Raw genomic sequence first — 144,179 nt, forward strand, 5'->3', positions numbered from 1 at the left:
CCTAGGCTACCTGCCACTTTCAAAGACCTATTGGCACTTTATAGGTAGTGAAACTATAATGTTTTTGTTGCGCACTGAAATACAACAAATACGTTTTTATGTAAATGATCTGAGAAAATGCAAGTATTTATCTATTTACAGAACATTAATAGTAATTGATAAAGCATTCCACCTTTAAAAAAAGCATCAGGTCAGACAATGAACCGTAATATTCTTGGACCATGCCATCGCTGGCAGAGGATCAAACGTAAATTTACTGTGACACTGTTTGGGATACAAACACCTATTTGATAGGATAGAGCTAAACCAACAGGAGAGAGGAAAAGAGGGAGAGAGGGAGTAAGGGAGGAGGGAAGGTAGTGGGTGAGAGAGGGATGCGAGTGATGACAGAGAGGGGGGGTGTGAGAGAGAGGGAGAAAGAAGGGGAGTGGAAGTGAGTGAGAGAGAGAGAGAGAGGGATGGGATGGGGTGAGAGAGTGGGGGGGGGGGGGGTGGTCAGCAAGAGAGAGGGAGGAGTGGAAGTCAAATAAAATAAAATTGTATTAGTCACACAATACAACAACGAATACAACTGGTATGGAGATTTCACCTTACAGTGAAATGCTTACTTACAAGCCCCTAACCAACAATGCAGTTTAAAAAATATGAATAAGAAATAAAAGTAACAACAAGTTAAAGAGCAGCAGTAAAATAGCAATAGCGAGACAATATACATGGAGTACCGGTACAGAGTCAATGTGTGGGGTCACCGGTTAGTCGAGGTAATTGAGGTAATATGTACATGTAGGTAGAGTTATTAAAGTGACTATGCATAGATAAGAACAGAGTAGCAGCGGCGTAAAAGAGGGGCGGAGGCAATGCAAATAGTCTGGGTAGCCATTTGAATAGATGTTTAGTATTCTTATGGCATGGGGGTAGAAGCTGTTTAGAAGCCTCTTGGACATAGACTTGGTGCTCCGGTACCGCTTGCCGTGCGGTAGCAGAAAGAACAGTCTATAACTAGGGTGGCTGGAGTCTTTGACAATTTTTGGGGCCTTCCTCTGACACCGACTGGTGTAGAGGTCCTGGGTGTCAGGAAGCTTGGCCCCAGTGATGTACTGGGCCGTACAGACTACCCTCTGTAGTGCCTTGCGGTCGGAGGCTGAGCAGTTGCCAAACCAGGTAGTGATGCAAGTGAGTGAGCGAGGGAGAGAAAGAGAGGGAGAAAGAGAGGGAGTGAGGGAAAGAGAGAGGAGGTGAGTTAGAGAGAGAGAGTGAGTGAGACGGCGAGAAAAGAGATGGGGGATTCTAACAGTGTTTTCCAGTGACCAGGTCATGCTCATGGTTCAAGGCCACAGACCTCAAAACCTACAAGCTCAGGCCCTGGTCCTGTCCCTTAGACCAGGCTACTGAGGACTGTCTCATACCGTGGCTTAGACCTGTACGCTGGGTTGAGGGAGAACATGTCAAAGTGGCCAAAGAGGTGAACATAGGGGTGAGAAAAGGTTTGAGCCACTCACAACCTACCTGTAATTGGAAACAACTTTGCAAAATGAGTGTCGGGACAACTGATTAGCCCCAATGTCAAAGATCAGGTCAGATCAGTGATGTCAAAAATCAGGTCAGGGGCAATGGTTAACCTTCAGCAGATGGTATGGAGATTAGAAAAAGGCTAACTTTATTGTTATGTTTTATTAAATGGATAGTAGTTTATGTAGTTTAATGCTCTGACAACAGATATAGTATGCACTAAATGAAAGCAGAAGTGTACAGAGTACAGACATAACCATTTACGCAAAGGAACCTCTATTTGTCTGTCATCACACACATCAAACAAACAAAAGGATCTTTGAATTCCTGGTATTTTGTTACACCCACCTATTTATTCAGTACCTCACTGTGAATATAAGGGACAAAACAAGTCAAAGTTAATAGTGACTGGCTGGAACAAAACACTTAAATCAATAGGATGACAGTTCATCTGCTCGTCATTTAACCATTACCTGGAAGACCTACACCTCCTGCTGTGGCTGAGGTTTGATACAGATTTGCCAGCATGTCTCCCTGTCTACTCTGACGGAACAAGGCGAAGACTCAAACACACACACACACACACACACACACACACACACACACACACACACATATCGGTCTGTGTGCCTCCAGCTCTCATTACCCTGTGTGTGTTAATGTCTGCTTTTATTCCCCCTGTAGAGCTACTTTGCTCTCTGTTTGTCACCTTTGCAGCAAAGGAAAGGAAGACTTAAAAGATAAACAAAGCAAAGGAAGGTGTAGGTGTGTGTGTGTGTGTGTGTGCGTGCGTGCGTGTGTGTTTGTATTTATTTGTGTGTGTTTTACCAAATACCATCTTGCCTGTTTAGAATAGAGCATTATACATAGCCAGTACATTGTTAAAAACATAATTAAGTGGTGAGGATTTAAGAGTTTAAACACTTTAACACAAATTCTGGTGTTTCAGGAATAAATGCATTACAAATTGTGATATTTTTATTCATGCATGTCTTTATTATTGTGTATGTTTGTGTAGATCCATACAGTATGGTTGTTTGAGTGTGAACGGAATGACTGGGCATATATTCCCAATCTGGGGAAATCTGTCATCTGTAATCCCACCTCCACCTGTCTCTATATTCCTAATTCAGCAGAGTTTAATTTCCAGAGCAGAGAGATTAATCAAACTGATTTTCCTGGGATTAGTAAACTACACTGAACAAAAATATAAGCACAGCATGTAAAGTATTGGTCCCATGTTTCATGAGCTGAAAAAAAATATCCCAGAAATGTTCCATACAAAAAAGCTTATTTCTCTCAAATTTGGTGCACAAATTTGTTTACATCCCTGTTAGTGGGCATTTCTCCTTTGCCAAGATAATCCATGCACCTGACAGGTGTGGCATATCAATAAACTGATTAAACAGCATGATCATTACACAGGTGCAGCTTGTGCTGGGGACAATAACAGACCACTGTAAAATGTGCAGTTTTGTCACACAACACAATGCCACAGATGTCTCAGGTTTTGAGGGAGCGTGCAATTGGCCTGCTGACAACAGGAATGTCCACCAGAGCTGTTGCTAGAGAAGTTAACCTGTCTGGGCTAGGGGGCAGTATTTTCACGGCCGGATGAAAAAACGTACCCATTTAAACAGGTTACTACTCTGGCCCATAAACTAGAATATGCATATTATTAGTAGATCTGGATAGGAAACACTGAAGTTTCTAAAACTGTTTGAATGGTGTCTGTGAGTATAACAGAACTCATATGGCAGGCAAAGACCTGACAAAAATCCAAGCAGGGAGTGAAAAGTCTGAGAATTGCAGTTCTTCTTTTGATTCTCTATCGAAGCTCCAGTGTCTGTGGGGTGACATTGCACTTCCTAAGGCTTCCATTGGCTGTCTAAAGCCTTCAGAAAGTGGTTTGAGCATTTTCCTGTCACTGGGCAGAGTATAGGAGCTTATTTACTGAGTGGTCTGCCTGGCAACAAAGGGATTGGATATGCTCAGTCCCGCGAGCGCACCCCTCCTTCTTTTTCTTCTTGAATGAATACGCTATTGTCCGGTTGGAATATTATCACAATTTCATGTAAAAAATACGATAAAGATTTATTTTAAACAGCGTTTGACATGCTTCTAAGTATGGTAATGGAACATTTTGACTTTTCGTCTCTCGTTCCGCGCTCGCGCGTTATGCCTTTGGATAAGTGATCTGTACGCACAAACAAAACGGAGGTATTTGGACATAAATATGGATTATTTGGAACAAAAACAACATTTCTTGTGGAAGTAGCAGTCCTGGGAGTGCATTCTGACGAAGATCAGCAATGGTAATACAATATTTCTAATACTAATTCTGAGTTTAGGTTGCCCCAAATTTGGCAGGTGTCTGATTAGCTCGCCGTGATGGCTGAGCTATGTACTCAGAATATTGAAAAATGTGCATTCTCCGTAAAGCTATTTTAAAATCTGACACAGCGGTTGCATAAAGGAGTAGTCTATCTATAATTCTTAAAATAATTGTTGTGTATTTTGTCAACGTATTTTTGTAAAATGATGTGCACATTCACCGGACGTTTTGGTGGGAATACATTTTCTGAATATCACGCGCCAATGTAAAATGCTGTTTTTGGATATATAAATAACATAATCTAATGTTTTGCTTTCGCTGTAAAGCCTTTTTGAAATCGGACAATGTGGTTAGATTAATTTACATCTAGATGTTCCGCTAGCGGAACGCCTCGCCAATATCCAATGATAGGGCGTGGCGCGAATTACAAACTCCTCAAAAATCCCAAAACTTCAATTTTTCAAACATATTACTATTTTACACCATTTTAAAGACAAGACTCTCCTTTATCTAACCACATTGTCCGATTTCAAAAAGGCTTTACAACGAAAGCAAAACATTAGATTATGTCTGGAGAGTACCCAGCCAGAAATAATCAGACACCCATTTTTCAAGCTAGCATATAATGTCACAAAAACCAAAACCACAGCTAAATGCAGCACTAACCTTTGATGATCTTCATCAGATGACACTCCTAGGACATTATGTTATACAATACATGCATGTTTTGTTCAATCAAGTTCATATTTATATCAAAAACCAGCTTTTTTATATTAGCATATGACGTTCAGAACTAGCATACCCACCGAAAACTTCCGGTGAATTTACTAAATTACTCACGATAAAAGTTCACAAAAAACATAACAATTATAGATACAGAACTCCTTTATGCAATCGCGGTGTCCGATTTTAAAATAGCTTTTCGGTGAAAGCACATTTTGCAATATTCTGAGTAGATAGCCCGGCCATCACAGGCTAGCTATTTAGACACCCACCAAGTTTGGCACTCACCAAACTCAGATTTACTATAAGAAAAATTGGATTACCTTTGCTGTTCTTCGTCAGAATGCACTCCCAGGACTTCTACTTTACACCCAATGTTGTTTTGGTTCCAAATAATCCATAGTTATATCCAAATAGCGGCATTTTGTTCTTGCGTTCAAGACACTATCCGAAGGGTGATGCACCGGCGCGTATCGTGACAAAAAAATTCTAAATATTCCATTACCGTACTTTGAAGCATGTCAAACGCTGTTTAAAATCAATTTTTATGCGATTTTTCTCGTAAAATAGCAATAATATTCCGACCGAGAGACGTTGTTTTCGTTCAAAGACTGAAATAAGAAAATGGTGTCTTCACGTGCACACGCGCACCCGTGTCATTGTTCTCAGATCGACCACTTTCCAAATGCGCTACTGTTTTTCGCCCAGGGACTGCAGAGTCATCATTCCCCGTTCTGGCGCCTTCTGAGAGCCTATGGGAGCCTTAGAAAATGTCACGTTACAGCAGAGATCCTCTGTTTTCGATAAAGAGGCTATAGAAGGCCAAGAAATGGTCAGAGAAGGCACTTCCTATATAGAATCTTCTCAGGTTTTGGCCTGCCATATGAGTTCTGTTATACTCACAGACACCATTCAAACAGTTTTAGAAACTTTAGGCTGTTTTCTATCCAAATGAAACAATTATATGCATATTCTAGTTTCTGGGCAGGAGTAATAACCAGATTAAATCGGGTACGTTTTTTATCCGGACGTGAAAATACTGCCCCCTATCCTAAACAGGTTAACGAGAAGTGTATCTTTAAAATGGTGTAAAATAGTCGTATGTTTGAGAAAGTTGAATTATGACATTTTGTTGTTTTTGAATTTTCCGCCCTGATATTTCACTGGCTGTGTCCCGCAGGTGGGACGCTAGCATCGCACCTAGCCCATAGAAGTTAATGGTAGTTTCTGTCACGCCCTGATCTGTTTCACCTGTTCCTGTGATTGTGTCCACCTCCTGCAGGTGTCGCTTATTTTCCCCAATGTATTTATCCCTGTGTTTCCTGTCTCTCTTTGCCAATTCGTCTTGTATGTTTAGTCAAGTCAACCAGCATGTTTTTCCTGCAGTTATTTTTGCTATTCTCCTTTTTCTAGTCCTCCCGGTGTTGACCATTGCCGGTCGGAATATTATCGCTTTTTTACGAGAAAAATGGCATAAAAATTTATTTTAAACAGCGGTTGACATGCTTCGAAGTACGGTAATGGAATATTTAGAATTTTTTTGTCACGAAACGCGCCGTGCTCGTCACCCTTATTTACCCTTTCGGATAGTGTCTTGAACGCACGAACAAAACGCCGCTATTTGGATATAACAATGGATTATTTGGGACCAAACCAACATTTGTTATTGAAGTAGAAGTCCTGGGAGTGCATTCTGACGAAGAACAGCAAAGGTAATAACATTTTTCTTATAGTAAATCTGACTTTGGTGAGTGCTAAACTTGCTGGGTGTCTAAATAGCTAGCCCTGTGATGCCGGGCTATCTACTTAGAATATTGCAAAATGTGCTTTCACCGAAAAGCTATTTTAAAATTGGGCATATCGAGTGCATAGAGGAGTTCTGTATCTATAATTCTTAAAATAATTGTTATGTTTTTTGTGAACGTTTATCGTGAGTAATTTAGTAAATTCAACGGAAGTGTTCGGTGGGAATGCTAGTCACATGCTAGTCACCTGCTAATGTAAAAAGCTGTTTTTTGATATAAATATGAACTTGATTGAACAGACATGCATGTATTGTATAACATAATGTCCTAAGATTGTCATCTGATGAAGATCATCAAAGGTTAGTGCTGCATTTAGCTGTGGTTTGGGTTTATGTGACATTATATGCTAGCTTGAAAAATGGGTGTCTGATTATTTCTGGCTGGGTACTCTGCTGACATAATCTAATGTTTTGTTTTCGTTGTAAAGCCTTTTTGAAATCGGACAGTGTGGTTAGATTAACGAGAGTCTTGTCTTTAAAATGCTGTAAAATAGTCATTTGTTTGAGAAATTGAAGTAATAGCATTTCTAAGGTATTTGAATAACGCGCCACGGGATTCAACTGGCTGTTGAGTAGGTGGGACGCAAGCATCCCACCTAGCCCAGAGAGGTTAAGGTGGCTGGTCTCAACCAACCCCACTACCTGGAGCCGTCAACTGGTCTGGGTGGAGTATGCCCGGAACACCCTTCCCAGTTCTGCCACGGGACTCTCCCCTTTCGGGTGCTCCATGGGGTATCAGCCTCCTCTCTTCCCTGAACAAGATCAGGAAGTCAGTGGACCCTCGGCCCAGGTGTTTGTCCGCCACTGTTGGCGTACCTGGAGAAGAGCCAGGGCGGCTATTCTCAAGACCAACTCCAGGTATCGTCGACAAGCGGACCGTCGCCGGACCCCAGCTCCCCACTACCGCATTGGGCAGAGGGTATGGCTTTCCCCCCAGGATCTGCCCCTTCGGGTAGAGTCCCGCAAGCTGTCTGCCAGGTTTATTGGTCCTTTTCCCATCTCCAGAGTCCTGAGTTCTACTGCTGTCCGTCTTGTGTTACCCCGTACCCTCTGTATTCACCCTACCTTCCATGTGTCTAGGATTAAGCCCGTGTCTCACTGTCCTCTATCTTCTGTCTCCAGGCCCACCCCCCCCGGGTTATCGGTGGCCAGCCAGCATATACGGTGAGACGCCTCCTGAAGGTTCAACCACAGGGCAGGGGTTTCCACTACCTGGTTGATTGGGAGGGTTATGGCCCGGAGGAGAGGTGCTGGGTCCCGGCTAAAGACATCTTGGACCCGGTCCTCATTGTCGATTTCCACCGCTGACACCCCGGTCAGCCAGATATGCGCCCAGGTAGGACGCCAAGTGTTGTCGCTGGGGGAAGGGGAGGGGGGTACTGTCACGCCCTGATCTGTTTCACCTGTTCCTGTGATTGTCTCCACCCACTCCATGTGCCGCTTATTTTCCCCAGTGTATTTATCCCTTTGTTTCCTGTCTCTCTTTGCCAGTTCGTTTTGTATGTTTAGTCAAGTCAACCAGCATGTTTTTCCCATACTCCTTTTTGCTATTCTCCTTTTTCTAGTCCTCCCGGTTTTGACCCTTGCCTGTTTCTGAAATCTGTACCCACCTGCCTGACCATTCTGCCTGCCTTGACCACGAGCCTGTCTGCCACTCTGTACCTCCTGGACTCTGATCTGCTTTTGACCTTTTGCCTGTCCACGACCATTCTCTTGCCTACCCATTTGGATTATTAAACATTGTAAAACTCCTACCATCTGCCTCCTGTGTCTGCATCTGTGTCTCACCTTGATAAATTTCACTGCCTTAAGCCGCCTCCAACCGGCCTCACAACTGCAGACAATGTGTATGGCGTCGTGTGGGCGCGCATTAGCCCATTTTTTTGTTGTTGTGTCTGTGACCAACAGATGCATATCTGTATTCCCATTGATTAGGGCTTAATGCATTTATTTCAATTGACTGATTTCTTCATATAAACTGTAACTCAGTAAAACCAATGGAATTGTTCAATGTTGCGCTTAGATTTTATATTTATATATTTTTTCAATATAGATTCTGTTACTCATTTTACTCATTTACACTTATATGGGCATTAGACAGATTTAGATTAGGGATATATTTATATGTTGACAGGAAAGAAGAATATCTGGATTAGTTCATATACAGTCAAAAAAGAGGGGAGTTAGATTATCGTGGGAGAGATTATTCAAACGGGGAGACCTGACTGGACAAAAACACCTCAAAGCCCTTCCACCTTCTCTCCCTGGTCCCCGTATTGTCCCACTGAGTTTACAACCCCAGTCAGACAGAGGTAGCGGACTTGACATGGCAGTCAGGAGAAATGAAGTAAAGGGAGCGACCAGGCGCAGGGGTGGGCACAATATGAATGATCCTAGGCAACAGATGATGGGTATTATCCTATCAACCTGCTGTTAGCTTTACACCACCACCCTCCCTTCTTCCTCCCTCCCTCCCTCTATCCCTACACCCCTCCTCTCTTCTTTTTCAGTGACCAGGAGGTTGCCTTGAGTCCACTGTCTTCCCCTAGCTATAAAACAGCCCAATAATGGGACAGGCAGTGTTGGGGGTTGAAGGTGTTTAGAATAGAAACCTCAGAAGAGAGAAGAGACCATTAGGATGCTACTATAGGAGTTACCTCAGCAGAAGGTTTCCCTTTACTCACTGCCTGCAAATCAGCATTTTCACTGGACAATAGGCTCAGCAGTGGCCCCATGATTGCTTCTTTTCAAATGGTAATATGCATCCTAGCTCCTCTGCCAGGTTTTTCCTTAGCAAGAGGACAAATTACAGTTTACAAGGCGGGCATGGAAGAAAAATAAAATGAAAAAAACAAATTCTGAGCTGAATATCTTTTTTCGTCCCTCTTCTTTTTTTTATTCAACAAACTGACATGTAAATTACCCTTTAAGTGCTCCACTCCAGGGCTCTGATCATCTCCTAATTGTCGCAGTCAATTGTGGCCAACAGTCTCTTCAATCCCAGGCGCTTTGACAACAAGCACCAGGATCAAAGAGGAATCAACTCCCTTCAATTTCTCTCTATTTATGGAAGTGCCAAAAAGACTACAGTGAGAGGTGAGAGTGAGAGGGCACCAGACCAGCGCTTTACAGAAAGAGAGAGAGAGAGAGAGAGAGAGAGAGAGAGAGAGAGAGAGAGAGAGAGAGAAGAAATTATCACGTCACAATAGTAATTTGTTCATTATAGTTCTATAACCCTGATATTTGACAGCGCTCCTGTATTCATGTGCTCCATACACAGGACAGTTACAGCTGATAACAAGCTTGACTCACATATTGATATATTATGTATTGTGTGACAGAGTATTTTAATAGCAATTGTAATTTTTTCTTGACGAAAGTGAAACAAGACTATATCTACACCTATATTTGCCTAAACCGTTTAAAATTGCCAGTGTAGGAGAAACCATTGTTAATTGTGGTGCTCCCGAGTGTCGCAGCGGTCGAAGGCACTGCATAGCAGTGCTAAAGGTGTCATTAGAGACCCTGGTTTGATCCCCACCTGCCGTGATCGTAAGTCCCATAATGTGGTGCACAATTGGCCCAGTGTTGTTAAGGGAGGGTTTGGCTGGGGTAGGCCGTCATTGTAAATAAGAATTTGTTCTTAGCTGACTTGCCTAGTTAAATCAAATAAAAACCTGTGAACACTCTTTAGCTACCCTGTGGTGACCAGCAGCTTCACTGTGATTATTGTTTTTCTAAGGATGAAAATAAATCACAAACAATAGACAGTGTTTCAACTCACAATGACTAATGTATTCTCTATTATTTTACATCCTGGTCATTTGAGAGTCAAAGTAACCCCCCTTAGGAGGACTGAACCTTGATGAACACTGATGCTTGGTAGATATCCAACCTGATAATTGTCCTACTATAATTCCATTAAATAAACAGTGGCTGGTAGTTGGGAGGGTGGGCAGAGTTACAAGTAATTTTCTGCATTGTTATTCAGCCACATCAATTTGAGTTTATTGGGTTTTTCTCCAAGACATATTACCCTTGCTATGCACCAGGTTAGTGTAAATGAAATCACCGTATTGAAATTGTTGAGCGAGAGAGAGATAGAGAGACAGGGCAGAATTAGGCCAATATCCACTAATAATAAAAACTCAACAAAGAGCAATTCAGTTTTGGAAACATCTAAAATGCGGTGACCCCCTCTCATACAATTACCAAGCCCTGCAATGCCAAGAGCTGAGCAAAGAAAAGAGTCCCCTCATCTAGCTGGTCCTGGGGCTGAGTTCACAAACATGATCTCTAACACACTGAAGCCTCAGGACCAGAACATCCAATCAATCAGAATAAAACAAATTACAACACAGTCAAAAACAAAACTACATTGCTTTTTGGGAAACACAAGCAGAAGCACAAAGCAAAATGCAGTGCTATCTGGCCCTAAATCGACAGTACACCATGGCTAACTATTTGACCATGGTTACTGGTCAAAACCTTTGAAAAACCTTGACAAAGTACAGGCTCAGTGAGCACAGCCTTGCCAATGAGAAGGGTAGACACAGGAAAACCTGGCTCCCTGTAGAGGAAAGGCTGTGCAACCACTGCACAACAGCAGAACCTGAGACAGAGCTGCATTTCCTGACGAAATGTCAAAATAAATGTAAAAAAAAAAAAAGTCAAACAATTAGAGAGTGTCATTTCCCCAAAATTGAAACCCTTATTCAATGTTTCAAAGACCTCTGATGAGAATAAGCTACCCGTCCTGTTGGGGGAAGACGCAGAGAGCTGTGGGTTGGCAGCACACTACATTGCTGCCTGCCATAGGGACAGTGTCTGACAGACCAACCAACCTGCACATGTCCTCTATGCTTATTGTTATTGTTCAATGTATGGTTATTTTGACCATTGGTTATTGTTGTCACTGTTGTCCCGTTGACAATTTTGAGTATTATTACTTTAATATTGTAAATATCCAAAGTAAGCGTTTGGCAATATGTACATTGTTACGTCATGCCAATAAAGCAAATATAATTAGAGAGAGAGAGAGAGAGAGAGAGAGAGAGAGAGAGAGAGAGAGAGAGAGAGAGAGAGAAGACATGGTTTGGTTTGAGGAAATAAGTTAGTTATATTAATTATATTTCTATGTCCTAAGAGGAAGTAGCTAGCATCATATATGGAGGCAGACATTAAAAGGCTGATATGCAAATGCAGGGAAGAGATTAGAGATACAACAATTATTCAAATGTTTGATTAATAATGCATCATAGCCACCCTCATGTATTCATTCCAGGGAGCGATAAGTCATCTTTCGAGTCAAGAGTGAAATACGTTTTCCTGTTTCCTGAGCAGATTACCTTTTTTTTTAAAACCCACTTTGGGTGAAAGAGGACTAACTTGTGTTCATGTCAAATATGAACTTATTGTGTTTTATGTCTTTATCTCTTCTGGGTATAAATACTTCACAAAGAGGGAATATCAAAATATTAAACCAGAAATGCTGGTTTTCTGAGTCCCTCATAGCCTCCCTCCACCAATCTGTTACTTTTCTGGCCACTGGGGACTTGACCTCTTTCCACAGGAAAGATTCAAAGTAAAGCAGAACATCTGATCTGTCTCTTATTTGAGCAGCTCAAATGAACAAGTTGTAATTTGCAGTCTCAGATAGAGTCACCATGCACTTACTCGGTTGATTTTAACAAGAGCAACCAACAGAAGAAAAATCTATATGTTTCTGATGTAAGCTTTTTGCTTCTAAGCAATCTGTTCTGTTACTTTGCAATCTCTCTCTCTCCTCTCTCTCTCTGTCTCACTTTCTTTTATATACACTGAGAAACATCTGAAGTGTTTTTGAGAAAAGCACAAGCAAAGGAGAAGTGCTCATTTGCCTGTAAGGCCTGTAGCGAATGTAAACTAAATTCATTTTCCGCGTTTGAGGCTTCTCCTCGAAGATCACACACACACACGGTCGCCTATGTTCTCTAATTGTCCGTCAATCTCTCACGTTCTTCACTCTGTTACACTGCGAGCAACGGTGGAGTATTAAATGGCATCATATCTACGGCTATCTACGGCAGTGGGATCAAAATATCACAGAACGGGTCCCATAGAGAGACCTAGTCGATGTTGTTGTGGTGATTGTAGTGAAGGGAGAGAGAGGGAGAGTTGAAAACAAACTAGAGGGATAGATGTGATCTGGTGAAGCAGATGCTTTGTGTCACACCATTATCATGTAGGCCCTTATACATTGTATTGTATACCAAACATCTTTAGAAGGCTTTCAACTGTATGTTTAGGGCCTCAGACATACTGTATACTCACCATCGTTGTTAGAAGCTGTCAGCGGTATATAGGATATATGTAGTCATAAAAGTAGTCATACTTTATGTAAGACATTGAATTGTCTTCAGCATAAATCTTACTTACCGTAATGTATCATATACCATACTTGTGGTTTGTGAAATTATTTAGGGGCGACATTAAAACAGTGAAATGTAGAGCAGCTTTGGGGTATGTTCTCATGTACAGGAAATGACACAGTCCTGTTCTCCTCCTCCTCCTCCTCTCATCCTCCCTCTCTTATTTAGTTTGGGGATTCCATTCCGTTAGATTCTTTCCCCACCACCACCTGTGAATTCTCCTCCTCCTCCTCCTCCTCCTCCTTGTCCTAAGTTTTAGCACAGATGTAACATTTCTGGGAGCAATTCCATCATGATAGCTGCTCCTTTCCCAGCACAGAACAGCAGTCCTGCGGGGAGTTGGAATCCAAAGATAGCTGTGTTTCCATGGGACTGTATGGGGAGTAAAACATCAATTATATATCTTTGGAAAATATAATCATTTGTGGCTGGTTTGTAATTATACAATAGACTAGGATTTGTGTAACTGCTGTACTTTCACCTGACAAGTCATCGTGGCAATGGTCAGATAAAACGTCTTATCAGTATACAACGAAACGAGGTGTTATGCTTATGATACTGTTACAGCAGGTGAGAGGTAACATCTGGTACCTGATATAATCACGAAACGTAGTGTGCTTCCGCAGTGTAGTCTATAAACTGAACGGAGTCACCATCTGTTCTCTGCATTCAAAGTGTGGCAGAAAAAAAAATATTGGATTCACTCGTCATTCTCCACCTTCCCCCTTTTCTTTCAAAATATGTTCCACCTGATGAGGGTGATTTCGGGACCCTAAACGATCAGTAATGACTTTGACATATTTTGTAATCCTCACTTGTTAAAAAATATATAAGTGCACCGTATTTTAACGCTAGAATCCTTATACCTGACAGGTGTGTAAACCAGTTGACTGGTTGAATAACCACCAGGCTAAATACCAGGATCATTACTGATTCCACTGTGTATTCTGTACTGCAACACTATGTTATAAACCATAGGCCTATACTGCTTCGGTGGTACATAGGATATAAGCTATACAGTTTTATTGTTGCGCCACACGATCATTTAAATGTCAACCTAGCTGAAATTGACATAGCCTATATGTATTTACTGCTTCATAAAACGGTCATATTTAATTCCTTGCTAAATGCATAAGTAATGATAAATCTGACAAAGGGCATATATTTGCTGTATTGATATAACTCATACCAGCAAACATGGCACGTAAAAAATAAAGACACTTGCTTTCTAGAGCCACAAGAGTGTGTTGTGTTTCCTCTCAATTAAATTAACAGATTCATTAACTCTAAGGTCCCCCTATAGGTCAACTATCGTCAGTAATCCCCTTTCACGCTGTATATGTTTGTATAAAATATTCAAGCTGAAAGCAAGGAGTGGTGTCACTCAGAGCGCGCGGGAATGAATGAGCAGGGACACCGCTCCAGTTGTGGAGCGGCAGCACAGAGGGATTTGGCAAATCAGACAGAGACTATGCACTTGCTTGACATACATTCAGTGCTCACTTAAAATGAATGACTTTGCGTCTTTATCTGGCATGGAATTGCAGGCTATTATTTGCTGTCAAAATCGGAAGCGAATCACACGCCTACATCAGTCTTAATCTCACACACATGCTGTACATAACATTAACACACAAAGCAGATTACTCCGTGGAGCTGCAAAACTTGAGTTAGGAGTAGCCTACTTACCAGCTGCAGTAAAGCGGGATCCCCTTCTTCAAGTCTGTAACGCACTATCACCAGGCTGCGACCAATAACAGCTGCATAAATGAAAACAAAGTTATTTTGTACATACCTAGCTAATGAAAATATAACAGTGCAACACAAATAGAGTAGTAGGCTATAAATAAATACAATACTGTACGTGTAATAATAAACATAATAATCATAATATTACAAATAAAAAAGTATATGAATATTCTTAATAATAATCATAATCGTAATTAATACAATTATATATAATTCATTAAAATTAATTGCAGATAAAAATATTGAAAAATACTCTAATAGCAATCTATTTTCAGCTGTGCTGTCTATATCGACCGCCTTTTGGAATATTTAATGCCAGATGTTGAGCACCTTTTCCTCTCGAGCTGTGCTTCCGAGTTCTCTGGAATCTGATTGGCTTTGGACAAAGGCATCAAACAGTCGAGCCTCTTGATTGATGATTTAATTATCCATACAGTTGATAACTGCATAGGACAGGACAGAAAATGTAATACTTTATTTACATAACCAATCACAGCGTTGCAAAGGTGGAGCCTCCCTCTCCATCTATAGTGAGAGACAGACAGAAATAGAAACAACAGCATCACAAGGAAATACATTAATAAATCAAATAGAGAAACCTTAATTGGAGTAATAACCATGTCATATAGTTGCAATAGAGTGAAATATTTTGGTCGATATAACCTTGAATAACACCTGTGAAAAAAAAGGAATAAAGTACACACGTGACGTCTTTCAATTCCGGTCAGAGTGATGAGTTCACATACACTTTGTTTAAAACACACCGGGAAAACTTCAAATAAAGTACCTGTACGCACCTGACTCCACCTGGCACGTGCGAGAAGCACCTCAATATACACATCTCTTTCGCTCTTGTAGGTGCATGGGGCATGCGCCGTTATACATGCTCCCCTCATAGTGGTTATTACGATAGTAAAAATAAACGCACGGCCATGGAGGAGGCAAATAAATAAACGTTTACAAATATAAAACATTAACAACCCAAACCGCTGATGCTCACTTCCTTAACACTCTGCAACCCTTTACTTTCATCCCTGTGTGAGAGTCAATCAAACTTGCAACGCTATCATTTGGGTCATTTTTCCCCCTTTCAGTTGTGGTCGTGTGGGTTGAATATGAGAGTGTTCCAACTTTTCTTCTTCCGGATAATATTCTTGCTTCTTCGGCTGCTTATACGTGGTAGTCATAGTCCGACAGTCACAGTTCATTTCACTCGGATCAAACAGCCTGGGAGAGAAAAAAAAAACGTATCACGTTTACCAAAAGATGCTCACGTTTGGTCCTGCTCAATTATCCCCTCCCGTGAAGACAGGTGGCGCGTGTCCCAGGGTTGGTTCTCTCCTCTCCTCCGTATTACAGAAAAGAAAAAGAAAAAAATGTCATTAGAAGAGGCGTAACACGTCAGTCCGTCCCCAGGTTTGTTTCCTGGAGTGTCTGAAAGAGATCAGTCCTAACCTGCCCTAGCAGGAATAACGGTCCTTCCGAACCACTATTTCTAAGGCTTTATTATCGTTGCAAGGATCCCTGCACATTTCTCTCCGCAATTGCTTACCGCTGCAGTCTTGTGTTATCACTACAACCGAAGTCAACCGAAAAGATACTACTATACGAAATCAGGTATGTGTCCATTTCTTTACCTCGACTAATAACCTTTATAAAATAGGTCATTTATCATTTTTGAGATTGCGACTTAGAGCTTTTATAAGGGCTTTGGTGCTATAGTATTGCGTTCACTTTAAACTTTCTCTACCTGCACAGGTGGATTGAGGTAGCGGTGCGCTTTAATAAGTATCAAGGCTTGCAAGTGCGTTCCAACAGAGAAGATGCAGTTTTATAGAATTTGATGAAAAGCCTACTCTTCGAGCCAAAAAACCATGAGAAAAAAAATTAACAAGCCCGGTCATATTCAGCTTTGGATTCACTTTCACCGAGCCAAGCACGCACCCTTTTGTATCCAACTCGTTCTTGTTAGTGTCTTTCTGTATCTTTTGGTTTCGTAGAGCAGAAGTTGTCTGTCTCACAATATGGTAAATATTCGCTTATCATATAAACGTCATTTACATTATTTTGTTCAGATAGCTATAATATGTTTCATATCCTGTCTGGATAATTGTATTTTTTTGTTGACACATCATTTTGTGGTATTTGTTAGTTTTTGTGTGTTTATTTGTTTTTCCTGTCGTGGGTCGTTCCCCATAGTAATACAATCCATTGGCAGAATTTAACCAACTCATTTTGTACGATTAGTCCATTGAAAGCATGAACGTTTTCATGTTTTGTCTGTTTTTACTTGTTTATGTATGTACGTTTTTCAGCATGATAGGCCTAAAACGTACAATATGCATGTATATAAAATGAATCTTAAATGAACAAATGTTGTAATTTTCGTAAATTAATAGTGGAGTATATTTACATTTATGCATTTAGCCATACGTATATCACAACATAGCTTTTTGAAACATCTTTCATTTTTATTGTTTTGTGTTGTAAGTGATATAGGCCTAGCGGAGTGAAATTGCTCTTCTTTCAACCCTGTGATATTTACATTTGACACAAAGCCTATTGTTGATCTCATAACTTTAACATTGCCTCTGTCATCATCAATATAGGTTACTCTCAATTTAAAAAAAAATGTAGGTTAAAAAACATAAACCCAGAGAAATCAATGTGGGCCTACTGTTTGCGATATACGAGGTTTTTTTTTTATATATCGAAGCAGAACATAAAATGAAAACAGCACAAAAGAAAGAAAAGGAGCAATGGTAAAACTTTTCTTATTTGAATTAACACAATGTAAAACGCATGCTTAACCCAGCACGACCACGTCTTAGTGAATTATGCCTCATACTGAAGGTGTAACTCCCTGTCTCCCACTTTCTCTGCCTCTCCTTCCCCGTCGTCATGTTCACTTCCACTTATCATCATCCCGATCACTGGCATTATACAGATCAACAATACATTGATCGACCCCTTATCGTACTTTAGCATAGGTATAACATAAAATGTGTATATTGGGTTTTCTATTATTTTCTGTTTTATTTGGCGCCTGATATTTAAATGGTTTCTCCCAGTCAGTCCAGTGTACCCACATTGTTGCTGCCTGTGTTTGGTTGTTAGATATTGAGCCTGCGTGCTGCTGCTGCTGCTGATTCAAGGAGTCGAGTCCATGCGAGCTGCCATCTGATCCATTCTTATCAATGAAGCACGAGATCATGGCGGATGGCCCCAGGTGTAAGAGGCGAAAACAAGCCAATCCAAGAAGGAAAAACGGTAAGAAAAGACATAAAAATAACAAACTGTCATTTGCAAAATATGTTTGTTGTCGATCTAGAGCTCTAATGTTGTCACTGTGACTGTAGTTCAGAGGGGCTGGCTACGAATTACCAAATGCGTGTTTTTGTTCTGCTCTCGTCTCATAGGAAATAAAGGGACACTTCTAACTGGGAAATAATGCATAATGTGTCCGTATTGCACTGTGTACACAGGCGGGACTGTCTGTCCTTCATTGTGAAATTAGGAGCACAACGTCTTTGCTCATTTCGTAATTTTTACAGAGACGATTTGACGGAAGTTGTAATAAGTTGAGAGTTTATCGTTGCGCGAAAAGACTGAGTAGCAGTGAGAGGAATTTCAGAAAGTTTCCCTGCCCATATAACGGTTCAGTCGCGAATTCCCTTATTGTCCACCAAGACAAACCCGTTAGATGAGGACTGATTTTATTTGCTGTTCTGTAGTTGACGTACCTGTAGATTTAGTTGTTTGAGCATTTTTTTCAGCAAGTGTTTGTTCCTTATGCTACACATTGCTTAGATTCTCACACTTCTGAGTATATTATGCCATTAATGTAATTCGTTTTTATATGTCTAAACGTTATTGGTATGTTTAGTTCTCGCGTTGTACCCAAATTATTTGTTACAGTGTTACATCTACTTTCTCTCGAAACATTGTCCCCTTTTAGTAAGGAATGATTAGTGTCCCACGCCGTTGGCAACTGACAAGAATGTGAAACAGAACATGGGTGGACAATTCGCTGTGAACATGCTGTAATAGCTTGGTTTACAAATTTATTATAAACAAATAAGATGGCATGTGCGCTAAGATGGTGATATTGACCTGTGGTGTGTCTCGTGTCATTTATTTTATTATTAGCAATATGAAGCGCTTGTATGGAGCAAATAGCGGTGAAGGATACGTTTGTCACTCCATTGTCAACTGTTTGTCCACCCACCGAACTGTGTTACACGTTGGGAGTTATTGAACCATGTCGTGGATGGCTTTTCCTAGGGAATATACGTGTGTCCCTTTCCCTTTTGGAGACTGCAGACTACAATACACCCCGTGCACAAGAAAATCCAGCATCACCCCATGTCTGGGTCCCGAGATCTTTTCTTACGCGGGAATGATTTGCATTTTATTTTTGTACCTGGTATTTTCAGTCTCTGTTGTTGTGCAAAGTGGCCTTATCAAATGCGTATGAATTTTGCTTGTACTTGTGAAACGTCTCCCTTTATGTGGCTCTTTTCCTTATTAAATGTTGTGTATTGATTTCGTACAATCAATAAAAGGAGAGTCATTGACAATTACAAGCGTAGCTTCAAGCTTGTTGTTGTTCTGAATAACAAAAGATAGGAGTGAAAGTAAGTTCCCCTTTTCACTGTAGTTTTTAGGAGATAAGAATGTTCTTGCCTCCTTTCTTGCCTCTGAGCACCAGTTCCCACCTGTTCCAGGAAACAAAAGTTTGGATTACTTTAAAACACTCCAAGTAAGTGTTTTCTGACAAACACACACCTGATGATTGACATTTGCATTTGTCAGAAAAAAAAATCCTTTCAAGTTCCCTCTATGCAACAGCAGCAAGCAGCAAGCAACCTCACACACTCTCAATGCAAAAATAATTAGCATGGTATTTTAGTCGCTTCCCCCTCAGTGCTGATGTGGTGTGCAGTGTGCACATATTATAGGCTGACTGAGCAAGTAGAAATTCGCCATTCTTGATTCTATCATATTTTTTAATGTGCCATTGTGATCACGGAGTTGCCCCCCCTATTTACATTTTCTCGTCACGAGATGCCTTCAATAGCTCTCTCCCTTTGGGAATGCTGTGGTTGAGCTATTCAGACAGAGTGGATTTTATTTTCTCCCCTGGATGCATGGAGAGATGTCATAGGAGCTGAGCTTGTGTGTCTGGCCTATAGATAACACCACTATATAGCTATATATGAGGATCCTTATCAGGCTGACATACTGAGATTACTTGAATGCAGTAAACAAGACAGAAAACCTTAGACCATCAATTGAAATATTTTGAGTATTGATAGATTTATGATGTAAATTATTTATTTACGATATGGGTAGAAAAATACATTATTTTATGCGTGACAGTTTGTCATGTTTTCCAGAAGACATTTCTCTGTGGTTATAGAATATTTTTTAGTAGGATTTCAACGTTTTCATTCACATTTATAGCTACATTTTATAGCCAGTATTCTGACCTTAGAGTGAGATTCTGGAATTCCAGGTACATTTATTCAGATCAGGTTATTTGGTCACATTATAGTAGGCAATAATGCTTTTCTAGCCATGCATGGTGTATTTGGCTTCGCTGTTTGTTGATAACACAACTTTGGTGTGTGATTCTATAGGCCCACATATGATACTATACATACTTATCGCATCCAGAGCTAAAGAGTGTAAAGTCAATCTCACAGTTCGGTGCAACGTGATATTGGCAACCCTGGAGTTTTTTGGAGTTTTCTCTCTGCCTGCCTTCCCAGGTGTTGCAAGTCAGACCCAGCTGTGAGGCTCTACCTCGCTGTGTGTTTATAAGTACAGCTGGCAAAGTACTCCACAAACCTTTTCCCTTCTAACTTGATTAGTCAATCTATACTGTTAAAAATGAGTACTTTTGAATGGCATACTTTCAGTTTCCACACTTTTATTGCTCTCTCAGTATGGGTAAAGAGACATTTGCAATGGGATGACAGACAGTGGTACTGATCAGTATCTCCCGCTCATCTATTTTGTTTACGTTCAACTCTGGAGTAATGTTGGGAGTTGTGTGTGTTATGTGGTTTTGCTTGTATTGGGTGTGCCATTTTATGAGGTGGTACATATAATGGTACCACTTTTTTCAGGGGAAGTTTAAAATGTAAACGTTGAAATTCAGTTTTCCCAAAGGTCTGTTTATCTGATATTTCCTGTAATACAATACAAAGACCTATACATTTTCAATCAACAGAAAGCCTCTCCATAGATGTTCCCATGCTCCAGAATATATTGATTACATAATTGAAGGTATAAAAAAAGAAGAAGCTTTCTAGCTTCTCTCTCTGTCTCTCTCTCTCTCTCTCTCTCTGGCTCCAATAGTTTAATACAATGCTGTGAATGTGATTATAAAAGCCTGTGTGCATTCACGCTAAAGATATAAAGGAGTCCTTCTAATTCTTTAGCCTCAGCCCTGCTTTCAGCCCAAACAATGGCAGATTCCTTCGAGTCTAAACATTTTGTCCATCTCTATTATTCATTTGCTTTTAAGGTGCATTTACTCCCCAGTCGAAGAGAAAAAGCCCCCCCACCCCCCTTTCCCTTTTCACAATTTTTTTGTCTTCCCAAGGTAGGCACTATTTTGTTGCTGTCACAGGGAAAAGGAGGGCAGGTTCGCTGGCGCTCACGGACAATTGATTGTCAGTCGTAATGTGTTTCATTTACATGTTTATAACGTCAATAGTGCTGGGGTGTCCCACTGTACCATTCACGCTGCCATTCCCACAAGGGTGCAATTGTCTAAGCAGCCAAAGCTAGTTACCTTTTCTGATGGCTTTTTCACTCGGGCAAAAATGGAAAGGGCGGTGTTGCCATGGCGCATCAGTGTTTAGAGAAGGATTATTTTGTTTAAGCAAGTGAAATAATTACTGCAGATATTACGAGCCAGCAAGAAATGATCTCCTGTCGGGCAGGGGCCTGCACTGTTCGCATGGCAGCAGTGACAGTGGTGAGGCATGAGGTGTCCAGACAGACTCAGGGTTTTTAGAAAAGCTATTTCATATGAGGTATTATTAGATTGTTTACTTAAGACTCATAGACTGATGGTGTCTGGTAATGGTAGATACAGAATGTTGAGGATGTGTGTTTTTTGTGCACTTTTCCCAAAACAACATCCTGATCCTGATTCCTGGCATGTCGTTATGCCAGAGACCTTTGTTGCCTTTTTCCCGCTTTTCAAGCAGATACAGTTTGGTTGATGCATCACTGTAGTTTGATGTTTACAATTCTTTATCAAACGGGGTTCATCATAAGCTAAATATATCCTTCTGCTCAAACTACGATAGTCGGACGTACACCACTGAACACTTTTGTGTTACCGGATCTCTACCTGTTAGATTTCAGAACTTCCGGAATAATAAAAAAAAATAAAAAATATGCATTCCATTGCCTAGTGTGGTGACTTTCGACTTAGCAAAGGTTTTAGTTCATTCAAAACTACATAGATCTCCTTAACATCACATTCAGCCACAAACACATGTTGTGTTTGCTGTGATGAACCGGATTCACGCCAGTATCAGATTAATCTGAATCGGACAGAACACGACCGTCTCTACAGTCGGATGCCGATACGCAACTTTATCCCAAAACATTTTGTCTGTTTAAAAAAAAAATATCTTTCCCATTTTATTTTTTTGTTTTTGGGTTCTCTATTTTTTTTTCTCCCTATCTGGCTTGTGAAGATATTTTCGCCTAACGGGGAGAACACACACAGCAGAGGCACCGTTAGCTGAACCCCTGACACCGCGGTCTTTGGAATGCCTTAGGTACGATTTCACTTTCGCTCACATCAATGCTGACCTGAATGTCTTTCATATCTGATCCGCCGTGTCTCTCCCAGTAAACATCCCCCGAGGGGAGAACAAAGAAAGGAGCTCTTCTTCTTCTTAATCACAATTCAGCCCTTTCACCGCCAGCAGGCTACATTTGCATTCAGCATCAGAAAGGCCGAGATGAAAAGGGGAAAAAAGGAAAGCAAGAAAGGAGAGCAATAGCCAAAAAAAAAAAAAATGGCAGAAGGGTGGGTGGTGAGCAAAATAACTTAGGTGTTTGTGGCTGTTTGTTGGGCGTCCCCTGGTTACTAGCCTAATATAGCTCCTACTCTACTGGGGTAGGCCTGGCCCTCCTGACGGTCAGATAGTGTTACGAGATGGCATGCCTGTACTATTCATGGACACTCACTCTCACACTTAAAAAAATAATAAATGAAAACGTGTCTGAGATGGATCAGATTCTTACTTAAGAAGTCTGTACTAGCTAGGAGCAGGTGTGTTTAGACACAATTACTTTTTGGGGGTGTTTTTGTTGTTGTTGTTGTCCATTTTGAAATAAGAATTGGGGAGCAAAGCAGTGCTTATGTCTACTGCTATTTGTCAAATTGCATTCTCACATGATATTGTAGGGATTCCTTGTGGATGTGTGTTTGTATGTCACTAGAAGAGCAGGTGTGAAAGAGGTCAATAGGAGAGACTATTTCTGGAGTTGTTGCATTGTGATCTTTCAGAGTATCATGTTAGTTGATACACTATGCTGGGTTTACTGAGAAAAGTCTAGTAGTTGTGTTATGAGATTAAAAAAAAAACTCATTCAAACAGTGTTGCCATTTTTGTTTTTCCTTACTTTATAGCTCAGTACTCTTTCTACTTTAAGATTAGATTTGGTCCACCCCCTCCTAGAAATCTGGACCAAAGTTTAACCGCATGCCTCCGCTCTTCTCTTAAGTTGGTTGGCGAGATATCTTTATTGTGTAGTGAGATCTATTTCTTCTCTCTCCTCTCTCTCAATCAGACTATAGAATCATGTATGCAAATCCGTTGCCAAGCTTTCAAAGGGGGGGATGCTTCAGCCTACAACTTTAAATGCATCATGTGATATGAATTCCATATTCTTTCTTTTATTTTCCAACCAGAACTTTTTGTTAAGAAAAAAAAGGGTTATTACTACACCTTCCCCCCTTCCCAAGCTGACCGGGATTTAGACAGATTTACTTCAGCAAACACCTTTGACACTGGGGGAAAGTAGGAGTCTGTTTGCAAAAGGAGTCTTTTGTTCCGAGAGGTGCAGGGATAATTCTTTACTAGGCAGGCGTGATATTAACCCATGCTTCGATACCAGGGGAAGTGGTTAACTCTTTGTGTTACACACACTCACTCTTTACTTGGACAGTTCAGGTTTCTGCTCTTCTCATGCATAGACCATTTTCTCAGCTCTGTTGAAAACTTTCCCTTCCGATGCCTTCTTCTTATGTAAGTTTTCTGAAGTAAAGAGTCAGGACAGCCTGTTCCATGTTCTGCTCGATATTTTTTGTGTGGAAAAGCTACGAGATCTTGGATAGGGGACTCTCTTGGCTTTATGGAATAACCAACCCATGATTATAGCTGAAATTCCTTCCCTCTGCAATAGCTTCAGCTCTAGTTGCTGTTCTGCTGGCAATGTCTTCTGTGCTGCTTACATATGTCACTGCTGAGGACCACAGAATGCTAGTAGTACTGCTGAGTTTCTTGCGTCATCAGTGACTAAGAAAAATGCATGAATCATAACCAATGAGAAGGCAGTCCTCAAGCCCCTGGGCTTAATATGTTGATTTAATGTCTCAATATTCATAATGCTTAAAGCGAATAGACATTTGATCATGTTTTGATGAGGCTTAAGTCTTAAGTGTGACTTGTTTTGAGACCCGGTTCACTTTATCCACCTCTAATTCTTTGTCCTGCGCTGGATCATATCTTGCTGTATTTGGTTGTATGTGTGTTGTCCGTAGTTCAGGTTGTGTGTGTGTGTGAGGACTTTAGCGACTCCCGTGTGGGAAAGATTGAATGATGGAGGAGAAGTGACAGAATTAAAGGTGTTTGCGGCGCCATTCCGCCGTGACTCGTCCTCTAAGCCCGTCTCTGTCACCGTCCTCTTGGGATTTGACAGTTCATATCCACTCCCCTTTAAGAATGTGAACCCACACACAACTGAAGTTGGGAAAATATTCAGTTGAATGTCTCTTCTTTCTTTCGTTCGTTCCTTGGCTCTTTTCCTTTTTTTCTGTCTGTGTGATACAAGACACAAGGCAAACACTGAAATTGAAACTTCAGTGGACTGGCAAATAATGGCATGCATTTGGACTTTTCATTTATCTGTGTACTTCCTTATCCTAAGCCCACAATGTTTTATGCATTGGGTGAGAAAAATACATTTTAGAAAAATATCATGCCTCATTTGACGTTTTCTCAAGTGAAAATGCAAAGTCTTTATTCGGCCCATCCATTCGGTTCCCATCCCACTGTTTGCACACATCTAGTTGTTTACAATGGCTTGCGTGTGATTTTGAAAATGCTCCACGTGTCAACTTTCCTATTTGCAAGGTACACATGATATGACTCGCGACAGGTTGCATAGCAGGTGTGAACTAACATTTCGATTTCTTAATTAAAACAAATTACAAGCTTAAAGGCACCGTGTTTTGTGCGCATAATCTTATATTTCAGGATGATGTTTTGCATGCATAATACACAGCAACTCGGCAGTTCTAGCAATACACCGTCTGTGCTCCAGAACTAGAAAAATACAATGGAAATCACAATGAAAATCTCCCATCCTGCTGATTGTCCTCTTACAATATACATCTGGATTTTCCTCATGAGTGAGTAAGTATAGTGCCCACATGCATGACATTTGTGGCTGCTCCACATCCCCCATAGCCTAAACAGCATGTATTCCGCAAGTTCAATAATGACTGTATTATGGCCTATAGAAATATTGGTGTGCTAATGATAATGACTAAGAGTATAGCGCGCCATACTGCTGTCGGGGATAGGGAGGGGGTCTACTAAAAAGCTAAAAAGGAAGGTAGCAACACTACAAAATAAAAGGCTCTTTATCTGATTAGATGGCTTTTGATGTGGTTGGTAGTGTATGAATGGCACCGTATTTCTTGGTCCACTGTTCGTTATCTGCATGTTCAAAGTTGTCACCTTTATGGAAAAACAGTGCTAAAAGCGGTTCCTCAGTTTCCTGTTTGATCCTCTGAAGTCGGTAGATTTCGTTTTTTTTCACCAGGTCTGACCACAATGCACGCACACGCACACTCACGCGCATGTACACACACACACACACACACACACACACACACACACACACACACACACACACACACACACACACACACACACACACACACACACACACACACACACACACACACACACACACACGCTTTGATGTATGTTTGATTGTTGGGTGGAAGAGCACTTCTGGCAAGGTCATGGACACATGGGACAATCACTAAGAGATTGTCAGATTAAGGTATCATGACATTTGGAAATGTAGGACTTTTTCACATATGACTCAATGCGTTTCACACTGTTATACTATTACCCTTAATAAGACCTAATAGAACATGCTGCCTCATTCCAGGTCATTTCCTTTCATTTGTTTGAATCATGTTGAAGCCAAGTCACCTAAGAGAGATTTTTCTCCTTTCCTACCTTTGCCTGGTTGGAAATGGAGAAGGTTGTGTCTGTCTTGATTAAGGACGTACTGGGTCCGCGTTGAGTATTATGGAAGGTAACCGTGCCGTTGTTATTTCTATGCAATATGCGGTCGATTGCTGTGCAGATTCAGTCATTTGTAGCTCTACGTTTTTGTCACTTTAAACGCTTTCATCTTATCGTTTGATCAAATGAGCTCTTAACTGAACGTTGCAGCAATAGAGGAAATTGTATGAAATTACATTTCCCCTTGTTATTCAAACATACATTTAACCTTTGGTAAAAGTGAGCCAGGAAGAGAGAAAAAACACACACCTCCCCCCTTTAAATGTCATCGGTAGTAAGGACACGTGTAAAGATAGTGTGTGAACCAGTCTGGCCTTGTAAAAACTCAGAGGTGAATTCTTGTGTTAATAGGTTCTGACTGGCAATGGAGCCCCCACTGAACGGCCTGCGTCCCGCCGCTGTCAAACACCAATGTCAAACGAACACCTCCTCAGGTAGCTGGAGGATAATCACACCGACAGGCCTGTCCTCAGCCTTTCTGACACACAGGACCAGAAGTCATGGGGTGGAGGCAGGGTCAGGGGAAAAGGGCTCGGGTTGAGGGCTAGGGTATATTGCTGGGAATGGGGTAGGGGTGGAGGGCTAAGGTTAGGGTTGGGGCTGGGGTTGGGACTAGTTGCGGCTAAAAAAAAAGAGGCCTGAGCTGACTTGGTGCTTAGACTACCCTAGCCTCTACCTGCACTATCACTGACTGTTTACCCTCTGTAAGTCCAGGCTCGAACCCAGCCGTCAGTAATTACTGGCTACTCCCTGCTTTCCTACCCAAAGGAAGATTCACTCTTATCACTCCAGCGTCTTGTTCCAACATTCCTGAGATAAATTCTCCATCACTTTGTTATTCTTACTACTTAGGGGTATTAGTATTAGCATGCCCATCAAAGCAGACCTTGTACTTTCCTTCTCTCCACGGCCATATCAGTGGTCGTACATTACTCCTGGGATGCGCCATTGGCAGCAGCATAGTTGAATAATGTACGGGCAGAGTCGTATCGAAATGAGCCGCTGACATCAAAGGGAGTCAGGATGATGAAGTAATGTAAATATATGGCTGGTAGCGCGGAAGTTAGGTTAGAGCCACACAGGTACTTAGTCTTGTGAATTAAAGGATTAATCAAATTGCACTTCACGGTCCAGGTACCTGGTTGCATCAGGGCTTTGTTAAGAACATGTGTAGGAGGAGAAAGTCTCTCAATATTCTGTCTGTTTTCATTCAAATGGCAGGGACATGTAGTAGAGGTGGTGAGGTAGAGGGAGAGAGCCTGTGAGAAACAGAGAGGTAGAGAGAGAGAGAGATATTTTCCCTGTATGTATTCTAATATTGTATGGGTCTGGGATATTATAGTATCTCAACATGCCGAGTAGGCTACCTTGTGAACTGGCAATCACAGGATCTCTAATGTTATTACTTTTCATAATTAGTTACAGCAACACTCGTTCCATACTGCCGGAAAGGAATATTCCTTAGTAATTAAAGTCATGAAATATTCAGTTATGCCTACCTTTTCAGCAGTCTCGCAAATGAGGCAGCCATTTTTAATGTCCACACTGCCTCTGATTTTATTATAATGGCAGCTTGGCACATCTGCAATTAGTACTTCTACTGACAGTTACCGTTTCTGAGGAGCGGTAAGAGGCAGCGAGGGGACACGGGGCGGCGGGGGGACGCGGAGCCCGGCGCTATTACATGTGCACCAAAAGCCTCTCTCTCTCTTTAACCTTGTTGTGTTTTTTTCTTCCTCTCCGACGCAGAGGTTACCTTTTCCCAACGGTGCAAAATCGACTTGACATAACTGTTCATCAGTTTCAGGATTCTCCCCTGAGGTATTTGCATCAAATCAGCTCAGTCAAGCTTCAAGTTGAAATTGGCAGGCCAGAACCTGACAGCCAGGGTAGGGACCGGGGTAAGAGACAGGGAACTGACAGTGGCAGGGCGGGAGGGTGAGACAAATCTCTCCCTGGCTGGCCAGGGTGGAGGAGAGAAGCGAGAGAAAAGGGCCCTGAGCGAGCTAGGTCACATGGGTAATGGGCGCAAAGTTAGGCGGATGAAGGGATGAGTAGGCCTTTTTTCTCTACCTTTTTCTTCCCTTTTTCTCCTCTGCTTCCAAATCTCTGTGGTAATGGCCATCTTTAGTGTTGTCTTTTATTGGGTTTTGGGGGGGATGGATATGAGGACAAACATTTGTTGTTTGGCTGGAATAGTGACTTGGAAAAATTGGTTTAGTGCAATGGATGATATTGCTGAGGATAAAAACCACTCAGTGAGTGAGTGCAGTGGTGGATATTGAGCGTCAGGCTTTCAGAGTTACTCTGTGCATCAGAAAAAGTTGTACACTCACACACATGCATGCACAGACACACGTGCACGTGCAAACACATGCACGCACACACACACACACACACACACACACACACACACACACACACACACACACACACACACACACACACACACACACACACACACACACACACACACACACAAAGAGAGAGAACAAATGCAATTGTAGCACCTTGAATCGCCTGAGTTACATAGAAATGGGTTGTAGCAGGACACAGATGAGCAGTACCGTTATCTTCTTGAATTACTCTCCTCTATACCCCTTAGAGAAATCGAGATAAGGATTTGTTTGATGAAACTTTTAGTGATTCTTCGCTGCTCCAATTCTGTCTCTGCGACATCACAAAGCAGGACGAAAATTCGACTGTAAAATGTTTCAAATCCCCTAAGGAGAAAGAGTGGAAATCCTCTTAACATATATTCTTATTAAAGGGGAAGTCAAAGATCTAGGTGACTATCATTGTTTCTTGTATGTTCTCTTTTTTTAAAATCTTTCCTATGCACACATGCTTAAAATGTATTTGCCCCTTTAACAGCCATAGAGCCTGGGAGAAGTATGACACTTTCTCACGTCTTTTTTTTTCAATCTCTCTTTCTTGCCCTCTCTCTCCATCTCTCCCCTCTCTCTGTCTCTCACTCCCCCTCTCTCTCTGTGAGCTTTGCATGTGACAGCCAGGGCCTGACGGGTTGATGGCCGTTCGACAGGCAGCATTGAGTCAAAGTGGTGTGACGGCAGAGTTTTGTTAAGCTGGGAACAAAGGCATGGAGATGCTGGCCTGGTATTGTCTGTGTGCATATGGGCCTTGTCACAGTTCCTCAGGATTTTATGCTCTGTTTACTCCTAGCCATCACCACTAATATTCAGAAAGGGGTTGCCTCTTTTCTCCAAAGATATGATTATATATATACCAAGTGTTGCTGTGAATCTCTTGAGGTGCTCTTGGAAAGTCAGAAGAGCAGAGACTCATAAATATTCCATTTTTTAGTGTTGATGTATGCTCAGAAGTTCTGTGTTTACCGCATAGTATATATGGGTTATTTTCATGACCAGTATTACGGATTTTGTTGTTGTTTTTTGGAATTACACACTGTGCTCAAACTCTCTCGCGAACCAGTTTTCAAAACCCATACAAAAGCAACGAATTATAGTTGCATACACATACTGTACTTGACCCCCCCCATTTCATACTGAAGTTTTGTTCATAGAGAAGCTTCACTGCACTGCCTGTGGCTGCAGGACTCCCATGCCTCCCCTCCCTTCTCTCCTCCTCTTTATGGTCTCTGCTCAAACTGAAAGCTGTTTGCAGTGAGATTAGTGAAGGGGAGGGGGAGGCAGGCAGCTAGGTGGGGGAAGGTAGACAGGGGAAGGGGGAAAAGATGTCCGGTAGCAGACCACGCTAGCCAGGTCAGGGTGAAAGGCCTGTAGGCCCCAAGCCATCAGCCATGCCAGATATCTCCTCTCCCCATCAAATGTGGACAGTAATGGGAACAGTCCTCTGGTCTCTAATGGGTCGGTTGGTTCCACCATTTCAAGCCAGGACAGTGTGTGTGTGTCTGACTCAGGTCCATCTAATTCACCTCTGTGCCAAACACATCTGCCTTATAGGTGCATCTCTATATCAGTTGAGTTTGTTAGCCAACAAATGCTTTTAGCTAAAGAAACACTACCATTTTAGGGGGATTTGCAATGTTGATGTCTTTTAGTCTTTATTGTGGCAGTGCTTGTGACATTAATATAAAAGCAAGTTCCTGAGAACACAGCCTGTAAAAGTCCTCTAAGACACCAGTCTTCTTCAAACCCAATGATATTTTCATGAGCCTGTAAAGATTATGAGTCCATTCTGGTAGTACCCATCTGTGCTTTCATTTGCAACTGTCCGCTCAATTGTAAAAGGGGAGGGAGGGGGGAGAGTGACTTTCATTTAGTTAAATAGTTGGATAAGGTCAATGGAGGTAAAGATGTAGTTAAGTTTTTTGTAGTTTTTTTTTTCTCTTGAGAGGATGAGTGTACAGAGATGCCACAATGTGTACAGACATTAGGTGTTGGGCTTGTTACCGTCTCAGTACATCAGTAGCAGGGCTGCCTAGCTTCTGCTTGTCAAAATTACGTTTTAACCCAAACACGCATTGGCAGCAATTACAGGGTTAAACAAAATTAAACAATCTGTAAACAGATGAACTCAGTCTGTCTGTCCAAATAATTTTTTGTTGCAAAACAATTACAAAATTACAGTAGATAAAAATTGTTCACCGCCTGTGTTTATGCAATCAACACAACGAAGAAACAAAACAATTCAATGTGGGAAAATCATCATTAATCTGCATTATAATTGCTTCTTTTTTACATCTACACCGTGGTTAATTAAAATTGTGATTAAATGCGGCTGCGTTGCCTAAGATGTCTTCCCCCCTAAACAGGTGGTACAGAATTTAAAAGTAAAGAGAAAAATGTAATTAGCATTGGAAATTGAGAAATTGCCTGCAAGAATCGGTGTTAATTTCAGTCACTGATGAGGTAATTTATAAAAGGAGCAGCACTGCGGAGACTGTGCAAACTGAGGTTGCCATCCTCCTCCTCTTCCCTGTTCCCAGCATGCAGGTGAAACTGTTTGCAAAACATTGAACCTATTTGGAATTCAGTCTTCGTTAGCATAACTTTAGCAATTCCTCTCGACTGCTACTGATAAAATAAACACCAGAGATAGGAACATGTGGCATTTAAAAGGTCTTTTAGGTGTTTTTTCCCAGATAAATCCATCAGAAAAGCAGGGCCAAGGGATAAGGTCATGTGTGTGTCATTTGAATAATGGAAAACTTGTCCAGTTGTAAAAACAATGAGTTCTCTCCATTGTCCGGTTCCATCCAACAGTTTCTTAGCAGCACCGCACATTGGGATGGAACTCTTTGGTCAGGTTCCAGAACCACTTGGTCTGGTTCCAGAACTCTACGGTCAGGTTCCAGAACCACTTGGTTTGGTTCCAGAACTCTTTGGTCAGGTTCCAGAACCACTCGGTTTGGTTCCAGAACTCTTTGGTCAGGTTCCAGAACCACTTGGTTTGGTTCCAGAACTCTATGGTCAGGTTCTTGGCCTCAGTTACGACCTCTGTCCGATTTTCCAGATAAATCCATAGAAGGAGCAGACTACAGGCTAGCTACTGGTGGCCTGTACTTCTGAATATGTTGTCTGTTAATTAACTAAGTGTTCATCACTTGACTGGCCTTGTGACGTCAGCACTGGCATGAGAGGGATATAAAATGTTACATGACGTCCCCACAATATCACTTTTTGATTGTGGTGTTTTATCAAAGAGGTTTTGTGATATGACCCAAGTTTGTCAGTCTGGGATAGTGGCAACATTTACAAGTATGTGCCTTTATATCCCCAGCACATCAATCTCTAGGCCTCACAACACACACACACACGTACACACACGCACGCACGCACAGACACACATATATACACACACACACACAAATGCGCACACACACACACACACACACACACACACACACACACACACACACACACACACACACACACACACACACACACACACACACACACACACACACACACACACACACACACACACACACACACACACACACACACCTCCCTCCCTTCTTTCTCCAACCTCCGGGGCACTCAGCGAGCGAGCCACAACTTTTACAGATATGTGACAAATTGTTGTGCTTTTCCTCATGTTTGACATCCTTGCTGGGATTGTTTGTTGTATTTTTTTGTTTGGCTGCATCCTGAGACCCAAGGTGGCTGCTACTGTACAGCATGTCAAATGTGGTTAACATGCAGCCATTTATCTTTAAAGCCCCTTGCGCACAATGGCTGGGGTGTGCATGGCTGATTGTGAGGAGAGAGCAGTGAGCTTCCGAGTAGAAAGGCAGAAAGTGCTTCCTTTCATATATGCTGCACCACCTCCCTCCTCTCCCTCCTCACCTCTCTTCTTCACAGAATATCCCTTCATTATTATTTTATTTTATTATTTTCAGAGTCACTCTGCTGAACAGGTCAGGCAGTATCTGACAAGGTATTTCCGAATTTTGTGAACCTTTACCAGACAGATTGTTCAGTGCAAGTGTAGTGTAACTGAGCCTCTTGTTGCCCGCTGGAGTGTGGCAAATAAGATCCAGGACAGATTTTTTTCTGCTCCTTTTTTTTTTTTTTACTTCAAGAATGTAAGATAGCAAAACAGATTTGTAGTGGCTGGAGGTGGGGTGGGAGGGGGTGGGCCTAGCCTATCATATTATGCCTAGCTACCTTGCCTTGCTACAGTACATTACATTTACGTCTACACACCGGGTGATGTAGGTCCAACGTTTTACATCCTCGGATGTTTCCCACCTTTTGTTTTCGATGTGATACAGAGAAGGCAGAAACCCATAAACATGTTGCATTTCTGGAGATGCCGTATAAGCTATCACTTCACTCCTCGTGTAAGGTGTCTGGGACACAGCGGAGGTGAAAATGGACGCAAAGGAATACCGTGTAGTCATTTTTCATACAATGTTCAAAACAAGGTGATGAAAAGATAGATGTTAAATGTTTAGAGGGTATAGTGGCACATATTGAAATTGTATGGTGTGATTGAGAAAAAAAATCTATCAGTTTATTGGATGTATTATTTGCTGTGTCATAGATTAGTACTAACTTGTGAGCAGATAAAGTTGAGACATTATTATTGTATTCAGTTTTTTCGAGGCGGGCAGCAAGGCAGGGTAAGCGAGGAGGGAATGTTTAATAGGATGTATTAAGGTGGGTATGCCTCCCTTACTCATATGTAAAGAGAAAAAGGAGAGAGCTTCTTTCTCCTATTCTCCTAAACCCTAAGGGAGTAACTGTTCTTCAGTGCATAATATACAGTGAGAAAACAATCCCTAATATCAGGGAAAACCTCTAGTTTGTTTATGTGTGCTTAATGTGAGTCTGTCCGCCTGGGAACCGCTGGGAGAAGTATGCGTGGATTTCACAGGTAACGGGATTACGTGGGCACATAATTGATCCATTTGGGGGGAAAATGACAGCGCTCTAAAGAGGGCTAGGCTTTGGAAATGGAGTTTATGAAACAGGCATTCGTAAATTCAAAGGAATCAATACGTCAATTTTATTACATCTCCAGGCCAGATGGGCTTTAAAGGCACAGTGTCTCCGCTATTTGTATCTTTGCGTCTGTGTCTCTCAGCGTGTCACAAAGGTCCTCAGTGGCCATTTTGTTGTTGATATTTTACTATAGGGTGGGGGGAAGCCAGGTCACCATGGGATCCAATATCCCTGGCAGAGCACTTTCATCCAGTGAAATATGTTTGTCAATGCAGTTGTTGACTTGTGACTATTGTTCTTAAGAAGAAGCCATTTAGTGAGACTGGCAAGAACAAGCTCCATTTATAAGGTGAGGAAAGTCGATTAACAGCATTCTACATTTTCATCACAAAAATATTCACATTTTATTTAAATACAAATGAACAAACAGCATCCCAGCTAGGAGAGATTTAATTACCCAACCCGCTAAAATGCAAATTAATAATGCATTAAAGACTGATGCAAACGAAGAGAAATATAAGGCCATAGATGTTTTCTTAACCGGAAAAGAGCGGAGAAAATGGGCTCCAAATCTCATCATGTCTAGGATGCTGGCTTGCCTGCTCTCATTCCATGCAGGTGCGAGAAAACCAGAGGAAAAATAAAAAATAAACGAGAGAAAGAAAAAAAAACTAGGCATAATTATGAGCCCTAGTTTTCTTGCCGTTTGTAATGCGGCTCCCTCCTCTCTCTCCTCCTCTCTCTATCCACCATTATAGTAGTTCATTTTCGCAGTAAAGTAAATAATAAGAAGTTGGTGATGCTTGCCTTTTTAATTCCATTTTCCTCCTTTTTTTGTTCTGTTCACTGACTGACATCTGCTATCAATGCTAAGCAGGTGTTTCTGTGTAAACAGACGTGCCCTGTTTGTGTTGCGCCATCCTCGCTACTGTGCACCCAAATGAGCAACGTGATTAAGAATCCTGTAAATTTTTGAAAGGAAACGGATGGCTGCCCGGCTAGAACATAATTACACCGCTCCGACATCCGCAGCTCACCGCCGAACGAAGCCAGAGCCAAAGAACAGCACCAAAATTAATAATATATAATAGCATCTTTCTTGTAATTCATAAATGAAATAAAGTGAAGGGGAGTATCTGCTGATAAGCTTTTTTTGGGTGGAAGGAGGAGGAAGGAGGAGGATGGGGGTAATTTTCTGAGATTGAGTGAAGATTATAGCCTTGGTGATGCGTAACTCAGCCCAGGCGTGTTTAGAAGAGCTTGAAAGACAATTTTTTACTTTTGCACAGTTCTTTCAGCTCATTTATTTACCAAATGAGGCCTCCAAGAAACGTTCTCTTCTGTTTCATCATTACGGATCTTTATTAGTGCTATTTGATCATCCATGCTACTAAAATGGATGATTTGGCTCTGAAGTTTCAGCTTTCATCCAGTCAACCTTCTGTCTGTAGAGTTATCATGTGATGTAGCCATGGTAATGCATACGGGTTAAATGGCTGCTTTTGTTGTTGTTTTCTCTCATCATCCAATCAGAGACAGGCAGCATACATGTCACTATAGAAGCTGAAGCAAAGTGAAACAAGAAAAGCTGTTCAGAAAAAAAGAAAGAAAGTGAGGAAGAGGAACGTCCCCTAACAATTCATGGGATGTTATCTGTCATTTCTTACACTTTGGCTTTTTGTATTTCCCATCTCATTGTTGGTCATGCTCTGTGTTAGCACGTCCTCCAGAGATAAACATCACATTCCCCACAATGCCAACCTCTCTGGAAGAGTGAAAACAGATCACAATCGCAGGTTAATCTATGGAAAAGGACACGAAACTGACAAAACGGTAGAAAATGATATACTTGTGGGGGAAGATTGAGAATACCAGTAGTTCGAAAGTGGGTAGGGATGGTATAATATCTTAAAATTCAACTTAATTCCAAATCTACCATTGATAAAACGGCATGACTGATAGGCCGATGTTCTGGGAACAAATGCAGTGTGCTCGATTCTTCATGCTGATTTTTTTTTCTTAGACTGAGTGAATAAAGGCAGTCTAAAAAAAAATGAATTCTGTCACAGGAGATGTTGCATCTGAAATGTGTTGGAGCGGTTTCTCAGGGTGGGTTCAAATGGTCAATCCTCTGGGAAGAGAGGGAAATTAAGGTAACTTGACACACTGACAGATTGAAAACCTTGCAGGGGCAATGTTGACAGTTATCCCGTTTTTTTTGTTTTACTTCTCTCCCCATCTCGTTGGAAGCAAAGCTGCACTCCCTTTTACATTCCATGTTCTCCTGATAATACAAGGTAACTACGGGTATCATAGATTTAGCACTGCCAATACAAAAGATACCACAGCAGCATATTCAAAGGATCCCATTGAAGTGCCCATTGTAGTACCTTGTATTTGTAATCTATTATCAGTTGGATGCCATATTTATTCACAGTGTGAGCCCAACTTCCACCTCTTGTTAAATGCTAACTGACCTTCCTTCTTGGTAAGTGTAATCTCCTTGGTCAGTGGTCAGTGGAAGTGTTATGGTTGTGAAAGGTTTGTCTCCCTGGAAAACACATTTGTAAGGGAGCCTTCACTTGCTCACTCCTATTCTTTCCCCTTTAATCAGAGGCCTGAGATTACATCCTCCATCCTCCCTTTCGGTAAACATGATAATTACACTCTTCTGTGAACACAGAACCCTGTCCTGTCTGACGTTGTTGGCACTCTGAGACTGGGAGGGACAGGCCCAGATGCTGACAACTATATTTGAGAAATACACGTACGCTATACACACACGCTGGCTACTTTAGGACCTTTCCCCTTGTCACATCTAGTATGTAACGTCTCAAATGTAGTTGTATTAGATTGGGTTTGGTTTTCAACCAATGAGGACATTTGTATATTTGTATAGGCATCAGCATCACTATATTGCAATATTGCAAATACAGTTGGATTCACTGAGCTGTGATCTTTTGGTGCTATGCTTTCTCAAGAACTGTCCTTACATAAAGGAGGACCTGTACTGATAGAATATAAAAAAAAATATATCATATAAGCCCTCTCTTTTGCCCTGGGTGAATTGAGATTGCTCCTTGTTTACCTCGGGCCAGCTGCTGTGAGATGATTTGCGCAGGTCGGGGTCACCACAAGCTACTCTGAGGACAATTTGCTGAATCAAGAGGGTGATTGTGTCTGGTGCCAGTCAGTCGCAATTAAGGACAGGATCAGGGGTAGGCGGCAGGCCTCCAGCCCCCAAGCCTCTCTGCCTGTCATATCTTATGGCCCCGGCCCCATACAAACCAGCTCACCTGAACATAATCGCCCCAACAGCCAGCACGATGCAAATGAGCCCTGAGGTTAGCGTGGGAAAAGGAGCAGTGTCGCAGAGAACTAGGTGACCCGCTAGGCAGGGGGTCTGCCTCAGGAGAGGCCTTTGTTTCTAGACTGCCCACGTTAAAAATAGTCCCCCTTCTTTAGTCTGGCTGGCCAATGCAATGCAAGCAGGAAGGAAAAAAAGTTGGTGATATATGGTTTGTTTAACAAAAGGGGGGTGCTGATTTGTGTGTGTGTGTGTGTGTGTGTGTGTGTGTTGTTTGGGTGGGCGTGTGGATGGATGGATAGAGGGCAGAATATTGCCTCGGTTCAGGTTGTTTCTTTCTGATGATATTTAGTGTAAGAATCACACTGGGACCTAAGATCAGAAATAAGTCCTTGGTCTCCTTGTTCAGTCTCAGTAGATTCAATAGTGACTGCCAAGCCAGATTGAGGACGTTTGGAAGAAACGAGAGACTGTGAAATGTGAACACTAGGCTGTAAACAGGGACTAGGTTAAGGTTAAATGCAAATTAAACAGGAGTACCAGATAGCAGTAATTAACATGTTACTTACAGTATACATAGGTGCTGTGGACCAGAAGGAGTTATGAAGAGATTGTATTTTCTACATTTACCCATTAAATCAATCTAAAGGACAACAGATGACTATATTGCATCAAATAGTGTCTATGAGAACAACAAAAAATAACTCACACTTACTTTTAAGGAATAATATAAAAAATTACTCTCACTTGCTCTTCCAAGTGCCATGCTCATTTGACAAAGCTAAGAGGTCATTGTAAAGAATTAGCCAAATGTACAATGTCTGTTTAGACCTGTATGGTATCATCACCTATCATGACCTTACTATATAACCTACAATGACTGTCTCTTGTCGTGTGCCTTTCTGTAGCACAGTAGTCAATACAATATTGTGTAGCATCATTTTTTCCCTTATTTCTAAAGGAAAGAGTTCATTATTTTTTTTCTCAATAACATGACCTATGACACTAAATTAATCATTGTTTTTTCTTCTTTTTTTTCTCGGTGCTGTCCAATTTGCTGTGGTGTGCGTTCGTCAAGAAGCAGGTAAGCACTGTGAAATGGTGTATGTTGTAACTGTACTTTGTGAAACAAACAGAAGGCAAACTGTCAACTTTTGGGAACTTCATTTCATGCAATGAAAGTGTGCATGATTTTTTTAAGAAACATGATTTTAGAGAAAATATACACCCCTCGATATTTGAACATGACATGCGTCCACATAGAAAACAAATATCTCTCACAATGCCATCTTTAAGAAAAATGTATGATTGTGTGGAAGAGCATTACACAGCTACATACTGTATTCTCCTTTGTGTGGTTGTATGTACTGTATGTGGTTATAAACATCTTGTCTGAAGAACTGTTCTTACAAGGCAGCGTATTGCAATATCCCTCTCTCAATGCAATACATCCTCTCTGACACACTAATGCTCTTCTACCTTAATGATTATTTATTGGCAGTTTCTTCTTCTGGCCTTATTCTCTCCCCCATTTCTTCTTCTCCTCTCCCTGCCCCTTTATCACCATTCTAAATCATTTCTACAAATAAGGAGCTTTTCCCAGCATGCACAGAGCTCTCAGCTTCCACTCATCAAACTTTAATCAAAGCCGCATTTTAGTTTTTGAATAAAGCACACTTAAAAAATTTAGATGCAAATTATTTTGCATTATTCATGCTCCTGCACGTCCTTGTAGATTTAAACATTTCCGAGGCCACCTTGATTCAAGTAATTACCTAGGCTACGGCTCCCTCCGTCATGAATAAGGTATTTCCTACAAGCAAAGTATGCGCCTGATGAGCTTTTAAAGTGGCTTTACACCAAACTTGTGTATTGCTTCTTGTGCATGAGTGACTCGAACATGCATCGCAATCCGTCTCAGGTGGGGAATACTGGCAGGGCAGCCATGAGTGACAGCAAGGAGCGAGGAGTCTCAGAGAGCTGAAGCCGGGGCCTCTTCTTTCTCTAGCTCCCCTCCACCACTCCCCCACCTCTCTCTCCCTCTCTAGTCCCCCCTCTCTTTCTCTCCCTCAAGTCTCTGCCCTCAGCCCTCTGTATCTTTATCCATTTCACTCTGAAGGCTCCCAAAGTGTTTTAGATCTTACAGTCTTAATACCTATCTTTAAGCCAGCGGCTTTGAATCTCTCTCTGACATACAGCGGGGAAACTAGCAGCTTTCTCTGATTTACCTGAGAGCCAGAAAAGATCCTCAGAAATAATACAGGACTTTGTTGGGCAAACCCTATGTATCTGAGTCTATTTGTATTGCCTTTCTGACAAAAGATAGCAGAAAGCCTTTCGTACTAACATCCTTAGAAAAGGAAAAAGGAGTGACACTATTCATATGAATTCCTCTAAAGTAATTTCGTAACTATGTTGTAAGGGAATATGACTGTATCTGACTTAGGTATTGACTGGTACCTGTAAGTATTGACAACTGAGATCAATTCTAATTTGCCTTCCAAATTCTTTTAAATGAAGATATCGAATTCCGTGTAGAGTCATTTGTCCGAAACACCTGAAAGAGGTACTAAAGCCGTTGTGCCAAATATAAGATTGCACACGTTCTCCTATATACATTATGCAGTAGTCCTGCTAAAAGCATTGAGACATTTATAGATATATAAAAATGAAGAAATTAAAAGCAAGTACCATTAGTCCTAGAAGAACTCGAAATCTGTAAAAACAGTAAAACCGCAAAACCGTAAAAACATTTGTTTGTTTGCCAAATGGTGAAACAATACAGGATCACGTTTCACAGCAAAGAGTTCCTCTGGCTTCTGGAAGGAAAATAAAGTAGTTGACACTGTGACTCGATCATCTTTACTACCAGCAGAATAATTAATATTTAAACATTCTAATAATGTAGCTTGCCTTTGCCCTTGCATGCACTTTTAAGCAAAGCAACAATATTTTTCACCTGGGGTAACACAATGATTTTTCTTCCTGCTGAGTGCAATTTCCCTTTCTAATGTTTTGTGGAGCTTCCAACTACCATCATGCATCTGGGTTATTCATCCCTCAACACACTTCTGTGATTTTGTATTATTTCTCCACTACAAAAATGTATTCATGGAGATAAATATATTGAAATGAATTTTCCTGTCCATGAGAAAGAAGCTGTTCAGACCAGCCTTTCTGAATGCAGAATATTCCCTAGACAACCAAGTAATGATTCATAAAATCGAACATGTTATGAGAAGTAACGTTGAAAAACACATAAGCAGGGGAGTTTCGCTTATTTGAATATCTCAAATAAAGCACTGAATAATGCTGACGTTAGCCAATATATATATATTTACATTACAAGTACGTTATTAATGTAGAAGGTCAAGTCTTAGGAGTTTGGTACCTGGCCCCCTTACCTTATTTGGACTACTTCCTGAGCAGTCTCTCAAAACTCACCAGTCTCAACCAAACAGAAATCCTGCAGTAATTACCAAACATGTAGGTGTCTCTCAAAACTCACCAGTCTCAACCAAACAGAAATCCTGCAGTAATTGCCAAACATCTAGGTGTCTCTCGAGCTCTCCGGGGAAAACACAAAACAAATGTCATAAAAGAAAATTAGGCAGCTGAATGTATTCCTGCAGGAACACTAGGCGAACACTATGAACAGCTAGTCAGTGTAGGTGTGTGTATGTGTGTGTGTGCTGTCACACAAAATGCATTACAGATGCCTTCAGGTTTTGTAATTGATCATGAAAATGAATTGCGGAATTGCTGAGTCTGAATTGAACGTCATAAATAAGAGTTATGTGTTTAGCCTGTTCCCCTTTTGGTCGATGTGTATCCATGTAGCTTAGCAAGCACTGGGAGGGAGGGAGGGAGGGGGGGGACAGAAAGGGGGTTGAGAGGCTCAAGAATAGCTATTTTGCTGAGTACAACACACCTTGCCTACGCTCACTGAAGCAGTAGACTATCTTTGAAAAAAGACTCCTGGTTTATGAGTACATCAAACAGGGAAAACTTTAAGACAACGTGATTGCTTGCTAAGGTGTTTGTAAAAACCAAGATAATTTTCCTGGTGAACTGTCTATCTCTTTGATAGGGAAGGCTACATGTAGTAACCATTTAAAATCCAACAGTAGTTAGTTTTACCTCATATGTAGTGAAGGGGGGGGGGGGTTTATAAAAAAAGTCCAACAGAACCCAACTGTTATGAATCCACTTTATCCCATTTACCCTCCCCAGAGTCAGAAGCCAGAAGTCCAGATTTTCCCTGTTACCCCCTCTACCCCTGCACCCCAATCACAAAGCCCCCCTCCGAACCAATCGCAGCAGCCCTTTGAAAAGTGATAGCTCATCTTAAACAGGGTATGACAGAGCAAGGGCAGAAGGCTTCCGTTCATCGGTGCCCTCCAGGCACGGAGTCATACATAGCTGCTAGGAACGCCAGTCAGAGATCAGGAGCACAGACACTTGGAGGTGAAACCTGAGAAGATTTATAACGAGAAGGTAGCAGTTTAAGGCCACAGTGTGAGCAGGAAATAAACCTTCATGCTGTGTGAGGAGGAGGGTGAGAGCTGGGAGACCACTGCCACTGAAAGACAGAGGTCTGCTCTGCCTCCAGAGAATCCACCCAACCACCCACCCACCAGCCCCCACCCACCCCCTTTAATCCTCCAGAATAATAACCCTCCTCACCCTGGCCAGCCAGGAACACCTTTTTAAAACTTAATTGATTTCTTTAAAAAGCTGTTTCTGCTGCCACATTATATTGCTCGCTGGGAGAAGTGCCTTATGTCAATTTACCTTGCCATTCTGCATTTACCCCATCTGACTGCAGCAGACATTAGTGTAGGACTGTCAAGAATTCTGTCTAGACTGGGGTAGGATTTACACTGTGGCTAAGACCACATGACATTCAACAATTAGATAGAGTCATGTCTAATTTAAGAGAGCTTTACTTACAGACCCACAACAGTCAGGTCAGGTTGAAACCTAGCAGGTTGAACCTATCTACGGTAAGACCATAAGGGACCTCAGGTTTAAAGCAAACCTTTAGCTTGGGCTTAAAAAAAATAAAATCTATCCCAAGATTGACTTTAAGTAATATTCTCTATTGTTAAAGATGGATCAAAGGTCTTAGGGAGTAGGAGGATAAGGAAGACAATGTTTGCCCAGCTCTGACTACTATTGAGGAGCACGATCAAATCAAATCATCCAATGTGAGTGTTACTCCGGGAATGTAGACACAGCCTTTCTATATCTGTTGTTTGCCATGTGTGGATGGTGGACGACGCCCATCTGCTCTTAATCAATCAGGGCTCATCCTATCCCCGAGTCTCACTGAGTCTTGCTGGGCTCCCAGCTGTAATAATACACAGCTTCATCTTAGGCCACTTCAGGCATGGGTCAGATCCTACGAGATGACCATGAAGAGAGGGGGGGGGGGGACCGAGCCGTATTGTCCTAGTCGAGACTCCATCAGCCAATAGTAAGGCCAAGACAAAAAGAAGCATTTAGAAATAGAAAGTTGATAGTCAGATTGATCTAGAGCGTAGGCTGCTAAACAGGCCCAAGTCAAAAGGAAACGCTAGATATTTTGTTCCTTTTAGTGGCATGGATTGCAGAGATCAGAGTTTTTCACTGTTGATGTTTAGTGGAAATGGTCAGCCCTGGGGGAAGAGGAAGATACTCTGCATAACAATACCTACATCTGTCCGCTGTTTTGTTCTCTGTAATATCTGGGGTCTCTTTGTGACCGACGCTGTCGGGGCAACGGGACTAGACGTTTGGGGAGGGGTCTGTTGTTGTAGGAGTGACAGAGCTTGTGACTTGAACGCCCCTGTGACACAGCCTTTGTTTTGCTTAGATATTTGATCCTCTTAGCTGTTCAGGTTGCCCCCCTGCTTCACCCCCCAATACCACTATACCACCACACACCAAATGCACAGTCACGCTCTCCCTCTCTCTATGTTGATCTCTCTCAATCTCCCCCCTCTCGCTCTTACACACACACACACACACACTGAAACTCATTACACTCATATTATAGTCCCAGTTTGTTGTAGCCTCTCCGGCTGGTATGCCCTAATGTCAGATTTGACATACTTTGTGATAGAGCAGAAGGAGTTGATAAGGTACAACGTATTTCCTTTTTTTTCTCAGAAATTGTATTGAAGTGAAACAAAGTTAGTGCAACAAGCCTCTGGAGAGTGCATTACAGGGCCTTTATTGTTTTGAAGCTGAGGTCATCTTTCTAGCCGAGCGTATGTGAGACAAAGGCCAAGCGTTTATTACTGGGCTATGTGTGTGAAAGGAAACCCACTCCAACATTGTTTGATGGTCAAATGATCCTTAAAAAGATAGTGGGAGTAATACTCTACTCCAGCACTGCATTGGGAAAACCATTGGCTAGCTCACTTGGCTATCTGTGTGGTTTTCCTAACAAACTAGTTAATTCTAGTCTGTAAAAAGTTGCTTATTAGTAAAGGTTGGTTTATGTTTCATATTGACATTTTGAATCTGGAGTATGGAGTGTTGCACTTGCGCTGAATTCTGAATTCTGAGCCTGAACGTTTCATAAAAGAGATATCAGGCTTTTTTTCAATTTTCGCCTAAAATTACATACCAAATCTAACTGCCTGTAGCTCAGGCCCTAAAGCAAGGATATGCATATTCTCAGTACCATTTGAAAGGAAACACTTTGAAGTTTGTGTAAATGTGAGTTGAATGTAGGAGAATATAACACAATGGATCTGGTAGAAGAAAATACAAATAAAAAACCAACAATATTTTTCCTCCACCGAGAAAGGTCCCAGTTCTAGCCATCACTCTAGTTGTAATTCCGATGGTGTCCACAAGATGGCAGCAGTGTATGTGCAAAGTTTCAGATGGATATTTGAAGTATGAGCGTTCTCCATGACATTTAGTGTGAAGTCACCCAGGTACATATGGGCAAATCGTGAAGGAGACAGTTGCATTCATATTACAATTTTCTGCAAGAATATCGTCATATTTGTATACTTGGACTTTGATTTAGCTTTTCCCGTATTAGTAGCCATATTATAAGTTCAACATTTGCAAAACAACCAGTTTTCATAACTTCATAACTCTGAATATTCTTATAATTTTTGTCCAAAAGGAAAAGGCATGCTGTCGCAAAAGGTTAGCACCTACATTTTGCGACAGACACAGGGTTTCCGGATACTCACGTAAAGCCCAGCTCATTGGCTATCTAGCTAGCTTTGTTTGGCCCCGATTGGTGCTTATTTGACAAAGTCAGAGTTGTTCAAGTGAAGACCACCCGATTCATCGGCGTGCCATGAAGGCGTCGCTCTCTGACCAAATATGGTGTTCTAGAGGATATACTACACCCCTAAGGATATAGTGAAGTCTTGTTACGTTCTAGGATCTCTGAGGAATACATACGAACGTGAATTGACTTGTTGAAACAACGTTTAGTTTGAGATTTTCACAGATTCCTTTCTTTGCAAATTAACTGAGTGGAAATACATAATCGATCGTACATGCTATACGGACATTTTTTTGAATATCCAAAATTATTTTATCTAACAAAACAAAACTTTATGTTATCTCTGGGACCCTTTGGATGATTAATCAGAGCAAAATTTCTGAATGTAAGTACACATTTCACCTTCAGAGGTGAATTTATCAAACGTATCGTGGTGAAAAAGTGTTTTGTTGTTGGGAGCTCTCCTCAAACAATAGCATAGCATTTTTACGCAGTAATAGCTACTGTAAATTGGAACGTGCAGTTATATTAACAAGAATTTAAGCTTTCAGCCGATATAAGACACTTATACAGTTGAAGTCGAAAATGTACATACACTTAGGTTGGAGTCATTAAAACTCGTTTTTCAACAACTCCACAAATGTCTTGTTATTAACAAACTATAGTTTTGGCAAGTCAGTTAGGACATCTACTTTGTGCATGACGCAAGTATTTTTTCCAACAATTGTTTTCAGACAGATTATTTCACTTATAATTCACTGTATCCCTATTCCAGTGGGTCAGAAGTTTACATACACTAAGTTGACTGTGCCTTTAAACAGCTTGGAAAATTCCAGAAAATGATGTCGTGGCTTTAGAAGCTTCTGATAGGCTAATTGACATAATTTGAGTCAATTGAAGATCTACCTGTGGATGTATTTCAAGGCCTGAAGGCCTGCCTTCAAACTCAGTGCCTCTTTGCTTGACATCATGGGAAAATCAAAAGAAATCAGACAAGACTTCCGAAAAAAAATTGTAGACCTCCACAAGTCTGGTTCATCCTTGGGAGCAATTTCCAAATACCTGAAGGTACCACGTTCATCTGTACAAACAATAGTACGCAAGTGTAAACATTGTGGGACTACGCAGCCGTCATACCGCTCAGGATGAAGACGCGTTCTGTCTCCTAGAGACTTTGGTGTGCGAAATGTGCAAATCAATCCCAGAACAACAGCAAAGGACCTTGTGAAGATGCTGGAGGAAACAGGTACAAAAGTATCTATATCCACAGTAAAACGAGTCCTATATCGACATAACCTGAAAGGCCGCTCAGCAAGGAAGATAAAAAAAGCCAGACTATGGTTTGCAACTGCACATGGGGACAAAAATCATACTTTTTGGAGAAATGTCCTCTGATCTGATGAAACAAAAATAGAACTGTTTGGCCATGATGACCATCGTTATGTTTGGATGATAAAGGGGGATGCTTGCAAGCTGAAGAACACCATCCCAACCGTGAGCATGGGGGTGGCAGCATCATGTTTTGGTGTTGCTTTGCTGCAGGAGGGATTGGTGGACTTCACAAAGCAGATGGCATCATGAGGCAGGAAAATTATGTGGATATATTGAAGCAACATCTCAAGACATCAGTCAGGAAGTTTTAGCTTGGTCGCAAATGGGTCTTCCAAATGGACAATAACCCCAAGCATACTTCCAAAGTTGTGGCAAAATATCTTAAGGACAACAAAGTCAAGGTATTGGAGTGGCCATCACAAAGCTCAATCCTATAGAAAATTTGTGTGCAGAACTGAAAAAGCATGTGCAAGTAAGGAGGCTTACAAACCTGACTTATCATTTTACATTTTAGTCATTTAGCAGACGCTCTTATCCAGAGCGACTTACAGTAGTGAATGCATACATTTCATACATTTTTTCTCCGTACTGGTTCCCCGCGGGAACCCACAACCCTGGCGTTGCAAACGCCATGCTCTACCAACTGAGCCACACGGGACCAGCTTTGTCTGTTATACCAGCTCTGTCAGGAGCATTGGGCCAAAATTCACTCAATTATTGTCGGAAGCTTGTGGAAGGCTACCCGAAACGTTTAAAGGCAATGCTACCAAACACTAATTGAGTGTATGTAAACTTCTGACCCACTGGGAATGTGCTGAAAGAAATAAAAGCTGAAATAAATCATTCTCTCTACTACTATTCTGACATTTCACATTCTTAAAATAAAGTGGTGATCGTAACTGACCTAAAACAGGACATTTTTACTAGGATTAAATGTCAGGAATTGTTGAAAACTGAGTTTAAATGTATTTGGCTAAGGTGTATGTAAACTTCCGACTTCAACTGTATGTACCTACATTTGCTGTTTCTCTAAAATCTGCGTTCTTGACACAATGCGCTGCATGATTTACAACTGTCCAGTTGACGGGACGCTGATCCCTAAGAAGTTTTAAATATATATTTTGTATTCTAAAACGGGGCAGTGTTCTTCAAGCGTGTACACAATTTTATATGAATATGTTTGATTTGATACAAACAGGTTTGGATGTCTGGGAGTGGGCAAGCTGAAGTGTTCTGAGTGACAGTTCACTTGTGTCGCTGTTGTCATCTCAATTTGGCTGACACGTTGACATGCGTCAAGGGCTTGGGTGAAGGAACCAGAGTGAAGGACAGTTTCAAAAAAAGAAAGGAAATAATAGGAGAAAAAAATATTAATTTAAAGTGTTTCTCTCATAGTTCAATAATTTCCCCAATTAAAACAATTAAGATTAATTTAAGTGAATTGGTACAGCATACACCACCCATAGTTATGTCATGCACTAGAAAACAAACCAATCTATTTGTTAAAAATTATATTTAAAAAAATTCACGTATCACTTTAAATATATAAAGATACGAAGATAGCATCATGTCACAGTAAATGTCTGTCAGCTAGGGTCCTCAAAATGTCTGCTATTGTTTTGTTAGGTGACCTTGATAATTGTGAAGGTAATTACTATAAGTGGCTATTATATTTCAAGGTGCAGGCATTCATTACCCAAATCAATTTGAGTCAGTATCTACTTGATAATATTCTAAACACCATGGCTATACGGTATATGAGCGAGAGACGCTGCACACTCTGCACGGTTCTTTGTTGCGTCTTCGTAATGGAATGCTGTTATTGTGATTGAACCACCTCCCTCCTGTCCTCTCTCTGCAGCAATCAATATTAACAGCTTGTACAAAGTACTGCAAAGATTAGCATCAACAAATGGAACAGAGATACTTAAACAAAGTACATTGAATCAAGCCTCAGTTTATCAAAAGTTATCATTTTACTCTGTACTATTAGGGATCCTATCAAGCTTCCTTGGTATGTCATATGCAGCATCTGCCTTACTCCCAACATGGAAGGAAGGTTGATCATCCGTTTCAGGCTCTCGCAGAGTTCTATGGAATTCTATGGACAAGAGAGGGCCATCTCTTCATTCCTTTATGGGGAATTGGTGGAACTTAGCTTTTAAATGTGATCCACCGGGATGGTGTAGGCCCAAGCCAAGAAACACAGAACAGATATTCAAGCACGGCTGGACGCTTGTCTTAATAGATGCAGGTCTCCGGGCGGTCCTGATAGTCAAGCACAGTTTATGGCCCTCGTCAAGACAACCAACCAAGTATGTGTTGTTAAATCCTGCACCTACGTTGTGTTACAATAACAGACAAGTTGTTGGAGGAGGACAGAAGAAGAAGGGCAGACCAAGGCACTTCTACTGGCCTTGTCCAACAGCAATATTTGGGACTTATTAATAAAAACAGACAATTATTTGACAGTTCTTTTGATGTATGTGTCTGTTCACAAAGTGCCCCCTGCCTCTTGACAGTAGAGTAGAAGAGATTGAGATTGTTTAAGCTGAAATGCTGCACTCCTCCAACCATTTGCCAATGAGAAAATGACTCAGCCGGCCAAAGACGTGATTTGTGAGAGGCGTGACATAATTTAGTATCATGCAGACTCATACTTCAAATGGTAAGACAAATATTGTCTCGTGAAACGTCAATATAATTAATGATGATAATGATCAAGTTGTAATTGTTTACATTTTCCTGTAATATCATAAGAGGGTTGTCAGGTATAAGAGACACAGGGCTTCACAGACAGTGCTTAGTACAGTAGTAAACCAGGAAAAGGAGGAACACCTCAACAAAGGAAGACAAGTCCAAACACTGTAGGAGCAGGATGTCCATTCCTCCCTATCATTCCCAGTTAGAGCAGCAAGGATTATAAAGAACTGCAATTATTTCACTGACCTTAATTGTCATTCGGAGGGGAAAATATGTAATTAGTGGCATGTTTACGAGTCTGGCAGTAACACACCTGCAGCTCATCCTATGAGCTTTAATGTTTGCTTTCAAGAAGCAAGACTGGTGCCAGTTTCTGTCACTGCCTGTCACTAAACAGAGGAAAAAATGAGAGAGAGTGAGAGAGAGAGAGAGAGAGGGTGAAGGAGAAGAGAAAGAGAGAAAAGCATAAGGGACACTACTGTGCCGTTCTTCGAAGAAAGAGAAGAAATCTCAGATTGCGACTGGCTTAAATCCGGGGCTGTGTGTGTATGAATGTGAAGAAGAAATGGGTAGCAGCATTTACATGGTAGCACAATGGAGAGTACATTACTTACAACACTGGCCTCATTATATCCCCACGCCTACCTTCTGCCCTGCGCTGGTTTACTCACTCCTAGCTCTTATTGTTGGACTATAATGGCGCTTGTGCATTTCTGAAATTCCCTCATTATTCAGCTTATTAAGGCTGTACCAACTCGGTAATCGCACTGCATTTTGTGTCAAAGGGGAACTGTGTTGATTTACCCACATTTGAAGGCAGGCTAGACGAACGCAGGCAGGCTCAGGCTCAATCCGTTCAGCGCAGGCAGGCAGATGAAATTGTTCTGTAAATACGGTGATGTTATAATATTTTGCCCAGCTGACACAATACTGCTGTCCCCAGGAGACGGAGCCAGGCAAAGTGCACCTGACTGATAACCCTTTTGATTTCGATACTATATGTCATTACAATAGGGAGCGCACACACTCCAATTATTTAGTACAGAACACCAGTAGGGTTATAACAATAACAGGACAGATGTAGAAGAATGTTGAGCATTGCAATATCAAATAGGTTTATACAGACTATGCACCAGGAGGAAAGTTACTTGCCCTTACAATTTTTTTGATTCCTCTTTCCATCTTGCATGCTCATGACAGAAAAGGGGGATGTCTAAAAGATATATTTGAAAGGCTGTCAGATAAATTGTCACCAAAATGTTAACCTGAACATCTTTTGATAGCTTGCCTCCATTGCGATCAGGGCATTTGTCCTTTATTTATGGTGCATCAAATAGGTATGCCACATCTCTTAGTGTCATGGACAGAGATGGGTATATTCCTCAGTGAATGGACATGTTTGTACATTTTACTGTCTCCAAACACAAGACATGGTCTGTCTCCACTATGTAAAACCATAAGCCAACACAGATTGAAGGTTATGCCTTGAAAATAGAGTGAAACCAAAAAGGGGTCACAAAGACACATGAACAAGCATTGGTCCTCCTAGAACATATTCTACATTATAAACATTATGTAAGGATCTTTAAGCTTTTTTTTTAGCAAAGCATCCTCTTCTTTCTTTTATATATATATATATATATATATATATATATATATATATATATATATATATATATATATATATATATATATATATATATATATATATATATATATATTTTTTTTTTTTTTTTAAAGACTATTCAACAGCCATCCAGGATGTCAAGAGTAACAACTGCCGTCTTGCCCCTAAGGGAATCTGGGGCTGCATTTTGTTATGTGACATGTTGTCATATAGGGGGAAAAAAATCAATTGGCAATTAAATGATGCACCTTGTGAAGATGACAAAAGGCATTGTGTTGCACAGGAAGAAGTGGGTTGTGAGGGGTTTGTAATGAAGGCCTAATGACTATTCATAAGCGATTTTTCAGTCCTCTGATCCACTTGACTGGAAAGTTCTGCCCTGGAGAGTTAATGCTGTCAGTTTCTCTCACCTCAAAAAGCTGCAGCGATCGACGGTGTAGAATGAGAGCGAGAAATTACCCCAGCTCCTGGCTCCAGGGCTGTCTCAGGTCACATGCAGGAGGCACACATCTGGCACACTATATGTGCCACCGGCGGACAAAATACTTTGAAACAGGAAGTATAAATACATAAAATTGACAGTGGTGGATACCTCCTTTTCCTCCATGGAGCGTGCCACACTTCAGCATTGTTCCTCGTCTATGAATGTCTGTATCCTATGTATATTATTGAGCTGCAAGACACTCCAAGTGTCCATCTGTCTATCTGTCAAGGTCCATCCATGTATTTATGACCTTCTGCTGAACCTTGGTCAATAGGTGACACATTTAAGGATCCCCGTCTGATAAATAGAGAGATGCCTTAAATCTGAAGAGAGCGCTCCAGGGAGTAATGCGGTGGGTGATGTGTTGCGGGCGGCCAGAGATGATAAAATAAAGGACTCACCGATGACCTTACCTCCAGTGTGAGCATTACTGGGTCACTTGGTAGAGAAATATCCGTTAGCAATTAGCACACCGCAGAGGCGATATGAGGTCTCAAACACACATGGACAAACACTGCTTTAAAACTACTGCTAACTGACCCTTATTTGAATTGTTGACAGTTTTTTTCTCCACCGGTTTATACCCTAGACAATATGTACCGGATACACAATTTTACACCACGAAAAAAGAATGATAGTACATTTAATATGCCATATATATATATATATATATTTCTGAAAACTATAGAGTGCAGTACAACGTTGAGCCACAAGGAGCGCTTTGAATGCCCAAAGACCTACGTATAAACTACCTACACGTTTTCCGTTCAAACAAAGTGCTATCTTGGCTTTGTCTACTCAGGCAGCTCACCTTATCGACGGTAAATACAATGATGTTCTCATTAGGCCTGTTTCGTGGGCACTTGGCAGCCATGTTTGCAGAGAAATAAGAGCAGGGCCGAGCCTGTCAGACACAGACCAGGTCACTGATGTAGAGGGAGGGAGGGGTATCCTACTGCAGACACTACTCTCTGAGTGTACTAGTGGATCACTGGTGTGATTAAAAAGTCCAGTGTGTGTGTACGGTCTACCTGAGCGGAGGGGATAGTGTAGTCCCCATCGCTGTGTCTATCACTTGCACTAACCAAGCCTAGTCTATAGGCTTCACCTAGCTGCCAAAATGACAATTACATGTATTAATCTGCATTGATCAGCTGGTTAGCACATGAATCAAATGTATAAATAATTGACAAACGAAGTCGTGTTGGTTGTTGTTGTCTAGCTAGCATTTCCGTTCTCTCACAGTGTCTAAATTGATTCAGGGCAGAGCTAATGCAGGAGCTGGAACAGAAGTTCAAGGGACAATAGGTAGCATTTTGATCCAAGGGCATTGAAAAAGTCATTCTCAATGTTACCCTGCTAACCCCGTTGACCCTTAAATAAAGGGAAGCTCGGAAGAATCAACTAGTTTGGGTCTAAATTGGAATTTTCCCAAGAGTAGAGAACGGTTGGTGATTTTTGTATGTAATCAGGGACTATAAATTGTCTCAAGATCCTGTGTAAGAACGATGCTAGGTTTCCTTTCTTTATTGTGATTGTTAGGCCTTTTATGGGTTTTCACCAATGACATTAGGACCCATACAGTTGAAAAATCTGTTATCTAAAAAGGAAACATTTTTGGGTCAGTGAGCTATTGGTCCTTTTTATTAGAGTGACTTAGTAGCACAGGACTTCACACTTCTGTCCTGCTCAGTCAAGATATGTTATTGCTAGCGTGACACTTCCCATTTTGTGTGTGTAAATGTGTGTTCGAATTCTGACACTGGTTTGAGCGAGTGTTTGTGTCTGTGTTTGTGTCTGTCTGTCTGTGTGTGTGTGTGTGTGTGTGTGTGTGTGTGTGTGTGTGTGTGTGTGTGTGCGTGTGTGTGTGTTAGTCCTCAGCGTCAGTGTATCACAGCTCAAATAGTGCTTGGCCAAGCAGGTCCTGGAGGCCAAACTGCCCTGATCAGCAGAACTCAAACCAGTTTCTCTACTGCAAAATTTAGCAGGACATTTACACAAATAGGTGCACTGAAATAACACTGTCCCTTAACTGCTGAAAAGGTACTTCTACATAATCGAGGAGAGAGCGTAACTGATCCATGTAAATCAGTGCCTATCAATTGGAGTCTGTGTCTGTGTCTGTGTGTCTGTGTCTGTGTGTTTGTGTGTGCGTGCGTGCGTGCGTGTGTGGGTAGCCTTGTACTGGTCGAAGTAGTAGCAGCTGTACTGGTAAGTACTTTTAATTGAAGTAGTAGTAGCATCATTATCATTGCTGTCATTATTACAAATCATGCCTTTCAGTGGATACTTCTCTTCCTGGCCAACCCCCTAGACATCAGCACATCATTATGTAGTGGCATCTATCAGATACATGCTTAATTAGACGCTGTACAGCACATTAAGCCCAGGGAGTAGCCAAGCTAAAATATTTATAAGGTTGAATATATTTATTATCTGTGTCATAATCCTTTATCAGATTGAGGAGTTCCAAATAGTCTCTTCTTGGTTCTTTTTACAACTTCTGTTCACCCAGTTTCCCTCCCTCTCCTCTGTCATCCTAACCTACAGGAAGGAAGGAGACCTAGAGTTGTGGTGTGTTATAATTCCTCATTTATCAACTGAACTTTATGCTATTCTAAGAGGCTATGGAGGCTATGGACTGGCACAGCTTTAAGTGCCAGTGAGTGGCACTTCCGTAGCCTGAGGGCTATCACGGGCAACCTCTGTCTGATAAAGCCCCTTGTCTTTTTGTTCAGGGAGGTGTCACCGTCAAGAGCCCAAGAGCCTTTCTCCCTCCCTCTCTTTCGCGCCAAGGCCCTTCCGAGCCAATAGCAAATAGTCACTCCTTTCCTTGGGAGAATTCACAAGGGTCATGTTTATTTCAAAAAATGCCTGCCCTTGTCCTCAAAAATGTTCTGTCTCTCTGAAAGGGAAGGTTGGAGGGGAGGCGGGGCGAGAGTGGGGGAGCGAGGAGCTCTCCTTTTGGGACTGTAATTAGACATCATGCTTGAGTCTCTTTTTTTTCTCTCCCCACTGCAGCTGATAAAAGACAGAGGAGGGCTTAAATGAATGCATATTTGTATGGGATGTGATACACTTGGAGGAAATATATTTTAGCCTCTGTGCTTAATACAAATGTTCAACTTGTTTTCTTCTTCTGTTGCTTCTTTTCAACCCAAAAAGTCCATATCCCTAGTTATTGATGCATTTATTTAGCAACCGTGCTCCATAATCCCTGTTCATGTCTTCTTGTAAGAGATGTATGTTGTTTACTAGCTTCAGGTAACACTTAGAAATAAAGAAAGATGAAAGGAATTAGCTCATACCCAGAAAGTGTACCAAAAAAAAAAAATCCCTGTTCGGTAAATAGCTAATGACGTTAAATCCCTAAAGCATTTATGCAGATAATGCACAGTTCACAGTGAACCAAGAATGCACTGTATGCAGTTCACAGGGGAGCAACAATACATTGTGGAGATATTCAGGCTCCAGCGGCACAACATCCACCTACATTGTAATGTCCTTAGCTCCAGAGACCCACGGAATTGAGGTCGTGTTCATATCTGTGACCCGAGCATATCCACTCATGATGAGGAGAGTATGTGTGGGCGGGCCCAACATATCCCAGGAATCTCACTCGGCAAATGTGGCTTATCCTCGGCCAGACCCTGGCTACATCCCAAATGACACCCTATTTGCTACGCTACTTTTGCTGTCCGCCATATAGGGCATAGGGTGCCATTTTGGGAAGCAGATCCTGTGAGAGAGAAGAACAGCCCACTGAAGACTGTCTACAGATTGCAATAAACAAACAAAAAAAGTTTGATGGGTCCTCCCTCAAAAAGATGTTGCACAAAGCTTACTTCCTAGCACCTACACACTGAAAGAGGCTGCAAAGCCGAAACATCTGTGTACGATATCCCTGATGCAGTGAAAATAATACGAAATAATAACAAATGAAGTAAGCTTTATGCAACATCTTTTTGGAGTGCGGAACCCGTTTTTACACGTTTTTTGCTCCAACCAAACGTCTGGGAGAGCGCGATGCTCCCCTTTTGATTAGCTTTAAATACAGATTGCATGCCAGGAATGAACAGCAATCCAAGCCTCCAACCCAATAGTACTGACCTCACCCCCACAATGTATTAGTCTGGATCCTCGGAGGACTGAGAAGTAAAATATGACAGTCTTCAACAAGAGCATCCAACTGCTCACCTGCCCTTAGGTGTGGTTACACAGGAACAATAATAGGCTCTCTTGGATAAGAGTTGAGCCAAGGTTCCTCTGATCTTCAGTCAAATTCTCGCTGTATAGGCCTAGTATTTTAATGATTCAAGGTTTAGTTTAAAACCGCTGTTGGAACACATCAGCTTTTTATGTTGTTTAGCCACATGTTGCCAGTTGCCTTGTTTTCTAAGCAGGGAGAAGGAGTAGGTGTGTGTGTGTGTGTGTGTGTGTGTGTGTGTGTGTGTGTGTGTGTGTGTGTGTGTGTGTGTGTGTGTGTGTGTGTGTGTGTGTGTGTGTGTGTGTGTGTGTGTGTGTGTGTGTGTGTGAAGGGAGGGAGGGAGGGAGGGAGGGAGGTCACACACCACGGGGGAGTGTGGAGGCCTGACTATTAAATTAGCCGGGGCAACCTCCACCAAGTCCGCCATGCAAGAACTCATCCCTGGGGACCTGTGAAGTTTTTTAACACTTTGTGAAGGTTCGATGCAGACCTGCCAGTCTGAGTAGGTGGTGACTGGGTTGGGGGTCGAGGTTCGTAGCGGCGATGTGGTTCAAGGAACGGGGTCAGAGGTGTCCAGTTGTTGTTCCATGCAGAGTGCGTGATCCTGCGTTCCGGTACTGCCACTGATGCAATGGAGCTGGCATCCGTACAACTCTGTGGGATGAACCATGTTGCTCCAGGCCCTCACAGATGGCCCTGCAGCAGCGGCCCCACTCTCCTCGCACTGCTCTGGCTTGGTGTAGGAAGCCAGGGCCTAGCTGCCCGGATGTGGAAAATGATCCAAGCTCTTGCAACATATAAAACCTATCGCTGTGGCCCTTTGGCCAGGTGGGGGTTCCTGCTTTATTGATTTTTATTACTTTCTGACGACATACTTCTCTTTGTTTGGCCACCAAGGGCAGTAAATACTGAGTGCCGGTCGGGTGTTAAGTATGAGGTAGAAGGATAAACACTTACACATCCCTCCTCTAGTCCGGGAAACCGCTGTTTTCTTTTTCCATTTGTTCTCTCCCTCCCCCCCCTCCCTTGTCTCTTCCCTTTCTAGTTTCTGTATTGTTTCAAACAATAATGAAACCACAATTCCAGTGTAGCTGTTATTAAGATTTAAACTGTAATAATCAAGGCGTTCCCTCTCCTTAGTGAGCTCACTTGTGAAGGCTTCCTGGACACCTCAGCTCATTTTGAACTTTGGCAACCATAGGATCGAGCTGTCCTGGGATTCAGATAGTGAGCTATGTCCTTCATTTAATACCTTTTAACACGGTCACTTTTGGTCGCAGAATCCCCCACATAGTTCCATCCTGGAGGCATACATATGTTCAGAGCACAAACTAACTAGGTGTCCGTCCATCCATCCATCCATCCCCAGACCATGTACCACATCAAAACTGCCAGACACAATCTTGTTTGATGTCTGAAACACCTCAATTCTATTTGGTATATATTTTTTTTCAGTCAGGATGAATGTATTTATAAGCATTTTCTTTCACCAAAGGCAACCTGAACTCCAGCAACTTCTAGGCAGCAGTGAGTTGTGAGTGATCCTGAGCATGTCATCACAGATTTGTGCGAGAGAAGGCGTATGAATTTCCCTGTGGCACATATTGAAACCTGACAAGAAGCCAGCAGGGTGTTGACTCACAATGCCATTTTTACACACACACACACACACACACACACACACGCGCGTGCACGCACGCACACACACGCACACACACACACACACACGCACGCACGCACACACACACACACACACACACACACACACACACACACACACACACACACACACACACACACACACACACACACACACACACACACACACACACACACACACACACTCACACACACACACTGAGTCAGAATGCAATTTTTAACCTTCATCTGGGTTCTGACTTCTGACGCTCTGCGACCGACAGTGGGGAGGTAACCAAACCTTCTCTCATTACAACTCCTTTGATTTCGCCATGTTTGTGTTTTTCCACGCCTCTTTACGTCTTAGTCTGTCGTTTCTTTTTTTGTATTTTTTTTAACGTTAGACTTCCTATACCATGTTTATTTTAGTCATTGGCACAGATGTTAATTATTATCTTGTGTCAATATCTGTCTTCTTACAAAATATCTTCTTCTAACATCTGTTTGAAGAGGCAAATATTGTGAGATTTTATTGGACACTCTCCTAGGTATTAGCCAATTGAAACCTTTTCTTCTTCCTCTATGTAACCAGAAGTATTCTGAGAGTCCTCCACCTGGATGTTTGAATTATTCAGCCATGCAGGAAGCTGGGCCTTGTTCCTCCTGAGTACTCCTGGGTTTTAAAGGCTAAAATTGCTTCATCATGCCAAATGTATGCATACATTATTTAGTCTAACCTGAGAAAATGTGACTTCTCCCTGGGAATCTGTGTCTGTTTGCAGCCCATTTCAGAGGGGTGGACGTTTTCTTTCCTCCCAGCACAATAGCTCAAGCCTACATCAATTAATCGATGGAAATATTTGGAAATAGTCAAATATTACGATTTTTGAAGAAAAATCCTCTCTAAATATTCAGTGGTGGATGCGTTATATTTCTGACTGCATTTACTCTGCAAAGGCAAGCCATTAGTTATCATTTACATGGAGGCTGTAGTGAGTCATTTATCGTAACTCATCTACTAGAAATATCTACAATACTGTAGATACACCATGTAAAGACAGACAGAAATGTTGCACCCTATTCCACAGTGTGAAATGGTGAGGCCTTGTGAAGTTGTCAGGTTCGCTAGTTCCTGCTTGTGCTTAGACACTTGTTTGACAGAAGGGCTGACTCATTCCCTTTTCTTAGTCAAAAACTCAACAGATGTTTCATTCCTCTGACCTTCCTTCCAACTGTCTCTCTTCTGTACTCACTGAGACACACAAAGGCTACAAACCATCCCGACCCAGCTCTGTGTCTGTACCTGGCTCTTATCTGCAACACACAGACATAGCATTGCGTAATCAACATGAGCACTCTCTCGTAGACGCTGCCGTTTCAAATATCTTTTGTTCGGTTAGCCTCTTTTACCAAATTGTCGCTAATATGCCATTGCTAATCTAATAGAATAGTCCTTTTCAAATAAATCACTACAATTGCTAGTTGTTAAAGGTACTTTGGCACACTGGAAATATTGTGTTTTTTCTCTCGCCGTATGTCTGCTACGAACATCTCCATGCTATGTATAATGTAATTAAGTAGCTGTATGGCTGTATTCCAGGAGCCAGTTAACAAACATAAATTAAAACCCCTATGAACCTGGGGAATTTTATTTTATTTTTCTCGCTCTAAAACCTCTAAAAGCAATGCCCTGACAGTTTTCTCTGCAATAAGCAGCCTAGGCTACTTCCAGTCCCAACAAACATGGACAAATTCTCTTTTGGAATTTGGAATGGGATTCTGTTTCTAGAATATGTTCTGGTACTTTGATACCGTAGCTACGACAATGACGATCAGTTGATTAAGACGGTAGAAGGAGCGACACGGTGTAACACCTCAAGGAATACTGGAAGAGAACAGCTGTGTGGAGTCTGTCTGTATTTCCGCTGGGTTGCCAAGTCTGGGTGTAGTGGGGGATTGGTAGGGGAGCTTAGGGGGCCAGGGGTGAGCCTCGCCTAAATCGATGCTGTTCAGGGTTGGCCATGGTGGCTTCCTCCTGATGAAGTCAACTGTTGTTACGGGTGACTCTGGAGAGCAAGAGGTTAGGCGCGGCGCGGCGGAATGCAATTTCTTCGCCATCTGACAGAGCGCCGGAATAAAGTGGCGCACTCTTCCTTGGCAATTGCAGGGAATTGCTTCTCAGGGTGACAAATGATTAGCTGTTATCTGTTGACTGAATTTGATTCCTACAAGCAGCTGAGTCAGGTAACTGTAGAGAATCTGAGGAGAGGAGCGGAGAGGGAGGAAGGAAAGGTTTTCCAGGAAATGAAATCGGCTTCCCCAGTCACACCGGGACCAAATATAATCCTCTCTGTCAGAACAAGATTACTACTTTGTCTAATTACAGACAGCTTTCTGTCAGCGGTAGACTGTTTACCGAACGGTGCAGGTGTCTGTTTGGGTTGGGTATGCCCTTGTTGCATTCCTGTTTGTTTTTAACCCTATTGAGAATTGAGGTTTAGAAAGCCTCCTACTTCTCCATAGTTTTTCTCTCGTGGGTAAATGACAACATCTTTTTCTGTCAGGAATTTTTTCAGGTGTATTTTCATGTCATTTTGTGGCTAAATATCCTTTTCTCAAATAAGACACAGACAGATATTGGAGAGATGCATAGACATAGGAAAAGCAATAGGAAAAGTGCTTTAGTTTGGCTGAGTCTAACGTGCTAGGGTATTGGCAAAGCAAATGTACAACAGAGTCCATAACGAGCTATAATGAAGAGGTTTATTCCTCTGTAGTGCAGGGTAAGGATTTTGACACATTAGGCCCTTGGTGGAATTCAAGCCTTTGTCTGTGTAATGGTTCTCTGGCACCTTGGATTCACGTTTGAAGCCAATTTGTAGCAATGACAGCAAGCGAACAGGCCAGGCAGGGGGAGAGATGTGGTTGCTACACTCTGAGAGAGAGACTTGAACGGTTCAAGGTGTCAATGCATGATTAGTTCCCTCTCTGCAGTAGATCGGCTGGGTGGTTGTCACCCTGTGAACACAGTTAAAAGGGGAACTGGTTGCCCATTCGTTCTGTCACACCTCACACTGACCAAAACCGATAAGAACCAGAAAAGAAACAAACTGACATACATAGCACCTTTGAAACACCACACAGCAGCTACAAAAAAAATGGTTGAGCCAATCAAATACCTTTCTGTCTGGCTGTCACAAGAGTCAACAGAAAGCTCTATCTTTGCCCTGTGTAAGCCCCAGGGATGTACTAACTGTACTAACTACAGAGGATTTAGTGGTTTGACAACATAAACAGAAAGGTAAAGACTACCAGAACATTTAGGGACCTTGTCAGACTGGCCCTTCCTGTCCGACCCTGAGCACCCATGTGGGAGTCTTCTGCATGTCGTGTGTGTCACAAGAACAACATAAAATGTCTCATCAGCCCTTTGTTTTCATCAACTGAAACAACAATCAAGAGAGAGGAGAGAGAGAGAGAGAGAGAGAGAGAGAGAGAGAGAGAGAGAGAGAGAGAGAGAGAGAGAGAGAGAGAGAGAAAAAAAAAGGAAGGGCACCACTGAAAGTGCCTTGGACTTCCTGTTACTGTTGATCAGCGAGAAGCAAACTAATACTTCACCTCTTTTTATTTGGGTTAACATCTCTCCTTCTCTCCCTGTATTTGAGTGCAGCAAGGAGGGGAGGAGCCAGGGGCAGAGCAGAGGAAGGGGAAAGAGAGAGAGGGTGACGGGTGTAGCCTTGTAGCAATGGTTCTCCCCTTCCACTCCTCAGGGCTCACTGCTGTTTTAACCCAGTGTTGATAGCCCCAGTGTTTGTCTGAGGCTCAGAGTCTCTCCCCTCTCCCTCTGAGGGGAGTTCCCCACATCCACTCCTGACTGTGGGAGCCTGAGCTCCACTTTTGAAAACTTCTCTCTCCATGTGATTTATGACCCACGCATCAGATATACCCACGGGTGCTCTCCCCTCTCACCGTCTCCACACACACAGCCCTCTCCGTACACAAAGAGCTCCTGACTTAAATGGTTTAGACGGAGCAGTTATCCGCAAATGGATCCCACAGCAGCCTGGCATTATTACCTCTGTCCTGTTAACTACCTAACGCAGTGTAGCATGCGTGTCCCAAATGGCATCCTATTCCCCCTTATAGGGCACTACTTTTGACCAGGGCCCTGGTCGAAAGTAGCGCTCCGTATAGGGAATAGGGTGCCATTTTGAACGCAAGCCTAAGACGTGGGTCCTGAGCTGCTACTCTACTCTGATCTGCCACAACTCTGTTTACCACAGCTGTAATTACCTGGTTTGAAGGAGTTAATAACCATATAGCTTGTGTTCAACGCGATGAGAGGTTTAACGTGTATACAGAGGGGGATACTTTTCCCCTTTTTCATTCTCTGGCTCTCGAAAGAAGAAGAAGAAGAAGAAAAAATGAAAAGTTTCCTTATGAGGTAATAGTTCAAATGAGAAACTCTGTTGGAAGTGCACTGTCTTGAGGAAAGCTGGGAAGATGAAAGGCTTTTGTTAAAAGTCACGCACGGGACAGGTTTCCCCGTGCCTTTCTGCTAACTCCCCTGTCTGTCCCTAGCAAGTTCCTAGCTCCCCTCTCTTCCTCCTGCCTTCTTGCGTAGCCGACCCTGTCTTGGAGGGGGGAAAGTAAACCCTTCATGCCGCCTGCCTGTGTTAGATTAAATACCGAGATGGCGACAGGAAAAAGGCAGGGAGAGAAAACAAAAAGGCCAGGGTGGGTGAGGGATGTTGGGAGAATTATCAGGTTGGTGACAGAAACTGCCAGTTTGTCTGACTCAAATATGTACAAATATGCTTTCTCTGTTTCTCAAACCTTTTGGAGGACAGTCATCTGTCTGAGAAAAGGCACATTGGGGACGGGGGAAACAAAAATATATAGAGATCTAATCATTTCCCCCCACATATATTTTATCTTGAAAAGAAAACCGAAGAAAAAAAATATATATATAAAGAAAACATACAATGATTATAGACTATTTAGGGATTATGTTGTAGACAATTGTGTGCATAGACATAAGTCCCAACCTTATTTTCTTCAGTTAGATCTGTGAAAAAGTGTAAAGTGTAGTGTAAAAGCAGTTTCCTAGCAGGTATAGAGTTAAACGAGGCCAGTAGGGAAGTCTTCTCCCACAGCACATTTCCTCTAGTTTACATTGTACAAATCATTCTGCCTGAGAGAGCCCTAACAGGGAAAGTAGAATTAATAGGACTTCCGGTCTAGATGAACATTTGATACCAGCTAAGTCACTGGGGGTTCTTAAAGAGAGAGAAAGACGTTTCCGAGGAACTTTTGAGGAAGTATCAGGAAACAATGAGCTTAATGCTTTGCCTGGCTTAGCGCTCCTCCTTTAGTCCTAATGGTGTGTCTTAGAGGAACGGTGATAGCTCGCAGGCAGTGACAGAGCCCTGTGTGTGTTTGCGTGCGCGCGTGCGTGCCGGTGCGGTCGATGAGACTATATAAGCACTATAATGTGTTTAACTTGTAAACTAGTTGGAGACAGATTACTGGTGGTTGGCAGGGAGGTGAGGAGGCGACATTTCAACTGTTCACCTTTTGCCTTCACATCTGTCCTGCTAATGGGCCGGTCTCTCTCTCTCTCTCTCTCTCTCTCTCTCTCTCTCTCACCAAACCTCAGGCACCTTTTTCATTTCCTCCCTCATTCCAATTGCCCAATTAAAAGAAACAGTCATTATTAGTTTATTAGCAAGCCTCAGCAAATGTGTTAGCGGATTTTCAGTTGTTAATGAACGAATTCAAACCCCCTCTATTGAACGTATTCACAGGCAGCTGTGAGTGCTTTAGCTAATAATAGTTTCCTGAAGACAAAAGATTAAGGAAATAGCATTATAGGGGGCATAACAATGGAGGCCTATTGGAAGCACTCTAATGGAATGCTCTTTCGTTTAGAAATGGTTTCCTTTTAGAATTTCTATGTGCTTGTCTTGCTCTTTTATAATGCTCTCGCCTCTCAGTATATAACAGCAATAGCTGCTGTTTTTCTGCCCAGGCCGGGCTATTGGCACAGGGAATAGATCCGGTGTTGACATAGATTATAGAACGTAAGGTATCTCAACCTGTTGGAGCTGAATTCGCCTCCTCCTACATGCCCTGCCATCTTCTTAACAAGGCAGGTGAATTGTTAATTAAGGTTGAGGTAAAGAGGGGGTGTTGGGAGGGGAGGCGAGGAGGGAGGGAGGGAGCAAGCAGGGTAAAAGTGAGAAGCGCAAACAAGTCGAAGCGTTTTTTTTTTTTGCCGCGCGGTCTACACATCAATTATCCCGCTGAGCTAATTAGCACCTTGCATTACCCCAGGTACCTGCAGCATTCACACATGCTCACTCTTTCATGCTCCTGATCAAAAAAAGGAAACGGATTGACAGAAACACGGGAAAGCTGAACCCAAGGGTAGAGCTAAGGGGGGGGGGGAGCCTGAGATCAAAATTTCCTTTATACTCTTCTACGAAAAAATTAACTCTCAGTGTGTATGCATGCACCGTTAAGTTTCCCAGGTCCCTTTCCACATCATCTATGCCAAAGAAACTGCTGAATTATGGAAGGGGCACGAGCATATACGATATATCATATAGTACGTACCCAAGTATGCATATAATTGACAGGGAAATGGGTTTGTGTGGTTAGTATGGAGAACAACTGTTTTTAATGATAGGTCATTTTATTCATGGGGCCTGACAGGCAAGAGGTCATGTTTTGGCAATATTCAATGAAATTGCTTTATTATTAAAAACGACTGAGCAAACAAAATCGTCTCAGGTATTGCAGATTTGATGGATTGTGTGCGTTTAAAAGCAACATTTGTTTTGCATTTGTTCTACGTCGCGTGTTAGAAAATGGCCCAGTATGACTTTAAGCTATGATTTGTGATATTCTAAAAAAAAATATATGAAAGTACAATGTTGTTGTAACAGCAACATCAGTAAGCAATGATGTTCTTCGTTCTAATGATGGAGAAACAGATTTAGATGGATATAGTTGGCTCTTTGTTATGTTAAAACCTCTCTGTTACGTAATAAACTAGAGAGGGCGTGTTTTGTCTATGCATCCTGGTTAAAGACTAGGTCTTATAAAGGTGTGTTTAGCATGACAAAGACCCCTTAAATGGTCCCCATGTGTCGTGTGGGTCCTCCTTTGGATTGGCCGCTCTGTTGGTCAGAAATCATATTTAGAATTGACTTGGAAGAAGCCGCTCTGTTTCCTCCGACTTGTGGGAACCGGGGAGACCCTCCTGTGACGTAATTAAAGGCGTCGTTTCTGCTCTGCTCCGGGTGGTGAAAAGGCTGGTGAAAACATGGAAGTAGTAGGCGGGAGGCAGAAAATGTGAGAAAATGTGTCTCTGATAGTGTTTACACACACGCACATCATCCATAACTTATGGACTGGGACGTGTGATGATGTTGTTCATCTAGTTTGACAGAGAGAGAGAGAGAGAGAGAGAGAGAGAGAGAGAGGTGAATTACACCTCTCATCTGCCTCCTTAAAGAACACCTATCGACTAACGCAACTCATCTCTCATACAGTACACATGGTTCTGAAGTCTATGTGACTCGTCATACAATGTCTCTGTTAAAATAAGAGCGTCGTAGTTTTTGCATCCAATGTGTTTCCTGGTATCCTCGTTTACATCTGTGTCAGGTGATGAGGCCTCTTTGGAAGCCATGTCCTCCTGGCTGCTCTGACTAATTGGGAAGTGGTAACAGTATCAGGTTCGGTGTCTGTGTTCCTCTGAGTCTCCCGAGGCTGTTTCCCTCCCTGTAGGACGCAGAGCCTTGCTGGGGCCTGTTGTCAGGGGGTTCGCCCGCCGCTCTTTTGCTGATTGGAGAGAGGTGGAGAGAGGTTGGCAGGGAAGAGAGGATGAGGGGATGAAAAGAGGCCCATTTCCTGCAGCTCGTTTGATACCTGGTGGGGATGCTATTCAGGTGACAAAGATTCAGGCACAGAGGGGGGGACCAGATGTGATTTACACACTCATTAGCATCTGAATGAGAAGCCTGAGACCCAGGCTGGATCAGATCAGATTGGGGGCCATGCAGACTAGACCGGGGATGGGGGGGGACCGTGCCTACTCCCACCGCCTGGCTTGGTCCTCACCTGGATGGGTGGATGGGTTCCCCTTCTCCCCTCTGATCTTTATCACATCTGAGGGGCCTGATCCCTCACCCTTCTAAACCCCCCTACCTTCCCTCTCCCTTCCCCCTGGCCCCCAGCTGGTGACATACTGGCAGACCAGCAGAGTTTTATGACAGTGAGCAGTCTTTCCTCTCTCTCGCTCTCCTCTCTCCCCTCTCTCCCCTCTCTCACTTCTCTCTCTCCTCTCTCACCTCTTTCTCTTCTATCTCTCATTCTCCTCTCTCCTCTCTCTCTCCCGCTCTCTCTCTCTCATTCTCCTCTCTATACTCTCTCTCTTTCTCTCTCTGTCTCTCTCCTCTCTCCAGCTCAGAGCACAGATGCGATTCAGAAAATGTGCCTTCACACCAATTTCGTTTTTTTACCTCGTTCATTGTGTTTAATACACATCAGGAAAATTCTACTAACCCGGCCCCTAACAATGAATCCCAAACAATGCCGGTTTGCTTGGAAGTCTTCCAAGATGCTATCTTGTGACAGTGAGCCTCTATTTCATACATTCGATACATTTCATTCATAGGCGACAAAGAGCTCTAATATTTTATGTGGTAAAAAGTCATAAATTAAACGTGGTCATCGTTTTGGCTGCCGGTAAATTATTTTAGTTAAGAATTTGGAAAGAAATGGTAATAAATCAACTTTGCTGTATGGCAATGGCTTCGCTCAGTGTTTCTCTTATGGGTTTAGTCAGATTGGCAAGCTGTCTCCTGCAGTGTTTAAAACTGTGTGAATACAAATGTTTCTCTTGTTTTTGTTCATTAGAATCTATTAGAGAGATAGGAGGGGAAAAGAATGAGAGAGAGAGAGAGAGAGCGAGGGGGAAAGAGTGAGAGAAGAGAGGGGGAGAGATGGAATCTAGTAGAGAGAGAGTTTTCTTCTGACTTTTGTTTGTTTATTTCACTTGTTTTGGTCATGTAAACATATGTTTCCCATGCCAATAATGCCCCATTGAATTGAGAAGAGAGAGTGAGAGAGAGAGAGAGAGAGAGCGAGAGTGAGAGAGAGAGAGAGAGAGAGAGAGAGAGAGAGAGAGAGAGAGAGAATAGAGTAACTGACAGATTGTGTTAGGCTTCAGGTGCAAACTCAGTGTTCCTGAGATAAATGTAGCTGTAGGCTACAGCCGCCTGGTCAGGAATGCATAACAACCTTGACCAGATCAAACTGTTGTTTTTACCCATTTACTTATCTCAGGGTCTGTACAATAGTTATGGCGAGTTAGGAAAGGTGAAAAGTATTTGTGGGAACACAAAACAACTCAACTTGTCAGACTTGTGAAAGGATTTTAGCTGTTTTAGCTTCTCACAGGCCAGCAAAAATAAATTAAAAGTAACCTCAGGCCTATACATTTTGTTACTTTTTTTGTACTTATGTTATTCTCATTGTAAAGGAAATCACCATCAAATGACTTTGTAAGAGTGCATAATTACAACTCAGGTTCTGCTTAGCTGTTATTAACAAAAACCTACAGTAATCCATTCTGGCAGTGCAATATGTTATTGTAGCATACTAATTAATCTTACAGGAAGTGTAATACATTTACAATATCAGATTGAAGCAATACTGTATATAGATTTATTAAATCTTTTAATCAGTTCTGGCTAAATTAATTTTGCACTGATTGCTTACATTTGAATTTGCATATACTTAGTGCAAGTAATTTATTTTCATGGATTCCTTTTTATTAAAATGGGGCATATGGCCCTTGAGCAAAAAAAAAAACATTGCTGCTTTTTCCACAGAACATCCTCACTTTAGTTGCATTAAATAGCATGTCAATTTTTATGCAAGCAAAATCTCCAGCTAAAACTTCTTCCTGTTAGGTTTGCCTTATATGAAGAGGTTATGACTTATCAATATGACCTGTATCCAACAACAAAAGGCTCTATTTTGTCAGTTTGATAGAGTTGAGACTTGCCATTCTGAAGAGGCATGTCTCTGACATCTACCGCAGTCACTCTGTCATGCTCTGTGGCCTTGGTAAGAGTAGATGATGCTCCTCGTGATGCACCTTTCCTTTCTTTGTCCCTGATAAATAGAAATGGGATGGAAGACATTTTCCGAAGCACATCTCTCTTTCTCTCTTGCCCTCCCTCTCTCTCTCTCTCTCTCTGACACACATGCACGCACACACGCTGTACCCCCTCCACGCATGCATGCACGCACGCGCACACACACACACACACACACACACACACACACACACACACACACACACACACACACACACACACACACACACACACACACACACGGGAACTCAGACTGCAGCACTCACTTGTAGCACAGTAGACTGTAATTGATGACAGTGATGCATGGATACATAAAGGGAGAACTAGTGGTATCATGCTGGTGGCTGTATACAAGGGGCAAGGCCCCACTGGCGCTCTGAGGGCCTGAGCTCACTCACAGCAACAACAGACAGAGCATCAGAGTTAGGTCATATTAAACAGCTAGCTGATAACACTGTGCTGTGACTATCAATTTGGTGCCTGCCTGCCTACCCCCCCCCCCCCACATCAAGCCAACAACAGGCCCTGGCCCTGCTCTGGCCCCGTCAGCAGATTCCTTTACCTGGAACGGAACTGGAACTGTGTGTGTGTGTGTGTGTGTATGTGTGTGTGTGTGTGTGTGTGTGTGTGTGTGTGTGTGTGTGTGTGTGTGTGTGTGTGTGTGTGTGTGTGTGTGTGTGTGTGTGTGTGTGTGTGCGTGCGTGTATTTCTCAATGCCAGTGTATGTGTGTTTATAAAAGAGCATTCGGAGGGGAGGGGAGGGCACATTGGGGCGGGGAGGTGGAGGTGGGGGGTGTGAACCTGTGGCAGCGAGCCACGGTGTCCCTTTGCAACTGGTGAGGAGGGCTGGAGAGAGAGGGAGGGAGGGAGAGGGAGATAGAGGGAGAGACGGGAGGCCCGACAGAGACAGGGCCACAGAGAGAGAGAAAGAGAGAAAGAGCGAGAGCGAGAGAGAGAGAGAGAGAGAGGACAGGTCCAGATAAGATTCTCAGCTTATAGCAACACACTACTCCACTATCAAGAACATGGATACTCTCTTCATGAGTGAGCAGGCCTTCAGAGCAGAGCACTGTACCCAGCTAGCAGGCTGAGAACATCTAGGAAGCTAAAATACAACAAGAAATAATACGATTCCATAAGAAGTTTGTTACATTTATACGTACTGTAAGATGAATTCTCCCTGTGCCTTATACATTGGATTTATAAGTAATATTTTGATTGTGAATAAAACTAAAGCAAGGGTTTGTGTGTTTGTGGGGAGACTTCCAGCTGAGCGCTTTTTGGGGTAACATTAATATTTGATAGGAAACCTGATTGTTCTTGATAAAGCATCATTCATTTACTTCTTTGATCCCCCTATTCCTATTCCAGGACATTTCATTATTTATCTGCTTATAAATATCTGCATAAATTGAGCAGGCATAGGTGATTTGTCAACAGTCCAACATCGACATTGATGTGCAGGTGGTGCTCCCTTGGTATTCCCAGTAGTGATTACTATACAATTTACATTTGTACACATTTACGTACAAAAGCACACACATTTCGAATAGTTTAAGTACCCGCTTGCTGCATTCATTGGGAAAATTGGTAAGAAGCCTAAAAGGGGCTTTTATACTATAGTCAAAGAAAATTTGAAATTGTGTGAGCAAAGTACCAGTTTGCCCACGATGAACGACTCAAACTGGAAAGTGTTTCATCCTTCCTCCTCCGAAAGGTTTTGTGTGTATTTGGTTAGTTACAGTAATTATAGCCAATAAGTGACAGCCAAAATCAGACAGGAGAAAGTAGAGGCTGCAAAGGCATACACACACACACACACACACACACACACGCACGCACGCACACACACACACACACACACACACACACACACACACACACACACACACACACACACACACACACACACACACACACACACACACGCACAAGCACAAGCACACACACACTCTCGTAGCAAGGACCCGCTGCAGAACATCTGCTGAGAGATTTGCATATTAATTAACCCATATTAACACTAATTATTCTGGGAAATTATCAAATAAATTAAATTTTCTAATTTTAACCTTTTCCTTTGCTTGATGTATCTCAGCAGCCAGAGGAACCTTCAGCTGGAAATCGATCTCACCTGAGCCGGTGATATTAGGAGATTGTTATTTTTATTTATAAATATTTTTTTAAATTCCTCCCCGGCTTTCTGCCTCGAGTCCTGAGGGCAGCCTAGGGAGCTTTTGTGTGCCTAGCCTCTCCCCCCCCCCCCTTTTTTTGGCTCCTGCGTTGGGGAGGCGGGGGCCCAGAACATTTGTCGAGGAGGAGGAACATGTGCGCAGTGATGCACAGATGGTGGATCTGTACAGGGCAAGTAAAGGTGGGCCCTTTGAGCAGTTGAGCAAACCTTGATGCTTTCTTTTTCCAGCCTGTTGCTCAGGCCTCTGCAAATAAATGGGAGTTTAATTCAATTAGAGTCAGGCTACTGTGGATGCCTCATGGCAGACATTATTGAACATAACCAACCCCTTCCTGACACACTCAGAATCACTCACTATTCACTTTCATGCACACAGACACACAGAGAGAGAGACACACACGCGCGCGCGCGCACACACGCACACGCACACACACACAGACACACACACTCCCCACTCCCAGGTTGGTTTACACATCGCTGAATTTTCACCATTCATTGCCTCTACAAAGCTGCCCCTCTCCTTTCAGCTCTTTGTTTGCCCTCTGCCACTGTCCTTTTACTGCTTACGGCTTGCTTGTTCTGGCCCCTGTGAAACACCAGGCTAGTAGACGTGCACAAGATCTCAATCGTTCTTGTGTATCTCACTGGAATACAGACAGTCACAAGCATTTCCGCTATGTAATGAATGTAAAACAGCCAGTTTTGCTAATGAGTAAAAAGCCAAAGTTGGACATATTTCAAATTCCGAAGACAGAAGAATATATTTAAACCTTCCCGCCGTTCCTCCCACCTACAACCCCCAAACGCTTCCTACCCTAAACGGCCTACTCAGAGCCCTAAACTCTGTCGTGAAAAGGAATTGTGAAAGTTAAAAGGTCATTGTTAAAACCCCTTCCAGTGGGGTAGCCACAAGGCTTTGACCTCATTTCTACCTTAATGCCTTTCTACCTCTCCTATTCCCCCGTTCTCTACCTCTACCCCTCCCCCCACCCCCCTCTGCCCCCCTAGCCATTCAGGTGATCTGCATGTTTCTCATTCATGAGACAGGGCAGTTTTCCTCCAATAGGGTGAATGTCCTTGCTCATTACCGACACTGATAGCCACAGGAAACACAACGTTACCTGGAGCTAAGCCTCAACGGCCAGTTAGCCAGGCTTTCAGTGTGAGTCACCTACCACCTTTCCCCATCACATCTAACGGGAAGCTGGCTGGAAACTGGAAAGTCTCCGCCTCTAAATAGAGGGTACTGTGATGGACATAGAGACCCACTGGGTGGAATAGATCTTCTGGCGCCTTCTGTCTCACCTGTTCCATCAGACAGAAGTGTTTATTTTGATATTTTTCTGGGTTGTTCGTTATGGATCGAGTGCAGATCCAGCGCCTCCCAGCTTGGGAGCCTGTTGAGAGGGCTTTGTGGAAGAGTGTAGGGAAAGGGGAAGAGTAGGCACACAGATGCACGTTTGCAGCACATTCACCCAAGGTACGTTTATTTGAGTGTGTGTTTTGGGTATGTTCAGAGGGTCAGTGTATGACTCAAAGGTTGTATGGTTGATGTCTGAGTGTATGACACACACATTTCGTAGTGTGATAACACAGTTATATTTTTTGTTCTTAACATGCAGTCTTTTCTCTTTGGAAGAACACTTTCCGGTTTAGATGACTTTATACAACCTTTTTTATTATAAGGGTACAGAGAAACTGCCACAATCGAAATATTGATTGTCAAATGTCTTTATTTGTTTTAAGAAAGATGTTGAGATTTCAAATCAGACTCCTTTTTGTCACAGACATTGAAAGCATAACTCGCTCTCTCATCCTTCAACAAAAGCAAAACTGTCATTTTGGAAGGTTATAGTCATCCTAATCAATACACTTTTGAAACTGCCCTCTGTACTGGTATGCCTGACAGTCTAATACCAGAGTTCTGAAAGGGTTATGTCAGCCACGAATAAGCCTGATATTAAGCAAGACTCAAGCGAACAATTACAAGTGTCATTTTAATTATCTGTAAAAGTCGTTCCCTTTATTTACCTCCAATCAGGAGAAAGAAGAGAGCTGGTGAAATCAGCTGGTAACAGGTAGCATCAGTCAAAATGCCAGCTGTAATTGCCTTTGTCGAGGGTGGCACTTAAACTAAAGGAGGAGAAAAATAGAAAGTGTCATCTGAAAGAAAACGTGGCCTAGAAAGTAAACATGATGATTTCTTTGTCTATCTCGTCTAGAAACACAAAAGATTGATTAGCGGTGAGGGTATAGAACAAAATAATGGCAGAGTGTAGGCTAACATTAGTAGGTTCGAAATGACTTTGTTTCAGAGTACAATGCCCGACGTCAGGCTGGTGCTTATAGTATACTGAGGTGTCTGTCAGAGATGTCACCTAAACAAAGCAGGCTTTCTGAAGTCAATGCTACTGGCTTCTTTGATTGACAAGTCACACATTGTCATTTCTGTCTTCTCCAAGCTCTTTGGTGAGTAATGCTCTGTCTGATAGCCAATGTTCTAGCTTGGAGATCACATCCAGTGAGCTCCCCTCTCCTACTCCCTACCTCTCCCCTAAAACATGTGGACCTGTATGGAAGCACAGAACCCCAACCTGGCGTTTAGTAGCTTTCATGGTTTGGTTTGGACAACTGTAGATGTCTAGAGGTTTGCGGGGAGTGGGATGATCTTCACCTCTCCTCTTATGTCCAAGGCCCATTGTCTCCAGGTCCGTTGCTCAATGTTGAAGACGTCACATTGTAGCGCCTCTCTTCATGCGTTAACCTATACGGTATACATAGACCTATAGCACACTGAAAAATGCTCTATGAGAGGTTTGGGGTGTAAAGAAAGGCCTTTTAAAACCTGCCCATCCTTAGATAATGTCATTCACTCCTCCTGGGTTTTCGTTGGTATTCAGGCTGAGTCCAGAGATCAGGTCTGCAGGGGCGGGGTAATAGCTTCCCAGGCCTCCTGCTTCTTTGTTACCCCCTGCCGCCCGCCTGCTAGGCCACCCTTAGAAACCTGCCTGGGAGAAAGGGGAGTAGGGAGTCCACAGCACGTTGTGTTGCTAAGAAATGGTTGAACCTCTGGGATGAGGGGGTTAGGGGGTGTCGGGGTAAGTTGGGAAGGGACCAAAGGGGAAATATAATAATAATAATAACATATTATCAATTGTGTGCCAAGGTATATCTGGGACCACACAGCAGGAGTTTGAATGTCTCACTTTCTTTTTGGCTTTTCTTTGGCTTTCTCTTTTTTCATGTCTGAGAGCATTACCCAGTCTGAACTTGCCTAAACCCTTGTGGTCACACCTCTTGAAAAGGTTTTGTTTCCCCCATCAATTGGTATTCTAACCAGGTCAGCTGATTCTGCTGGCCCTGTCTACGTAGCCGTTTTCATTTTAATTTGCACCTGTTGTTCGGAAGGCAAGTGCAGACCCGTGTATTATACAAAGATCATGCATGAACATATTATATATGCTCAACGTAATCTTATTACTCTCCATAGAATATTAAAAAAAAATGTCTGATTTATTTTCCCTTCTCAGTTTTGTAATTTCAAAGGTTTTAATGTTTTATTTAGTAGTCATATATAGCTACAGTACAGCAATTAAAACGGACCTTAAAAATGTTTGCACTCTGCTTTTTCCTCGCCTTCCCCTAGCCACATTTGAAATTGGTTCCCATGATGTCATACTCTGATTTCCCCTCTGTGGTTGTTTTGAGTCTGTTTCTCCAGAGTAGTGTTGTAGGAACTAGCAGTGAGGTGTGTCTGTGTATGATGCGGTGATGTTGCGGTTCTGTTTCTCTCGCTGAGCTAATGTCCTGTGTTTATTCCTCTAATAAGTCTTTTGACTTCCTTCGTAGGACAGACAATTTATGGACCTTGTGTGTAGACTGGAGAGGCTAGAGAACCAGCCTTGTGAGGGCAGACTAATTCACAAACAGCCACCTTCAATTGAGTTCACAGCCCTTATTTACAGGCTGCCTATTTTAAGAGAAGCTGCCATGTGTCTGGGACCAAGTGTTGTGGAATCAAGCGGGCCGCTACTTGTGTGAGTTATTTTAATGTGGGGCTCGACTGCGCACTATTTCTCTCCGCAACCATGACTCATTGAAAACACTCCCTGAAAAAGACAAGAGGAGAGGGAATGGAGGGAAATGAGTGGGGTGCAGGTCCTGTTTTGATGAAGTTAGGGTTATTTTTACACTGTATGTATTATTTCATTTATCATTGTAAAGATTTGACTTGACGGTTGATATCTGTCAAGCTCTGGGGAAAAATACAGTACAGTCGGTGCGTCACTTATTTAGGAGGGGTGAATGTGATGAAATGACTAGGGGTTAAGAAGTTTCAATCCAGGGTGGTATGACTATTTGACATTTGTAAATATCAGAAGTGCAGCCACATATCTCAGCCACGTCGTGTATGCTTTAGATCTGTGAGCCCAGCTGAAAGGTGTAGCTAGGTTGGCATCTCAGGCAGTCACCTGCGAGAGAACATTTGTGGCTATTTTGGCGTGTCTACGTAGCAGCTGACTGACTCCACACACCATGATGGGTAAAGTTACAGATTCCAGTCTGTCGCTGTGGGTGTTGTTGTATTTGGGATGTACCCCCACAAGAAAGGTCCCATGTCCCAACAGGAATGGGTTTAACCTGTAATCAAATAAAATCAAAGTTTATTGGTCACTCAAGCAGTTTAGCAGACGTTATAACAGGTGCAGCGAAATGATTGTGTTACTAGCTCCTAACAGTGCAGTGCAATCATGACTTCATCTAAGGACATAATCCTCGATGACCTTTTTTCCATTTCAAGGTCAGTACAATGAGCACCAAATGTGAATTCCTCTAGTGACCTATCTTGTTTTTGTTTTGTGTTCTCCCTCATTGCAGCGTTGAATTACGAGAACGTGATGGATACTGGTTCAGAGACAGAGGATGAGGACAAGCTGCTGGTATCAGAGGAGGACGGCCTACTTAACGGGGTGGGCAGCCCTGCCAGCTTGAATAACCACGACGCTGGATCCCCGAGGGTGGGCCACGCCCTGGCGACAAAGGAGGATGAGGACGATGACATGAGGGACAGCGGAGTAGACCATGTCTGGCATGACAACGACATGCTGCACGCCTCAGTCGACGGTACTGGTGAGCGTCACACGGGGCCTAAATGTTTTCCGATTGATTTAGGTTTCCATGAGATGATAGGCTAGCCAACTCCTCCCCCCTTCCACCACCACCACCTCCACAGTAACAGGGGCAGAGATTGACCGCGCGTGGCAGTCATAAGAAGTGGATGAGATCAAACCACGTTTTGACATGCAGTGAGTTGACAGGGGCAAGCAGGAGTCAGGAGACATTACTGTAGCTTGACGATAAATAGGAAACGTATGATGGTGCCACTTAAGATGGCAGAGGTATGGTGAAGATTCCTACACCCCACATGACTGAAACTCACTCGGCTTGTCCCAGCGCTAAATCTCGAACATATTTTTACCCTCACTAAAATCAACCAGAATTACATAAGATGATATGAACAGATAGCTTTTCAATCATGAAGCTAAGAGCGTACATTAAATTTTCTTTGAATGACCGCTTTGAATGTCTCTATAATCGCAATATGATCAGAGCTTCAGTATATGATATAGCTCAATTTGCTAATAATCTAGTTTAGATCATTTCGGGCAGGTGATACAACTTTGGAGACGCCTTACTTTTTTTTCTTCTTTGGAGCATCACTGATATCAGAGAGCCTAGTCATGGATGCTTGAAAGATAAATACTTTTAATTAGGGCTAGGGGATAATCATTAAAGGAAGCCAGACTGCTGCAAAAGTCATTAACAATCTTAAATGAAATTTTTATTTTTATGATAGCCATTTACATGTATAATAAGAGTCAATGATTCTTGCAGCGGTGTGACAGAAACAGAGTGTAGCGAGAACTCATGTAAGGCACCCCATTTAAATGAGCCGGTGTTAGCTATTCATTTCTCCTAATGAACTGGGTTCTGTAGAGTGCTTGAAAAAGGGGGAAATATTTCACCATCTAAAATGTTATTATGCTCAGAAAAAGTATAATCTATTGAAAAGGAGGAAGTTCACTTTGTGGTTACTGATTATCGACATAAAAACGGTAAAACACAGTTGTCGTAGACAATCAGTGCATTATTTTGCTATGTTTACGGATGTTTATATTTCTGCCCCCACTAGTAACAGTCCATATGGGGTTTGATTCTTTAAAAAGAGAAATGTTCAAATAAATCAAGATAAAAAAAATAAACAAGTCGTCAAAGCGTACAGTAATTGTTTATTTGATAGAAGTCTGTGGTGCCTTAATGTCTGTAATTCAACTATGTTGCAATTCCCAGATAATCTGCTTCTCATGTGACGAAACGTAGTCGGCCATATTTCCGAGACCTAGTGTAGTTAATTAGTGTAGATGATGGGAGTCTTCTCTTTCCCAAGCTTGTGGGCACTATGTTTGTCTGCCTTTTTTCCTCTTTCACGGTGCCTTACTGTCTACAATGATACCTCAGCACATAGCATTCCCCTGAGATAAGCTGTGCTTTTCTCCCTGCCTTTTCTACATCAGTTTTAGTACTCTGTCCAAAGGATACAGGTTTTGAATTGAAGAGCACTGCAAAAGTTTCTTAGCTGTGCCTTTCCGGTGCCAGCACAATCAGAGTTTTGTGTTCTAGAATGGTCCTTGACATTCTTTCATCCCACAATGGGGAGGTGGACGCAGTGGGCTGGAATACATGACATCACTATCATTCTAAAATAAATCACCTGCATTCTCCCCTTTCTGCCCGTGTCTCTTTCTTCTCCTGACCCGGCTCTGTTCAAGGCCGTTCAGAGAACTAACAGAAAGGAGGAGGAGGACCTTTGTTTTTTATTGCGCCCTGTTCCAATGCTAACTGGCCATAAAAATAGGAATGTTTTCAAAACAAACAGCATCAATGGCGTTAAGTAAATAGGTGGACTTTTGGCACGGGAAAGGTATTCTGGACCCCTCCTAGGTCGCAGTCAGAAACTTAAACATCCTTCAGCGAAGTGCAGGCCTTCTCTCACACTCCCCCTCTCCTTACATGATTTATCAGGTAGAGACAGACAGAGAGAGCAGACTGGCTTTTGACTCACATTTCACTTTCAACTATAAAAACTGTCTCTTTCCAATGGATGTGTAGCTGTCAGAAGCAATAGAAATGGCCCAAAAGGGATCTGTGCAAAGGGCCATAGAGTGAGATAGGTGTAAATGGTCTTAGCCTACCTCCTGCTGGAAGTTCTCTCACTCTCATTCCTTGACCACATACAGATAATAAGGACTGCTCAAGGTAAAGAGGGGACAAAAAGGGACAAAAAGCAAAACCCACTTGTGCTCCTTGAGTCATATCAAAAATATGCAGTGACATTGGATTACTAAAGTCTGCGAAAACCAAAATGGCTGCATCCATGCGAACTCTCCCACTTTCCAGGAAAAAGAAACGTGAGGGAAAGAGGAAAAGAGAGCTTGATTAACATTCAGTAAATTAGAAATGACAAAAAAGTATCCATATATGCTGGTCTCTTAAACACCAGAATTATATTTGTGGCTGTGGTGGAGGATTTTTTTGATTGCTCACAATACTCCAGTGTATCTTCAACAATATTGCTAAAGGGCCATTTCCTTAGAGTGCAGCCTGGTTTGATGTCATTACTGAGAAGACAACGGCACTCCAAACCCCCACATATGCAAATGAAAAATGGCTGGCATGTTTCTCCACCACACAGTCAAGCTTCATGTCAAGGGAAAGTTGAGTACTTTTCGTTCAAAAGAGTCCATTTTTTATTCTCTGAAGCTATTGGCTGGGTTTTTTATCTGTTTGGTGCAGAAGGAAACAGTCTCACTTCAAGCGAAAGAAACAGAAAAAACCCTCTCCTAATTATTGAAATGAACCAACTATTAAAACACCTGATTTTTCACTCTGCACCAAAATATACAATATATATATATTATATTTGTTTTTCCTGCATATGATTCGTGATTGCTAATTCAATGACAAATATTCAGCCAACTTTTTATTCTGAAGATTTTACACAACTTGTCAGCTACTTTTCAAACTCATTTCCAAAATGTTTTCTGTTAAGTCCAAGGTGCAAGAGACAGTAAAGGAGAGAGTTCCTCCTATTCCCTTAATCCACTGATTTGTTTGTTTACCCCTTCATGGCAACACAGTATCCTTGAGACCATAGAAATCACATGGCTAGAACAAGGAGAAACCGAGAGAGACAGGAGCCATTTTTATTACCAGCCACTATCTTCTCGGAAGTACCTTGATTTAATTTTCAAAGACAGGACGGAAGGAAGGAGTCACAGAGGACTCCTTAAGTTAATTGTCTGTGGACATGAACACCAACAATGTCCTCTTGTTCGCCGCTTGCCTATACGGCAAGAGAATTTACCCACCAATGTCAAAAGTTGTTCTCTCCCTTGTTTATGAGCCTGTCTGTCAATCTGGGGTCCTTTATTTATGGCTGTCTTACCTGTGCCAGGACAAAATGCAAGTCTGCCCTTGGCGTTCCTAAGACTATGCATTACGTTGATTGGTAATAGATTCTAAGCCCACAGTCCAGGATTTTCTGCGAAAACCCCCTGTATAGTTTGTCATTTTTTTCTGCCGCATGTAGATTGTTAGTAGTGTCACGGTGAGGGAATAACAACTGCAAGGCCTTTTGTGCCGGTTACTCCTCTCTGATTGTTCAGGTGGATGGGGCTGGCTTCTTGAATTAATCTTTCTTTCTGGCGACTCTCACTACCCCCGGAATGGCAGAGCAGCTTTCTTTCCCACTGCTTGTTGTTGTTTTTAAGGTAAATAAGGCTCTGTCTGGTCCTGATGATAGCATTCATTAAGAATGCCACACAAAGCCTCGGCACAGTGCAACACAGCAAGCCCTTTATATATCCGTACCTTCCTCTGAAGGCTTCATTGTGAGGCTTGGGTTTGCTTGGTACACTACAGCACTGAACATTGAACTGAACTTCTCTTTTCCTTCTCTTCCCTACTCCCTCCCCTCCTCCCTCCCCTCTTTTCTCCACAGATGAAATGAAAGATGATTATGACACTTTGGGGCCTGACGCCACTCTTCAGACAGTTGGAAACGGTACAGGTGAGTTGATTTAATCCATTGTGAGGAGATTTGATGTACAGATGTAGGATCTTAATTTGATAACCCTGTTGCAGAAGAATTTAAAACTTGTGGAGTCGGTTTCTCGGACACAGATTAAGCATAGTCCTGGACCAGAATTAATTGTAATCCACATAATAATTCACAGGATTATTTTCCTGCTTTAGCAAACTGGCTCAAATTAAGGTCCTACATCTGTATTGTGTTGAAAGACGAGGCCGAGACCAATCACCCTTCCAATCCCTGTGTGGGTGGCTGTGTATCCCTGTGTCCGTGTAGAGCATTAGTGTCCCTGCATGTTCCTTTCTACACAAAACTGTGGAACCTAATCCTACCTGCCATTTTTAATTAAGTAAACAAAACTGATTTCCACCCACAAGCCTCTTGGGCATTAAGTTTTCCCTCCATGATATCATACTGACCGCTGCTGACAACTGGCCTCAGCACCGTTTGAGTAAACACTCACCACATAATGGGAATACTTCCTTAGGAATCTTCTATTCTTCTTTTTATTTATTTATATATTTTGTTGATTTTGTGTGTGAGCACGCACGTGTGCGAGTGTGCGTGCACACGCATTCCCTCACACGTGTTCCTGTGCATGTGTGGTGACTTTTTTGGTGGAAATTTAGACATCGCAAATGTTTCCGTTAAGGCCGTGAAAACAATGTAGTGGCACTGCATTGGAAGAAAGAACCCACCATGGGATTACATGTGATTTCATTTAAGAAATGAAAATTGCAATCACGTCTTGCCACCTAAGAACTCTTTTATCCAGGTGATTTCCTCTATTACAGAGAAGAAAGTAATTTCAAAGGAGGCATCACGAGGTTGAGCTTGTAGCTTGTTAGCAATACAGTGACTTCCAAAATTACATTTCATTTGCAAAATCAAATTAGTCTAAATTTGATCTTTTTGATGTATTTTTATAACCCTAAGATACATATTTGTTTAATGGTGAGTTGTGAATCCAATATAGAGATCTCAAGCATCCTCACAGTTTTGTATCTCAAAATGCATTAGATGATTCTCAAATAGTTCCCACAAAGTCCTAATGAGAATGCAGGAAATTGAGCTGTCTAGTTAACAGTTGTTTCATACGATTTAATACAAGATCCTTTGGCACCAGTGACATTTTCATGCCACTTTTGACAACCAAATACACTACCTTGACCTTTCACAAATTGGGCCCATAAAATAATCACTGCCAAACAAATCACAATATAAAAATGTACCTTGGCTTGGACATGTCTAATTAAATAAGTAACTATCTAAATCCAGTCAAATCAAACAGTTTGCGTGACTTCCTGTAACATTTAGCACGACAATGTTATATGTGACAAGTTTTATAACAGTGATATGATAGGGGGTAATAGAATATAGTCTTGCCTCAGGTAGTTGGAATGCCGTATAGTATAGTTTGAATTAACGTGAACCTTTGAGTGTCTATCATCTGCTGTTGACTAATGAAGGTTGCCGGGTTTTGATTAGCTTTGTTTGCTATTGGAGCCACAGCTATCTCTACTCTGCAGCTTTGGGATTCCCTAAAGAGAAGGGACTGGAGAATATGAGAAAACACACAATGTGTGACTTCAGCAATTTCAGAAAGACAGCTTCAGAAAGTATTTTAAGGACTATGGTTAAAGCTTTTTTTGTGCAACATTGTGGTTTGTCCTCAGTAATCTGTTCCACAGCCAATCCACTAACCAGAGGCATTTTATTGACCCCTTGTCAATACACAGGGAATTTGATTGTACTGTTGCTACACAATGTGTAAATAAAATGTTGTTTTCGAGAGGCTTAAACAACGAGGCTTAATTAAATAGATATAATCTCAAAGATCCAAAATTATAAAATACTAATTATTTTCATTTCACGTATGATAAGGAAAATTAGAAGTCAGTTGACCAGTTTAAATTGTGTTCCCCACATTTATTGTGTAACTGGTAATACGGTTCAAGTAAATACAATATGTTTATCTGAAATCACTTTCCCACGATTTAAGGTGGTACTTTTCTAAGATGAACTCATATTTCTTGTTTTAGTGGCTGTTGCGTGACAAGATAATACAGTAATTCAGATGTATTCTCCCACAACTACTACCTTAATGTCTGTTGTGGAGTTTCTTCATCCCATTTAGACCCGACACGTTCTCAGTATTGCTGTAACACACATTTCTCTTGGGGAGCGAAGAATCCAATTTCTCAAAACCCATCTCTCTCTCTTTCTCTCTCTCGCTCTCCCTCCTCCTCCTCCTTCTCTCTTTCTCTTCTTATTTTCAGTTAAGAATGTTGTTGATTGCACTTCAGAGTTTGAGGAGTTCTTCGCTAAGCGTAGTAAGCTCCAGGAGGAGAGCCTGAGCGAGAGCCACAGCCACGTGGTCAGCATCGCTGAGTACCTGCAGCGGGGCGACACTGCCATCATTTACCCAGAAGCACCCGAGGGAGAGGAGCTGTCCCGTCTGGGCACGCCCGAAGCGCCTGAAACAAACGGCCAGGAGGAAAATGGTAAGAATCCAGAGACCAGCAAGGGAGGGCAAGAACAGAACTGGGGACAGGGGCTGTATGTATGAAGCGTCTCAGAGTAGGAGTGCTGATCTAGGATCAGTATTGCCTTTTAGACCACAATGAATAAGATTACATGGACATGGGGGAGCTGATCCTGGATCAGCGCTCCTCCTTTGAGACTCTTGCTACGTACGTCACCAGAGAGAACAGAGCAGCAGTGGTGTGGCTGGCCTCTTCTTGGTCTCTGTGGCTCAGTGACATGGGCAGCTGTTGGTCTCACAGATTCTTCACTGGATGCCTCTGTGTTTACCTTCGGTCCTTCAGTCTTTAAGCAGCAGCAGCTGCCAGAGGTCTGAAATAAGATAGTACACCTCTCAGACCCCGGGGGAACAGGGATTGAATTAGAATGGATTTATGATACGTACTTCATAAATGATGAAAGTGTGGGAAAAATGGTATTAAATAAGCCACTTAAAAGCAATTAGGCGAGGGGACGATGGTTAAGGGGAGCAAGGAAGGACGAGGGGGGAGGGTGGGGGAGGTAGTGTTCTTAAAAACCAGGTCAAGGTGCTTTATTTCAGACTGACATTTGTAAGATTTCAGTGTAAAACAGTGTAAGATTAGATATCATGTTTCATGTTTGTCTTAAATCAAAAGTCAAACAAACAACCCAATGACTTAAGCTAAAAGTATGTTATGCAACACATTCTAAAGTGTATAGGTCAATTAAAAGCTAATTCAATTTAGTATGTGTGAATTTTCACGTGTGTCTTAGTATGTGATATAAAAAAAAAAACGGCGAGGCAGAGTCTGTGTGTGTGTGTGTGTGTGTGCGTGCGTGCGTGTGTGTATGTGTGTGTGTGTGTGTGTGTGTGTGTGTGTGTTTGTGTGCGTGCGTGCGTGCGTGTGTGTGTGCATGCGTGTGTGTGTGTGTGTATGTGTGCGTGTGTGTGTGTGTGCGTGTGTGTATGTGTGCGTGTGTGTATGTGTGCGTGTGTGTGTGTGCGTGTGTGTATGTGTGCGTGTGTGTATGTGTGCGTGTGTGTGTGTGCATGTGTGCGTGTGTGTGTGTGTGTATGTGTGCGTGTGTGTCAGGGCATGGATGCCAGCCTGAGACGACGGCACTCTGTAGAGCAGATTGCAGTGATACCTCCCATACCATTCCGGGCAGTACGCCCATTAGCTGCCATTGATTTGCTGACCTTTTGGACTGCTTTCTCTCTCCCAACCCCCCCCTCTCCCTTTCTCCCCCCATCTCTTTTCCCCAGACCTGCCACCTGGAACTCCAGATGCTTTTGCCCAACTGTTGACCTGCCCCTACTGCGACCGGGGTTACAAGCGCTTGACATCGCTCAAGGAGCACATCAAGTACCGCCACGAGAAGAACGAGGAGAACTTCGCCTGCCCCCTGTGTAACTACACGTTTGCTTACCGCACTCAGCTTGAGCGACATATGGCCACGCACAAGCCCGACAGAGATCAGGTGAGGATCATGTGCCCTCGTTTTTTGTTGTTGTTGCTGTTTTCAATCACTTTCAGGATCGTAGGCCCTTCTCACTTCTTTTTTTTCTTCAATCACTTTATTATTCCTCTCCCCTTTCCGTTCCCCTCACTTACTTCGTTTCTAATGTGCTATGATCCCTTGGAGGAAAATATATCATTTTGATTGGCAATCATTATGAATTTTTCATGGCATTTTGGAGATGCAGATCTTTTAATGGTAATAACTTTAATTGAGGCCCTAAATGGTTTTTTGATGGCCCCGTCTGATATGATTTTGCAGTCTTATGTTCACGATCAAATGATTATGTTAATTTCCAATTTAGACATTTTATCTGCTCCTTAATTTCACTTCAACTAGTAGATTTTATGTTCTTTAAAATCAAGCATTTCCTTTATGCAGTACTAAACTCAGCAAAAAAAGAAATGTCTCTTTATCAGGACCCTGTCTTTCAAAGATAAATCGTAAAAATCCAAATAACTTCACAGATCTTCATTGTAAAGGGTTTAAACACTGTTTCCCATGCTTGTTCAATGAACCATAAACAATTCATGAACATGCACCTGTGGAACGGTCGTTAAGACTCTAACAGCTTACAGACGGTAGGCAATTAAGGTCACAGTTATGAAAACTTAGGACACTAAAGAGGCCTTTCTACTGACTCTGAAAAACACCAAAAGAAAGATGCCCAGGGTCCCTGCTCATCTGCGAGAACATTCCTTAGGCATGATGCAAGGATTCATGAGGACTGCAGATGTGGCTAGGGCAATAACTTGCAATGTCCGTACTGTGAGACCCCTAAGACAGTGCTACAGGGGGACAGGAAGGACAGCTGATCGTCCTCACAGTGACAGACCATGTGTAACAACACCTTACAGGATCGGTACATCCGAACATCACACCTGTGGGACAGGTACAGGATGGCAACAACAACTGATCGAGTTACACCAGGAACGCACAATCCCTCCATCGGTGCTCAGACTGTCCGCAATAGGCTGAGAGAGGCTGGACTGAGGCCTTGTAGGCCTGTTGTAAGGCAGGTCTTCACCAGACATCACCGACCATAATGTTGCCTATGGGCACAAACCCACCATACAGGACTGCCAAAAAACTGACGAGTCGCGGTTTTGTCTCACCAGGGGTGATGGTCGGATTTGCATTTATCGTCGAAGGAATGAGCGTTACACCGAGGCCTATACTCTGGAGCGGGATCGATTTGGAGGTGGAGGGTATGTCATGGTCTGGGGCGGTGTGTCACAGCATCATCGGACTGAGTTTGTTGTCATTGCAGGCAAACTCAACGCTGTGCGTTACAGGGAAGACATCCTCCTCCCTCATATGGTACCCTTCCTGCAGGCTCCTCCTGACATGACCATCCAGCATGACAATGCCACCATCCATACTGCTCGTTCTGTGCTTGATTTCCTGCAAGACAGGAATGTCAGTGTTCTGCCATGGCCAGCGAAGAGCCCGGATCTCAATCCCATTGAGCACATCTGGGACCTGTTGGATCGGAGGGTGAGGGTTACGGCCATTCCCCCCAAAAATGTCTGGGAACTTGCAGGTGCATTGGTGAAAGAGTGGGGTAACATCTCACAGCAAGAACTGGCAAATCTGGTGCAGTCTGTGAGGAGGAGATGCACTGCAGTACTTAATGCAGCTGGTGGCCACACCAGATACTGACTGTTACTTTTGATTTTAAACTCCCCTTTGTTCAGGGACACATTATTCAATTTCTGTTCGTCACATGTCTGTGGAACTTGTTTACTTTATGTCTCAGTTGTTGAATCTTGTTATGTTCATACAAATATTTACACGTTAAGTTTGCTGAAACAGAATCAACATGTACACTTATTATTGAGTCTCACTCACTCTCAATGTATTTTCTTTTAGATAAACTAACCTGGGAATTTGTTGGCAATTTGCATGCATCACATCCAACTCCCTGTGTGGAAGAAATCCACCTTCTATTCATAGATGTTACATTTGCTTGCCAACCGTGTTTTAAAAAAGAAGTGAATCTGAACAAAACCAGTGGTGACAATTGAAGTCCTCTTGGGGTGAAAAAGAAAGAAAAAAGAAAGATAAAATGTGTTGTGAAAGTTAGTGAATCGTTGTGTCATCGCTGACAGGCAAGCCCCAATCCCATGTCCCATGAGAATTGTCTCTACCTAGGAGAAGATGCCCTCGCCATAAACACCACAAAAAAATCTAAAATAACCTGTAACACTCCTTATCCAATTAACCAATCAAGAGAAAATAATATTTGAATACCCAGCCCATGCGCCCCGCCCACAACATCCAACATCCCATCACTAACCTTCCCTGAGTCATGTAGGATAGCATGTCCCCCTCCGCCAAAAACAAATTTGCTGGTGTTGGTGCCATTGACAATTTGGATTAGAGAATGATTGTATCTTATTGGCACAACTAAAGTTTACTGCGGTCCTCAGAGGGAAGCAGGGGGAGCCAAAGCAGCTGCTGCTGTTTGTTTATGCAACTCAGCAACATACGAGCGGTGGGGTCCCTGACTGGCGCTTGGCGGCCCCACCGACAGACAGACCCACTCCTGCACGATCTTTGAAGGTTGCTGCCGTTTGAACAATCCTCCCTGTGTCCTCCCTTACGCCATCTGTCTCCCCAGGAATGTGGGTAGAGTCAGCACACCCCAGCAGTTGTCAGGCTGGATCAGGACGCTGGCTGCTTCTTCCTGCTATGCCTGCCTTGGTAGCAAGTGCTGCTGAGAGATCTTTTGTATTGCCTAAGCATTTAACATGTTCACCTCCTACTCAGAATTAATTGTGCACGTCTGGTGTGCCTCCCGTTTACACGTACGCTGTTATTGTTGTTGTTATTACCATTATATTTGGATTTTGAAACAGGCAGAGGCCTCCCCCTGTTTGAATTGCACATTTGAGGGGCCGCAACTGATGTTTACCTTTGAACAGAGAATCAAGGCCTAGGCCCATCCTATAGTCTAAGATTATTAAAGAGACGTTTGAGGATTCAAATGATTAGGGGAAATCTGTTCCAATTAAGACATTTCAACATTTATGGAAGTGTGTTGTTTCTTCATGTAACATTACTGTTGTTTGCAGGTATGTGAAATACAGGGAAGGACATCTTGTGAAATAGTCAGAATATCTTTCGAGTGATTACCCCAAATTAATACAAGTAGATCAGATGGCTTGTTTCTAATGAGGGGGAAACTGTATAAAAAAAGAGCCCCTTTCATTTATTTTATTTTATTGGCTGCCAAATTCTAAAGGCATGCTTCCTTGGCTCGAGAGCCAGGAAATTAAAAGGTATGTGATTCCCTCTGTTATCAGCACCACTCTTGTACTTTCTCATTGGAGTTGGAAGTAGAAAGAGGCAAGATGGGCTGTGTAGCAATGTGAGACATTTGGCTTGTTGGTCGATTGCACCAAGTGCTCATTGTGATTGTTTAGTGAACTCTTTTCCCCCCTGTAATGTTGTTAGTGGAACTTATGTAAATACCTGCTTCTTTCCCTATAGCACCAACTGCTGAACCAAGGGGCTGGCAACCGCAAGTTCAAATGCACAGAATGTGGCAAGGCCTTCAAATACAAGCACCATCTGAAGGAACACCTGCGGATTCACAGTGGTGGGTTGCAAGGGGGCCTGTGCACTCCTCTTTGAATATGCATAACCTTGATTTAAGACTGTGGTGAACTTCATAGGGTGTACAAAAATCAATTGTGTTTTTCTTTTCTCTCTCCCACTGTTCCAATGGATGACTTGAGCTACTTTGTTTCCTTCTATCTGCCAATCTTACAATTGAGCAGTTCAGTGTTTACACTTTAGTTTGGCAAAGGTGTTCATTGTTGATACATTTTCCCTTAGCCCACTTATATTTAATCATTGAGAATATGTGTGTTCCTTATGCCATTCTAAATGCGCTCATGGCAGATATTTTTTTTAAAGTATACATTGTTGTCTCTTTTCAGGTGAGAAGCCATACGAATGCCCAAACTGCAAGAAGCGCTTCTCCCACTCAGGCTCCTACAGCTCTCACATCAGCAGCAAGAAGTGCATCGGCCTTATAGCAGTCAACGGGAGGATACGCAACAACATGAAGACAGGCTCTTCCCCTACATCAGCCTCGTCCTCCCCCACTAACACCGCCATCACCCAGCTGAGACACAAGCTAGAGAACGGAAACGGAAATGGCAAGCTCCTGGGCCACCACCAGGACCAGAACAACCACCACCTGAACATCAAAACAGAACCACTAGACTTCAACGACTACAAACTCATGATGGCCTCCCATGGCTTCGGCGCACCTGGGCCCTTCATGAACGGAGGGATGGGGGGAAATAGCAGCTCGCTAGGGATCCACTGCTCAGCCCAGAGTCCCATGCAGCACCTGGGAATGGGGATCGAACAACAACTCCTGGGCTACCCGTCCTTGAGCAACAACCTGAGCGAGGTCCAGAAGGTGCTCCAGATCGTGGACAACACTGTGTGCAGGCAGAAGATGGACTGCAAACCGGAGGAGATCTCCAGGCTCAAGGCTTACATGAAGGAGCTCGGGAACCAGATCGAGGAGCAGAAACAGGGACTGACGTCACAGGGGGGTCACCAGGTTGGTCTTCCAGTCGTCAGCCATAACGGTGCCACTAAGAGCATCATCGACTACACATTAGAAAAAGTGAACGAAGCCAAAGCTTGTCTCCAGAGCTTGACCACAGACTCAAAGAGACAAATTAGCACTATCAAACGCGAGAAATCCAACCACATGCTAGATTTAGGTACAGAGGATAAGATGCATGAGAGCAACATTATGTTTACACCCTTTGCTTGCCAATACTGCAAAGAAGCCTTCCCAGGTCCAATTCCCTTGCATCAGCATGAACGTTACCTGTGTAAAATGAATGAGGAGATCAAGACAGTTCTCCAGACTAGTGAGAACCTTATGCCCACAAAACAGGGGATGTTTACAGAGAAGCATGCCCTCCTGCTCTCGTCCATGCTGTCTGAGAAAAGCCCCATCAACCCGTACAAGGACCACATGTCAGTGCTCAAGGCCTACTTCGCTATGAACATGGAGCCCAATTCAGAGGAACTACTGAAGATCTCCATAGCAGTCGGCCTTCCTCAGGAATTCGTCAAAGAGTGGTTCGAGCAGAGGAAAGTTTACCAGTACGGCACCCCAAGAACTCCACCATTAGAACAACAACGGAACAACCATGCAGATATGGTTCTAGCCGCAAACAACCACAACCACACTCCCTCTAAAGACTCAATGGCAGCTAGATCCCCAGTGTCCCTGATCAAGTCTAATGACCGTGATCGCAACCGTGACCACCATATCACGTCCCCCTCCATTGCAGAGCTCCATAACAACGTCAACAACTGTGAGAACCAGCTCAGACTCATGAAAGCTAACACGTTCAGTGGACACACCAAACACATGATTGACCACTCCAAATTGGACCACCAGTCAAGGAGCAGCACACCTTCTCCTTTGAACCTTTCCTCCACATCTTCCAAAAACTCCCAGAGTAGCTCATATACTCCAAACAGCCTGATGTCTGAGGACCTGAACCTCAACATGAACCTGTCTGAACAACCACTGGACCTGTCACTGCCAAAGCTCATGAAGGAGCCCAAACATGCCATGACCGTGAAGAGCAGACCTAAACTAAACAGTATTAACCACCATGACCACTCCAGTGTTCCCTCCCCACGAGAACACTTCGAAGAGCCACTTAACCTGGCCTATCTCAAGAAGGAGTTTGAAGCCAGAGGCCAGAACCACCACAATGGAGACCTCAACAAAAGCACCAGCCCCTTGTTCGGGATGAACCCCTTCGGTGCCAAACCGATGTACACGTCGCTTCCGCAACAGAGTGCGTTCCCACCTGCCACCTTCATGTCTCCGATGCAGGCCAGCATGCCTGGGCTGAGGCCATACCCAGGGCTGGATCAGATGGGCTTCCTACCACACATGGCCTACACTTATGCAACAGGAGCAGCTACCTTTGCTGAGATGCAGCAGCAGCAGAGGAGAAAATACCAGCGAAAGCCAGGTTTCCAGGTAAATAGATAAGCCACTTGTGGTTTAGTTTTTAAGCCTCAGGTTTATCCTCTCTCTCTCTCTCTCTCTCTCTCTCTCTCTCTCTCTCTCTCTCTCTCTCTCTCTCTCTCTCTCTCTCTCTCTCTCTCTCTCTCTCTCTCTCTCTCTCTCTCTCTCTCTCTCTCTCTCTCTCTCTCTCTCTCTCTCTCTCTCTCTCTCTCTAAAATGATCTGCTCATTGTGCCACTAATTAAAAGGTACTCTAATGAGCTCAAATGCTCACCTGCAGCACATTGAACCAGGGAGAAAACACAGTCAGGTAGATAACCAGCTGTCAAACGCGCCTGGAGTTGTTCAGTTCTCCAAGCAGACGTCATTAGCGATATCAGCATATAATTGCTGTTTCAGAGGAGGTTATGATGTGGGGGATTCAGTTGTTGCCAGACTCCACCGTGAATTGTCCTTACCGCAGAGTGCAGGCAGCATCACGTCTCCAGCTGTTCAGTGTAGTCTATTCCAGAGTAAAACATAGACTACGTACCCTTTAAAATCAATCTGTCTCAGCCTAGTTTATTTCTTTCTTTTTTCCTTAGGTATTTTTTGGGTGAATTGTGTGAGGGACATAGTGTATGTGATCTGTGCAATAGGCAAAGGGTAAGCCTTGGAGCTCCACACAGCACAGAGGATCTGACTCCAACTCCAATTCTCTGCCACTTTCTTGTATTTTATTTTAAAGGAAGTTGCACTCTAAAGCCAAAATGAGTTTCTACATGCAGATTAATAATGCACGGGCTCCATGTTCATTCCCACTGAATGCTGAAGGCTGTTTAACATAGAGGGAACCATTTTGATAAAAAAGTATTAATAATGTTTCCTATTCTAAGTTATTAAATTAGATTTAAAAAATACAGCTACGGGCATTTAGCTCAAATTGATTGCGGAATGATAGTAGCTCTGTTCTTTAAAAACAGTGTAAGAAAGAAAGCGTCCCCGCCAAAGGAGTCATTGTCAGACCAGAGCGAGCGCTTCTTAATGAGAGCAATGGTGCTTCTCAATATTGGTCATTTAGAACACCTCTTGATTTAATCATTATGAGTTGGAAATTAGAAGAATATGACAATATGCCCTGCAAAGGGCTTTCTCTTATTATTATGACCTTCTAATGTAATAATATTTTCCCCCATTAATTTAAGTTTAAGCCTATCGGGTTAATCTTCCCTTATAAAGAACAGATACATATGGAATGACAACTCTTTCATGTATAAAATTAGACTGATTCAAATGTATGGAGGACAGATTTTTTTTCAAACTAACATTCAGGGTAGATTCTCAACCATTACAGTGTAGTCTACCATTTATATTTACACCTGCGCTCTGTATTGGAGTGTTAGTAATTAGGTCCAAAACTAAGTTCCATTCAGTCTTTCATTCAGGCAAACATCAGGAGATACTGTACCTATATTTAGTTGACGTGTGGATTGATAAATGTGTCATTTTCTAGGGGGAGCTGCTAGACGGAACAGCAGATTATATGTCAGGACTGGATGACATGACCGATTCAGACTCCTGTCTGTCCCGGAAGAAGATTAAGAAGACAGAAAGTGGTATGTACGCGTGTGACTTGTGCGACAAAACATTCCAGAAGAGCAGTTCCCTCCTAAGACACAAATATGAACACACAGGTATATACTGTTCCAGAACACTTATTTTACCCCATTGCTTTTATTTCTAATGTTTTGTGTTACTAAACCCTTTCAATTGTTTTATTTTGTTCATTCCCCACTTCTTTCTTGCTTTGTTCTTTTTCAGTTGTATGTAAATCGAGACCTAACTTGTTTCTTCATTGACAGGGGTGAGGAGATATACTTACTAAAATACGTAGAGCAAAACATTACATTTTTAGGGTTATGCCAGAAATACCTTTCTCTGAATATATAAGCTCCATACTTAAAACCAAAATGGGGTAGAAAGAGCCTAACTAAATGTTGTGTCATTGCTTTGCATAATGCATGAGGGCACTGTCTGAGGTAAATGTCATCCGTGGCCATTTCTAATTATATCCATCACATGCTACTTTATTAACCCTATTATTATTTACAAAACACACTAAGCGTACCCACATATATAACTAATAAAGAGACAGAGACAGACTGCTGACTTATCACTCTAATCAGTGATAGATCGGTTTAACCCATTGGACATTTGTGTGTTGATGACATTTTTTTTTTTAACACTTCTCACAATGAAACACTTTCACTAAGTTGCATCATTCTTGACACACATGACTATATGCAGCACACAGCAGAATACTGTGTGCTTTATGTAGCTCACAGGTTTATCTAGTTGTGGTATTAGGAAGTGTGTGTTGAAAGTATAGCAGTTATGGAAGGTGTTCGAAGGCGTTCCAGGGCTATTTGTGGCTAGGAATTGGCCAGATGTGTTGGTGTCTGTGCTTGGTGGCACAAGTAGCGTCACGAGAAGATTGAAATGCCAAAGGAGAAACTCTATCTTGTGATTTGTGTCAGATAGACCGTTATATTTCCGGATGTGCTGAGGTGTAGTAAATTCAAAAAGGGGTGCAACTGTCCCAGACTCCCCACCCCATGACCAGCCACCATTGCTGGCTGCTGGGGGAGTTTTTATTTAGACAGATCATTTGGTAGCATGATGTAATGAAATTTCACTCCATCAATGTAGGGCGGCTCGAGTTTCTCGTCTCACACTTTTGCATTCAGGGTATCCCATCTTACATGGTGAGCAGAGTAGAGTAGAGTCCCAAAATAATTGAGGGACAGAGGCGTCTAGAAACTAGAATTATTCTACTGAGATTATCAGGGAAGCCATAGGAGTCTCTTGTTCAATTTTCATCTCCTATTTGTTTATTTATTTGTCACAGCTTTCTGTTTGTTAAGTGTTTGTGATTCTGTTCCTCCATGCTTTAGGAATAGGAGGGAATTTCATAATGTAAACACATGACAGACCCTGTGGTTTATTTAAGCTGTTTATCTTCTCATTTGGAATAAACAAATAAGTTATGACAAAGTTAGCATTGATATTGTAATGATAGTTCAAGTTGCTTCATACCATTCGAATCATCTGAATGTACTTTTAGTTTGTGTTTGTTCTCCTCCTGATGTTTTTAATTGTGACACATGTAGTAAAAAAGTAGTGAGCTGGGAAACTCATGTCTGCTTTCCTCTCCTTTTGTGTCTCCTCAGGTAAACGGCCACACCAGTGTCAAATCTGCAAGAAGGCATTCAAACACAAGCACCACCTTATAGAACACTCACGACTGCACTCTGGCGAGAAACCGTACCAGTGTGACAAGTGCGGGAAGCGCTTCTCTCACTCGGGCTCCTACTCCCAGCACATGAACCACCGTTACTCTTACTGCAAGAGGGAGGCCGAGGAGAGGGAGGCGGCCGAGAGAGAGGCCCGGGAGAAGGGCCACCTAGAGCCCACAGAGCTACTATTGAGCCGGGCCTACTTACAAGGCATGACTCCTCAGGGCTACCCTGACCTGGAGGACCGCGAGGGCATTCTGAGGGAAGGAGGGATGAACGGAGGAATGAGAGATCGTCAGAAGGAAGTTGAAGGAACGTACGCGAAAATAGGACGTAGGGAAGAGGATTTTGAGGAGGAGGAAGAGGAGAGCGAGAACAAGAGCATGGACACAGATCCAGACACGTTGAGGGATGAGGAGGAGAACGGAGAGCATTCGATGGACGATAGTTCGTTGGACGGGAAAACAGAAACCAAATCGGATCACGAGGACAATATGCAGGATGGCATGTAATAAAACTACTGCATTTAAAAAGCTTCCCATCTTATTTTTCTGTTCGTTATTGTTACCTGCTTGGTTTTTAACGCTGCTGTGTTGAAGCTGTACATGCACGTGCCTGAAGCTTCTAGGAAGCTTTGTATTGAAGTACTCAAGGGGTGGTGGTTGTATATGTCTGCCCAAGGAGACATTGATTTGAAGTTTGATTTTGGGGTGGATGGGGTGGGGTGGGGGGGTGGGGGGGGGTGGGGGTGGGGGGAGAATTGTGTAAGAAGAGGCTGCATTATGCAAAAATGAAAAATTAATAAATTAATACATTTAAAAAATTGTACAGTATTAAGGCCTAAAAATATGTGTGGTGCTAACATCCTAAAAACTCTGTGTTCCATAGTCTTTATAGCACAAACTAGTGACTTGTACAAATTGCACTTCGCTTCTATAATCACTACAAAAATAATAAAAAAGTATTGCCTATGTATATATTTATACAGTGTTGAAAAAAGCAGTAGTCTCCACACTACAGTCCATCAGTTTTATTACCTATCTTTCACTTAATGTGTTGTCTATAGTTTTGCCCTGTCGTCAGGCCAGCTAGCCACACAGTTTTAGGCCTCAGAATTTTTCTGTGAAGGAACTTAACAGATATTACCTGTTTGATTTTAAGATAATGACGTCTTAAAGAGACCTTGAAATGAAGGGAAAACGGTCTGACAGTACAGTACAGTAGATGAAAGGATCGTGTGAACAATTAAGGAGAAAGCCTTTGTAAGGTGTTTTTGATAAGAAAAAGCCTTATATGCAAACCTTTTAATCTGTGTGTTTCTGCAAGTGCCATCCTTGTATTGTGTGAAAGGAGGGTGACATGTTACCTCTTCACCAGCTTCGGTATTAAGAGATAGCTCACCTTGATCTTTGAAGCACCCATGTCAGTATTAGTACACTAGGCAGCAGTTCCTTAGTTTACATATGTCTGTGCAATTTTCAGGTTTATTTCATTAACTTTTGTCAGTATTACACCAAACAATTTTTTGAAACAACAAAATTGCATTCATTTTGTTTGTAGGTTGAATAACATTTTATTTATGTGGCCCATTTTATATTTCTTCATTTTATTTATTTCATACTGTAGTGTACAGTATTATAGTTCTTCAATATATAGATATATTTTAGTAAAAATGAACTTGGCGTTGATCATTGGGGCAAATTTTACGTAAAGAGAGCATTTATTGTGTTTTGAAACATTAATTGTGAAATGCGAATTTTCAACTATATTATTTTGTTTTATTTCCTTTATTTTCCAATTACTGGAAATTCCAAATTTGGGAACTTTTATACAATATCGTGAAAACACTGTATTTTTAACTAAAAAAATTCCACTTTCTTCATCTTTTTTTTTTTTGCTAAAAAAATGAAGAGGGACTGTTAAGATACAATGTATGATACCATGACTGAAGAAAATCTTTCCTGAAATGTCTTTGTAAAAGTATTATTGAATTTTTAATTTGTAATTTCTCTTGGAAATGACCATGCTCGAATAAAAGTAGCCAAATTACAGAACACAAATGCCTTATGTTAAAAATTTTTTCATGCTTTTGTAGCAGTGCTAGAGAACCACATAACTACACCTGTCACTCAGAAAAGGAGTTGTCTGAAAGTAAAAGACCCACATTCCCCCAAAATTGGGAGTTTTCCTAGTACGATTTTAACTTTTTACACACTGAATCACACAATAATTCATTATTTTTTAGAATTATTTTCAAAAGTTTTATAACATTCAATAGACTTAATGATTATTGGCAGTCATATTACCATGACCGAAAAAAGCTAAGAAACAAATTAAGTCATTCAAATGAAAGGTGGACGTCAGCTAAAAGTACTTTCGTGTGAAGATACTTACAGCTATTAACCGCTCACACTGCATATGCAGATTCAAAGCAACATCAAAAGGCTAAGATGAAAGGGAAAAGGTTGAGCAATGCCAAACACAGAACATGCTTTGCATATTCCAATTTTCATATTGATCCTGATGCCATCTGATCATTCGGTGCTATCTCACAGATAAAAGGGGAGGTCTTAAATGATTAGGCATTGAATTTAACCATGTACTGTTAACTTTTGGGACGATTAAGAATGCAACGCTTCCACAGAGATTAGCGGTAAGGAGAAGATACCTTCAAGGAGGATAGAACACTCCAGGTGAAATGTATTTGACACATTCTAGTACCCTTCTGCACCACAATAAGGAAGAACATGACGTTAGAAGGGAGTTGTACTTGTACTGTTATTTGTTACCCCAGTCAATCATTTTGAAGTAAATAACAATTTCCTTTTAAAACTTTATTTGAAAATACTTAACCGAGCTAGTCAAATGTTTGGGAGGAAAACACACCCAATGACAACATGCTGTTACAGTAACTCTTAATAATGTCATATTGCCAAATGTTTTGGCCGGATTGGTGGTGTGTTTGGAACATATGAACTCTGATGATTCATCACTGGTTTTATGTATAGACTCAGACTTTAAGTGTAGATTTTGCCTCCAGGGTACACAATTGCTTCCATTAATATCTCCAAGTCTTACTATAGTGACATTACTTCATATTGTCATTGGCTCAACACATACTGTACCTCGCTGACATATTATATAGGGAAACTTGATGGCCCTTGGCATGCACAAGTTCTCAGATGAAAAGGACATTAAAATAGAAGTGTGTATAGAAGTGTGTACCACTGAACTGAATAAAAGGTACATTCAGTAGAATTAACTCTGAATAAAGGATACGCAGCGTTCCAAAACATTTAGTTGATTTCCAAAACATTTAGTAAACATTTAGCAAAAATAATAATAAGAGGTTCATATAAGATCCAGGATATATCCAGGGTGAGAGAGGTAGAGAGGAGAGCTCAGACTTTTGACCTCATTAAATTATTTATGTATCCCCATATGCTGCCCATATCATTCTCAGGGCGTATGAAGGACGGCCCCTGTGAAGAAGGCCCAGACCTGGCACTGGGAGAGAGAAAGTTCAATGACAGGCAGGCAGGAGAAGCACAAGTGACCAGTAGGGATTAGCCAATCAGAGTGTCAGAAGAGCAGCCAGCTGTTAGCTGTTCAGTCTGGCCCAAGCAGAAAGAGACCCAGAGCAGGTGGTGCACCAGTGTGCCAGTGGTGGGACAAAAACAGACAAAAAAAATTATGATAATAATAGTAAAAGAAAATCACCCAACCAGACCTATATCCTTATTGAAGGGCAGAGTCTTGTGAAGTTTGTACTCCATTGCACTGTTGAGAATGGTGGCAAACCAAGGAGTTCTCAACTATTTAAATGTGTTGAATATCATGAAAGGCTACACCATCTGTGACAAAGATGCGAACACACATGGATTTCTGCCCCATGATGTAAAATACTCGATTTTGCAAAAGGGCTGTAACACAGAAAACTACACCAACCTATATTCAACTGTAATTGTTTAGTATGCGTTGATCACAATACATTCTTTACCAATAAAATACAATTATGATGTATTTCAACGTTATCTCATGTATTGATTTCCAAGGTAACGCATCAGAACAAGCAGACTGAATACCTTCACTCTCAGTTGAGGGAGAACTAGACGTCCAAGCCTGCCCTGCCTGCATTCGCTACTCTGTTGAATGCAGCAGGTGCAGAGCGGAGAGGAGGCAGGCGAGCAGTAAAGGGCACAAAGACAACAATGCTCTCCAAAATTGGAGGGGGTTGGGCATTGTGTGGAGCAAAGAACCCTGCATAGACTTTTATTATTTTGCATGGATTATTTGATGCATTTGTTCACACCCTAGCAGCATAGTTGACATGGTATGGAAAGGAGGCATGGCGGGAAAAGCATGCGTTGTATGTAAGTAAGCTATTTAGACTGAGTTGGTCTTGTGATATGGTGAGTTGGACCCTTCCTCCACCAGTCCATCAATACACCCTCATACCATAGCAAACCATTGCCCTACATAGAGAAGGCACACTGTTGTTGAATCAATGTTACACATTGATACAATTTTCAGGGAGTTTCTCTACCAAGACTTCCTTTCTCTTTTTCTTTGTTTTTCTTTTCTTGCAAACCAGTCTGCACAGTTTATCCATCCATACTTTCACCCCTTTATAAAAATCTCTCCCCCCCTCTCTCTCTCCATCTCTCTGATGGGAAAGTGATTATGTGTTTTGCCAACGCGTTTGTGGAATCTTTGATATGCACAAACACAGATTCTAATGCGAAGCAACAGCGGCTTTGGCTGACGGGTGATTAGAATGCTGGATCATGGCTGTGTCTGCAGGGCCTCAGCTGGGTACAGGGAACATCACTCATTACACATTTCCAGGGGAGTTTAATTCGTGCTAGGCCCAGCATGCCGGTGTAGGTGTAATCATATCTATTTAAATTACTGGTCAGTTATGGCCGACGACAATGATAATCTACGATGCCATAGGATAGGAGGATGGGATGATTCCGAGGTGATTAAACCATTGGCCAAGACAAAGCGACACTTCTTTAACCTTATCAATGAGACGGTTAACCACATGATCCCCCTATCCATATAGGGTGATAAGGCTATAGCCTGGTTTCTGAAAGCTAGCGATCACCTTCAGGGTTTTCTGTACAAAACTTCACCAGAGATATTCATTTCAATGGTGCACAATAATCCTTCACAAATTATAGTGATCCTTTCAAGATGGGCACATGCATTTTTTATGAAAGGCATCATGCAAATGGTGGATGACTGCCTAGACTTTCATGTCACTAATATGTTACTGTCCTCTTGACTTAATTAAACATGGTCCCCACTATTTTTGACAGGAAAATATCTCTATTTTAATTAGATACTTCACCACCAGACAAAAAAAGGACGATGTAATTCAAAGTATGGTTCATGTAGTCATTTAGCTCTCGCAAGACTCATTGTCTGCTTGCCCTCCTTTCTGATGTCAAGCTATGATTTGTATGCAGCTTGAATTATAGTAAACAGGGTATTGTTAATAGCTAGAATGATTGAAGCTCAGATGTTCGTATGGCCTCTCTAACCCCTGTACAACGTTTAGCGCTGGCTCTGAAGAGGCCATTGCCAATTAATTTATGAGGTTAGTACATGGTAGGTATATGATTACAGTATGCACGGTGAATAAGCGCCCGAGTTAATGGACTTAGCACTGTTTTTACACTGCACACTCTGGAAATAGATAATTATGCCATTGAGGGAGCCAAACCTTTGCAGCCCAAACCTTTTTGTTGGATTGAAATTAATGCAATTTTACGTATATGTCATTTCTTAAAGCAAGCATTCACTCCTATCCTACTGGGATTAGGCCTAATGACAGCAGTTAATTACATTAAATGTAATTTTTTAAAACAGTTCATGAACTGCAAATTATACTTAAAATCACTCCTTAATGCTCTTAACAGTAATTAAATTGCTTAATATCTCAAGAAAAATGAAAGAATATAACAAACATTGTTGAGATAAAGCACTTTTTGGGAGTATAATTTCATTCCATGGACATGTATGTATGCTTGCATTGATCATATCACATAATTATCATCAATTTGTTAGGGGCAATTGGCTATCTAATACAACGACATGCTTCAATAAAATAAGTCTTTAGAACACATTGTTCTGTTTGAAGGAGACTGTATGATAAAGTGTAGCTGGGGACCTATAACACTGACCAATTATGGACTAACGTTGTTATAACTGAAGAGATTACTTTTTGATGGAGACGGACCAAAAAGTAACTTTATTAACTGAACTGCCCATCTTGTAAAGGCAGTGTCTGTGTCTCTCTTTCTTTTTGAGATAGGGACAGTGTCATCTGCATGTAAGCATATATAATTATTGTACTCAATGGAATTAATTTCAGTCATCTTCTATGGACGTCAGTGGAACAAACCTGGCTGATAATGCAGAAAGTGGTGAGGCTGGTGAACGTAGTAATAATCCCCAATGGCTAATATGTATTTCCTAGTGCTCAGCTCTGTGAGCAAGAGAGATTCATAATATGCATTTGACTCTCTATAATTAGGTATATTTCCTTTCAGAGAATTATTTAATGATTAGCTTTAGTGTGAGGCCTGCACTTTTGAAGTGTAATGATACTTGACTCATGCTGCAAAAAAAAAAGGGTTCTCAGTCATTCTTTTGCTTTGAAACGTTAATCTGTACAACATTTAAAGTTGCCTCCCCTTTATGAGATCAAAGACCCCCGAGAAAGTATTATTCAATCATAGGCTGTTACGTAAAACCACAAAAACGCTATTGTAAAAGTGTTTTTTCACTCTAAAAAATAAGGTTTTGAGGCTGTAGTACCAACTTACTCACTGGGTATAATATTATGCATACTTAATTTGCATGTCATTTCATCTGGTTAAACTGTATTTATGTTAAGGAATTCATTCTATATTTTGTCTGCCAGGACTAGATTATTAATTCATGGAGGGTTTGTAGGGTGGACACCTGTATCACTACCCTGCAATATCTACAGAATATCTTTCTTCTCAAATATACTGTATGTTTCCTTCATGTAGAGACAAGCTTGACAGGTTGTCAATATCAAACAGGTTCTGATTTAAGGGTGTAAGTATATATTTGATCTATCTCATATCTACAGTAAATGAGACCTAGTTGTGGTTGTGAGCATACATCATTACTAATCACCTAGAAATATGTGTTGACAAGAAGAAGAGGAACGAAGAAAAAAAAACATGATTTATTTGATAGAAAGCCAGACCCCCCTCTGCTTTTCTGACTTGTAATCATCTCCAAATTTGTACAGGGAAAGCTAGCGATGGTTGTGTGGGTGTTGTCTTTACTTCATTAAAAACAGGGTTTGTGAATACCGGAGACCTCTCACGCCAGAGACTTGATTCAGCACTGAACCATTTGAAAAATAAGTTGGTTGTTTCTGTTAAGACTGGAGTTGAATAGAATGAGAAGAATGTTGGGAAGTGTCTCTATGCTGTGTTTGTGCTGTGTTTGTGCTGTGTTGTGCTGTGCCGATGGGGATACCGGAGCGAAGTGGGTGGCTTGGCCCACCTTGGCAGCTGCTAGCTATCTGCAGGGACCAGGCTGTACCGCTGTGGTAGCTGAGATTGTTCTGTGTGTAACAAAGCCAGTCTTACTGTAACTCTCCGTGTCTATCCCGTGTGTAATATGAGACATGACCTTCCAGGAAACACTTTTAATGGGATCCATCCATAGACGGGTGATGCTCCACAGCCCTCTGTGTGTACCGATGCCTTCAAATGAATACATTTACACAGTTAAGACAACATCGCGTACTTCTATTTCTGCTGTCTTTGAGACATGCACATTAGATTGAAACATGATAACTTCCACGAGAGAGACTACAGCTGAATAGATAGACAATGCTGGTTTTGGATATTTGCTAGTGAACTATCCACATTATGTGGAGTTATAATAACATGGCATCTATATTTTCAATGAGTAATGTTGCTTGATTAGATGTATAATTTCGGGCATGCTGACAATGTTGACATGTAACTGTTGAATCCAATCATGTACACACTATCTCTCCGGGGTACTGCTTGTACTGCTGACATCTTTCAAGCGGAAGTTAGCCAGTGAGTGGACAGGAATGAAGTTTGTTGAGATGAGTGTCTCTTCCGTCCTTCATTTAAGTGATCAGTGGAGCTTCAATCTGCTGTCTCCCCTGCGAGGGACTTTAATGGGGGGATACTTCATCTACTTCCTCTGATATCCTATGAAGGCATATCCTAATTAGCCCTGTGGTAAGATTGCATCACTGTTGACCTCTGTAGTGTCAGGCCCAATTGTGGATGACGTAGTGGAAGGCCGCACTGTCCCGTGTGGATGGGTGGATCGGGCGGACAAGTGGGTCAGACTCAGGACTGGTCAAAGTGACGATACATGGTATGGCAGTAATGCCCGTGACACCCATGACGGCGTTGACCCATTAGAGCCATGGTCAGGCATATTTAGTGGGCAGGCAACCTCATTTCCTGTCTGCCCATATACAGGGCATGCATACCCATAGGGCACATGAATCAATGGTGTGCCAGCTTGATAAGGGCTATACGTTTCGTTCATGCCATCTCGCTGGACCTTCTATCTGCATAGGTTGTAATTGCAAGGGCAGTTTCTATTATAATGAACTTACAATGATTAGTGGATGAGGTTTATATTCTATGCTGTAACACTGGTCATAGGTGGTTATTTTTCCCAGCTTGTCAAAGGTATTACCATAATGGTGATAAAAGTATTATTCCTCCAAAAGTTATTCTTTCAAAAATACTGGATACCAAGCCAGGCTAATATCCCTTAAGTTTATCTGGATATATCCAAAAGGTTTATCTACGTGCACTGAGCGTACAAAACATTAGGAACACCGTCCTACTATTGAGTTGCACCCCCTTTTGCTCTCAGAACAGCTTCAATTCATCAGGGCATGCACTCTACAAGTTGTCGAAAGCATTCCACAGGGATGCTGGCCCATGTTGACACCAATGCTTCCAACAGTTGTGTCAAGGTGGCTGGATGTCCTTTGAGTGGTAGACCATTCTTGATACACATGGGATACTGTTGAGCATGAAAAACCCAGCAGCGTTGCAGTTCTTGACACATTAAAACCGGTGCGCCTGGCACCTACCACCACACCCCGTTCAAAGACACTTAAATATTTTGTCTTGCCCGTTCACCCTCTGAACGGTACACAATCCATGTCTCAAGCGTCTCAAGGTTTAAAAAGCCTTCTTTAACCCCCTTCATCTACACTGATTGAAAGTGGGTCATAGCTTTCACCTGGATTCACCTGGGCAGTCTGTCATGGAAAGAGCAGAGTACCTAATGTTTTGTACACTCATGGTATATACAGTACAAAAAAGTGAATCTGGTAAACGTCAAGAGGATCTTCAAGTTCATTAGAACCAAGACAACGACACTCACTCACTCAGGCTATCCATAAATTCTGGGAATTGAGTTGTCAGAAATAGAATCAGAGCACCATACAACCAACTGAGTCTGATCGCTCCAAGTAAAAGTGTGCTGAGCACTCGAATAGTCTCGAGAATAATGAACTTGAAAAGATCCTTTTCATTTTCTTTCTGTTATGTCTCAGAAGGGAGAAGGGAGTCAGAGGTAGGCAATGATTAGACTGCTATGCCCAATTCTTCTAACATTCATCTCCCATTCCTTTAATATGTAAATCGTAGGTATGCAAAGATCTGATGCTTTTATTTAAGAGATATGTCCTCAGGCGATAGTAGTATGCTTCTAGGGAGAGCTCTGTGTCGCTATGAAATGAATAGTTGTTGAAAGGATCACATGAGTTTGTATCTGAGAAGATGAAAAGCTAATTGACATGAATCATTTATTGTGAGGCAATATGTTATAGAAATCAAACAGTGGGGAGAAAAATAAAGCAGAGTTCAAATATTTAATTATAAACCAGGACGTCATAATATTAGAGTATTCAAACAAACTGATTTCCTCTGGATTATTCGGATTCTTTAGTCTTACTGTGACACTTGTCCTGAGGTCAGTGCACTACAATTACAAAATCATACTGGCAGAATAATCAGAGATATTAGGAGTGTATTCATGATTTTGGCAACAGTTTATATGAGGCACTCAGGATTTTATTTATAATGCATTAAATGCACATGAGTATAGTGCATTAAAAACCAGGTAGTTTGGATCCTTTATGCTGATTCGCTGAATGCCGATATACCACGGGTATGACGCCAAATTATTTGTTTACTGTTCTAATTACGATGGTAACCAGTTTAAAATAGCAATAAGGCACCTCGGGGGGTTGTGGTATATTGCCAATATACCACGGCTAACGGCTGTATCCAGGCACTCTGCATTGCGTCATTCATAAGAACATTCCTTAGCTGTGTTATATTGGCCATATACCACACCCCCTTGGGCCTTATTGCTTAAAGGTACTACATGTAGAATGTTTCGCCCACATGGAAGCTAGGGGAATTGAAACAACACTATAAACAACTCTCCCCCTCCCACGCATCCAATTTCCCGCAACACGGTGGAGAGGTTAGTGCTCTCCGGCGTCCAAGGATAGCATGGACCATGCTGGTTATGTCCCAAGGATCCCAGATGGCATGGACCATGGTGGAGACTATTTTACTTTTGTCCACCAACTTCAAACAGTATTAAAAACAGAACGTTTTTTCATAGCAATTTAGATGGTGCAATGATTCCCCATAATACTCATTGCTTTATTTCTCACAAAAACTAAAAATAGAAGGAAGGATGTCGAATTTTAGTAACCAGGAAATGACAGAGCAAATTCTACATTGCCGTTTTCCCCAGTCTGTCGTTGTTCGTTGTGCTTGAGGAGCAGATGACGATGCCTTTTAGTGATGCCGATGTTAGATAGGGAGAGTGCAGTCTTGACAACAGAAGCCTGTCTGGCTTTTTTTGTCAAATAGAATGTCCACACAGTAGAATATATACTGCAAATATATTATGGACATTTTCTGAAATTGCAATGAAAAATGATACATGTAGCTCCCTTAATTATACCGCTTGCTATAAGCTGTCATAAGAACCCGTAGTTATTTAGAGTGGTGTAGAGGGTTACTTCAGTTCAACAGTGAGATTAATTATTTGTTAAAAACTTGATCTCCTCACTTCCCATAAATGACATTAATAGCATCATTAATAGCATTAATATTTTTTTGACATTAATAGCATCATCACACACACACACACACACACACACACACACACACACACACACACACACACACACACACACACACACACACACACACACACACACACACACACACACACACACACACACACACACACACACACACTGCATGGATCCCACTGTAGTGGACGGTCGGCAGGCTAATGATGTATGGAGGCAAATGCCATATCTCTGTTGGCATTGTTCGGCCTGAAGTATTCCACTCAGACGGAGGCCTGTTGAATTTTAGTACCACACAAAGGCTTCCCTTATTACATTGAACTTTTGACAGCGCGGGTTGTGGTCTGCAGTGGGTGAATACTTGACATTTCTGTGTGCTGATCTACTCTACCTTCATTTGTTGCTGTACTGTATGTACAGTTGACGTTGGAAGTTTGCATACACCTTAGCCAGTTAGCATCACCACTTTATTTTAAGAATGTGGAATGTCAGAATAATAGTTGAGAGAATTATTTATTTCGGCTTTTATTTCTTTCATCACATTCCCAGTGGGTCAGAAGTTTACATACACTCAAATAATATTTGGTAGCATTGCCTTTAAATTGTTTAACCTGGGATAAACGTTTTGGGTAGCCTTCCACAAGCTTCCCACAATAAGTTGGGTGAACTTCGACCCATTCCTCCTGACAGAGCTGGTGTAACTGAGTCAGGTTTGTAGGCCTCCTTGCTCGAACACGCTTTTTCAGTTCTGCCCACAAATGTTCTATAGGATTGAGGTCAGGGCTTTGTGATGGCCACTCCAATACCTTGACTTTGTTGTCCTTAAGCCATTTTGCCACAACTTTGGAAGTATGCTAGGGGTCATTGTCCATTTGGAAGACCCAAGTGCACTAGCCCCTCCTGCAGCAAAGCACCCCCACAATGTTGGATATTCGGATATTCACCGCTTTATGATATCTGCCAACCAAGATGTCCTAGCCGTGTCTGAGTCCTGGCTTAAGAAGACCAAAAACCCTGAAATTTCCATCCCTAACTAAAACATTTTCGGACAAGATAGAACTGCCAAAGTGGGCGGAGTTGCAATCTACTGCAGAGATAGCCTGCAGAGTTCTGTCTTACTTGATGCCCTCAATCTCACACAAATTATCAATGAACCTACCAGGTACAACCCCAAATTCGAAAACACGTGCACCCTCATAAATATCATCCACCAACTTACCCTCCAAATACACCTCTGCTGTCTTCAACCAGGATCTCAGCAATCATCTGTAATGGGTCTGCGGTCAAATGACCACCCTTCGTCACTGTCAAACGCTCCCTAAAACACTTCAGCGAGCAGGCCTTTCTAATCAACCTGGCCCAGGTATCCTGGAAGGATATTGACATCATCCCGTCAGTAGAGGATGCCTGGTTATTATTTAAAAGTGCCTTCCTCTCCATCTTAAATAAGCATGCCCCATTCAAAAAATTCTGAACCAGGAACAGATATAGCCCTTGGTTCACTCCAGACCTGACTGCCCTTGACCAGCACAAGAACATCCTGTGGCATACTGCATTAGCATTGAATAGCCCCGTTATATGCAACTTTTCAGGGAATTTAGGAGCCAATATACACAGGCAGTTAGGAAAGCCAAGGCTAGCTTTTTCAAATAGCAATTTGCATCCTGTAGCACAAACTCAAAAAAGTTCTGGGACACTGTAAAGTCCATGGAGAATAAGAGCACCTCCTCCTAGCTTCCCACTGCACTGAGGCTACGAAACACTGTCACCACCGATAAATCCACTATAATTGAGAATTTCAATAAGCATTTTTCTACAGCTGGACATGCTTTCCACCTGGCCACCACTACCCCGGTCAACAGCCCTGCACCCCCCACAGAAACTCGCCCAAGCCTCCCCCATTTCTCCTTCACCCAAATCCATTTAGCTGATGTTCTGAAAGAGCTGCAAAATCTGGACCCCTACAAATCAGCCGGGCCAGACAATCTGGACCCTCTCTTTCTAAAGTTATCTGCCGAAATTGTTGCAACTCCTGTTACTAGCCTGTTCAACCTCTCTTTTGTATCATCTGAGATTCCCAAAGATTGGAAAGCTGCCGTGGTCATCCCCCTCTTCAAAGGGGGTGACACTCTAGACCCAAACTGCTACAGACCAATATCTATCCTACCCTGCCTTTTTAAGGTCTTTCGAATCCCACCATACCTTCTCCGCTATGCAATCTGATTTCAGAGCTGGTCATGGGTGCACCTCAGCCACGCTCAAGGTCCTAAACGATATCATAACTGCCGTCAATAAGAGACAATACTGTGCAGCCGTATTCATCGACCTGGCCAAGGCTTTCGACTCTGTCAATCACCTCATTCTTATCGGCAGACTCAACAGCCTTGGTTTCTCAAATGACTGCCTCACCTGGTTCACCAACTACTTCTCTGATAGAGTTCAGTGTGTCAAATCGGAGGGCCTGTTGTCCGGACCTCTGGCAGTCTCTATGGGGGTGCAACAGGGTTCAATTCTCGGGCCGACTCTCTTCTCTGTATACATAAATGATGTCGCTCTTGCTGCCGGTGATTCTCTGATCCACCTCTACGCAGACGACACCATTCTGTACTCTTCTGGCCCTTCTTTGGACACTGTGTAAAACCTGTTTTGGAGACTGGTTTTTGTTCTGAATTTCGGATGACTGACGTGCCCAAAGTAAACTTCCTGTTAATCAGGCCCAGAAGCTAGGATATGCATGGTAGCATTGGATAGAAAACACTCTAAAGGTTCTAAAACTGTTAAAATAATGTCTGTGAGTATAACAGAACTGATATGGCAGGCGAAAACTCAAGGAAAAGGTCACAGGTTATTATTGGCTTTGGGCACTTCCTGTTTGGAATCTTCTCAGGTTTTGGCCTGCCAAATGAGTTCTGTTATACTCACAGACACCATTCAAACAGTTTTAGAAAGCTAATAATTATATGCATATTCTAGTTTCTGGGCAGGAGTAATAATCAGATTAAATCGGGTACGTTTCTTATCCGGCCATGAAAATACTGCCCCCTATCCATAACAAGTTAACTAACCTCCAGACGAGCTTCAATGCCATACAACTCTCCTTCCATGGCCTCCAACTGCTCTTAAATGCAAGTAAAACTAAATGCATGCTCTTCAACTGATTGCTGCCCGCACCTGCACGCCCGTCCATTATCACTACTCTGGACGGTTCTGACTTAGAATATGTGGACAACTACAAATACCTAGGTGTCTGGTTAGACTGTAAACTCTCCTTCCAGACTCACATTAAGCATCTCCAATCCAAAATCAAATCTAGAATCGGCTTCCTATTTCGCAACAAAGCATCCTTCACCCATGCTGCCAAACATACCCTAGTAAAACTGACCATCCTACCGATCCTCGACTTCGGCGATGTCGTTTACAAATAGCCTCCAACACTCTACTCAACAAATTGGATGCAGTCTGTCACAGTGCCATCCGTTTTGTCACCAAACCCCCATGTACTACCCACCACTGCGACCTGTACGCTCTCGATGGCTGGCCCTCGTTTCATAGTCATCGCCAAACCCACTGTCTCCAGGTCATCTACAAGTCTTTACAAGGTAAAGCCCCGCCTTATCTCAGCTCACTGGTCACCATAGCAGCACCCACCCGTAGCACATGCTCCAGCAGGTATATTTCACTGGTCACCCCCAAAGCCAATTCTTCCTTTGGCCACCTTTCCTTCCAGTTCTCTGCTTGCAATGACTGGAATGAACTGCAAAAATCACTGAAGCTGGAGACTCATATCTCCCTCACTAACTTTAAGAACCAGCTATCAGAGCAGCTCAGAATTCACTGCACCTGTACATAGCACATCTGTAAATAGCCAATCCAACTACCTCATCCCCATACTGTATTTATTTATTTATCTTGCTCCTTGTCACCCCAATATCTCTACTTGCACATTCATCTTCTGCACATCTACCACTCCAGTGTTTAATTGCTATATTCTTATTCCTTCGCCACCATGGCCTATTTATTGCCTTACCTTCCTTATCTTACCTTATTTGCACACAATGTATATAGACGTTTTCTACTGTATTATTGACTGTATGTTTCTTTATTCCATGTGTTGTTGTATGTGTCGAACTGCTTTGCATTATCTTGGCCAGGTCGCAGTTGTAAATGAGAACTTATTCTCAACTAGCCTACCTAGTTAAATAAAGTTGAAATAAAAAATAAGATGCTGCCACCCCGTGCTTCACGGTTGGAATGGTGTTCTTCGGCTTGCAAGCATCCCCCCCCCTTTTACTTAAAACATAATGATGGTCATCATGGCCAAACAGTTCTATTTTTGTTTCATCATACCAGACGACATTTCTCCAAAAAGTATGATTTTTGTCCCCATGTGCAGTTGCAAACTGTAGTCTGGCTTTTTTATAGCGGTTTTGGAGCAGTGGCTTCTTCCTTGCTGAGCGGCCTTTCAGGTTATGTCGATATAGGACTCGTTTTACTGTGGATATAGATACTTTCGTACCTGTTTCCTCCAGCATCTTCACAAGGTCCTCTGCTGTTGTTCTGGGATTGATTTGCACTTTTCGCACCAAAATACGTTCATCTCTAGGAGACAGAATGCGTCTCCTTCCTGAGCGGTATGACGGCTGCGTGGTACCATGGTGTTTATACTTGCGTACTATTGTTTGTACAGATGAACGTGGTACCTTCAGGCGTTTGGAAATTGCTCCCAAGGATGAACCAGACTTGTGGAGGTCTACAAAGTTTTTTATCAAGCAAAGAGGCACTGAGTTTGAAGGTAGGCCTTGAAATACATCCACAGGTACACCTCCAATTGACTCAAATGATGTCAATTAGCCTATCAGAAGCTTCTAAAGCCATGACATAATTTTCTTGAATTTTCCAAGCTGTTTAAAGGCACAGTCAACTTAGTGTATGTAAACTTCTGCCCCACTGGAATTGTGATACAGTGAAAGTGAAATAATCTGTATGTAAACATTTGTTGGAAATATTACTTGCGTCATGCACAAAGTAGATAATCGACTTGCCAAAACTATAGTTTGTTAACAAGAAATTTGTGGATTGGTTGAAAAACGAGTTTGAATGACTGCAACCTAAGTGTATGTAAACTTCCGACTTAAACTGTATATATTATTATTTCAATTGTTATTATTATCTATTTTTATTGTTTTATTTCACTTTGTCCTGCATTTTTGGTGCTCGGAGCACAACAATTTCACTGTATCCTATAATTATATATTCAATCCTGTACATGTGAATATTAAACTCTCTAACTCTCCTACGATAAATGCTGTTCCAAGGTCTTCTAGCATCACATAATTTCGTATGCATTATTGTGGAGACAGACATGCTGTACAGTTTGTAGGAAAGCTTACTCTGATCTTCTTGTTCCATGCTTTATTTAGCATTGATCAAGCTCTTGTACAGCATGGGTATTCCCTTTGTTCACCTAAAGGTTTGTATACCTAAGCTTATTGTAATTCACCAATTGATCCTGTATTGTTTGGTGAAGTTTGATATAAATGAAACAGATTATTTGTGACATGGGAATATCTGAGTTATTCGCTTATATTGTTTATCAAATGGTTCTCACATCCAGACAATGGCATGTGTAGAACTCACTGTAACCTCTTTAAGTTAATGCCGGTTAAAGGAATAGATATTTAATGTGCTGAAAAACTGAAACTCCAAAACAAGACATGAAATTGGGCATATGTAGCCTAATAAGACCTCTCTACCGGACTACACTGAGTAGTCAAATGTTGGAATGAAAAGAAAGCCAGAACCTTTGAATAAAGAACTACATTCTTATTGAGGAGGTGAGGGGCTGACAATGACTACCCCTCTCTCCGAGTTGAGCCTGCGAGAGAATCAGACTTGTTCATCCCTTGTTATACTGTTAATGTGTATGATTTAAGGGGAATTATGCACATCTCAATGTGCCTATAAATGATATTATTCATGCACAGGTGCTGCTCTAAGCGGCTTCTGAATGATAATTAAGATAATCTTTTATTTTTTTCTCTCTCTCTCTCTCTCTCTCTCTCTCCTTTCTCACGGATCTACTTTGTTCTGCAATAGCTCCTGTGTCAATACCTCGCAAGACGTACGGCGGGCCTTTCCCTCAGCCATTGTCTGATCTTTTTTTAGCACAAAACCTCCACTAACAAGTGAGACCACATTTATGTTTTCCCCTGAGCCTCACTGTATTCTAAGAAATATGTGCCAAGTTGAATTAAAGTCACCAAAAAAAATGTGCGACTGAAAACTTGGTGAGAACGTTCCCCAGGGAATTGAAGAGAAGATGAAGTAGTTTAAATTCTATAACATGAATATAAAGACATTAGAACACTTCGCATATGATAATCTTTTTCTCTCCTTTTTTTCTTGGAAAAGGAATATTATTCCATTTTGAATGGTTTCCAATGTTTGGGGATATTTATCCATTCATTCAAGCAAGACATTAAGAAGACTTTGAACATAGTGGAAGGAGATCAACTCTAATTTTTGTCTCACTTTAGGGGCATAACAACTGTTTTGTGGGTTACTATTCCGGTTTCTATTCCAAGTTTGGAGTTAGAGCAGAATATTTTGAAAAGCAAAGTTTGAGCAGCGTCTCTTGTTGTTGATCACTTCAAGTCTTAATTCCCAATGGTGGCAACACAGTGCATGGAGGTATGACCTCCCAACTTGACTGGGAGGGAACAGTCTTCTTTATTGGGACATCATGAATTCAAGAATGGCCAGTAAACTCATGCAATTGTTTTCCAGTGAACACCTGCTACATTAGAATAACCAGAGATTACCTCCAGAAATAGAGCCATGACCTACAAAACAGTCATTTCCACAGTAACTAACAGATGTCGTAGTGTCCCATTATCAATTTTATTCGATGCTATGTACTTTAAGGTGAAATAGACTGATAAATGACATTTTAATTTAATTTAGCCTACCAACTGAACTTGTGTTCCGTCCTTGTTTGGTTTGTTTTGGAATCCTAAGACTGTTTGGTAGAGGGAGAGAGGAATACTGGCTGGCTGCTGAGGAAAGCAGTGAGTGATGATTACCGTTGCTTATAGAGTGGATATCCAGCTGTATCATCTTAGCACAGCTCCTTGTTTACAAGAGTCATTTTCAGAGGAAGGCCATATTTAATTCAGTTTCCCTTTGTGTGCAAATGAGTTGTTTTGTTTGTCTTTGGTTTGGTTTGATTTGTTGTGTGTTTTGATGTGATTCTTTTTGGTAACCACATGTTGTCTGGCTAGCGAAGGAAGCAGTAAGGCTGGATGGTTGGTTCTCCAGCTGGCTTACATTCCCAGGCTACTGTCACATCCTTTGGCCTCAAATAAGCACAGTTCTAAACACACAACACACAACAAAACATTTATACTGTTCCTTTACCGTATGGGGCGTTACACAGAACGTCGACTAGCAATCATTATAAGCGGTACCAATTTGATACAATTTCGGAATTTCCGTTAATTGTGTAATATCAATGCATCCTCCAAAAGGATCACATTCAAATACATTGTCTTTGTAAAAGGATTGTTATAAAAAATTACGTCTTTGTTTCTAAAACACGTAGAAGCAAGGACGGAATTAGAGTAACAATAGTTCTCTCTAAAACCTTCCTTTCGAAATGACACTAAATGATATATATTTAAACCATGCCTTGTGGCTATGGCATGCCCTGAAATGTCTTTAATAAGGATCGGGGGGCGTTAATGGCTGGTATAGCTCCAGTTTTAAATTAGAAATAACCCAGTAGAGCTCTTGACTTATAAAAAAAGGTTACAATTAAATACAATGAATTAATCTCAATTTCCGGTTCTGAATGCATATGGATCTGAGAGTAGTTAGGAAACAGATTATTTGATTCGATTTTAATTGTACTCCCATAGAAAACCCATAGCACAAAGACAAAGCAAATGCTTTACATTTTGCAGTAAGAAACTATTTTGGATTCTCTTATCTCAGCATAAAACTCATTTTGTTCAACCTCTTTATATCTTAATCTGATTATAACCATAGAAGCTGATAGGTATCTCTAGTTATATTTTTTTAATCTGTTTCCTATTTAGAGTACGGTAGTTACTGATTGTACATAGTTTGTGCAAGCCTCTTTTGAATGGTCACAGGTGTAGAATTGTTGCCAGAGGGGGACACTCCTTAATGAGCAGCAAATCACTATGGAATTTGCTGCGTTCAGTGGAGAAGAGAACTCTGAAATACCCAGTACCTAATTAAGTTATTTCACACCTGTCAACAAAACATTCCGAAATGCTTTACATCTCAGATGAGGGTGTGTGATAAAGGTTTTCCTCTTGCACCTGCTATTCTATATCATAATAACATATCTTCAGGAGGCTTGATAAGATGAAGAACAGCCACATTTAAGTAAACGTGCAACTTCTAGGATTATTTTTAGCAAGGTCAAAGATCAAGATCAAAATACATTAGATGGAGTACAAAAACACTTGGACAGGAAATTCGTTCCTTCACCAAAAGCCTTTGTTCCTTCAGCAAACCTCAGTCAATTGAGTTCTTAAAGTCACTGGGTCTAAACCTTAACCATACAGGACGTCTCAGACTATTCTTGGCAGGAAAAGGTAAAAATAGAGAAGTTTCATCTGGTTTGAGTCTACGGACTACTTTATTTGGGGGTGGTTTTTCTTTTGTACGTGGGTCCTGGGCTTTTTGATTGAAGCTCAAATGGACCAGGAAATGCAAATAATCCCCATTCTGAAGATGTACAGTGACGTGATTGTGTGGCAGTAGGAATGGCTCTTGGGCTCACCACATTAAAGGCCTTGCAGAGCTACAGATGAGCAGGGACTGGGTTAAGTTAGGGAGACCGAGGAGCTTCAAAGACTCATAGGTTCGCCTTTCGCATTGGAAGTGACTAGATGTGCATTTTATTAATAGCATTCATCATACTGTTGAGTTTTTTTTAGGGGTAACCCTTTCCTTTGTTCTTTAATTGCCATGATATGTTGTCTGGTCGATGGAGGAAAAGCGAGATACTATGTTAAAGCTGAAGAGCAATAAATTATACTTTGATCGGCTATCAGGGAAACAGAGTTCGGGACAGGCATCTTGTCGGATTATAGTTGTTCATGTGCGAAAGAACAGTACACTGGACTGCAGAGATCGAAAATGCATGTTTTCTTTTGATATAATTGTGTATGATATTACTTTTGAGCAGTTGTTTTACTTGTTCGTATTGCTAAAAGTAAAGCCGACATTGTTGGGTCTGGTTTTAGCATAATGTGGTGGACTTCCCTTTGCCTTCCATTCCAAATACCTCAGGACTTCATCTGCATAATCCTACTCCTCTAGCTGAAGGAAGAGAGTATAGCCAGTCAATTCCTTCGCTCCACCTTTTCCTTTCCAGTGTAAGTACAGTAGCCTATGCAAAATAACCTTGGAGATATTTTCCTCCAGATGTAGTGACCTTAGAATCACATGTAGAAGGCCTACATTAGCCTAGATACCATGTGTTCCATAATGTCAACAATATTAGACAGACAATTCTAATTACTTACGTAATTCTCGACTTTTTTCATTTTTAAATAAGTATTACTGAAATGTGAAAACACTCAATTATCATAATAATATTGCAGCTTTCAAGTCATCATTTTTCTCCTTTGTGATTGAAAAGTTCATCAGTATTTCAGAGGCTGATTAGCATATTATTCATTCTTCTGCTGTACACTAAACATATTTCGCTTTTCTTCCTTGTTTTAGAAAATATCACGATTTAACTGCAGTAATTATTTTCAGAAGACTCTTTCCAATTGGTATTCATGGTCTTTGGAATGGGATGGGCTTGTACTCTGTATACAATCCACCACTGTAAATCCTTGTCAATCCAAAGTCAGTGTCCATGTTATCAAGCTAACAATAACAAATACACAGCACAAAAGAACCCTAATGAAAATTCTATAATTGACTGTGTTTAGGGAGACTCGATCATCAGTTCTGGCTTGATTTGAAGACATAATCTGTCTTTGGCTAATGCCAGACCTCTTTACTAGTGGGTACACATGTTAATAAAGTCGTAACCTCTTAGCCTGTTATGCTCATCTAATGTACTTGTAGTGATTAGGTTATGAAAGAAGCCGTGCTTTATCATTGTGTTGCACAAGAGTTGACAAATCTTAAGACCTTCAACTGGAAATAATTTGTATCTATTTAAATACTGAATACTGACCATAGTGCTGAGACAGAGCTAAGCCTGTTAGCTAACAAATGTGGTGGCAATTAAACAATTTATCCCCCCTACTGTTAGCTATTGCTTTATCACCTGAAAATTGATTACAATTCTAGGGATTGCAGTATTGGTTGACCACAAAGTTGCCAAATCTCTGCAAACATAATGAAAAAAATGCCCTTTTTTAACATTTTAATTCAAACAACTGAGAAACACTCTAGTAATTTTTTTGGTCCTTTGATTTTTGTTAATTGTTTCCATGCCAGAACCCAAAGTATCTCAAGGTTTGTAGATCCCATATGAAAACCTGTGCAGACGACACTGCTAAAATTAGTTCAGGCAGGCAGGCTGCTTATCGGAATGTTTTTTTTTCTCTATTTTTTTTCTCTCCTCTTTAATTTCTTCACGTAGTTTAACATTAAAAATCAGGTCAACCTTTAAGATTTATGAGAAAAAAATTAATGGTGTGCTATTTTTATTCAGTAGAAAGACTGTTAATTTGGTATGACCTTAGTCAAAGGCGGTGAAACAACAAACTCTTTTACTTCTTCTTCTCAAGACTAAACCCCTGGTCTCCCGTGTCGCTTTCTAAATGAATTGACATGAGTAGCAGGCCTACGCCAATGTTTCTCAAAGTCTTATCTGCAAAACTCAATACATAGGATTGCCTTCTCTCATCAGTATATGAGAGGCTCTATGAAAATAATACTCTTTCATCAAATTTCATAGCATATGTTGTTTTGATTAGCATATGTATTACTTGATTGAAAATATTTGAAACTGTAAATACCCTTCAGCCTCTCAGTACTGAGAATATTTAGCCCAATGAATCTAATCATGCATATGTATTGCTATTCCTAAATCTTCCGTGGGCCGATGTCACAGAAAGAACTCTTTCCACAGAGTCAGAATGTTTGGTCACCATGGAACCTTTGAAACCGATTGTGAAGGTTATCATTCCTTTGAGACTCTTTGTCCCTTCAGACTTTGTCATATGAAAACAGGTGCGTTCCACCCTTTTCCACCGTTTTCTCCCTGCATTAGAGCTCACCAATGAGGTCCCACTGGGACTTCCCTTGACGAGATCAAAACTTTTCACAGGCGAGACCTCGGTGATTCGTCGTTCAGAGGCCTCCATTGAAGCGTCCCCACAGGGGATATTTTTTTGTGTTGCAGAGGGAGCCGAGGCCTTGAAGGGTGAAGGTGAATGTTTGGAGCAAGTGACAGAACTTGAACACTTTGTCTTTTGTTCCAGGTTGTTTCTCACCAGGCCTGTCGGCCTCAACCTGCCTGAACCACATCGCCTCTGACCTGACCTAGCCCTGCATGGCAGAGAGAGAGAGAAAAGGGAAAGCACATTTTTTTTTGAAAAAGAGCAAGGATATGGGTATTCAATGCAAACAAAACTAGGTCGATGTCACCCTACATCTCATTTTCTACGTAGGTGTGTAATCAACCTTGATGTACACATCGCGGATCAGCCTATTCAGTTAAAACTCAGGATTAAGCATTGGCTACTTGATATGTATTCATCATATAACCATTTATATGTACGTTTCTCCTATTAGCGTATAATGAGACAATATACAGATAGTATTACTTTATCTCCATTACCTGTTCCATCTGGACCCCTTTTTTGTGTGATTTAAAAAAAAATCCCCAGGGGCATGAACCTAGTCACAGTTTTACATTGTTATTGGAATGTTAGGAGAAAAGACCCTAACCATGAGGTGGGCCTCATCCTAACATCACATAAATGTGCTTGTTATGTACTAGGGCGGTGAATCTCGCTCATGCATAGCCAAGGGTCACTCTGTTGTTAATGAGGTGTGTATGTGCCCCATGGGTAACGAACGGGAGGGAGGGAGGGAGAGCCATGCCACGCCAGACAGATTTAGACCAGGGGGCACAGGCCTTGTCTTATCTCTGTGCTTAGCCCAGCAGAAATGAAACGGCCTATAGGTTGGTTGCCTGGCACCACGGTACCATACAGCAATGCAAAACATAAACAATAGGGTAAAACACTTTACAGTTGCTTCTGTGGTCCCTAAGAGATCCATGCACTTCAATCTGACATAATGTCTATGCGTTAATAAGCATCCTCTTTGAGAGACACAAGCCCATTGTTGAGTGAAGACAGTTAATTATGACAGATCAAAGTGGGGCTGTCTGTCTCACTTCTTCGGAAAGAGCAGGATTGCTCATCGCACTGATAAGAAGACGAATGACGCGAGAAATATTGTTATTTTTCCATTGGATAGAATTGTTATTCTCCTAAATTATGCAGTCAATCTATCCTTGTTTGTTTCTTTAACCCTGTTAAATACTGTATGACAGCACTTTTGGACTCTTTAAGCGAACTGTTTAAGTCAATGGGGGATTAAGATAGGTCTTATTGGACTTTAATTGCCATCGCTATGATTTGTGTTTATAATCTCAAACAAATAAGCTTTAATTTAGTAGTGGTAAACAAAAGTTATTTACAGTCTGTGTTACATTTCAGAAAACAAACTGGAATGGATCTGTGACGAAGACATGAATTTATGCTTAACCATAGCCAAAAATGTCTACACACACTATAATTACCCTACTGTAATTAAAATATTTGTTTGTTATGAAAGTATAGCATTTACAGTCTTAATAACTTATTGCAGACAATGTTGGGTGTTTCTCTCAATGAGGCTCCATATGCTGTCATGGGAGTATAATGACAGATCCCAGTGTAAACCAGAGAACTATTGTTGCACTGTTGCAGGGATCAGAAACTCACCCCTGCTGTTTGTATCCTCAACCATTTAATCAATCTGGCATTAGTTTGGTACTGTAGCTTAAACTTTGCTTACCTCTGAATCTGGAAGCTGGGAAACTCTTAATTTTGTGCTCAGGAGATCTGAATTCATCCCAGAGACTCAGCAAGTAAACGGATCATCGGGACAGATGGGAAATGGGCTTGGAGGAATACTCTTTTTTTTCTACCACCTTGCTATTCACACGGATACAGTGCAATCCAATTCAGGCTCATAGGCCGTCACACCTGTCTAGAATCTGGAGACTGGACTAACAAACAAGTTGAGGGAGGAGGAAAACCTCTTTTAGACTCTGCTATAAAAAAACAGGAAATGGCCTGACCGTTAACGTAATGTTCCAAAATACATATTTCTGCAGTTTAATTAATTACAAGTGAATCAATAACAATGCAGTGTTGTGTTGTTTTAATAGTCTTCCTTTTCTAATCTCACACTTTTACTATGCATTGGAAAGACTGATTCTGTTTCCTAAAACATGTAATGTACCCATTGCATGGACAATGTTTTCTGATCATGTATATTGTTAATTTCTCCTTTTTACTCCAACTTTGTGGCAGATGTGCGGTTCTAACTTGGAGTCAACACCGAATGAGTCCCTCCAACCACCACCATCCCAGTGCTCATTCCAGACTTAGACCACAGGCCTACAGAGTTGGAATGGCTCATACCATAGAGTTAGTTAGAGGACCCAAACCTGTTATATGGTGAGTCCTCTAACTAACTCTATGGCTCATACAGACATGCAGTGTCAAGCAGTGCTTCACAATCAAATTTCCCGATGTCAGAACGTTGTTTGGTTGGGTTGTTTCATCCTAACGACAGTCATTTATAACCACACTTTGATTAAAAAGCAGCATAGTTGTTTCTAATCCACCAAGTCAAGCCAAGACAAAGCCCCGGAAGAACACGAGGACAGCCATGACAGTTCACCAACATTCATACAATGATATTAAGTGTCATAAGTGTTTATTTAAGATGAGGTTAGTCGGCTTATTTATCCAACTGTAATGCAAATAATGCCTTTTAGGTCAGGTCTGGACAGACATAACTGTGAGAAATAACAGCATTGTAGCTACATTCGTCCTAGCTCAGCAACTTCCTGTTTTTCTGTTTTTTAATAGTGTGTTCCATATAGTCCATACTTTGGCCACAGATGAAACTTAAAGCGTTATGTAAACAGTATACATATCTGAACATTGTTCTAAGCAACAACCAGCAGGATGAGTTTAACTCAGTAGCTGTGTTATGAATAACTATTTGCATTGTAGTTTAAACAATTAAGAACCTAAACTGACTGATTTGGGATTTTGAAAATAACTTACCATATTGTCAGACAAAGATAATAAGCATCATAAAAGAAATGGTGAGGGAGACTTTTTTTTTCACGATATAGTGTGCCAGTGCTTCACTCTTCAGACAGAAACTGATCATCACTGACCTTAAATGCAAGGCAATGCTGTGGCAGGTCATCTTCACGTGTACAGTAATATCGCTGTAACAGACTTCTGAGATATGTTGTAGATGGAAGTGTGTTTGTGTATGTTTGTCAGCATTTGTGTATGGTTATTTATGTAGCTGTGGTGAAATAGCTGATGCAAGCTTGTTGCCCAGAGTGTTTTTCAGCTCATTTTCAAATGGTCATTTGCCTTATCCAAAGCAAACTCAGAGAGTGTAAGTAAGTGTGATTATTTGCATGGCTGACAATCATTCAACATGCCTCCGGTCTTTTCCAAACTGCTATAGTTTGTCCAGTCTTTGAAAAAAAACATGCTTTGAGAGACCAAAGGCAAAAATGTGAGATGACTTTAAATGATCCTTTCTTTGAAGTATTCTTTAATATGTCCCCTTCCATTACACAAAATACAAATCAAATCAAATCTAATCCAATTGTATTTGTCACATGCGCCGTATAAAACAGGTGTAGACCTTACTGTGAAATGCTTACTTACATAAATGACAGCGTTACAATTTGTGACGAAAATTTGATGTTATCTTTATAACTATTTTTTCATTGATATTTCACAGGACCATGATTTCAAAATATAAAACGAGCTTTCTATCAGAGGAATATTTACACATTAGTTCAATTCGATGTCAATATCAATCTGAAAGTATCTGAAATAGAGGAACACAAAACTGTTCGAGTCCTTCATTTGGCATGCTCATTCATCAATCAGTATTTAAGACATTGACAAGTCGTAATTTAATAAGGACTGACCTGGGCTAGCAGGAAGCCGGGCTGGCAGACAATACAAACTCATTTATCACTGTGGAAGCATGCTGAAATAAGCGAATTTCTTGCTTTCCATTGTTGGGAGTTAAGGGCTGGGGTTGACCTGTGCCACGGTGTTAAAGTGGATATACTGCAGGATTGTTAATGTTTACAGGTTAACTTGGATTATTAGACATTGTTAGAGAGCAAAGGTAAGACCAGATTTTCTCATGTGGGATTTCAACTAATTAATTTAGTTATTTGGAATGTTGGGGTTCAGGAATGTCTGAATTGGAACTCAGAATACTGTTCTTGTACCATGGCAGCAGGCATGATATCATGTTTGAACCATTTCCCCATGCATGTGAAGCACAAAGGTATACCAAGGTACTTCATGAATTTGATATGATATTTTTTTTTGAATAATTTAGCAAATCAAGCCTGCACCTCTGGGTTTTTATTCATGTCTGAAGGCGGAGTAGGTTGCTGATAACGAGACGAAGTAGTGAGTGGGCATGAAAGTAGAATGGTAGAATGGAAGACGAAGACAAGCCCAAGGAGTATTACAGTAGGTTATTAGAGTCTAGATTGTGGCTATACAGTGCATTCGGAAAGTACTCAGACCACTTGACTTTTCCACATTGTGTTGCGTTACAGCCTTATTCTAAAGTGGATTCAATTGTTTATTCCCTTGTCTAAATGTACACACAATACCCCATAATGACAAAGCAAAAACTGTTTTTTTAGATTTTTTTGCAAACATATTAAAAATAAAAAACAGAAATATCACATTTACATAAGTATTCAGACCCTTTACTCAGTACTTTGTTCAGTGCTTTGTTGAAGCACATTTGGCAGCGATTACAGCCTCGAATATTCTTGGGTATGACGCTACAAGCTTGGCACAACTGTATTTGGGGAGTTTCTCCCATTCTTCTCTGCAAATCCTCTCAAGCTCTGTCAGATGGAATGCGGAGCGTTGCTGCACAGCTATTTTCAGGTCTCTCCAGAGATGTTCGGTTGGGTTTAAGACCAGGAACCTTCGCCCCAGTCTGAGGTCCTGAGAGCTCTGGAGCAGGTTTTCATCAAGGATCTCTCTGTACTTTGCTCCGTCTATCTTTCCCTCGATCCTGACTAGTCTCTCAGTCCCTGCCGCTGAAAAACATTCCCACAACATGATGCTGCCACCACCATGCTTCACCGGAGGGATAGTGCCAGGTTTTCTCCAGACGTGATGCTTGGCATTCAGGCCAAAGAGTTCAATCTTGGTTTCATCAGACCAGAGAATCTTGTTTCTCATAGTCTGAGATTCCTTTAGGTGCCTGTGCCTTTTACTGAGGAGTGGCTTCCATCTGGCCATAAAGGCCTGATTGGTGGATTTCTGCAGAAATGGCTGTCCTTCTGGAAGGTTCTCCCATCTCCACAGAAGAACTCTGGAGCTCTTTCAGAGTGAAGATCGGGTTCTTGGTCACCTCCCTGACAAAGGCTCATCTCCCCCGATTGCTCAGTTTGGCCAGGCGGCCAGCTTTAGGGAGAGACTTGGTGGTTCCAAACTTCTTCCATTTAAAAATGATGAAGGCCACTGTGTTCTTGTGGACCTTCAATGCGGCCAAAAGGTAATGTAACAAAATGTTGAAAAGCGAAGGGGTCTGAATACTTTCCAAATGCACTGTATGTTGTATCTCTCGAATGTGCCTTTATGAACCATTGTTCTGCATCGTCTGTTGACATTTTTGAATAAGGGACAACATCACGGTAGATGGCAGAAGGTAGAAGGATTATTCTTGACTTTTTTGTCTTCTAAAACAAAACAATTGTAACAGTTTAATTTGACTGGACAACTCCTTAGATGACTTTTAGCTTCCTATATAAGATGAAAAGTAAACTTATGAACTTCTTTCTCCATATAGAGTGAGGGAAAAAAGTATTTGATCCCCTGCTGATTTTGTACGTTTGCCCACTGACAAAGAAATGATCAGTCTATAATTTTAATGGTAGGTTTATTTGAACAGTGAGAGACAGAAAACAATAAAACAATCCAGAAAAACGCATGTCAAAAATGTTATAAATTGATTTGCATTTTAATGAGGGAAATAAGTATTTGACCCCCTCTCAATCAGAAAGATTTCTGGCTCCCAGGTGTCTTTATTACAGGTAACGAGCTGAGATTAGGAGCACACTCTTAAATTGAGTGCTCCTAATCTCAGCTTGTTACCTGTTTAAAAGAGACCTGTCCACAGAAGCAATCAATCAATCAGATTCCAAACTCTCCACCATGGCCAAGACCAAAAAGCTCTCCAAGGATGTCAGGGACAAGATTGTAGAGCTACACAAGGCTGGAATGGGCTACAAGACCATCGCCAAGCAGCTTGGTGAGAAGGTGACAACAGTTGGTGCGATTATTCGCAAATGGAAGAAACACAAAAGAACTGTCAATCTCCCTCGGCCTGGGGCTCCATGCAAGATCTCACCGCGTGGAGTTGCAATGATCATGAGAAGGGTGAGGAATCAGCCCAGAACTACACGGGAGGATCCTGTCAATGATCTCAAGGCAGCTGGGACCATAGTCACCAAGAAAACAATTGGTAACACTACGCCGTGAAGGACTGAAATCCTGCAGCGCCCGCAAGGTCCCCCTGCTCAAGAAAGCACCGTCTGAAGTTTGCCAATGAACATCTGAATGATTCAGAGGACAACTGGGTGAAAGTGTTGTGGTCAGATGAGTCCAAAATGGAGCTTTTTGGCATCAACTCAACTCGCCGTGTTTGGAGGAGGAGGAATGCTGCCTATGACCCCAAGAACACCATCCCCACCGTCAAACATGGAGGAGGAAACACTATGCTTTGGGGGTGTTTTTCTGCTAAGGGGACAGGACAACCTCACCGCATCAAACGGGACGATGGACGGGGCCATGTACCATCAAATCTTGGGTGAGAACCTCCTTCCCTCAGCCAGGGCATTGAAAATGGGTCGTGGATGGGTATTCCAGCATGACAATGACCCAAAAGACACCGCCAAGGCGACAAAAGAGTGCTCAAGAAGAAACACATTAAGGTCCTGGAGTGGCCTAGCCAGTCTCCAAACCTTAATCCCATAGAAAATCTGTGGAGGGAGCTGAAGGTTCGAGTTGCCAAACGTCAGCCTCGAAACCTTAATGACTTGGAGAAGATCTGCAAAGAGGAGTGGGACAAAAATTCCTCCTGAGATATGTGCAAACCTGGTGGCCAACTACAAGAAACATCTGACCTCTGTGATTGCCAACAAGGATTTTGCAAGCAAGTACTAAGTCATGTTTTGCAGAGGGGTCAAAACGTATTTCCCTCATTAAAATGCGAATCAATTTATAACATTTTTGACATGCGTTTTTCTGGATTTTTTTGTTGTTATTCTGTCTCTCGCTGTTCAAATAAACCTACCATTAAAATGATAGACTGATCATTTCTTTGTCAGTGGGCAAACGTACAAAATCAGCAGGGGCTCAAATACTTTTTTCCCTCACTGTATATCCAGGAGACTAAATTGCCTCAGGCATAGCTCTAGGTCATCCTATGTAGACATTACCCTTACTGTAGCCTTCCTCATACATTAGCATATCACTCCTCTTCTATCGTCTGCTCTCTCTGTATTGTCATATATCCTGCCACTCAGTTAAAGATAGATAAAGGAAAGTATTACAGCTTTATGACAATTTCATTTCCAGTGGGTGATTGCTGTACTCTATACTGTATACACTCAATTTCGAAAATATGATCCTTCTATGTCTGTCACACCCTGATCAGTTTTACCTGTCCTCGTTATTGTCTCCACCCCCTCCAGGTGTCGCTTGTTTCCCCCAGAGTATTTATCCCTGTGTTTCCTGTCTCTCTGTGCCAGTTTGTCTTGTATGTTTCCAAGTCAACCAACATTTTTCCCCATTCTCCTGCTTTTGCATTCTCCTTTTTCTAGTCCTCCTGGTTTTGACCCTTGCCTGTTTCTGGACTTTGTACCCGCCTGCCTGACCATTCTGCATGCCTTGACCACGGACCTGTCTGCCACTCTGTACCTCTTGGACTCTGATCTGGTTTTGACCTTTTTGCCTGTCAACGGCCATTGTCTTGCCTACCCCATTGGATTAATAAACATTGTAAGACTCTAACCATCTGCCTCCTGTGTCTGCATTTGGGTCTCGCCTTGTGTGCCTTGATAATGTCATACAGTATTCACTGTTACATATGCAAATGTACAGAAATACATACCATAAAAAGCCATATGTACATGTTTACTGTATTATCTGGGGATTCTATACATACTGTAGATTCACTTTTTGCCCTTTGTCCAAAGGTCAGAGTTTGCTTACCTCCCACACATACAGTAGCAGCCAGACTGCCATAGCATGTCTCTGTTACCAAAACTATGTATAATGTAAAAATCTGTGCATAATATGCATATTTCATTATTCTACCATGGTTTTCTATTTTTCTTCTGTTTTTTTTTCTTTTCTCTTTCTCTCCCATCTCACAGGGGAACTGAAGGCAAACTGGAATTCTCCCAGCATATTTGGACCCTTTTACTTTTGTCAGACTGATCAGAGTTTGCCCACAGACACCGAGACAGTTTTCTGATTATGATGCCTGAAGAATCAGTAGGAAGAAAGTCCTTACGAGATGCCATTGGGACACAGTGGAGACAGTGAACTGTGTTACGATGAGCCACTGATACTCTTTGACTGCTGGGGTTGGCTGTAATGTAATGGCTGTAATGTGGATTTTAATGTGTTGTAATGATATGCTTTTACATGCAACAAGAGTCTTGATGTTTTCTGTTCGGCTGGCTGGCCGGCAGAGGATCAGCTGCACTTGAGCAAGGCGCCTTCACCTGTAACATGACAGCGGTAACGAGGATGATGATAGTGTTGATGTGGCGAAGTGACACCTCTGGTGTAATGACAGTTTCGGTATCTCCCCTTCCAACCTGATCGTTAAGTGAATAACCTTGTTTACTCTGCTCAGGCAGGCTTTGTAGCTTCGTTACATCGGGGTGCATAATGTGACGCAGTTGACTGACATAGCGCATTATTACAATGATGAGTCATGATCACTGAGAGTGGTCCGCAGCATTTGACATCTAGGTCACATGCATTTTAGGTGCCCAACGTGCAACCAGGCAGGCTCCATGGTCAGTTTGAACACTAGATGTGAATGTTGAGCAGTGTCTCGGTCTGGGTTCTTGCCTGGCATCTTCTTTCTTCTCCAGTTCAGTCCAGTGTAAATCAATGGCATTTTTTTTTATTAGTGAATGCCATGGGGAAGACTTGTGATTATTACCAATAAAGGGAATTGGATAAAATGATTTTTAGACTTTGAAATTTGCGTTTAATCAAATTTGAGATAAAGCCATCAGTGAAATTGCAGTTGATTTATAAATAAGATAATTGGTGGGTGGCATTCCTCCTAAGTAGCTCTCACTGGCACAGAGAGCACAGTTTTATTGCTTAGTCAAACCTCCTCATTCAATTTAAAAATTGCCTATTGAGTGGAATTCTCTCCGGACATGCCAGACACTACTATTCGTAATAACTTTCTACAAGTACTTCCTTGTCTACTTTAGACGAGAGAGGATTTGAGCAGTTAGAACTCTATCCTTTACTTTGAGCTCCAATTCATCACCAATAATCTCTCTTCCAGGCCTTTTTAATTTGTCTGGTGTGGCTTTTGGCAATAATGGCAGATATTGATAATATGGATGTAAGGCAGTGGCAATAACACCTTTGTTTCACAAACACAAACAAACAATAGTGTCTTTCGTTAAGATAAATAACTCACGGTGAAAGGGGAATTTCCAAATCATACAATAACACAATATGGACACACATTACTGTCCTACTGTACATGCACCTTTGTTTTGCATTGTATATTTGTGTCCTTGCTTGTTTGTGTAAGTTAATTTGAGATGTGTGTGTTCAGTAGAGTCGGTCTCAACAAAAAGCATCCTTGTTTCCCTTTATATTCGCTAAACAAAATGATTGCTTGTGTTGGTTTCTCTCAGAAGGCTGGGCTGGCCCACATCTCATCTTTCCAGCTGCTTTGTGTTAATGTGGAGTAGAGAGTAGGAGGACAGTGATACAAGCATTAATGCTTCACATTCTTCTGACTATCACACAGTGTCTTTGTGAAACCGTGATCTAGGTTATGTGTTGGTCAACTGAAGTCTATTACAGTGCATTTCTTGTAGTGCTGAGCAATAAAGTGGGTGGCAATCGACTTCATAACTTTGTTGGCAGTTTTTTAAAAACCTTTATTTAACTAGACAAGTTAGTTGAGAACAAATTCTTATTTACAATGACGGCCTACCCCAGCCAAACCCGGACCAATTGTGCACCACCCTATGGGACTTCCAATCACAGCCAGATGTGAGACATCCTGGATTTGAACCAGGGACTGTAGTGACCCCTCATGCACTGAGATGCAGTGCCTTAGACCGTTGCGCCACTCGGGAACAGTACTTGTAAGAAGGAAGGAGTCTCCTAACTTGAATTCCACGTCTGACTTAAATTCCAGGCAAAATCCCTATTGACATCAATATCAATGCAAGATTTACAGGAGCACGCAAGTTAAATGCACATCTTTCAAGTTAAGATTCAGCCCATATTACTTAAACATGTGCATTCACACCACTTGAGTATTTCTCCTGTCTTATCTGGTGTCCTGAATGAATTTAAGTATGAATTTAAGTATGCTCTCTCTAATTCTCTCTCTCTCTCTTTCTCTTTGAGGACCTGAGCCCTAGGACCATGCCTCAGGACTACCTGGCCTGATGGCTCTTTGCTCTTCCCAGTCCGCCTGGCCGTGTTGCTGCTCCAGTTTCAACTGTTCTGCCTGCGGCTATGGAACCCTGACCTGTTCAGCGGACATGCTACCTTATCTCAGACCTGCTGTTTTCAACTCTCTAGAGACAGCAGGTGCGGTAGAGATACTCTGAATGATCGGCTATGAAAAGACAACTGACATTTACTCCTGAGGTGCTGACTTTTTGCACCCTCTACAACCACTGTGACTATTGTTATCTGACCCTGCTGGTCATCTATGAACATTTGAACATCTTGGCCATGTTCTGTTATAATCTCCACCCGGCACAGCCAGAAGAGGACTGGCCACCCCTCAAAGCCTGGTTCCTCTCTAGGTTTTTTCCTAGGTTCTGGCCTTTCTTGGGAGTTTTTCCTAGCCATCGTGCTTCTACACCTGCATTGCTTGCTATTTGGGGTTTTAGGCTGGGTTTCTATACAACACTTTGTGACATCAGCTGATGGCGTTGATAGTATAAGAATCAAGTTACCCAGAACATATAATTAATATTCCTATGTTAAAACCCATTTTATGAATACCCTGCCTTTTTTTGGTTGCTTTTTGACAGATATAGCAGAGCACTACAAACACTTGTCATTTGAGAACAGTGCTAAGTCTGTTAGCTGTGATTCCTGTGACAGCATCCTTTTCACCATGGGATACATTTTTGGCACATGTTAATTTGCCCCTGAATAATATCCTTGACTGTAATAGTGAATGAAACACCTTCAGATATTGATTGTAGAGAGGCAAATGAGATCTCCCATTTGCCTGTCTACAATATGAGACCGCTCTCTGCCTCAGTCAAAAACCAGGTTTCAAGCCCATGGAAAGTCTCAGGCCGGACTGGAGCACTAAGTAGAAATCCCCCATTGTCTGTGTATTCTACCACTCAGTTGTTGTCAGAAGTGAGAGCACCAAGTAGAAATCATCCATTGTCTGTATATTCTACCACTCAGTTGGTGTCAGAAGTGAGAGCAGCAAGTAGAAATCCCCCATTGTCTGTGTATTCTACCACTCAGTTGGTGTCAGAAGTGAGACTGCTCTCTTGTCACTGTACACTTGGCGCTCTGTGAGTGAGTTGGCCGGGTCTTCCTATTCCCAGCTGTGCTTGAACCCCCTGGTGCTTGTAGGTGTAAATCACCTGGAAACGTCCACGTCTGAGAGGTATCAGCAGAGAGCAGAGTGGTGGCCTCAGGAGGATTCCTGCTGTGGGGAGATCTACCCGCTCGGCTCAGCACAGGATTACAGGTTTACAGGTCTGGAGCAACACTATGACACTATACTGTACAAGCTGCTTCCAATCCAAATCACCTACTATCTTACACACGAAGGATTTTAGACACGAGAGACACACGTGCTTGCACACACACACACGTGCACACACAATCATACACATACACACCGTTTAGGTCAGTCCAATGCATTCCAATCAGCTTTAACCTACAATTATTTATATTAGCTATGCTAGCTTTTTTCGGACAAACTTTTTGTCAGAGCAAAAGTAAGTTGAACATCACAGCATCATTGGGAGGCATGGATCCAATGCCATTAGAATGTAGAATGTTTGATGTAGAATGGCGTCGAAAAATATGCCTGACATTTTACGTGCTTCTAACCAACTGTGATATTTTGTTAATTTTTTTGTGTTGTTTGTAAGTTATTCTTTAACTTATTTTGTACATAATGTTGCTGCTACCATCTCTTATGACCGAAAATAACTTCTGGACATCAGAACAGCGATTACTCACCAAAAACTAGTAGAAGCTTTTTCCATTAACGAGTCTGATGAGTCCGACGTGAAGGATATACTGCTTTCCCGGGAACAGGCCCAAGTCCCCATCATTTGCGTGAAGAGAAGATGGAGAAAAAGGGGGCGGAGGTCGGGCTGCCTTCTGAGAATTCGTAGGCAAGCGAGTAAACCCCCACTGCCATCCGTTGTATTGGCAAACATGCAATCTTTGGAAAATAAAATCAATGACCTACGAGCAAGATTAAACTACCAAGGGATATTAAAAAATGTAAAATCTTATGTTTCACCGAGTCGTGGCTGAACGATGACATGAACAACATACAGCTGGTGGGTTTTACATTGTTTCGGCAGGATAGAACAGCAGCCTCTGGTAAGACAAGGGGTGACGGTCTATGTATATTTGTTAACAACAACTGGTGAATGATATCAAAGGAAGTCTCAAGGTTTTGCTCGCCTGAGGTAGAGTATCTCATGATAAGCTGTTGACCACATTATCTACCTAGAGAGTTTTCATCTGTATTTTTCGTAGCTGTCTACATACCACCATAGACCATTGCTGGCACTAAGACCACACTCAATGAGCTATATACCACCATAAGCAAACAGGAAAACGCTCATCCAGAGGTGGTGCTCCTAGTGGCCGGGGACTTTAATGTAGGGAAACTCAAATTCGTTTGACCAAATTTCCACCTGCATGTTAATTAAATGTGCAACCAGAGGGAAAAAAACTAGACCACCTTTACTCCACACACAGAGACACGTACAAAGCTCTCCCTCACCCACCGTTTGGAAAATCTGACCAAAATTCTATCCTCCCGATTCCTGCTTACAAGCAACAATTAAAGCAGGAAGCACCAGTGACTCGGTAAATAAAAAAGTGGTCAGATGAAGCAAATGCTAAGCTACAGGAATGTTTCGCTAGCACAGACTGGAATATGTTCCGGGATTCGTCCAATGGCATTGAGGAGTACACCACATCAGTCACTGGTTTCATCAATAAGTGCATCGATGATGTCGTCCCCACAGCGACTGTGCGTACATACAGTGAGGGAAAAAAGTATTTGATCCCCTGCTAATTTTGTACGTTTGCCCACTGACAAAGAAATGATCAGTCTATAATTTTAATGGTAGGTTTATTTGAACAGTGAGAGACAGAATAACAACAAAAAAATCCAGAAAAACGCATGTCAAAAATGTTCTAAATTGATTTGAATTTTAATGAGGGAAATAAGTATTTGACCCCCTCTCAATCAGAAAGATTTCTGACTCCCAGATGTCTTTATTACAGGTAAGGAGCTGAGATTAGAAGCACACTCTTAAAGGGAGTGCTCCAAATCTCAGCTTGTTAACTGTATAAAAGACACCTGTCCACAGAAGCAATCAATCAGTCAGATTCCAAACTCTCCACCATGGCCAAGACCAAAGAGCTCTCCAAGGATGTCAGGGACAAGATTGTAGAGCTACACAAGGCTGGAATGGGCTACAAGACCATCGCCAAGCAGCTTGGTTAGAAGGTGACAACGGTTGGTGCGATTATTCGCAAATGGAAGAAACACAAAAGAACTGTCAATCTCCCTTGGCCTGGGGCTCCATGCAAGATCTCACCTCATGGAGTTGCAATGATCATGAGAACGGTGAGGAATCAGCCCAGAACTACACGGGAAGATCTTGTCAATGATCTCAAGGCAGCTGGGACCATAGTCACCAAGAAAACAATTGGTAACACCACGCCGTGAAGGACTGAAATCCTGCAGCGCCCGCACGGTCCCCCTGCTCTAGAAAGCACATATACATGCCCGTCTGAAGTTTGCCAATGAACATCTGAATTATTCAGAGGACAACTGGTGAAAGTGTTGTGGTCAGAAGAGACCACAATGGAGCTCTTTGGCATCAACTCAACTCGCCGTTTTTGGAGGAGGAGAAATGCTCCCTATGACCCCAAGGTCACCATCCCCACCGTCAAACATGGAGTTGGAAACATTATGCTTTGGGGGTGTTTTTCTGCTAAGGGGACAGGACAACTTCACCGCATCAAAGGGACGATGGACAGGGCCATGTACCGTCAAATCTTGGGTGAGAACCTCCTTCCCTCAGCCAGGGCATTGAAAATGGGTCGTGGATGGGTATTCCAGCATGACAATGACCCAAAAGACACGGCCAAGGCAACAAAGGAGTGACTCAAGAAGAAACCCATTAAGGTCCTGGAGTGGCCTAGCCAGTCTTTAGACCTTAATCCCATAGAAAATCTGTGGAGGGAGCTGAAGGTTCCAGTTACCAAACGTCAGCCTCAAAACCTTAATGACTTGGAGAAGATCTGCAAAGAGGAGTGGGACAAAATCCCTCCTGAGGTGTGTGCAAATCTGGTGGCCAACTACAAGAAACATCTGACCTCTGTGATTGCCAACAAGGGTTTTTCCACCAAGTACTAACTCATGTTTTGCAGAGGGGTCAAATACTTATTTCCCTCATTAAAATGCAAATCATTTTATAACATTTTTGACATGTGTTTTTCTGGATTTTTTGTTGTTGTTATTCTGTCTCTCACTGTTCAAATAAACCTACCATTAAAATTATAGGCTGATCATTTCCTTGTCAGTGGGCAAACATACCAAATCAGCAGCAGATCAAATACTTTTTTCCATCACTGTAGGGAGGAGGTCAGAGACCTGGCTGTGTGGTGCCAGGACAACAACCTCTCTACACCTGTTGTATTCGGTGCATGTGACAAATAAGATTTGATTTGATTTGATCCCATTAGCCAGCTGAATAAACACTGCTTTTACATTACAATTTGAAACTTGCTTTTGAGTATTTCTTTCCCCTTATATTAAGGGGAGAAGTTCGAAGTGTTTGATAAAAAGGAACCTTACCAAAGTTAATTGGAATGAATCCTCCACACAACAGGCAATTACGTTACTGAAGACGGACAATACTTGCTGAAAAAGTGAATATCTTAGCACGACTCAATGTTTCATTTTGAAGAGTGTTTGGACTGTTTTGGCAGTTTTATCAGCAATGGGTCTAATTATTCTTATCTTATAGGAATATATTACAGATGTACTTTTTATTCGCTGATTAACATTGTGTGCTAAAGCTGCCTTCATGAAGAAAAATCATAATATGTAGCTAATGTTCTACCAAAAGTAGGAAATTAACTAGAGTAACAATCTTAAAAGTTGTATGACCTACCCTCATCTAGATCTGGCTAATGTGTGTCTCCTGCTTTTTCCAACAGAAAGTTATTTAATACCCACTCACATTCATTACCTGTTATGGACATTCCTCCCTCCAGATATGACTTTGAAAGACTATCTGTAAGATCTAATTAGAATTAACATATCCTCTTTAGAATTGTCAGCTCTCTCTCACCTCAAGACTGGAAAAAGTATTGAATTTCAAATAGCCCTCTGCGAAATGGCCGATGTAGACGTGCAACTTTGTACTGACCTTAAGAGAATTACCATGATGTGTGTAAAATGACTTGATGTGTGGATTAGGGAGGGACACAGGCACTGAATAACTGTGTCACTTTGGTTTGCTGTTTTCCCTTTTTGAAATGATACTTGGAAAGGTTATTTTACTCAGCCCAGCATGCAGCCAGTAAACATCACAATCCATCAGAACTAGTCTCGGGGAAAAGGATGGTTTGTTTTCACACTTAAAGGAGACATGAAATAGAGTGTCCTTAACTTAATCACCACCTTGTTTTACCACATTTGCATATATTTGCATATTAATTGGACTGCAGATTAAAATTGGTTTTGTAATTTTAATTAAGTGTCCACAAAGGTATATGATTAGAACTGTTTAAAATACAGTCTGACATAACTAGAAGCAAAGGCTTTGGTGCAGATTTTTCCCTCCCCCTTTTTGGGAAGGGGGGGATTACTTTCAGGGAATGTCTGTTTTATGATAGTAATTTTTAATCTTTAGTAGATTACACAGCCAAGTAGACTGTGGGGGATGGAGGGAGGAGGAGGGTGGGTATCAGAATCATTCTCATTTTTCAAGATTCATATTTTCCATGTTGTTGATTTCAAATGCTTGATGAGTTCTTGTGCAGTGTCTTTCCTGATTGGGAAATTTAGTTCAGCCATAAATGCAGAGAATCAAATTGATTCACTTTGTAAGCACGCAGATTATGCAAATGAATGTAGAATTACTTATAAATGGGGAGAATGATAGAATATATATACTGCTTATTATCTCTACAGTATGTATTTGACTTTGTATTATTGATAGGTTCCAGGTTCACATCATTCAATACATTCCCTTGAGATTGAGGCACACCCTTGGCAGTGGCCAATAAAAATATAAAATAATTTATCTTTCTTCTCTCTATGTTTTCATAATTTTCAGTCAATTGACAATTGGCTGAATCTCACCTGAGAATCATCCAAGCGAGAGAAACAGCACCCCTCTCTCTCAGTATGTGCATCCCATGTATCTGATGCTGTCTGGAACAAAAGAGTATGACACGTTGCCGCCGTAGCATTTGGTTGATTGATGCCAGCAAGCATTTGGCTTCCCTTGATAAAAAAAAAATTAAATAATTAGCCAATCAGCATTGAGCTGAGCTCCACTGTGGGTTGTCCTGAAAAAGCAAAATGTCCCCCATGGGAGGCCAGTTGGATTTGGCTTCCCACCAATCAAATCACATCCTAAGCAAAACGTCATCATTGTCATCATTTTCAGAAAAACTTGTCTGTTTCTGGTCTGCTTGTGTTGATGTCCTGCAGTAGGGCATGCTAAAGGGCATGCTAAATTGACCCTTTCCTAAGCCATGGATGGCAATGTGGATTTAGACTTAATTCTCTGTACAGGTCAATGATTATAATGGCGATTTTGATGTAACCATAAATAAATATATTGTGCCACTGGACTGAGCCGATTGAAGTTCAATATGTAGCCTAGTAATCTCCGGTTAACTTCATATGTATCAGTGGGACAAGTGAAATACATCAAATACATCAAAATAAAGCTTAACTTGTTGTTAATCCAGCCGCCATGTTAGATTTCAAAAAGGCTTTACGGTGCCCAGCACACAAAACATTACAAACAGTTAGCAGCCAAGTAGATTAGTCACGAAAGTCAGAAATAGCAATAAAATTAATCACTTACCTTTGATGATCTTCGTATGGTTGCACTCACAAGACTCCCAGTTACACAATAAATGTTTGTTTTGTTCGATAAAGTCCCTCTTTATATCCAAAAACCTCAATTTTGTTGGCGAGTTTTGTTCAGTAATCCAATGGATCAAAGGCGGTCACAACGGGCAGACGAAAATTCCAAATAGTATCCATAAAGTTTGTAGAAACATGTCAAACGATGTTTATAATCAATCCTCAGGTTGTTTTTAGCCTAAATAATCGATAATATTTCAACAGGACAATAGCGTCGTCAATATAAAAGAAAAACAAGAAAGGTGCGCTCTCGGTCACACGCAGAAACCAGCGCTGGGGACATCCCAGGGTCCACTCACTCAATTTGGTCATTCTCCCTCATTTTTCAGAATAAAAGCCTGAAACAATGTCTAAAGACTGTTCACAACTAGTGGAAGCCATAGGGAACGCAATCTCGGTCATAACCATTTATATGGTGGATAGGCTTTCAATGGAAAAACACCCATTTCAAAATAATGGCACTTACTTGATGGATATTCCTCAGGTTTCTGCCTGCCATATCAGTTCTGTTATACTCACAGACATTATTTTAACAGTTTTATCCAAATCTACCAATTATATGCATATCCTAGCTTCTGGGCCTGAGTAGCAGGCAGTTTACTTTGGGCACGCTTTTCATCCAAAATTCCGAATGCTGCCCCCTATCCTAAAAAAGTTAACTAGCTAGCTAACTTAGCTGGTTCATTGTTGCCCATGCGAGGAAGTTAGGGTAGTGAGCATTTCAGCTAGGTCGCTGATGAAAACAAAAACTAAAAGCATACTGTATGACATAGCCATAGACCGTTTTGCCAGGAGGATAGAATTGGCGTTCAACAAGTCTACAAGTAGGGTGAGTCAACTTGCATGCACACATACACACAGAAATCAGTACCATGGACAGCCACATGATATTTAGCAACATTGATTGAACTAAATTGTTTTTGGTATGTTTTTTTTAACGTTTTTTTTTCTTCAGTGTATTAAACTAAGTGCATACAGCAATGTTGATTTGATGATGTTTAATTGTTTAAGTTGAAATGGTGCTGGAATAGCAGAGGCAGTGCTCCTGTTGTCTTTGTGCTGACTTGCAGTAACTCCATGGTTTTAAATCAGTAGTTGTTTAGTCAACTTTATACAACAGGTGGGTCTAGTCCTGAATACTGATTGGTTAAAACCGCATCCAGCCGGTGTCTATTCCAGAAGTTACCACCGGCTAAATGCATATTTACTCTGTTCCATCTGACTGTGCAATCCACTGTCTCATCAGCCCAGCCAAGCACTTTATAAACTTGATCTCCACTATAAAAACATCTAGACATTATCTCACATTTCATTTAGACCAACATTTAGTTTTCAACAGCGGAGATTTGTATAAACCTTGCTGTCTGTCTCTCCGACATTTGAAACATTACTTCAACATTAAAAGTCGATCTCCAGCTGACCCATAGTAATGAACGTGTCGGGAGTTGGGACTAGACAGACTGGCCTGCAACGTTTGTCAGCCTGTCGAAATCATGAATCAGCTGACATAATCTTGATGGATATACAGTACACAAAGAAATGTACATTTATTTACGTTTTTTACGAAATGAAGTGCAGCTAGTTTTCAATCTTTCCAGCTTCCGTTTGATGTGATTGTGTTAGCTGTGTTGTTGGCTATCTCCTCTGAACAACAGTGTCCTGACAAGTGAGCACATTTTTTATGCCAGGCGAAATCTTGCCTCATTAGCTCATTGTTATTGATGTATCCAAATAAATGTCACTAGGAAACAGCTTAAAAAAATGCAAATGCGGCTACTTTGCTGTTGTTCTGGCTGCACTTTTTGACGTGACTGTAAATTATCCTTAGTTGGCTAGCTAGCAAGCAAGAGATAAGAACGTTGTCTGCCAGTATTGTAATGGAACATTTAGAACGAATGACTGGGTCGCGTCCATAGATACAGAACCAAAAGACTGAACGACTGGGTCCCGTCTCTAGCAACAGAACCGATAGAACAAACAACCAGCCGGATTGGGTAGCAACCCTAGATTTTTTTCTGGACTATATCTTGTGGAAGGATGAAATAGTATGAATAAATTCATCAAAATAATATTTTTAATTGAAATATGTCAATCATTATTTAATATGTTGGTAACCCATTGTATAAAAGCGATATTGCCCTCGAAGCCGGTGTTTGGAGACTTTGTCTAGGGCCTAACAACACCCATGCCAATATATCCTCCAAACACCAGCTTCTCGGGCATTATCACTTAAGTCAAAAACATTAACTTGCTTGACAATGCTGCAGGTCATATAACTATTTGTTACATGAATATTTGCTTTGTGGACTTCACCGGACAGATGTTGCTCTCCAATTTTGTGATGAAACAAATGTATGTGTAGTTGAATTTATTCCACCACTGTGTGACTTTTGTTTTTTTGTTGTCACTGGCCTTATTGTATATCACGGTGGCGTATGAACGAATGGGTTATAGAGAAAACAACACAATTATCACAACATAGGTTGTAATATGGCTTTTTTACTGGCTTGGCTTCCTCAGTGATTTTACCCACACACCGCTTCTGGCCCTTGGTTATATGTATCATCACTAAGGTTCATCCTTGCTCTTAGCTGAGGTCATCATTTTTGGCAATTTGATGTGAAGGTTCTGAATCATTGCAGGGTTCCGGAATCGTTGTAGGGTTCCTACTGACTAACCTGCAGCTGGGGTACAGAATAGACTTTCTTTTTTACTCACAGACTATAATGAATACAGCTTTGGCAAAGTCTGATAGCTTGACATGTCAAAGACATTCTCAAACACAATTGTTTGATGCAATTATAGTGAAGTCAGGGTAGTATTCTGTAGACTTTGAGGGAAACATAATATTATGGAAATATTTCTTTGGTGTGGTCTGGAAAGTTTTTGAAAAACATTTGGAAGCATTTTCCTCCTAAAATACTTAACTATTTAAGTGACAGGATAATGTTTCTTGGTTTTTGGTCCTCTTTTGTCTCAAAGTATCGGGAAAAGAGTTAGTTGGCAATAGACATCATTTGAAAGATACAATTTTGACCTTTTACTACTATAAGTTTTACTGTATTGTATCTTTATAGTCTCGGATTGGAAGGCAAGATATATTGGAAATGCTAATGTTTTGTCGATACTTACTTTTCCACCGGTGTAACCATTACACAAGCAAACTCTATGAAAGCTGGTGAGTGAGCCTGTGTTTCTGAACACCACGTTTCACAGTAGTGCATATTTTTGCATTGCTTTTCATAGCAAGTGTGACTCTTGATGCCGTCATTGCACTTGGTTACCACTTCAACTGTGGATTAGGAGACAAAGAAGGCTCTTCTTCCCTGGCTGCAATCTGCTAGATAATGCCTGGCGTGGAATTGGTCCCTCATTAACAAATCCTTAACCACCTCTCTGATGACGAGCTCCTCTGTCATCTATTCCACTTTTCAAAAGCTGACTTTTGGGAACCCTTAAACTCACCATGCTGGCTTCAGTTTTTCCTCCCTCGCTTTTTTAAATTGCCACTTCTTGAATTACTAAGCTGTCCTAATAGGTACAACCTGTGCTGACTGTTCGAGGGATCGCTTTTTGAAATGGAACATACATCTTCGTTTGCCTATTTGTGTGCGGAGGATAAACGCTATCCATGATGGTTGCTTGGTAACATGCAATGCTGTCATAAATTAATCTGGCCCTGAACACAAGCCTCAGTGCCAGGGCTTCAAATGTGGCTTCTATTTCTTCAACATCGACATCAGCATCTTTCCATCTTCACTCTCTCTGTTCTTACATTCTCATCCCTCAATCCCTCACCCCACACACACTTTATGTCTCTCTTTGTCCAATTGACAAAAAAAACTGAAGATGTCAGTAGCACTGTTAAACTTGACCATGAATTAAATCTCTGTCCTGTGCCCTTTTGGTTTTCTGTTTGCTTGTGTCCTGTGTTCTGGAGCTCTGTAAACATTATCTGTTAACATTCTGTGTCGTGTTATCAGAGGTGAGACCACCCACCTTTGCAGAGGGGGAAAACGATGGAGAAAGATGGAGGAGAAAGGTGCAAATCACAGATGGCCAGCGAACATTGTCTAAGCCACATAGGTGGTAAGTGATGGATGTTCCATCCCTTTATGTCTGAGCATTATCATATATAAAATAGGACATAAACACAAGCATTTGCTCACTAATGGAATTTGCTAACATGAAACAAGAAGTATGAAAGAATTGTGCTCTTCTCCTCTCTCTCTCTCTCTCTCTCTCTCTCGTCTCTCTCTTTGCTGATGCTTTGCCAAATACTTATCCCCTCTCTTGTGAACATTTAGCATTAACTCAGGGGAACTCCTGGGAATCGCAGTGCATAATGAAATTACCTCTGCGCAAACAAATAGGGTCAAACTCTCAAGGAGAAGAGTATTAGAACCATATTTTGCTAATTATGTGGCAGGTTCTTTCTTGCATCTATGGAGGCTGTTGAATAGCGTGGATATTCATATGTCAGCATGTCCAATCCTGATTTAATATGCTACCAAAAAAGAGCTGCGAAACTCAAGCAAACAACACAATAGGAGCCATACAACACATTATCATACTAAATGCGTTCTATTGAGACAGGGCTTAATTGAATCATTGGATTTCATTAAACCTAGACATTTTCTAAATAAACATCCAATAAATAAAGTACTAAGTAAGCTAACCGCACACAAGTACCGATGGTAACAAAACATCAGCAGTGTATTGCCCTGTACTGAAGATCCATTTTACCATTTACATATTCAATGTCCAGGCTATAGACCTACACCTATTCCGAATAATGGTGTCTGTTTAGAGGTGGAATATTTATGAATAATAAGAAATTGAAGCAATCCTTCCCAGGGGCAAGGCCCTTGTTATCCTAAACGGTATTTTATCCACCACAATGGTATCAGCTCTCAAGTATACTAATTAGTCTTACCTGTATAATCATACCCAGCAGTGAAATTCATGCTATTACCTATACTAGCCATGACAGAGCGTTTCATATCGTAATTATTGAGCATGACTGGTGGGAATTAGTTTAGTTTACAAAATCTAAATAAAGTGGGGGAGGGGCCATTATAAAATTCATGCACATTGCATACACAAGGCCTGGAGCTGTTTGTGTGTGTGTGGCTTTATAGTAGGAATTCACTATCTATCTGCTGGAGCTGCAGCAGGAAGAAGAATTTTCTTGGCACCAGCATTATCATTCCCTCATCTGCCAGAATGGGTTGACAGTGAATTTGCACTATCAGCAGAAATATTTGTGTTTTCTATTACTACATACTCGACATTCTACAGCAAGACAAAGCTTCCCGCCAAGGGATATCGATAAATCTGACAAAACAACAGCGGAGACCACCTATGTTGCATCGCTGTGTTGGCTCGGGTATCTGCCGCGCTGGAATCAGCACGTCCATATTTTTTGTCTGTTGCTGTGTTGGCTTTGTTGGCCACCTACTCTAATATCATTAACAGAAGTCCTCCATCTTATAATCTCCTCTAAACTGAGCAAAGCATAGCTGGATTATTGCTGCTAACATCCTCATAAATTTGGGATTAATTCTAAGGTAAATTAGGATTGAAAGAGGTAGGGCTTCACCGCTAGTTAATCTCTTTCTCTATGAATTCCTCTCTCTCTCTCTCTCTCTCTCTCTCTCTCTCTCTCTCTCTGTCTATCGCTGCATGAAAGCCCTGTCATTCTCTGTTATTCCTCTCCTCATTTTCCTCCCTCCTTTTTTATGATGATAATTCCTAGCAGTTTGTTAATCGACATGTGTCCTGATTAGTAGTGGACTTCACCCTCAGATTATAGCCCTTACTTTGCAATAGTTGTAATAGTGGGCTGGCAGGAAGGATCAGTGGCTCAATGGGTCAATGTTTCTCTCTTGAGGCCAACTGTTAACAGGTGTAGACGGAAGTATTGCGCACCAACAGTCCAAATCGCCTTTGTGGGTGGATTTGTACTCCATGTACATTATAACTGAAGGAGCCCATGACATCTGATATGGATCAGCTGGTACCTAAAGGGATTTTCATATTTGATTCAAAATGTCTGACCAAAAGGAATAACTGCTACTAAAAAAAATAAAAAAAATAAAAACGTCAACACCCAACAAAGAAGGGGAAATGAACTAACTGGCAGTGAAGGCAATTTGTCGCTGGAGCACGGTGCTCGAGCTGTCCCCCATCCAGATTTCCCATAAGGTATATGCTTCAGTGTAATTCATCACATGCCCATACTGCTAACTGCTCTTCCTCTCCATGAAATATGAAACACTATGAGAGAGCATTTTTACATGGCATGCTGAATGGGTTCTTATTTTGCCAAGCTCCCTACGGATTTCCCAACACCCTTTTCAGCTATTACTGCACGAAGGCCGGAACTCCAGCGAAGCACATTTCACAACTTAAACAATGTAATCATAAATAATTGTTTCAATTTAACATGCAATGATATAGAATGTTATAGACCTGTTTAGGAAGTTAAGTAAAGGGTAGAAGTAGATCTACACCTGCAGGAATTCATTCTTTAATAAATGGGGGTGTCATGTCACAGAAGCCATGGTGCACGGAAGCCTGTATTTGAGTTCTAAAGTTCTTCATATAGATTCACACGGAACAACTACGGATGACTCCTCTCAGCCCTATCTCTCAGTCAGAGTTCACACAGTCAGCTACAAGGCGAGTTGAGCCATTTTTCTCTCAAAGCTGTGAAGTTAAGAGAGGGTGGGTGCATGAGCGGCGAATGAGGGATATTTAATGCACAGTAAACAACTAAAGCACTGCAAGCTTTAAATCCCAAGGGAGGAGGAGATGTGGACTCAGTCTGGCGAGTCTCTCCTTTCCACTCACAGTGGGAGATGGCAAATGCCATATGTCCTGAGCACAGCGCTTGTGTTAATCCTATGCTGGGCTGGTCCAGAGCAGCCAGGAAGGCCAGCATCCATCCATCCATCCATCCATCCATCCATCCATCCATCCATCCATCCATCCATCCATCCATCCATCCATCCATCCGCCTGCCTGCCTGCCTGCCTGCCTGCCTGCCTGCCTGCCTGCCTGCCTGCCTGCCTGCCTGCCTGCCTGCCTGCCTGCCTGCCTGCCTCTGTGGCCCTGTCCTACCCCCTTTAGCCTCCACTGGTGATGGTGATGGCCACATCAAAAGGAGGCAGTGGCCCAGGTTAGAGAGGTTAGAGGCGTGGTGTTGTGCAGGGCTGATGGAAGCCCTGGCCTTGATTTAACTCTTTGATTTAACTTTTCATTTCCTAGCCCAGCTTAATTCTGGGGAATGACTGTCTACAGATGTAGGATCTTAATTTAGTCCAATTTGCTACAGCAGGAAAATAATTGTGGAGCAACAAGAAATGACTCAAACAACAAATGAAAACAGCTATATTTCTTAAAAAAATATTGGCAGTGTCAAATTCTAAGAAATGTGAGCTGAATAAAAAATAAATCAGATTTTTTCTTTTTTGAGAATGGCAGTTGGTAAATAATCCTTTGTGGGTGACACAGAAGAGCATTACAGAGGCCAAGTTTGTCAAGCCAACATTAAGGCCTAATTTTGAAAATTGAGTGTGCAGTCAATTTCCACCAGCTAGCAGGATGCCTTGGGGTAAAAGGTAGAGTCTGACAGGAGGGCTAATTCTGTCTGCCTTATTTACGCCTATGCATCATCCATGAGTACTCAACTGACACACAGACAGTGGGATTGGAAATTAGACCCAACATTGCCTCACCGTTCAGAATTTATGATGACATCCAGTGTTTGTTGGGTATGTGAGCGTCTGGGAGCTGGCATGAGATAGAGAGAGCATCAAACCTGGGGAAATACATATATTTTTTTATAACAGTCAGCAAGGTTAATGTAGTTTACCTTGGAGAGTTGGCAGTCAGTGAGTGGAGCTAGCGCCTGGGAATGTTGTGGCAGGGTTATGATGACAGGAGAGCCGACAGTAGAGAGATGTCTGTGTGCTATGGGGTGCTGTTACCTATGGTAGCTGTATACAGGAGCTCTCTCTGCCCGCCCCCCGTCTGAAAGCTATTTGTTGTACCAAAGAGGCAGGCAGCATAAAAAGGAGGGAAAAATCTAACTCTTAATACTATTGTGTGCCTATAACCATCTGTCACTGCTAGCCTGGAGATGAGGGGAAGATTACGAGGAATAAACAGTGAGCTCCAGAGTATCGGTGAAGCCTCAGGGCAAAAAGAGAGAGAAAAAAATAAAAAGGCGGAAAAACTCATGTGGGGACATCAAAGACATTCTAATTCTGAAGCAGTCAAGGATTACAGTTTGTAACCTGTGCTGACAACAGATAAATGACAGGCAATATTATAGGAACGCTCCAAGGGTCTTTCTGAGAAGACAGCGATGATGTTGACGATGTTGTTGATGATGATGACGACGGCGGTGGTGATGATAATGATAAGTATTTTTGTATTGTATTATTTTTAACAGATCCATCAACACAACCAACTGAAAAAAAAGTTTTTATTTTTATTTTCTTGGATGCCAACGGCTTAAGGAAGGCATTTGGTAGCTCCTGGGGCATCCGAAGATCTCTTTTTTAAATTGACCGTGAAGGCTCTTAGAATTCCTATTCAAGCAGGATATTCTCTTTAAACCTACCATTTATTGCTTTTGGAAGACAAACCTCTCATGTCTCAAAATACAGTGCCACTGCTTTTAGAGACCTGAGCCTAGGGACAATAACGTAGAACAGTGGAGACAACCTTTGCCAGGATTACGCTCTTGGTTGGTATATGAATTTGGCACCCAAGAATCTTACAGACGATGCGTCACAGAGAGAGAAGCAGAAAAACACTGGGATTTGTTCATTTACATGTTTTATTCAATCGTGTTATTGAAACTATTTACAGTCAGTCTCTGAATGATATACCTTCTCAGAAAGATGTGTTTTGAAAGATTTACTTTACCTAGGTGTAGTGTCTGGGACTGGCCAGTTAGTGCACACACGGTGTGTGAATAAATGTGTATGCCACTTCACACAGTCCAGCCACCCTTACCACTGACCTTGTCATTGTGGCCCTCTGCTGCCGGGGCCTTTTCCTGTTTGGACAGCTCAGGTCAAGGTCTCCTTCTCAAGGTCTGACCGACGGGCTGTCACGTCAAACCCAACCCAGACCCCTGTCAAAGACCGCAGGCTTGGCCTCCACATCTCACATGGTACCCCTGGCCCCCTCCCTCCCACGTGACACATACCCCTGGCCCACACCCTCCCCCAGAGAGTGACAGCAAGGTTTATTACTGCAAATGCTCCTAGCTGTATCGTTAACAGCGGAACAGGAGTATTTTGACATTGGCAGAATGTAATTATTGTACTGTATATATGCAAATGCTATAGGATTAATCAGGTATTGACCATTTCATTTCCTTTGGCCTATGGGGTTATCACACTACGTACACAGAAGGTAGCTAGTGGTCATTGGAGCGTATTGATCATTTCTATATTATGAAAAGGAAGAGTAATTACAGGGATGCAACCAGTTTATGGTCCAATGATGGTGTCTGAGTAGAATGTATCGTAATTAGTGGCTATTAAGGTGATATCTTAGAACAATGAGGTATGTATGGATGGAACATACAATATCATCCAGTCACTGACACCTCCAGTATTTTCCTTTGAACAAAGCAGCACACAATCCCCTCCCTTTTTTGGGACCTTCTTCATTAAGGCCGATGGTGATTTCAACTAGCTAGCTTTTAAGTGTCCCTCTAATTAGGTGTCTATATTTCTGTATCTCGTTATTGAATTGATGTTACATTGTACTTTATAGTAAATAGTGTTTGAATTTTAAAACACACCTCTTGGGTGCAACATAAAGGAGAATTTTTGATCACGTTTTCTGTAAATGAAAGGATCCTGCGTTTTAGCTTCGGAACGCATTCTAATGAGTTTTTGCATGGGCAGGTTCCTAAGCAGATGCATTTTCGAATTATTGTTTTATTTAGCTATGTCTGTACATCTCCTTCTCTGGTCACAGCACGACAGACAGCTTCTTGGGGATGGAGTGGCAGGGGCACGAAAGGCGGATTGAGAAGAGAAAACAAATCAACAGTGGTGGTGGTGTTGATGGCCACTGGTTTCCTTGGGCAACCAATTGATTTATTAGAGGCCCGTGATGAGATGTGGTAATGTACCACATAGTATACCTGCTGATAGGGAGACTCTCCTGTTTCAGCCTGGGTTGACAATTAAGACCTGGGTGACTGTAGCCAGGGGTTAATGCTCCTCATTAAAAGAACTAGGTCATTAGTGTGGAATCAAGGCTCTTAAGGCGGCGTGGGGAGGGGAGGGGGGTGTTAGGGGGTGTATGGGGGGTGTTGGGAAGGGAAGGGGGCGAGGGGGGTTGGCATAGTAAATTCTGCATCTCCATGAACACAGCTCTTACATTAATTAACCTCCCTTTTCCTTGTTGAAGAAAAATGTGTTATCATATATGCACATGGCTGTACACCAATTAATTGCAAGAAAAAGAAGCTAGTTTACCGTCATCCCAGTGGTCGCCTTGTCTTCCTGTGTGGGAGTTCTATTATTTCAGGGAAGGAGGGAGCAAGAAAAAAAGACAAACAATTCTAATGTCTGTACGATGAGCAAAAAAAGGGTATTAAAATTAAGAAGGGAATCATGGGCAGGAATCAGCTTTACCACAGGGGAAACGAGCAAATAAAAGCCACGGAAATGAAAATGAATAATCTTTGCTAATACCTCACCTTAGGAGTCTCTCTCTGTACCCAGTTGAATCAGGGGTATTTAGAAGATACTTCTATACCAGCACTATTAAGCTGTTACACAGAGCTTTGACCTTCAACAGAAAGCCCTTTGTGGAACAAATCCATGTTCTTTGCAGTAAAAACAAGGCGAGTGTGCCATGTCACTTGACCAACAGGAGCTGCTGTGACATGAAACCTGGTCCCACAGCTGGTCCCAATTGAGGTACAGTTTTGGATGATTAAACAGTGATTTGGAGTCCATTACTACAATACTTCATACTCTTTTCTGCCTCAATTAGTAATAGGTAGGTAAAAATACTTTCCCTGGATAGCGTTCCCCACAATGACAGTGGGAAGGTATTCTAATGGGTTTTGGTTTAAAAACCCATGCTCCATGCGAAACATGACAGAGGAATCACCTCAATGACAGCTTTTCCAGCTTTTCATTTCTTCCTGGTATATTCTTTGTACAAGGTTAACGTTACAGTAACGTGTTGTTCCTATTCTTATTTTCTAGTTGAGCTTTATAGAGACGGAGATAATGTGTTCCTTGGTTGTAATTCAGTAAATTTTCAACCATAAAAGTGAATACAGTGTATAATTGACATTAGACAATGAAGTAAGAAAATAAAATGCTCCAGTCTCTGTCTATAGTCACAGTATGTAAGGGTAACTGGCCACCAATTAAGTTGACTAAAAGAGTACCATTCATTAGGTTTATTAAAATGCATACACGTTGGGGTAATTAAGTAAATAGATGAGATCACAAAGCTTAGGTGATTAAGCGCAAAGCCTGACAACCTTCTGTTTTTTCACAAAGACAGACCATGATATTCTCCAGTCATTATAGCATTACAGAGACATGGCCTCCCATGCTATTTCATATATCCACGACCTAATCTAGTGGCCGGGCACTGGAGATACTACTGCATTAAAAAAAAAAAAAAAGAAATCGAGTGGTTGAGGACTTTGAAAATTCAACGGGTTAAATTTTCCGTATTATCTGCAAATATGATAGTGTTTTTTATCTACTAATTTCCCTAGCACTTTAATGAGACAGTGTCGTCTGATGGAGCGATTTGAATTTAAATGATATAATACTTGAGATAGCCTAATTCCCCCATACATATTTAATATAACATATTATCTTTCCTTCATGATGTTCTAATGTGATAGCTCAGCTATTGAGCCAATATGTTGGAAAATGGAAGATACTGTACAGTGTGTAACTGAGCAGAGGCTTTTAAGGCTAAGAGGCAGGCTATACTCAGCTCCTTGACTATTGTCTATTTGGCTTTGGTTATCTTGGTGGTATATTCCTAACAATCATTCTCAATGCACATATCAAGTCAATTTGAAAGGACCACATCCTGATTGGGATAATCATAACATGTGTGTACGGTATATCTACCTAATCTCTACCTTTTTACCCTTTGTGCTGTTGTCTGTGCCTAGAAATGTTTGTACCATGTTTGTGCTGCTACCATGTTGTGCTGCTGCCATGTTGTGTTGTCATGTGTTGCTGCCATGCTGTGTTGTTGTCTTAGTCTCTCTTTATCTAGTGTTTGTCACGTCCTGACAAGTAAAGGGAGTTATTTGTTATTGTAGTTTGGTCAGGGCGTGGCAGGGGGTGTTTGTTTTATGTGTTTCAGGGTTTTTGGTTAATGTTCTATGTTAAAATATTTCTATGTTCTTTCTAGATCTTCTATTTCTATGTTTAGTTTTTTGGGTTGACCTTCAATTAGAGGCAGCTGTTCCTCGTTGCCTCTAATTGAAGGTCCTATTTAGTAGGGGTGTTTTTTTCCATGGGTTTTGTGGGTAGTTGTTCCGTGTATAGCTGTGAGCCTTACAGGACTGTTTTTCGTTGTTGTTTTTGTAATTTTGTTTTGGTTTTTCATCTAATAAAAGAAGATGAGTATTCATATACCCGCTGCATTTTGGTCCCATTCTTACGACGAATGTGACAGAACTACCCACCAAACGAGGACCAAGCAGCGGAGGAAGGAGCAGCAGAGGAGCTATGTAGAGTCGTGGACATGGGAAGAAATATTGGCTGGAGAGGGACCATGGAAGAAGGCTGGAGAAAACCGGGAATGTTATGTGGGAACACGGCTGGCAAGGAAGCCTGAGAGGCAGCCCCCCCCAAAAAAATTTGGGGGGCACACGGGGAGTTGGAGCAAGTCAGGCAATAGGCCTGAACCAACTCCTCGTGCTTATTACGGGGAGCAACAGATCGAGAGAGCACCGAGCTATGCGGAAATGTGCACTGTATTGCCCAGACGCGTTCAAAGGCCGGTGCAATTGGTGAAAGCTCCTCAGTATGGCCAAGCTATGGTGAGCACTCAGCCAAGAAGGGTTGTGCAGGC

General features: G+C 41.8%; 1 protein-coding gene and 1 long non-coding RNA gene across 12 annotated transcripts; one reads left to right on the forward strand and one right to left on the reverse strand.

Moving 5' to 3' along the window:
- Positions 1-11,407: 11,407 nt before the first annotated feature.
- Positions 11,408-15,630, reverse strand: LOC106574377 (uncharacterized). Its single transcript, XR_001321529.2, has 4 exons — positions 15,328-15,630; positions 14,861-14,973; positions 14,471-14,541; positions 11,408-13,153 (listed from the first exon to the last, which is right to left on the reverse strand). It is a non-coding gene; the product is annotated as an uncharacterized lncRNA (long non-coding RNA).
- A 223-nt stretch (positions 15,631-15,853) lies between these two features.
- Positions 15,854-91,610, forward strand: LOC106574300 (zinc finger E-box-binding homeobox 2). 11 transcript variants are annotated; one of them, XM_014150105.2, is made up of 11 exons: positions 15,854-16,147; positions 17,648-17,800; positions 37,895-37,900; positions 73,292-73,537; positions 77,475-77,543; positions 79,844-80,068; positions 81,337-81,551; positions 85,086-85,194; positions 85,538-87,630; positions 89,110-89,290; positions 90,827-91,610. In XM_014150105.2, exons 2-11 carry the CDS (start codon positions 17,728-17,730, stop codon positions 91,402-91,404), a joined length of 3,795 nt encoding a protein of 1,264 aa, XP_014005580.1. In that variant the 5' UTR covers positions 15,854-16,147; positions 17,648-17,727; the 3' UTR covers positions 91,405-91,610. The 11 variants fall into 11 exon arrangements, with proteins under 11 accessions (XP_014005580.1, XP_014005574.1, XP_014005581.1 ...); XM_014150099.2 differs by having other exon boundaries at positions 15,855-16,147; positions 73,292-73,543; XM_014150106.2 differs by having other exon boundaries at positions 15,855-16,147; positions 73,292-73,543; positions 89,110-89,212.
- Positions 91,611-144,179: the final 52,569 nt, after the last annotated feature.

The sequence above is a fragment of the Salmo salar genome, chromosome ssa16, assembly GCF_905237065.1.
Source record: "Salmo salar chromosome ssa16, Ssal_v3.1, whole genome shotgun sequence".
Lineage (NCBI taxonomy): Eukaryota > Metazoa > Chordata > Actinopteri > Salmoniformes > Salmonidae > Salmo > Salmo salar.

Bases quoted from the DNA above. Each gene is read 5' to 3' on its own strand.
- LOC106574300 (XM_014150099.2), top strand. From the start codon at position 17,728: ATGAAGCACGAGATCATGGCGGATGGCCCCAGGTGTAAGAGGCGAAAA. The intron at 73,544-77,474 runs GTGAGCGTCACA...TTTTCTCCACAG, and splicing joins CGCCTCAGTCGACGGTACTG to ATGAAATGAAAGATGATTAT. The intron at 89,291-90,826 runs GTATATACTGTT...GTGTCTCCTCAG, and splicing joins ACACAAATATGAACACACAG to GTAAACGGCCACACCAGTGT.